The 144,179-nt window shown below is 38.0% G+C and overlaps 1 protein-coding gene, 1 non-coding gene and 2 pseudogenes across 2 annotated transcripts; all 4 read right to left on the minus strand.

The window, feature by feature from the left end:
- Nucleotides 1-16,468: 16,468 nt before the first annotated feature.
- Nucleotides 16,469-16,544, minus strand: TRNAV-GAC (transfer RNA valine (anticodon GAC)). The gene has a single exon. It is a non-coding gene; the product is annotated as a tRNA-Val (tRNA).
- A 14,504-nt stretch (nt 16,545-31,048) lies between these two features.
- On the minus strand, nt 31,049-99,119 carry CEP120 (centrosomal protein 120). The gene is made up of 21 exons (XM_066382101.1): nt 99,019-99,119; nt 98,682-98,759; nt 94,147-94,303; nt 92,803-92,917; nt 88,072-88,213; nt 81,364-81,512; nt 73,537-73,734; nt 71,699-71,926; nt 70,517-70,730; nt 69,356-69,533; nt 66,385-66,534; nt 65,463-65,645; nt 63,555-63,651; nt 63,305-63,457; nt 62,708-62,797; nt 62,488-62,580; nt 60,824-60,985; nt 57,301-57,423; nt 51,286-51,384; nt 38,246-38,391; nt 31,049-33,245 (listed from the first exon to the last, which is right to left on the minus strand). Exons 2-21 carry the CDS (start codon nt 98,728-98,730, stop codon nt 33,011-33,013), a joined length of 2,961 nt encoding a protein of 986 aa, XP_066238198.1. The 5' UTR covers nt 98,731-98,759; nt 99,019-99,119; the 3' UTR covers nt 31,049-33,010.
- An 871-nt stretch (nt 99,120-99,990) lies between these two features.
- On the minus strand, nt 99,991-100,099 carry LOC136404584 (U4 spliceosomal RNA; annotated as a pseudogene).
- A 3,192-nt stretch (nt 100,100-103,291) lies between these two features.
- LOC136404290 (small ribosomal subunit protein eS1-like) lies at nt 103,292-104,251 on the minus strand (annotated as a pseudogene).
- Nucleotides 104,252-144,179: the final 39,928 nt, after the last annotated feature.

Genomic DNA, 144,179 nt, shown 5'->3' on the forward strand with positions numbered 1-144,179 from the left:
ATAGTGTTAGACTTTAGATCCATTAAGTCAAGTATTTATTATTACATTCAACTCTTGAGGAAGCACTTCCTCTAAGCCAGGCACTGCGCTGGCACTTGAAAGAAGTTGCTGAGAGAGCCGCCATGCTCCTGGCGGTGCGGATGGAGTCCTCACCCTCTCCACACGGCAGGCGGCATCTCTCTGAGTACCGACTGGGCACCTGGTGCAGTTTGAAGTGGTGTTTATGTCCTGACTCGTCTACTTCTCACCACAGTCCTCTGTGGCAGGCAGTGCGACTGTCCTTCGTTTATAGGTGCAGAACCTCCAGCACAGAGACGGATTCATCACATTGCCCCGTGCTATGCAGCTGGTCAGCACCAGCCAGGGTCAGAATCCATGCTCTCTGCTTCCTGGACAACACTGACTTTCAATAACCAAGCAGTCGCCTGACTGTGGTGGGGCAGTGGTAAAGCATTCGACCTGGAATGCTGAGGTCACTGGTTCAAAACCCTGAGCTCGTCCAGTCAAGACATATACAGCAAGCAGCTGCTATGAGTTGATGCATCCCACTCCTCCCTACACCCTTCTCTCTCTCTCTCTCTCTCTCTCCTTTCTGTCTCCTCTCCTTCTTCTTCCCTTCATCTCCCTCTAAAAAAAAAATCAAGAAATAAAATCATTAAAAATAATCAAATAGTAGGTCAATGGAAAATTATAACTATTCTGAGAGCTGAGGAGGACAGGTTCGTGGCACTACCAAGCATATATTAGAAGAGGAAATGATCCATGTCAGGGAGGCTTCCTGGGGTAGGGATGGTTGGCATGGCATCTGAAAGCAGTGTAGGCATTAACTAGGTAGGAAAAGGCTACTATTTTCTTATTTTAACTTTCAATTACAGTTGACTTACAACATTTTAGTTTCAGGAGTAAAACATAGTGATTAGATATTTATGTACCTTATCAAGTGATCATCTCAATAAGTCTAGTACCCACCTGGCACCATACATAATCATTACGATATTATTAACTCTTGTATATTCCCGATGCTGGACTTGACATCCCCATGACTGCTTTTATAACTGACAATTTGTACATGTTAATTTCTTCCCCTTTTTTTCCACATTCTCCAACCCCCTTCTCATCTGGCAACCATCAAAATGTTCTCTGTATTTGAGTTTGTGTCTGTTTTCTTTTTTTGTTCATTTATTTTATTCTTTAGATTTCTGCATATAAGTGAAATTATATGGTATTTGTCTTTTTCTGTCTGATGTGACTTATTTCACTGAGCATAATACCCTCTAGGTGCATCCATATTGTCACAAGCAGCAAGATTTCACTTTTCTATGGCTGGGTAATATTCCATTGTATATATATACCACACCTTCTTTATCTATTCATCTATTGCTAGACGCTTAGGTTGCTTCCATATCTTGGCTGTTGTAAATAATGCTGCACTGAATATAGGGGTGCATATGTCTTTTCAAATTAGTGTGTTAGAATTCTTCAGAAAAATACCCAAAAGTGAGATTTCTGGATCATATGGTAGTTCTATTTTTAATTTTTTAGGAACTTCCATAGTGTTTTCCATAGTGGCTGCACCAATTTACATTCCCACCAACAGCACAAGGGTTCCCCTTTCGAGAGAAGTATTCTAAATGAAGAAAGTACCTTTTGATGGGAAGTAACAAAGGAGGATTCAAGAAACTACTCTCCCTACCCCACCAAGAAAAAAAGTGAAACTGAAAGAGCATCTTTCTATTTCTGATTCCAGTTTGCAAAGCATTCTCCTATTTTCTCTTGTGTTTAATGCTCACAACCCAAGGTCGCTTTAAAGACTTAATTCAAGAAAGGAAGCAGTAAGTTTAGGACCAGAACCCACACCTCCTAACTCCAGTTCCCATTTCACCAAACCACAGCGGCTGGAGGGCCAGAGTAGGGACAGAACTGCATGCGGAAGGCACGTGCAGTGTGGCAGAAAGGGCGGGGCACGGGCGCCAGCCGTGCAGGTCGATCGGAGTGACTGGTGACCCTGGTGCCCGGAGAAATAGACTTTATCTGGATGTAAAAACGAAGTACAGTCAAAATCAGAGCCAAGACTAGTTCCTATGAGAACCGCCAGAACATAGTTTGTAAACATAGTTTGTAATTCTGGGGTGAGGACAGGGCCACCCCGCTTCAGGAAGGTGTGAAGGACTAGAACACAGGAGGTGAAATCGAAGAAATTTGGGTTCTTTTGAAGAAGACTATCAGTGGTTTTTATGAAAACACATTCTATGACAGACATTAGCCAGCTTAGTCTTTATCATCATGCAGAAAGCAGGGAGGTTTTACTTTACACCCACCTTGAGAACAGTTCTCTATTTCCAAGCGAGAAGCATCAGAGACCTAATACTTCAGACACCAAAACTGTGAATCCCTTCTGTTTGGCTCTAGAATCCTAATGTGCTTCCCTTTCCTCGTCCACATTTACATGTTTATTTTTCATCTGATCCACTTTTAAAGTTATTTTGAAATCTTCCAAGCGTGGGTCTTCATTGTGCTCAAGAAAACTCTGCAAAGATCCAAACAAGACAAAAAGACACCATCCTATAAAATAAAGCTGCCGGCAAGGTATATCGGGTTAGTCCATAGAAGGATAACTGAAAGTAGTAAACACTTTCCCCAGTATCAAACAGTGTAGTTAATTTGAGCAATCCAGCCTCCGCCCCCAGCAGCTGCCCACTTAATGCAGCTACTAACAAACAGGAAGGCCATAGAAAAAATACCTGCTGAGGAGGGATTTTATGGGAGGAGACGATGTGTCAACATTACACTACAAGCTTTCCTACTATGTTATAAACTCCTTCAAGGCAGGGACCCTGTTACAGTCACCTTGAGGCACACTGTAGCACTCAGCATGCCTCCCATCGGTGTTAGCACCTAAAAGAGGGTCAGTAAATGTTTGCCACTTGTCATTGTCCTTTGCGTTCCTGTTCTGTCTCTCCTGCTTACTTTTCATTGTCATTATTCCATCGCTGTAAAAACTGTCTCCCTTCTATTCGTTCTTGTCCTCAACACATGCTTCACAGCCTGACAGTAGACCCACAGGCACCATTTAACTCTGCCACGGGCCAGCAGAACAAAGTCAGGTAGAAATATTTCTTTGCTCTCAGGTTTTAAACCTTGACACAGGATGATGAAAAAAGATTGTAAAATCATTTCCCCAGGAGGTCTTTGAAAACATAGAATGTCTAAAAAGGATTCAGGGGGTAAAGATCTCCCCGAGAAATCTAGTTTAATATTCTTTTTAACATACACATATGTACATACACGTTTTCTTCATTATAAAAGTTATCCATGTTCATTGCAGAATGTTTTTTTGGGTTGTTTTTTTTTTGCAAAATAGGGAAGTATAAAGAAGAAAATAATTACAGCCCATAGTTATACCATCTGGAAAGAGCTACAGTTTTAATATTGGTGTATTTTTCTATTTTTAAAAAACTGCACATACCTACATGCAATCAGTTATTCATACAACAAATTCTCAGTAGGTTTCTACCAGCATTCTATGGTGAAACAGATAATAAGCAATCATCATGAAAGGAAAACTGTGAAGTATGTTAAGTGAATGGAGAAATGTACAGAGTCCGAGTAAATTGGATGAGGCTGCGATCAAGGAGAGGGTATTTTTTTAAAAATAGGGTAGAGAAATAGTTTTATTTTGTGAATAAGATTCTTGATTTTTGTGAAGATTTTATTGAGGTATAATAACACTAAGCATTAATTTCAGGTGCACAATGTAATATTTGACATTTGTATATATTATGAAATGATCCTGATTAGTCTAGTTCACAGTGGTTATGATACATAATTACAAAAAGTTTTTCTTATAAGAACTTTTAGGATTTACTCTTAGTAACTTGCCAATATGCAATGCAGTATTATTAACTATATCACCATGTTGTACATATCCCGATGACTTATTTATTTTATACCTGGAAGATTGTACCTTTTGGCCCTGTTCACTTATTTTGCCTGCCCCCCGCCCCCACCTCTGCTTCCAGCAAACACCAATCTGCTCTCTGTATGAGTTTGGGTTTTTATTTTATTTTCTTTAGATTCCACATGTAAGAGAGATCATAGGATATTTGTCTTTTTCTGACTTATGTTACTGAGCACAATACCCTCAAGGACCATCCATGCTGTTGCAAATGGCAAGAATTCACTTTCTATGGCTGAATAATACTTCATTTTATATATATGCGCCACATTCTCTTTACCTATTCATCTGTCAGTGGGCTCGTATGTTGTTTGCATACCTTAGCTGTTGTAAAATAATGCTGCAGTGAACATGAGATGGTACATATATCTTTTTAAGATAATGTTTTCATTTTCTTGGGATAAATACCTGGAAGTGGGATTGCTGGGTCATATGGTAGTTCTATTTTTCATTTTTTGTGAAATCTCCTTACTGTTTTCTTTATTGGTTGCACCAATTTACATTGTCACCAGCAGTGTAGGCAAGGGTTCCCTTTTCTCCACATCCTCAACAACACTTGTTATTTATTGTCTTTTTGAAAATAGCCATTCTAATAGCTGTGAAGCAGTATCTCATTGTGTTTTTTTTTTTCTTTTTTCTTTTTTTGCATTTTTCTGAAGCTGGAAATGGGGAGGCAGTCAGACAGACTCCCACATGCACCCGACCGGGATCCACCCAGCACGCCCACCAGGGGGCGATGCTCTGCCCCTCTGGGGCATCGCTCTGTTGCATCCAGAGCCATCCTAGCGCCTGAGGCAGAGGCCACAGAGCCATCCTCAGCGCCTGGGCCATCTTTGTTCCAATGGAGCCTTGGCTGCGGGAGGGGAAGAGAGAGACAGAGAGGAAAGAGAGGGGGAGGGGTGGAGAAGCAGATGGGCGCTTCTCCTGTGTGCCCTGGCCGGGAATCGAACCCGGGACTCCTGCACGCCAGGCCGATGCTCTACCACTGAGCCAACCGGCCAGGGCCTCATTGTGGTTTTGACTTGCATTTCCTACTAATAAGTGATGTTGAACATCTTTTCAAGTACCTCTTGGCCATCTGTATGTCTTTGGAAAAAAGTCTGTTCAAATCCTCTGCCACTTTTTTCTTCAGATTGTTTTATTCACTTTTTGTTCCTTTGTTTGCTATTGAGTTGTATGAGTTCTTTATATATTTTGGATATTAACTTATCAGATAAGATTTGCAAATATTTTCTCCCATTTAGTAGGTTGCCTTTTAATTTTGCTGATGGGTTTTTTTTGCTGTGCAAAAAAAAAGTTTGATGTAACACTCTTTGTTTATTTCTGCTTTTGTTGTCTTTGCTTTTGGAGTTAAATTAAAAAAAGTATTTTTTTTTAATTTTTTTTATTTCATTTTAGAGAGGAAAGGGAGAGACAGAGGAGAGACAGAAGAGGGGGAGGAGCTGGAAGCATCAACTCCCATATGTGCCTTGACCAGGCAAGCCCAGGGTTTCTAACTGGTGACCTCAGCATTTCCAGGTCAACGCTTTATCCACTGCGCCACCACAGGTCAGGCTAAAAAAAGTATTTCTAAGGCTAGTGGTATCAAGGAGCTCACCCTTATATTTTCTTTTTAGTTTTATACTTATAGACCTTTACATTTAGTTCTTTAAACTATTTTGAGTTAATTTTTGTGTGTGGAGTAAGAAAGTGTTTCCATTTGATTCTTGTGCACATGGCTGTCCAGTTTTCCCAAACACCATTTATTGAAGAGATTTCCTTTACCACATCGTGTATTGATTCCTTTGTTATAAATTAATTGACCTTCTATGTATGGGTTTTCTGAGCTCTCTATTCTGTTCCATTGATCTATGTGTATGTTTTTAATCAATACCCTACAGTTTTGATTACCAGAGCTTTGTAATATAGTTTGAAATCAGGGTGCATAATGCCTTCATCTTTTCCTTCTTTCTCAAGATTTCTTTGGCTGCTTGGGGTTGTTTGTGGTTCATACAGTTAAATTTATTCCTATGTTATTTGATTCTTTTCTGATATAATCGTAAATGGAATTGTTTTCTTAATTTTTATTTTTGATAGTTCATTATTAGTGAATAAAAACACTGCAACTTTGTATATTGATTTTATATTTGGCAACTCCACTGGATTTATTCTATAAGTTTTTTGGTGGAGGCTTTAGGGTTTTCTATATGTAAGATCATATCATCTGCAAATAGTGCAGTTCACTCATTCCTTTCTGATTTGGATGCCTCTAATTTCTTTTCCTTGCCTAATAGCTAAGGCTAAGACTTTCAATATTATGTTGAACAAAAGCAGTGAGAATCGAAATCCTCGTTTGGTTCTTGATCTTAGAGAAAAGGTTTTCAGCTTTTTGTCATTAAATGCTGTATTTCCCCGTGTATAAGATGCACCTTAATTTTGGGCCCTGAAATTTGAAAAAAAAATTGTATTACAAAAAGTTATTGAACTCAACTTTATTCATCATAAAATTCATACAACTCATCACTGTCAAAACTCCCATCCATTAGCTTGTCCTCATCTGTGTCTGATGATAAATCACTGTCTTCAACAATGAGTGCAAAAACAAGTGCAAAAATGCAGAAAATGCAAGTAAAAAAATCTATCACTGTGTAAGACACAGCCAGTTTTTAGACCCCAAATTTTTCAAAAATGGGCACGTCTTATACATGGGGAAATACGGTATGATGTTAGCTGTGGGTTTGTCATAGTAGAGCTTTTATTATGTTGAGGTATGTTTTTTTTATACCCACTATGTTGAGAGTTTTTATCATGGAAAAATGTTGAATTTTGTCAAATTCTTTTTCTGCATCTGAGATGATTGTATGATTTTTATCCTTCATATTTCTTAATGTGGTGTTTCACGTTGATCAATTTGCAAGTGTTAAACCATCCTTGCATCCCAGAATAAATCACACTTGATTGTGGTATACAGTATTATCCATTTAACGTATTATCAAATTTGTTGTACTAATATTTTGTTGAGGATTTTTGTATCTATGTTCATCAGGGATATTGGCCTATTATTTTCTTTTCTTGTGGAATTCTGTCTGGTTTTGGTATCAGCGTAATAGCGGCCTCATAAAATGGGTTTGGAAGTGTTCTCGCCTCTTTTATTTTCTGGAAGTTTCAGAAGGATTGATATTAAGTCTTTGAATGTTGGCCAGGATTCACCAGTGAAGTCGTTTGATCCTAGATATTTATTTGTTGGAAGATTTTTGATTACCAATTCACTCTCTTCCTAGTAATTGATCTATTCAGATTTTCTTTTTCTTCATAAGTTAGTCTTAGTAAGTTATATGTCTCTAAGAATTTATCCATTTCTTCTATGTTGTCAAATTTGTTGTTTACTTGTTCATAGTAGTCTTTTACTAGTCTTTGTATTTCTGTGGTATCAGTTGTAATGTTACTTATTTCATTTCTGGTACTGAGTCCTCTTTTTTTTTCTTGGCGAGTCTAGCTCAAGGGTTGTCAGTTTTGTTTACCTGTTTAAAACTGGCTCTTAGGTTTATTGATCTTTATCATTGTCTTCTTAGTCTCTATTTTATTTCTTTCTGCTTTGATCTTTATTTCCTTCCTTCTACTAACTCTGGGCTTCATTTGTTCTTTTACTAGTTTCTTATAAATTTAGATAGTTCTTTTGAGATTTTTCTTGTTTCTTCATGTAGGCATTAGAACAATGAACTTCCTTCTTAGAACTTATTTTGCTGCATTCGATAGGTTTTTGTCCTTTGTATTTCAATTTTGATTTGTCTCAAGGTTTTTATTTCTTGAACCATGTTTAGTAAGTAGCATATTATTTGAGCTCTCCATATTTTCCAGTTTGTTTCTTGTAGCTGATTTCTAGTATCATATCATTGTAATCAGAAAAGGTGCTTGTTATGATTTTAATCTACATAAAACTATTAAGACTGGTTTTGTGGCCTAACCAGCCAGTGGTGCAGTGGATAGAGCATCGGACTAGGATGACGTGGAGGACCCAGGTTTGAAACCCAGAAGTTGCCAGCTTTAAGCACAGGCTCATCCAGCTTGAGCGTGGGTTCACCATCTTGAACGCGGGGTCACTGGCTTGAGTGTGGGATCATAGACATGACCCCATGGTTGCTGGCTTGAAGCCAAAGGTCACTGACTTAAGCATGGGGTCAGTGCCTCTGCTGGAGCCCCCAGTCAGGCACATATGAGAAAGCAATCAATAAACAACTAAGGTGCTGTAATGAAGAATTGATGTTTCTCATCTCTCTCCCTTCCTGTCTGTCTGTCCCTATCTGTCCCTCTCTCTGTCTCTGTCAAAAAAAAAAAAAAGAAAAGACTGGTTTTATGGCCTAAAATATGGTCTATCTGGAAAATGTTTCATGTATGTTTGAGAAGAATGTGTATAATGTTGCTTTTGGATGGAATATTCAGCGTATATCTGTTATGTCAATCTCTTCTGATATGTTGTTTAAGGTCAATGTTTCTGTTCACTGATGTAAGCAGGGGTATTAAAGTCCTCTGCTATTATTGTTTTGCTGTCTATTTACATCTGTTAATATTGGATTTGCACATTTAGGTGCTCCTATGTTGGGTGTATAAATATTTACAAATTTTATATCTTGTTGGATTGACCTCTTTATCATTATGCAATGCCTTTCTTAGTCTCTTAGTACAGTCTTTCTTTTAAGTCTGTTTTTTTCTGATCTACACGTAGATACCCCAATTTCCTTTTGGTTCTTATTTACATAGAATATCATTTTTGTCCCTTCACTTTCAGTATCTGTGTGTCCTTACATTTGAAGTGAGCATCTGTAGCAAAATAAGTGAGCCATAATAGGTTTATTGTTGTTTGTATGAGAAAATAATATAATGATTAATAAATAATACAATTGCCCTGTTTGGCTGACTCAGTGGTAGAGCGTTGGCCTGGCACATGTATGTTTCCAGTTTGATTCCCAGTCAGGACACACAGGAAAAGTGCCCATCTGCTTCTTCACTCCTCCCCCTCTTGCTTCTCTCTCTCTCTCTCTCTCTCTCTTCCTCTCCTGCAGCCATGACTCACTTGGAGCAAGTTGGAGCCAGGCACTGAGGCTGGCTCCTTGACCTCTGCCTCAGGCACTAAGAAGAGCTTGGTTGCTGAGCAATGGAGCAGTGCCCCAGATGGGCAGAGCATCTCCCCCTAGTGGGCTTGCCTGGTGGTTCCTGGTCAGGGTTCATGTGGGAGTCTGTCTCTCTGCCTCTCCTCCTCTCACTGAAATAAATAAATAAATAATACAAGAATAAATTCTGTGTTTCACATACTCACAACTGTAAACCTACTTCGCCCAACCCTGTATAGATGGGTCACAATTGCAATTTTTTTTTTGTATTTTTCTGAAGCTGGAAACAGGGAGGCAGTCAGACAGACTCCTGCATGCGCCCGACCGGGATCCACCCAGCACACCCACCAGGGGGCGATGCTCTGCCCATCCAAGGCGTGTTGCCACCAGAGCCACTCTAGCGCCTGAGGCAGAGACCATGGAGCCATTCCCAGCACCCGGGCCATCTTTGCTCCAATGGAGCCTCGGCTGCAGGAGGGGAAGAGAGAGACAGAGAGGAAGGAGAGGGGAAGGGGTGGAGAAGCAGATGGGCGCTTCTTCTGTGTGCCCTGGCCGGGAATCGAACCCAGGACTCCTGCACGCCAGGCCAACGCTCTACCACTGAGCCAACTGGCCAGGGCCACAATTGCAATTTTAAATGGAGTGGTCAGGGAAGGTCTTATTGAAAAAGTGATATTTGAACAAAGATGTAATTGGGAAAATTTCGAACAGATTGCTGTGCAATTTGCTTTGATATTAACATTATTCTTTTAAACAGGCTTATTTAATAGATGCACATCATTCTTATGAATGAGTATAATTTTATTTAACCCTAGTGTTGGACATTAATACCAATTCCACTTATTTTTTCTGTGGTAGAAATTCTAAATATAACATTTGTGGCAAGTATTGCAATTAATAAGCTAAAGGTACGATGTAGCACAGACAAGCTGAGGCAGCATCAAGGCAAGAGTGTTACCTTCCTTTTATACATGTCACAGTAGTTCTCCCAGACCGCAGTCACTATTAATCTGTTTCATGTGTGTTTAAAATAAAACTTGTTAAGATTTTGGTTAAAATCTGTATATTTATTTTTGAAATTTTAAAATACAGGGAAGCAAAAGAAAAATTTGAATACCCATAATTACATCTTTCAGAGTTAATCATATTTTGTCAAAATATACACTTAGTTTGCATCATATTAAACATACTGTTATAATTTTTAATTAGAAGTTAACATTTTCTAAGTAGATAAGTATTCATAAGTATATTTTGAATGTACTGTTTTTAAAGTATTCATTTACAACCTAATTTTGTAATAAGAGTATGCATTTCATTTTTGGTCATTCCATAAACTTGCCCCATTTTATAAACCAAATTGTCTAATTTATCACTCTTCTAAAATTCACATGCACCCTTCCACGGAACTCTTATTATTTCCTTTTATGATAAAGACATAAATTTCCTGACTCGGTGGTGGAACAGTGGATAGAGCATCACCTGGGACGCTGTGGACTCAGGTTTAAAACCCTGAGGTCACTGGCTTGAGTAGGGGCTCAACAGCTTGAGCACAGGGTCACCTACTTGAGCATGGGATCATAGATGTAACCCCATGGTCACTGGCTTGAGCCCAAGATTGCTGGCTTGAACAAGGGGTCACTCGCTCTGCTGGAGCCCTCTGGTCAAGGCACATATGAGAAACCAATCAATGAACAACTAAGGTGCCCCAACTACGAGTTGATGCTTCTCATCTCTCTCCCCCTTCTTTTCTGTCTGTCTGTGTCTCTGTCTGTCTCTCACTAAAATAAGGCATAAATCTGTTATATGTGTTGCAAATGTTTTCTCTAATTTGTTACTTTTATTTTAGTTTTATTTATGCTGTTTTTTGACCTAGAGAAATTAAATCTATCAATCCTTTCCTGAAGAGATTCTTCTTTCACCTGTTTTAAAATAACTTTCGTACCCTGAGTTTTCTCTCTCTCTCTCTTTTTTTTAACACTTTTTCCCTGGTGAGAATTATTTTGGCCTAAGGTATGACATTTAGCTAACCAACTTTATTTCTTTTGGAATAGTTATGGCTTGGTTAAGCTTTTATAGGCCTTTCCCCCATTTATTCTGTTATTCCATCAGTCAGGACTGATTTGAATACTTCTTCAAACCATATGTAAAAGCATAAATGGTGCTTCTATTGCCTTCCAAGTGTTGACATACTTGGGCACAGGAAACCGAGGGATTGAAAAAATGAAAAGAATTGTTTCAAGGAGAGGAAATGAGTACATATAATATTAAAATTTTAATGATACATGTTAGGAAAAGATCTAAATGCATAATTCCAGAAAAACTTTTTAAATATAACTCTGAATTTCAAAACACCTTTTCATAGTTCCTTAGGAGTTGTACAAACTAGATTCACCAACTCTGGTAAGTTGGTGTCCCCACTGGGACTTACACAATCTACCAATGAGTACTCTCTCAGTGCTCTGAGAATAGAAGGGAGATGTACTAACAGGAGCTGGCTTTATGTGGGCACTTACCACATGGAATGCATTGGGGCGAGCTCTTCACGTGTGATATTTTACGTGCTCCTTACAACGCTCTAGAACAGGGGTCCCCAAACTACGGGCCCGCGGGCCACATGCGGCCCCCTGAGGCCATTTATCCAGCCCCCGCTGCACTTCCGGAAGGGGCACCTCTTTCATTGGTGGTCAGTGAGAGGAGCACATTGACCATCTCATTAGCCAAAAGCAGTCCCATAGTTCCCATTGAAATACTGGTCAGTTTCTTGATTTAAATTTACTTGTTTTTTATTTTAAATATTGTATTTGTTCCCGTTTTGTTTTTTTACTTTAAAATAAGATATGTGCAGTGTGCATAGGGATTTGTTCATAGTTTTTTTTATAGTCCAGCCCTCCAACGGTCTGAGGGACAATGAACTGGCCCCCTGTGTAAAAGTTTGGGGACCCCTGCTCTAGAAGGAAGGTGCCCTTATGATCTCTCCTTTACATATGGAAAGGGAGCCTTAGAGGAGTAGAAGCCTTCGCAGAGTAGGGCACAGAGGTAGCTGATTGTGTCAACAGGACTCCTCAACTTTGTCTCAGCAAAATTTAGTCAATGAAATAGTAGAAATAAGGATAAGAGGGAAAGGCCTTATTGGATACATCATATGGTGTCTCTAACTTCTCCAAGATATGCTTGGAAAATTTGAGCTAGTTTAAGTCACACCTGACTAGTAACAACTATATTTGATTGTCATTTCTATTTTACAGTGCACATTCATGCAACAGTTGATGCTGACAGCATGGCCCTTTGAAGGAGGCATGGTCCAGGTCATTACCATCTGGTTAGCCGAGAAAGCAGAGGTGCTAGGAGGTTAAGGGGCAGAGCTGGGATTCAAAACCGTGACTTCTAACGCTGCCATCCGTGTTTCCCCTAAGCTCCACAGTGCAAGTTTGGGCCTTTCTCTTTGGGAATTTATTTGATTCAAACCTCAAAGTGTTATGACATTGTTATTATTGCTGTTATCTGACCATCTCTGACCTTTTCAACAATTAATGTGCTGTATTTTAAGTCCTCATTACTGTAATAATCTGGGCACCTGAAACTTTATTATACATATAGAATATGAAACATTATAGGTATTATTTCATCTTTAAGTGAATGAGTTATATATTTGGGCTTCTCCACTTAATGTCTCGTGAGAAGACATAAAATAAAGTTATATGATGTTAATAAATGTATCATTACAGATATGATTCTTCAACACATCATTAAAACTACCTTCATTTTTTTGGTAGTACATATATTGACCAGAAATGGCTTTTCTTTATGGAGAAAAACAAAATAATTTCAACAACTGCATTAAGAACAACAACTTCTCAGCATTTCCCAGAAAAGAAATTTTAAAGAGAATAGTTAATATAAGGGCATTCTTAAGTTTTTCATCTTTCATGTCCTATTCAAATGCTACCTCTTCTGTGACCTTTTACTCTGAAATATTTCTCTCCTCTGAGCACCATTATAATAGTCTTTTTTTTTAAGTGAGAGAAGAGATAGAGATGGACTCTTGTATGCACCCTGACCGGAATCCACTCGGCAACCCCCGTCTGGACACCCTGTCCCATCCAGGGCCGATGCTCAGACCAACTGAGTCACTGGCTACAGGAGGGAAAGAAAGAGAGAAGGGGAAGGGGGAGGGGGAGAGAAGCAGATGGTCACTTCTCATGAGTGCCCTGACCAGGGATCTAAACCTGGAACATCTGCACACCAGGCTGACACTCTATCCACTGAGCCCTCCGGCCAGAGCCATAATAATCTTTAACATTCTATTATAGCATGAATTCCACTATATACCTTATACAGTAGCTGTTTGTGCATAGGTCTATTTAGCTTACAGCCCGCTTTAGGGGAGGATCCATATCTTAGTCTTCTTTCTCCCTCCATTTTTAATCAATTGCCTGTTACAAAAAGTTAAATTGAATAAGAGGTCATCAAAGTTTAAATAGTAAATAAACTGTAATTTAAAACTGTAATTTAAGGGCATTTGGTGGATATATAGTTAATGTATGGAGCATGCCAAATCAGAATGTATGGAGCATACCTGCATTCTAAAATAAAAAGGTTGAATACTTTTAAATGTAACTAAGAATATTAAATATGTTATGGTAGAAACAAGATAGGCATAATAACTTATATGGAATTTCTGTACACAAATTAATATATATTTTCCATTATTTTAAGTTTTTTCTGATAGAAGGTGAATAAATTGATCTACAATAGCCAGCGCAAAGGCAACAAAATGCCTATATATTCATATTCAGTGACTTTGAAATTGGCAGTACAGCCATAATGCTTATTAAAGAAATAAATAATATTTATGCTTTACCCTTCAAGTAATTTTAATAAAATGTTACAAGTCAAAACATGTGAGAACTCAAAATTATGTCTTTGGACTTCAGAATAAAATCCTTTTTGGAAAGCTGTGTCATTTCATAACATTTTGAACCTGTAAATGCCTGAAAGATTGTATTATTTAAACATTCATTTAATTACATTATTTATTAATAGATAACACTGGAAGGAAATATTTAATTACTATTAATGGTTATACAGTGAAATTAGGTTCTTTCCTATCCCAGGATCAATGAGTGATAGCAGTTTCTTCTAGAATTTTTCTATTCACAGACACTCAAATAAGCTATTTAATATCACCAGTACAGACAAGCTACCAAATTATGATGGCCTGCAGTAAATCTTTGAGATAATTTTCTGTTAATATGTGAAGATTTATAACATTTTTGTTTTTAATATGAAATATTTTAAACAATGGTTACAGAATAAATGTACAATAAACACTTTTGAAGACACCACCTAGATTTAATAAGTATCAACATTTTTTGAAAATACTTGCCTTTAAGAAAAAAATGAAGTTGAAGACCCTTTGGTATTCCTCTTAATCCCATTGACTCCTCCCTTTTTTTCCCTTTCTCACCATTCTCCTAAATGTTTACATTTTTCACATTCCTGGTTTGTCTTTTTTTTAAAACATTTTATTACATATGTATGTTCCATAAACAACTTGCAGTACCATTTTATGTGTAACTGTCTGTCACATAATGAATTTGTTGCTGGTTTATTGATCTGTTTCTATTCCATAACCCCCATTTCATTTTCTTCACTCACGTCTTTTACTCTGGAAAATCTCTCCTATACTTAATTACATCCTGGACAAATATCTGAACTTTTCAATCATTTCAGATTATTTAAAATTTTGTTTAAAATTCTGATTTTATTTTTTAAATCTCAGCTCTCATGTTTTATGGTACTTTGACATGTAATTTATATATAGTAAGATCTACACGTGTTAAGACTAATACTAAGAATATTAAAAATGCCACTGCAATGCAATGCAGTGTATAAATGTCACACTTCTATATATGTATCCACCCATGTGACCACCACTCAGATCAAGACAGCAAATATTCTGATCACTCCCAGAAAGTTCCCTTGTGTATCTTTTGAGGTAGTATCCACTGCCCTCCCCATAAACAAAAAGTTAACACTGTTCTGACTTTTGTCATCATAGCTTTGTTTTGCCTATTCTCGTATTTCATATAAATGGACTCCATACCATCTAATGTCTGGCTTCTTTCACATAATGTTTTTGAAACTCATCCATGATGCCACCTATGTCAGCAGGTCTGGTTTTCCTTTTTAGTGTTACTGCAATGGTATTTTGTTGTGTGAAGATTCATAGTTTTGTCCATTCTCCTTTTTTTTTTTTTTTTACAGAGACAGAGAGTCAGAGAGAGGGATAGATAGGGACAGACAGACAGGAACAGAGAGAGCTGAAGAGCATCAATCATCAGTTTTTCGTTGCAACACCTTAGTTGTTCATTGATTGCTTTCTCATATGTGCCTTGACCGTGGGCCTTCAGCAGACTGAGTAACCCCTTGCTCGAGCCAGTGACCTTGGGTCCATGCAGGTGAGCTTTTGCTCAAACCAGATGAGCCTGTGCTCAAGCTGGCGACCTCGGGGTCTCGAACCTGGGTCTTCCACATCCCAGTCCAACGCTCTATCCACTGCGCCACCGCTTGGTCAGGCTCCATTCTCCTTTTGATGGGTTTGTATTATTTTTAGTTTTTGGCTATTATGAATAAAGCAAATATGAACAACTTGTACAAGTCTACTTTTTATGGTCATCTGCATTTAGTTTTCTTGAAAAGATGCTTATGAGAGAAATTTTTGAGTCATAGAATATATATTCTATATATATATTCTCTCTATATATATTCTAAATATATATTCTCTCTATATATTCTCTCTATATATATTCTCTATATATTCTCTCTCTCTATTTTCTCTGTATGTATATTCTATACATATGTGTACATTCTATATATATAATGTTTAATTATGTCATAAACTGCCAAACACTTTTGAAAGTTTGGGATGCCTCTCCAGTCCAGTGCCTCCCAAATTTTAATATAAGTATGAAACGTCAGGTGATATTTTTCCAATGCAAACTCAGATTTAGGAAGTCCAGGTGGGGTCTGACATTCTGCTTTAAAAAATTTTTTTAATTGTGGTCAAGAGCATATAACATAAAACCCATTACCTTTACCATTCTTTTTTTGTTTGTTTGTTTGTATTTTTCTGAAGCTGGAAACGGGGAGAGACAGTCAGACAGACTCCCGCATGCGCCCGACGGGGATCCACCGGCACACCCACTAGGGGGCGACGTTCTGCTCACCAGGGGGCGATGCTCTGCCCCTCCAGGGTGTCGCTCTGTTGCGACCAGAGCCACTCTGGCGCCTGGGGCAGAGGCCAAGGAGCCATCCCCAGCGCCCGGGCCATCTTTGCTCCAATGGAGCCTCGGCTGCGGGAGGGGAAGAGAGAGACAGAGAGGAAGGGGGGGGGGTGGAGAAGCAAATGGGCGCTTCTCCTATGTGCCCTGGCCGGGAATCGAACCCAGGACTTCTGCACGTCAGGCCGACGCTCTACCACTGAGCCAACTGGCCAGGGCCACCTTTACCATTCTTAAGTGGCACAAAGCACGTTCACCAGTGCAATTACCATCACCGTCCATCTTCAGAACTCTTTTCATCATGAGTCTCCAGTCTGCAGACAGCAGGTAGTGCGACTCCTTAGCCTTCATAATTACCTGAGCGAATTCCTCATAATCTCTTACTGTTCTGTTTCCCTGAATAACCTTGTTGCTTTTGCTTCTCTGGAGACTCTGAGTGATACAATATGGCAATTCTATTACTCTTTTTTTTTTTTGGGGAGAAAATGTCATGTTTTCCATTATGACAGTACCATTTTACATTCCCACAACAGAACACAAGTGCCGTAGCATCTCGTTGTGGTTATAATTTACGTTTTTCCTAATGACTAATGATGTTGAACATCTTTTTATGCACTTAGCTGGATGACAATGTATCTTTCTTTTTTTAAAATTAATTTTAATGGGGTGACATTGATAAAGCAGGGTGCATATGTTCAGAGAAAACATCTCCAGGTTATTTTGACATTTGAATATGCTGCATTCCTATCACCTAAAGTCCAATGTATCTTTCTTAGTTCTATATTTTTTCAAATGTTTTACCTTTCTAAAAACTGAGTGGTTTGTTTTCTTCATATTGACTTGCAAGAGTTGTTTATATATTGTGGATACAAATTCTGTATCAGATAAGATTTACAAACATTTTCTCCTAAATTGTAGCGTGTTTTTTTGTTTCATTCTCTATTTAGTGTCTTTGAGAGCAGTGATTTTAATTTTGCTGAACTGTGCTTTTCATGTTATATGTAAGAAACCTTTGTCTAACCACAAATTGCAAGGTTTTCTTCTCTGTTTACTTCTAGATGTTTTATAGTTTTAGATTTGACATTTAGCTCTATGAACAATTTTAACTTTTGTATATGCTGTGAAGTATGGATCAAAGTACACTTTTTGCTTATAGACATCTAGTTTTTCCAGATTCATTTGTCTAAAACAGAATTCTTTCTTTACTGAACTGCCTTTGCATTTTAGTTGAAAATCAGCTGTTCATGTAGATGTGGTCTTTGTTATTGTACCTTTATAAATCTTAAACTCGGGTGGTATTACTTTTCCAAATTCATTCTTTTTACAAGTTGTTCTGGCTATTCTGTGTCCTTTGCATTTCAAGATAAATTTCAGAATCAGTTTCTTAATTGCTACAAAAAAAGCTTGAGGGGATTTTGATAAGGATTACATTGAATCTATATATCAATTTGGGCTGAAGTGACACCTTAACAATATTGACTCTTCTGACTTATGAACATGTTATCTTTGTACTTATTTAGGTTTTCTCAGCAATGGTTTAGAGCTTTAAATGCATAGGCAGTTCACATTTTTGTCATATTTACTCCTAATATTACATATCTTTATGCTATTGAATTGGTGGTTTTTTGTGTTTGTTTTTTTTTTTGCTAGTATATAGAAATACAGATGACTTTTGCATATTTTACATATCGATATTTATCTTGTATTCTGTGGTATTGCCAAATGCACTTATTTTTTCTAGTAGTATTTTTGTGGATTCTATTTAATTTTTTAGAGTCAATTAAGTCATCTGTGAACAAAGATAGTTTTACTTCTACCTTTACAATCTGGATACCTTTAATTATTTTTTCCCAGTTTTATTGAGATATAATTGACAACATTGTATATATTTAAAGTGTGCAACATAATAATTTGTTATGTGCATACATTGTGAAATTACCATAGTCAAGTTAATTAACGCATGCTACTTCACATAATAACTGTGTGTGTGGTGAGAATGCTTAAGATCTCTCTTAATAAATTTCAAGTGTGAAATAGAGTATTAACTATAGTCACCATGCTGTATATTAGATCCCCAGAACTTATTCATTTTATAACTGGAATTTTGTACCCACTGACAAACATCTCCCTGTGTTCTTCACTCCCTGACAACCACTATTCTATTCTGTTTCTTTGAGTTCAGTTTTTTTTTTCCTTAAGATCGCACATATAGGTGATGCTATACAGTGCCTGTCCTTTCTATGCCTGAATAATATTCCATTATATACATACACCCCATTATCTTTATCCATTTATCTGTCGACAGATACTTAGGCTGTTTCCATATCTTGACTATTGTGAAGAATGATGCAGTGAACATACAAGTGTAGATATCTCTTCAGGATACTGATTTTGTTCCCTTTGGATATATACCCAGAAGTGGGATTCTAGGATCTTATGGTAGTTCTATTTTTAAAGTCCCCTGAGACGATCATATAATTATTATCTACTCTGTTAATATAGTATTTCACATTTATTGACTTGCATGTGTTGAAGCATCCTTGCATTCAGGGAATAAATCCCATTTTGATCTTGTACATGATCCTTCTAATGTGCTGTTAATTTGGTTTGCCAGTATTTTGTTGAGGATTTTTGCATCTATGTACGTCAGGAATATTGGCAAATGATTTTCTTGTAGTACGCTTATTTGGCTTTGGTATTAGGGTAATGTTGGACTTATCAAAATGAGTTTGGAAGTGTTCCCTTCTTAATTTTTTGGAAGAGTTTAAAAAGAATTAGTATATATTAATTCATCCTTAAATGTTTGGTAGAATTGACTAGTGAAATCATCTGGCTTTGAACTTTGTTTTTTTTGGATGTTTGCAGTTGTTAATTCAATCTCCCTTCTAAGAATAGATCTGTTCAGATTCTCTATTTCTTCTTGATTCAGTATTAGGTTGTATATTTCTAGAAATTTATCCATTTTTTTCAAGGTTGTCCAATTGTTGGCATATATTTGTTCATAGTAGTATCTTTGTGATCTTTGGTATCTGTTTAGTATCAGTTGTAATATCTTCTTTTTCACTTCTCATTTTATTTGTATTTTCTCAGTCTAGCTAAGGATTGGTCAACTTTATCTTTTTAAAAAAGTAGCTCTTACTTCCACTGATCTTTTCTATAGTCCTTTAGCCTCTATTACACTTATTTCTCCTTTGATCTTTATTTCCTTCCTTCTGCTAACTTTGGGCTAGTTCCTTTTCTTTCCTAGTTTCTTGAGGTTTAACTTAGGTTATTTATTTTAGGTGCTTTTCTTCTTAATGAACATATTTATCACTCCAAATACATTAGTACATTTGCTGCATCCCAGAAGTTTTGCTATGTTGTATTTCCATTTTTTATTTTTTTATTTTTATTTTATTTATTTATTTTTTTCATTTTTCTGAAGCTGGAAACAGGGAGAGACAGTCAGACAGACTCCCGCATGCGCCCGACCGGGATCCACCCGGCACGCCCACCATGGGGCGACGTTCTGCCCACCAGGGGGCGATGCTCTGCCCATCCTGGGCGTCGCCATGTTGCGACCAGAGCCACTCTAGCGCCTGAGGCAGAGGCCACAGAGCCATCCCCAGCGCCCGGGCCATCTTTGCTCCAGTGGAGCCTTGGCTGCGGGAGGGGAAGAGAGAGACAGAGAGGAAAGCACGGCGGAGGGGTGGAGAAGCAAATGGGTGCTTCTCCTATGTGCCCTGGCCGGGAATCGAACCCGGGTCCTCCGCACGCTAGGCCGACGCTCTACCGCTGAGCCAACCGGCCTGGGCCTCCATTTTTTATTTTTTTAGAGATACAGAGAGAGTCAGAGAGAGGGATAGATAGGGACAGACAGGAATGGAGAGAGATGAGAAGCATCAATCATCATTTTTCGTTGTGACACCTTAGTTGTTCATTGATTGCTTTCTCATATGTGCCTTGACCATGGGCCTTCAGCAGCCTGAGTAACCCTTTGCTCGAGCCAGTGACCTTGGGTCCAAGCTAGTGAGCTTTGCCCAAACCAGATGAGCCTGCGCTTAAGCTGGCAACCTCGGGGTCTCGAACCTGGATCCTCCACATCCCAGTTTGATGCTCTATCCACTGCGCCACTGCCTGGTTAGGCGTATTTCCATTTTTGTCTCTTATTTTCAAAAAGGGAAGCTTTTACTTTTTTATTTCTTCTTTGACCCGTTCGTTTTTCCAAAGTATGTTGTTTAACTTCTGCATGTTTGTGAAATTAATAGCCTTCCTCCTCTTATTGATTTCTAGTTTTATACAATTGGGGTCAGAGAAGATACTTGTTATAATTTCAGACTTCATAAATTTGTTAAGATTTGTTTTGTGACTTAATATGACATCCTAGAGAATATTCCACATATACTTGAGGAGAATGTATATTCAGCTGCTGTTGGATAGAATGTCTATATCTGTTAGATCCATTTGTTCTTTTATTTATTTTTTCTTTACCAAGTGAGAGGAGGGGGGATAGAGAGACAGACTCCCACATTCACCCCGACTAGGACCCACCCAGCAACACACATATGGTACCAATGCTCTACCCATCTGGGGCCATGCTCACAACCAAGCTATTTTTAGTGTCTGAGGCAGAGGCTCCATGGAGCCATCCTCAGTGCCCAGGGCCAATGTGTTCAAACCAATCAAGCCATGGCTGCTGTGGGAGGAGGGGAGAGAGAGAGAGAGAGAGAGAGAGACAGACAGACAGAGAAGGGTGAAGCCTATGGTCACTTCTCCTGGGTGCCCTGACCGGGAATCGAATGTGGGACATCCACATGCCAGGTCGACACTCTACCACTGAGCCAACCAGCCAAGGACAGATCTATTTTTTCTAAGGTGCAGTTCAAGTGCAATGTTCCCATTTTGATTTTCTGTCTGGGTGATGATCTATCCATCTTTGAAAGTGGAGTACTGAAGTCCCCTACTATTATTTTGTTACTATCTATTTCTGCCTTCAGATTTGTTAAATTTGCTTAATATATTTAGGTATACTAATGTTGGAAGCATATATTTACTTTTGTTATATCCTCTTGATCAATTGACCCATGTATCATTATACAATGACCTTCTTTGTCTCTTGTTGCAATATTTGACTTAGTCTGTTTTGTCTGATATAAGTATAGCTATCCATTCTCTTTTGTTTTACATTTGAATGGAATATCTTTTTATCTCCATTCATTTTCAGCCTCTGTGCATCTTTTTTTTTTTTTTTTTTTTTTTTTTTGCATTTTTCTGAAGCTAGAAACAGGGAGAGACAGTCAGAAAGACTCCCGCATGCGCCTGACCGGGATCCACCCGGCACACCCACCATGGGGCGACGCTCTGCCCACCAGGGGGCGATGCTCTGCCCATCCTGGGCGTCGCTCTGCTGCGACCAGAGCCAATCCAGCTCCTGAGGCAGAGGCCACAGAGCCATCCCCAGCGCCCGGGCCATCTTTGCTCCAATGGAGCCTTGGCTGCGGGAGGGGAAGAGAGAGGGGGAAGAGAGAGACAGAGAGGAAGGCGCGTCGGAGGGGTGGAGAAGCAAATGGGCACTTCTCCTGTGTGCCCTGGCCGGGAATCGAACCCGGGTCCTCCGCACGCTAGGCCGACGCTCTACCGCTGAGCCAACTGGCCAGGGCCAGGCTCTGTGCATCTTTAAAGCTGCAGTGAGTCTCTTGAAGGCAGCATATAGTTGGGTCTTGTTTTTCTATTCATTCTGTCATTTTATGTCCTTTGATCAAAACATTTTTTTTTCCTTTTTGTATTTTTCTGAAGCTGGAAATGGGGAGGCAGTCAGACAGACTCCCGCATGCGTCCGACCAGTATCCAACCGGCATGCCCACCAGGAGGCGATGCTCTGCCCATCTGGGGCGTCGCTCTGCCGCAATCAGAGCCATTCTAGCGCCTGAGGCAAAGGCCACAGAGCTATCCTCAGCGCCCGGGCAAACTTTGCTCCGATGGAGCCCTGGCTGCGGGAGGGGAAGAGACAGAGAGGAAGGAGAGGGGGAGGGGTGGAGAAGCAGATGGGCACTTCTCCTATGTGCCCTGGCCGGGAATCGAACCTGGGACTCCCGCATGCCAGGCTGACGTTCTACCACTGAACGGCCAGGGCCGATCAAAACATTTAATCCACTTATTTTTAAAGTAATTATTGATAAGTAAGAACTTAATATTGCCATCTTTTTAATTGATTTGGGGCTGTTTTATACTTCCCTTGTTCCTGTTTCCCTCCTGTTGTCTTCTTTGGTGATTTGATGATTTTCTGTTGTGTTATCCCTTGTTTCCTTTCTCTGTAACTTTTGTATACCTATTGTAAGTTTTTGATTTTTGGTTATAATGAGGCCTACATAAAACATCTTAAACAGTCTATGGTCAGTTGATGACAATTTTAATTATATACAAAAACTCAGCCATTTTACTCCCCCCATTCTATTTTCTTATGTCAACAATTTATCTTTTAATACAGTGTCAATTAACCAATTGCATTTGTAGCAATACTTTTAGTACTTTTTCTTTTACCCTTCATACTGGAATAAAGAGACTTATATACCACCATTACAATATTAGAATGTTTTGAATTTGATTATATATTTACCTTTACCAGTGATGCTGTCCCATAATTCTAATAGGCCTTTAATCACTCTTTTTCAATCTTTTTTTCTCCACTGACTGGATAATTTCCATGGACCTATCTTAAAGTTCACATATTCTTTTTTCTGTACAATCAAATTTGTTATTGATGCTCTCTATTAATTTTTTTCATTCCTATTATAATTTTAAATTCCAGAATATGTTTGGTTCTATGATATTTGTTTTATTTTTATCTCTATTAAACTTTTTTTCATGTATTGTTTTTCTGATTTTATTATGTGTTCTTTTGCAGCTCACTGCACTTCCTTAAAACAATTATTTTGAATTCTCTGTCATTATAGTTCTTTATTTCTTTGTTATCAGTTACTAGAAAATGGCTTCTTTGAATAAATATTTCTTTTGAAATATATATATATTTCATATTATTTATTGCCTTGTGTTGATGTCTGTACATTTGACAGAGCAGTCACCTCTTCCAGACTTCACAGACTGGTTTGGGTGGGGGAAAATATTTATTGTGGGTGGGTAAAGGGTGCTGGTTGAGGTGGGTATGGTGGTTCCAGAGAAGTCCGAGTGGTGTAGTCTCTGTGCATCAGTTGGTTGAGATCTGTATTGGCCAAGATTTGCTTGGATCCACAATGGTCAAGACTATTTATTGGTGAGGTCTTTAGGGATCTTTGATAGTAACTACTGCTGAGGACCTCCTGACCTTTTTCTCCCACTGGGGAAGTCATGGCTGAGGGGATCATTCTTGGCTTCAGGTCTGGCTCACAGGTGCCCTACTGATGGAGGTGGCATTGTGTCTGATGCACAAGTGCACTTGGGGTGGCCACTGGGTCGAGCTGTAGAGCATGGGTGCTCTATAGCAACAGTAGCTCTGAGTCCAGGGCACTGGCTAGTTCACAGCAGCAGCTGCTCTGGTGCCTGAGATGTGGGGTCATGCCAAGGAGCCATGAAGATGGGGACTGGAATGAAAGTACATTTATAGACAGCAGTTCTGGATTCTGGGGCACTGCCTAGCCCTCAGTGGCACTGGCTCTGGTGTCTGAGATGTGGATGCATGTAGAACAGCTACGTAGTCAGGGCCTGGGGTTCGGTGCATGTGGAACAGCTGTGGCTCTGGTCTGGGGCATGTGTGGGCTTTGGGGAGTGGTGGCAGTCCTGGTCTCAGGGTGCTGAAACAGCCTTCTGTGGAGAAGGCCTCTGGAGGCCATACCATGGCTGTCATGGGGGACGTCAAGGTCTTCAGTGGTTGCTTGGTCCTCCACAGAGCAGACCATGGGGAATGTGGTGGTGTTGACCTCATGGCTGACACCTGTTCTTTTGTTCTTAGGTGTCTCTAGATGCCTCAGCTTTGCTGACCTCCCTAGAAATTCTGTGGTTATATTCCACACGTGTGGGACACATGTTGCTGTAGGTTCTTAACTATACTCTTCAATTCTCCCAGGGCTGTTTTCACTCACAGATAGCCATCTACTTATCTTTTGTTGGGGGACAAAGATATTTCCTCAACTATAGTGTTCTTTTCTGCCTTATTTCACTGGCTATGAAGCTCCCATACAGAATTGAATAGAGATAGTACATGTTCTGTTTTTAATCTCTAGAGAAAGCACTGACTCTTTTACATTAAGTATGTTAGCTGTAGTATTTTTTGTAGATGTCTTTTATAGGTTGAGAAAGGAGTGTTGATCTAGAATGCTGCATTTTGACAAATGCTTCTTCTCATTTGACCACTTTTATTACTTTTACCCAAAACTGGTTATTGCCACCTTGTATAGGCTGCTTTGGACCATGTGGATTTTAAGGCCATTCCAGATGAGTTTGCCTACACACAAGATCACACCCTACCTTTGCTAGCCAACTTTTTGAAGCACAGGCTTATTAACAGATTTATTTCTTCATTTTCTTCATATGTTTATCTCTCATGTTTCCATGGGACTAGAAGCTCATCTAATGTAGTTTATGACATGAATTGTTCCTCTGGTTCAAAAAGGTTTTAATACTTTTAGTATCAAATTTAGTATCCAAATACTCTTACTGAAACAGAAAGTCTCAACATAAAATAACATGTATTACTAGAGCTTTTATTCTTATGCTGTGAAGGGAAACATTTTTGTTTATTCTGTGTCATAGCAACTGAGGCTATCATTGGCACGGTAGAACAATGAGTGTAGATAAAGGATGAGAAGAAGAAAAATGCAGAAATGTCATTGTTTATTCTTGGCTGTTAATTACACAAACAATTGGGGGCCTACTGTTACTTACACAGTTCACTAATAGCCAAGAATGGTATAATCTCTCTCCAGTACATCAATATTAATACTTTATACATAACTATGCAAAATTTTATTATGTGTAGTTTTTATAATATTATGCATAGTTTTTATTTTTATTTTATTAAACAAAACATTCCATATAGTCAGTGTGTGTGTGTGTGTGTGCTGCTTACTGATGGGGATATGCTCTGAGATATGTCACTAGGCGATTTCATCGTCATGTGAGAATAGAGTGCACTTATACAAACCTAGATGATATAGACTATTGGACCTGGACTGCAAGCCTGTACAGCATATTACTGTAAAGAACAGCACAAAATTTAATCAAGCACAAGAGAAAATGATACAATCAAGAGACACAGTAAACAAAGATAGATGTGGCTGCCGCCAGAACATGGTGTACTATTTACATACGTATTTACAAGTTTTTTTATACGTAGAGTACACTCTACAACAATGGTAAAAAGTATATGATAGATCAGGGGTCCCCAAACTTTTTACACAGGGGGCCAGTTCACTGTCCCTCAGACTATTGGAGGGCCGGACTATAAAAAAAAAACTACGAACAAATTTCTATGCACACCGCACATATCTTATTTTAAAGTAAAAAAACAAAACGGGAACAAATATAATATTTAAAATAAAGAACAAGTAAATTTAAATCAACAAACTGACCAGTATTTCAATGGGAACTATGGGCCTGCTTTTGGCTAATGACATGGTCAATGTCTAGTTCCATATTTGTCACTGCTAGCCGTAACAAGTGATATGATGCGCTTCCAGAGCCATGACGCGTGTGTCCTGCATCACCGGAAGTAGTACTGTACATGAGCAATGCCACGCTTTGCAGTGCTGCAACATACAGTGCTCCTCTCACTGACCACCAATGAAAGAGGTGCCCCTTCCAGAAGGGCGGCGGGGGCCGGATAAATGGCCTCAGGGGGCCACATGTGGCCCGCGGGCCGTAGTTTGGGGACCCCCGTGATAGATACATAAACCAGTAACATAGACATTCATTATTATCAAGCATTATGTACTGTACATACTGTATGTCCTCCCCTTTATACAGCTAGCAGCATTGTAGGTTAGTGTACCAACACCACCACTAACATGTACACTGTGACATCTTGAGGTGATAGGAATTTCTCAGCTCCAATACAGTATAGTTATCTGTGTGAGAATATATATATATGTATGAATATATATAGTATGAATATATATATATATATATAAAATGAGTTCCTTAATTTATTTGATCTTCATTTAGTAGAAGGGCATGCCACAGGGAAGTTCGGATTCATGCCCGAACATACCCGGTTGACCAATGCTTCCCCTGTGCATCATACTGCTGGAGTCACAGACACGTTCACCAACATCTACACAGTAGCACTGAAGTTCAAGTGCTGATACAAGAGGCAAAGATTAACAGCAGAACCAGTGAAACCGCCTGACAACTCTATAGACCTTAGTAAGAAAAAGGCAGACCAAAGGAACATTGGGGTGTGAACTCTTCTCTCCACTCCTTTTAGTTCTTCCTCCTTCTCTCTTTTTTGAGGTTTTCTAGAGAATCTTTTAAAGACATTCTGTACGTCACTTGTTCCTGGTAAACATACATGCACAGGGAGGTGAGAGAAAGAAGTGTGCCTGGTAATAGAGGGAGAGGTGGAAGGCCAAATGTGGGCCGGCAAATACCATTTTCATTGGTGAAAAAAGATGGGGGCTAAATTACTTCTGACGACTATTTATAAAATTATTTTCTATTTGGTACCTTTATTTGCAATGTTTACAAATTTCACTCAGTTACCTAAAAGACTTCTGTCAGAAACCAAGACAAGACCATTAATCTTATCCGCCAACAATGAAGCGAATACAGGAACTGAAATTTTCTTCCTCAAGGCAACCATCAGGTGAATACACCGGGTCTCTCGTATAATCTCATCCGACCGAGCATGAGATGATGATGTGTGCTGGCTCGAATGCCCCACGTTCATGATGTGACATGCCACATACAGGGCATCACTTGTGAACTGCGCTCATGTACTCGGAACCAAACTCAAGTACAGCAATAAGCGTCTGCTTAAAATTCAGAATTTCTCTCAAAAAAATTTTAGTAACCAAATCTTTCTCCATTATTCAGATTACAGAAAGGCGGCAAAGAAACGAAACCAGTTTTTTAATGTCTAATCCTGCTTAGGCTATTCACTGACACGAGAATTTGCTAAAGAATTGAGTAATAGGTTGCAAACCTCTAAGGCGTGGACTCTCACGACTGGGTTGGCATTCACAAAACTTTACAATAAGTCAAAGTGGGATTGGATTTTGCAGTAATACTTCATTTGTTCTAGCCAAGTTTTACTCTAAAATGCTGAGGAAAATTCAGCACTCATGCAATGTTTCTATGGGCTTTTGACTAGTGAACATGTTAATCAAGAAAAGGGCTGTGCTGTCCAACTATTAGACAAGTTATTTGGAAAAGAAAAAATATTTGTCTATGAATTTGTGGATGAAATGTTTCCAAGAAGAAATTATAAATGGGCCCTATTTTAGTTCTTTCTTATTATGAATGACAGGCTTAACATTCCTAGGAATCTTAAGAATATAATGAACACATCTTTAAAAGCCTCCAGGGATTATTGAACATTAACGTATCCACCTCAGCAAATTATTTATCTATAAATTAATCTAATTTCCATCCCCCTTCAATTTGAAAGCTGAACTTCTGAGTCTCTATTTCATCTTTATATCTGAAGAGCCTACATCTGTAAAAACACTTCTAATGAAAACACAAAGACAACCCCCAGAGAAGCAAATAAAATGAGATTTAAGTATATAGCAGCCTTTCTACAGTTACATTCCTAACCACAGTGGATTCTAATGTGATGCCAAGTAGAAGTTATATAACAAAATCAGTGAGTACTCTAGGTCTTTTGGTTTCTATAAAAAATCTAGGTGCTTAAATAATCCTGTAATTCCCCATTTACACCAAGATAGATGAGTTACACCTCTGTCTGAGGCATGGGAGCAGAAGGCCCACTGGAGAGGAAGACGTGTAATTTGACTGTTCTCTAGAGCAGGTGGCAGGAAAGTACACGCTGAAAAGTCTGGGCTCTGAGGCCTGTGTCACAGTTGCCAAAACACAAATATCAAAGACAGATTTAAAATTTCAAGTCATAACATATTAAAAATCATTCAACCAGACTTTATTCAGCATTCCCACACAAATCATTTTATCAGTTAATAAGACCACCAGCCAACAGTCAGATTATAGCCAACAAAAAGATCCTGTGTCTATTTTAGGGAACTAGTAATTCATTGTGAAAAATTCTAATTTGTCCATGGTCTGGATTATCTGCTAAATTACACAACCAGTGATTTTAAAAAATATTGTTGTTGTTCTTTTTTTGAAAGGATAACAAGACCTTAATTTTATAAACCTGAAGGCATTACAATTCCACATTTCAAGGAACCTTCAATTTACTTTTAGAAGATGGGATGAAAATGTAGCCATTAATTTTCACTGATTTCAGGTTTTGTTAACAAAGGTGCTACAAACATAATGAAGTAGCTCAGCCATTCCTACATCAAGGACAGAACAGTATCTTCAAGAACGGACTGACAGGCAACTCATATGCAGAACACTTGCAGCATGAAAACACTGTGTAGGGAGACTCGAGGCCAACTTTTCTTAAATTGTGGTAAAAATATATATAACAAAATTTAATTGCTTTAAGAAAATAATTCAGTGGTATTAAATATATTCACAATGCTATAGAACTATTTCCACTACCCATAATGCAGACAATATCAAATCTTTTGTTCCCGTCTTTCTTTATGAATGCAGCAAATTTTGAGTGCCTGCATGTGGCAGGCACTATTTTTAGTCCTGGCCTAGAGCAGAAAGACAGACCTGACCTCTGTCCTCACGGATGCTCTGTTCTGGTTAACTGTGCTTACTCTAACTAAGCACACTTTTACTATTGTCCCCAAACTTTTTTTTATTTTTTTTTAGCGAGAGATGGAGAGAGACAGGGATAGACAAATAGGAAGGGAGAAAGATGAGAAGCATCAATTCTTTATTGCAGCACCTTAGGTGTTCATTGATTGCTTTCTCATATGTGCCGTGACTGGAGGGGAGGCAGGCTCAAGCCAGAGACCTTGGGCTTCAAGACAGTGACCTTTGGGCTCAAGCCGGAGACCATGGGGTCATGTCTATGATCCCATGCACAAGCCAGATGAGTCTGCACTCAAGCTGGCAACCTTGGTTTCAAGCCTGGGTCTTCTGCATCCCAGTCTGAAGCTCTACCCACTGCGCCACCACCTGGTCAGGCGTCAGGCTGTCCCCAAACTCTTAGGAACATGTGGGAATGTGCACCATTTTGATGATACCAATGGCAGGATAGATACCTTGTATCAGCAATCCATTTCAAACATAACAGGATTGCTTAGAGATGTTACAGCAGAACATTATCTACCTGTCACTATTATTTCTGGTCTCTGCTTAAATAGGTGACAGAACATTTGAGCTATATTCTTAACTGATGAACAAATATTATACTCTTATGTCGGCCTTCTACAGCTCCATCATTTAATTCAACATCTGATAAAATGTATACCATAGAGCAGAGGTCCCCAAACTACGGCCTGCGGGCCGCATGCGGCCCCAAGGCCATTTATCTGGCCCCCGCCGCACTTCCGGAAGGGGCACCTCTTTCATTGGTGGTCAGTGAGAGGAGCATAGTTCCCATTGAAATACTGGTCAGTTTGTTGATTTAAATTTACTTGTTCTTTATTTTAAATATTGTATTTGTTCCCATTTTGTTTTTCTACTTTAAAATAAGATATGTGCAGTGTGCATAGGGATTTGTTCATAGTTTTTTTATAGTCCGGCCCTCCAACGGTCTGAGGGACAGTGAACTGGCCCCCTGTGTAAAAAGTTTGGGGACCCCTGCCATAGAGACTGGTCATAGAAAAATACTTCGGGTTTTCTAATATTTTCAATTTTCAATATCTATGTGGGGTTTTATTTATACAAAATGTTCAGAATAAGCAAATCCACAGAGGCAGAAGGTAAGTTGGTGGTTGTTAGGAAGTGGGGAAAGGAGAGGAGGGGAGTGACTGCTAATGAATATGTTTCTTTTGGGGATGATCACAGTTCTAGAATTAGATGGTAGTGATGGTGCACAGTTATATGAATATGCTAAAAACTATTGAATTATATATTTTATAAGGTGAATTTTATTTATGGCATGTGACTTTTATAAGAAGAAATCAAATTATGTATTTCCTTAAGCTGGATATAATAGTAGTGAGAGGCCACCTTTTAAAAGTCCATACAGTGAGAAAGCAATCAATGAACAACTAAGGAGTCGCAACAAAGAATTGATGTTTCTCATCTCTCTCTTCTTGTCTGTCTATCCCTATCTGTCCCTCTGTCTCATACACAAAAAAGTCCATACATACTCCCAAGAGGTGCCTTTTACAGACTGCAAGAAGCAGGCCAGTCCATTCTGAGGTGGCTGACATGTGACCTGGGATGACCTCAGCACCCAGACTCAGGTTGGGCAGTATCTGGACAGAGCAGTAAGCAGACGAGAAAGTCATCTGCGTACACTAGACAGCTGACACTTAAGATGTTCGTGCAGTGCCCCCATACATCCTGAAGTCATGCTCAAATTCCCACCCTTGCGGGAAGCAACAGGAACCCAGCTCTAGAAAGAAATTACTGGGATATACCTATGAAGGCTCCAAGACTACACAGACACAGCACCACATACCTGGTAGACGTGGAACACCCCTCCATGCGGTATGAGCCAACCTTACATGTGGAAATAGACTTTCTCCTTGAAAAGGAATCACTAAGAGTTTAACGATGAATTTTATTTCATATAAAAATAGTTGATGAAAGGTCTGCTGTTCTATGCAGTAATGAGGAGATTTACTCATTCATCACTCACTTGCTCAATTCATTCATCTACTGTGGTCATACTCAACTCCCAGGGATTGGCAATAATTTTAGAGCAATCAGTATAGATATGTTAAATGCCACAGACAAATGAAATGGCTGTTGCTGAAGGGCTACAAAAAAAGTGTTAAAATTTCACACTCTTCCAATTTTAAGACATAAAAAAGCATATGCAATGTAAGCACTTGAAAAACAGATAAAGCGACTTACTAGGGGAAGTGTTAAGCATCTGCTCACTCGGTTTAAAACAAAAGTACTGCTCAGGAACTCAAACATGCACACAGTTTTGATTTTATTTGTTAAAATACACAGCCAAAAGATAGCTTTACTGAGGACAAAATGAACCACACATTCATTTTAGAAAAGTCCTTTAGTTTCTTTAAATCTAAGGCCCCCTCTAGTGTTTGAAAACAGTCACATGCAGCACACAATGCAATTGAAGGCACTGTCACCATATTTTATCCGAGACCTTCCGAAACAAAAAGAATATTGTTCAATTCATGTGGCCTGAAAATCAATGAGAGAAAATGCCTAACCATAATTAATATTTCAGATTCCTGCTATGATTCACATATTCATTATTCTTTTATTCAGTCATTTCTTTCTCTTATTTACTGCTGGGTGGTTTTTAGATTAATACTTTGTTAATAAAGAAAAAAGCATATAATGCATGTAGGGACTTTAATTTCCTAAACAAGAAATATCCCTCCTTGGAAAGCAACAGGAAATTAATTTAGTGTTTCCAAATAGCCTATTCTGCTTTTATAGATGTTTTCAGTAAATAGTATGTATACTTCCTAAAGTAGACACTTAAATTTATTATATTTGGGAGTCAGAAATTTCAAACTACATATAATAACCCTTTTCATTGCCCTGTGAAAGGACGTGGAAAGTGCTGCTTTGAGGGTGAATGCTGGCTCTGAATAGTGTGATATAAAGAGATTCGTAAAAGTTTATACAGACATGGCACCGTGTAAATCCCATGATTTCATCTCGTGTACTTTTTAAAAAGACTGATTAAAATTGGGGGAGAAAATGTTTTTCATTCTACTTTCTCAGGTGAAGCCTTTAAGTGTCTGCTCCATGTTTTATTACAGAGTTAACTAGTCTTACTGGAAAATAAAAAGAAATCTCTATTTTCTACAAAAGCAAGTGATGTAATCTTAAGCAGGAGGTCGACAAAGACCTTATTACGCTATTACTTCATATTCTTAAAAAGTTAGGAGCACACTGAAAATTTGAATATGCAATAGTTCTTGAAACAAGTATAATCTGTATTAACTTTATTTAAATAGAGACTAATTTGGCTCTCAACATTATATGGCTTCTCTGCATTGACCCTGCTTTCTGTTTTCAAACTTGGCACTTGCAAACGTTGTAAGTGCAAAAGATAGGACATCTAAAATGAGTTAAATAAAACTGATTACATTAACAATTGGTATAAATAATGAAGGTATCTATATTAAAATGAATAGGACACAACATTTTTAAAGTGAAACATATAATCTTTTGGCTCAATATGCAAAGTTACATAACTGAAAATTACTGCAGTTTTTCCTACTAGAACAAATTTAGTGAAAAGCTGTTCTGAAAATGAGCCATGAAATTATAAATTGAGAAATACTGAAAAGTCATTTAAAATGAGTATTTAAAATGCAATTGCAAATACAACCAGAATGGGAGAGGTAGCAAAAAGTAAATAAAATCAAATAAATACTATACAAAAGCATATAAAATTCTGCTTATAAAAAAATTGAAAGTTGCATCTTAAAACATCCATTTTTCCTTTCATTTGAGGGATTTTACGATGAATTTAAAATTTAGACCTGGAGTCTGTAAAGATTTTCCAAATGGTATTAATTACTGGCATTGTTTTTTGCCAAAACCTCTCTGATCTGTCGGTCAAGTTCACTTATTATTCGATCCTCGTGATTATACACACCCGTCCTCATCAAAGTATCCCTTTCTTCTATTAGGCGAGTCAAATAATCATCCAAACCTTCTTCCAAGGCATTGCCATGTGGACTATCCATTTTTCCACTTGCAATCTCTCTGGAATCCTGGTACTGTTTTTGTTCTTGTTGCCTTAACCTGAGAAGTCAAGAACAAATACCGCTCTAGCCGTCAACAAATATTGTTTTGGTTTTCTTAACAATGCCATTTAAAACAAAATGATTTAATGGTAAAATACGTTTTTAGTAATATTTTCAGGAAGAAAACAAAAACCAGTGTTACACTTGGCACACTTATAAAAGACAGTTTTAAAAACAATACTTGTTTTTCTAATTATAAAATACATGAAAACTGGAGAAATTTTGGAAATGTGCAAAAAAAGAAAATAAAATCAGCATAATCTTATCCAGAGATAACCTATCTGAGTAATAATTTCCTGTATTTCTTTTCAATTTATAATGCATACCGTATATATTTTAAATATTTTTCTAAAAATCAATGTTTCCACTTATCCTTTAATTTGGTCTTTAGGTAGTTAAACCTTTGTTGTTATTGCTGTTCTGAACATAACATTTTCTTCTAAATTCATTCAACAAACATCTATTTGTACCAAAAAATGTTAGGTTTGTGGGATACTATAATGAATCAAGAAGAAAAGTCCTTACTGTTATGAAGTTCATTTCGCTATTCATAGAAAGTGAAATTCTATAAATGTGAATGCCTGGTTCAAAGGGCATGTACATTTTAAGATTTTGTATAGATATCTTCAAGTAATGTTTGTGATGACCTCATGTAAGAGATGAAGAAGGGAGAGCAGGTGTCAGTCTGAGGTTTGGGTATTTCTAATGGAGTACTGTTAATCACATTGCCTTGAAAATGCAATAGTAATAGTAAGGGGAACTAAGTAATAGTAAGGGGAACTTTGGACAAAGAATATTTTTCTTTTCTTTTTTTTTTTGTATTTTTCTGAAGTGAGAAGTAGGGAGGCAGAGAGACAGACCCCTGCCTATGCCCGACTGGGATCCACCAGCAAGCCTGCTAGGGGGCGTTGCTCCAGTTGCAACTGGGGCCATTCTAGCGCCTGAGGCAAAGGTCATGGAACCTTCCTCAGCACCTGGACCTACTGTGCTCCAATGGAGCCTTAGCTGCAGGAGGGGAAGAGAGATATAGAGAGAAAAGAGAGGGGGAGGGGTGGAGAAGCAGATGGGCGCTTCTCCTGTGTGCCCTGGCTGGGAATCGAACCTGAGACTTCCACATGCCAGGCCAATGCTCTACCACTGAGCCAACCGTGGACAAGGAGTATTTTTAATTTAATTTAGAATGTACAACTAAGATATAACTTAATACTCCTCTATGTAAATGGCTACAAAAATGTTTTAATTTGCAGCTACTTCTAAATTTTGTCTTATAAATAAGATAAAGCAGTTGCGAGTAAGCCCCTGCTTCTAGATGGTCTTCAGAGTAAGTAAGTCAATGAGAACCAAATCCACTTCTGAACTTACAAATACAGTGGGAGAGAAGAAGAGTCAGTGAGGAGAACATCCTACTCTGGCAGCTGAGGACTGGGGCCCAGCAGAAAGGCTGTAGGACTGTTGGTAGTATGCAGTTTCATTTGTTCAGATGACCCTTTGAAACTTGAACTGACTCCTAAAATTCCCCACAAAAGAATTGGAAACTGAAGAATACAGTCCAGGGACATCAAATATCTCCATCTGTTTTCAGAAAGAAAGGGGGGGAAAAAAGCCTAAACAGGGCACTGTGCTTTTGGACAGGTGGAAGTCAGGTGGTTAATGAGGTACTGTACAAACTTGAGCAATTCATGTTCACAGGTAAGGGAAGATTTCTGAATAGTTGTTTCCCCTTATCCTGATTCTTATAGCTCTCTGGAGGAAGAGGTCCTCTAGGCAAATTAATGACATACAACAAATTATGTTCCAGAAAGTTCAACAATTTCCTTTGTTCATCTGTTTATGCCTAAAGGACAAACAAAATTTCAACACATCTGATAGCTTATCTCTAAAAGCTTTACAAACATGCAAATCCTCAATCATGGAAGCAATAGGATTTTAGAACACTGTGCTGATGAAGGCTATAAAGATATCAAAGGAAACTTGACTTCCCTGACAAACACTATGTTTGGACTCCACTTATCAATTTCCTGCCACTAGGAACCTACTACTTTTTAGAACTTCTATTAAAAAGTACCTTCTCATATTGAACTCAGTATGTGCCCTTATATTTTCCAGTATCTAGCTATGATGTTGCTCAAGAGGATAACTTGCTTTACTTATTTTTAACATGGTAGCCCTGCAGATATGTGAGACAGCTAATACTCTGCCCAAGAGTTCTCTTCAGGGTCAATAGCCTATACTCTTCAAACCACTTCTTGTTCACATTCTACTAGAAGTTCTCTAGGTAGCTGATTTCCCTGTAAGTGTGTTGCACACTGGATGAGAACATGCTAGAGGTGACTGTACTAGTGCTGAGCACTGAATGCTACATCTATGAATGTCCCTAACTACACTGGCTCTTTGGCAGTCAAGTCACTGTTATTAGTGAGTACTTAAAGTAGTGGCTTCTTCACATTAACTGTTTTTTTAAACATCTTTTCAATTACTTAAGAAACTTTTCTTATAATTTATACAGAGGACTCTCCTTTTGACTCTAATACATTTAATTTTATTGGTTTCAGTTCTCTCTGAAACAATTTAAGATATTAAAGATAAGATTCAGTTTTGTACAACTATTCATTTGATAGACAACATGGCTATGTTCATTTAAGCCACCAAAACAGTACTTAGCAAACAGTAAAAACTTAATATATATTTGCTAAACTGAAACCAAAAATGTGCTCTCCAGTCACGCACTGTCTAATCATGTGGTCGCCATCGTACTATCACAGTGCCACACACAATGTGTCTGTGATGTTGGTGTAAGCATACTATGCACTCACTGCCAGTTGTATAAACAAGTATAGTGCATACAACTGTGTACTGTCCATAATACTTTACAATAATAACAATAGATGCCTCTTGCTGATTTGTTTTTATTAGAGTATCTTTTTTACCATTATTTTAGAGTATACTCTTTCTACTTAATAAAAAACCTACTATAAACTTGTTAGGCTGGCATAAGCCTCATATATCTCTTGTTTACTGCGTCTCTTGACTGCATCACTTTCTCATGTATGATTTAATCTTGAGTTGTTTTGTAGTAACATGCTGTACAGGCTTGTAGCCTAGGAGCAATAGGCAATACCATATAGCCTAGGTGTGTAGTAGGTTACACCATCTAGGTTTGTGTAAGTGTGTTCTGTGATGTTCAAATAACGATGAAATCACCTAATAATGTATTCTTGAGAATACATCCCCGTCTTTAAGCAGCACATGACTATATGATAGCAAATTTTGAAAGGCAAGGATTATGGTATAGTTAACTAATTTGTAACATCTTCCAAGTTTAAACACAGTACATGCCAAATAATTATTTCCTTAATAAAAAATAATAGCATGAATTGAGCCTTACAGCATGGCACTATAAACCTTGACCTTTTCCTAGTTATACTTATGCATTAATATTCTAAATGCAGTTATTCAATTCAGCTCTGAACCCACTTAATATAGTGACTGAGTTTCCCCAGCTCATACATGAGCTGTCATGAATGTGTTGTCATGGAATGTGTTGTCAAATGAACTAAATTATATTCCTCCAAAGTAATATGCTAAAGCCTTATTCCCCAATGAGAGGGTCTTTGGCTTTTGGGACATGGGAACCTCGTGCTGGAATTAGCACCGTGGTGAAGAAAGCACCAGGGAGCCTGCCCTCTCTGCCCACCCTGTGAGGACAGTGGGAAAGCAGCTGTGTGCAAGTCAGGAAGAGTCCTCTACAGAAACCCACATGCTGGCACCCTGATCTTGAACTCTACCCTCCAAAACTGTGACACAGTAAATTACTGTTATTTAAGGCACCAATCTATAGTACTTTGTGGCATCCCTAGCTAAGACAGTACACTTTGCTGAAACAAAAATAGTATTATCTCTTGCTTAACTAAGTTAAAATGTCTTCCCCCAAGACTATAATTTGTTCTTATGCTGTTTCATATAGATGACTTTTCTAATATGAAATACTGCTGAAATTGTAACTAAGACAAATGTGACACTACAGAGAAGCCCAGTGTAGCACAGTAATTAAAAATACAACCTCTGGAATCACTGAACTCTGACTCCGATTTACTAGCTGTGTGAAGTTAGAAATGGTACTTAAATTTCTTTAATTCTTAGTTTCCTCATCTCTAATATGGGGGTAATATCTTCCTCCAAAAGTTGCTTTGAGCCTGAACAGGCAGTGGGCACAGTGGATAGAGCATTGGATTTGGCAAGGAGGACCCAGGTTCAAAACCCTGAGGTCACCGGCTTGAGCACGGGCTCATCTGGTTTGAGCAAGGCTCACCAGCTTGGACCCAAGGTCGCTGGCTTGAGCAAGGGGTCACTCGGTCTGCTGTAGCCCCTACCCCAAATCAAGGCACATATGAGAAAACAATCAATGAACAACTAAGGTGCCGCATCGAAGAATTGATGCTTCTCTTCTCTCTCACTTCCTGTCTGTCCTTATCTGTCCCTCTGTCTCGGTCACAAAACAACAACAACAACAAAAAACTGAAAAAAACCACAAAAAAACTTGCTTTGTAAAGAAAACAAGACAGGCATGTCAGGCATTTAAAATAGCTCCTGGCACATAATTAGGGCTCAATAAAAGCTATTATATTACTACTATAACTAAATTTGAAACTCCTTATACTTTGTCATTAAAAATTTAGCATAATCAATTACTTTAAAATAGTAGCAATAATCCTGAAGTAGTCACACAAAAATACAATTTAAGATATTAATACTATGAATGGAAACAAAAAAGCTAAATAGATTTGATATATAGCTACATTCATGACAAAAATTTTGAGTGTAATAATGGTTTTTGGCATAAATTTTCTGTTGAACAAATCAACTACACTTTATAGTATAGGATCTACTTTATTCTTCAAAGACCTGACATACTTTGCCTGGACCAATGACCAATTAAAAGGTTGTCTTATTAGAACTGGTTTTATATGAAAAAGAAGTGTACTGTTTTAGTTACCATACCTGTTCAATTCATTTCTTATATCCAACAATTCTTGTCGCTCAGTTTTCACTGTATCTTTTTCCTCAGAAGCCAGGTAACGTAGTCTCATCTGTTCTAATTCTTCTTGCTGTTTTTTAAGACGAGCCATTTGACTTTCTTGCTCCCGCTTGAAAGAAACAAATAAACCAGATGTTTAATGTTAGGAATAAATATTTTTCATGACTTTGACTTACAAATATAATCCTATTTGACAGTAACCATGATACAGCCACATGCTGCCAATTCTATGAGTCACATATTATCCAGAAATGACCAGATTCTCTTTTAAAACTCCATAACTTCTCTTCTTATTGTAAGACATAATCTGTCATGGCCCAGTCAGTGATTGAGGTTAGCTGAATAGCATAATATAAACCAAAATTGAAGGCAAGAAAAAGTCTGCTGACAATACAATAAATTGCCACAAAGACCAGCGGCAAGAACAGCATCTAAGAAGTTGTTAATTATACAAAGATGTCAAGAAAAATTCAGTAACTGTCCCTGCATTGTCACTAATTCCACTCCCATCTCCAATCACGACATGCCTTTCCACTCTTTTCTCCAGGCTCACCCAAAAATCTATGCACATGACAAAATTTCTTTAAAATACACTGTAACATTCCACAAATGAATATTCCGGTGTTTTTTCAACTCCTCTCTCAATAACAGAAGCTTTTGGTACTATAAGCAATGCTGCAATAAAACATCCTATCATCTAGTATCACTCACAAATCTTCCTACCTGTATTTTTAGGGACAGGTGCTTTTCTTTCTTTAGTACAGAACCCAAAAATGGGAGAGCTAGACCAATAGATATGTCTTTTTTTTAAGCAAACCCTTTTTTGAATAACAGAAAACTGCCAAATCACAAGTGTGCATTTTCATAAAACTTCACAAATGACCCACTCGACAACCAACCAGATCAAGAAACAGAAAATTATCAGAACCCCAGATGTCCCTGTGTTTCCACCCTTCCCCAAACATAACTACTATCTTATTTTCCAATACCACAAATAAGTTTTGACTGCTTTGAAATTTATATAAATGGAATTGGACATATATATTACTTTATGTCTCACTTCTTTCACTTAACAATTTTTTCAAGATCATTAGTATGTATAGTTGATGATTCATGTTAGTATTTGGCATCCCATTGGATGGATATACAATTTATTCATTCCTCTGCTGAGGATCAATTGGGTTAGTTTCCAGTTTTGCATTATAACGCTGACACGAACAGTATTGCACATGCCCCTTGGCACATATTTGTATGCATTTCTATTGGGTATGTATGTATGTATCTAGGATTACAACCCACAGGTTGTAAGGGTATGAGACTTTCTGTAACAGTAAGTATTATCAAAGTGTGCAAAATAGTAGTACAAATTTATACTTCCGTGTGAGTATGCCAGTGTTCAATGTTTTTGTCAACACTTGGTAATATCAAATTTTTTTTGCACTTAATCTATTCTTATAGATAATGCAGTGGTAGTATCTCATTGTGATTCTATTTTTCATTTTTTCAAAGACTAATGAGGTTGAATGTGTTTAAATGTTTTTAATGGCATTTGGATATATTCTTTTATAAAGTTCCTGTTGAACCATTTGGCACTCTGCTCTCTCTACTTGGCTACCTATCTTCATTTATATGTTTGTAGTTCTTTATATACAGGTTCTTTATAGACAAAGCTAGGTTAACAGTTGTGAGTATGGGAAACATGGAGTTTGTATTATTTTCTATGCAAACACTACGAAACTACTTTTGTCCCACTCTGTATATTGGATAAGTCCTTTGCCACTTATTTAAATTCCAGGTATTTTCCATTCATCTTTGTCTTGCCTTTTCACTGCTTAATGGTATTTCTGGTTTAATTTTATTACAGCCCAAATTTATGTCTATTCTTTTTAAGCTAGTACCTCTATGTCCAATTTAAGTAAGTTTTTGCCTGTCTCAGTCTTGAAAATACTCTTATGTTACCCTCTTGAAGCTTCATTTAGATCAGCGGTTCTCAACCTGTGGGTCGCGACCCCGGCGGGGGTCGAACGACCAAAACACGGGGGTCGCCTAAAGCCATCGGAAAATACATATTTATTATACATTTTTAATGTGACCCCTGTGTTTTGGTCGTTCGACCCCCACCGGGGTCGCGACCCACAGGTTGAGAACCGCTGATTTAGATCAGTAATCCATATGCAATTGGGTATGGTGTGAGATTTATTCTTCCCCCCATATAGAGCTGTAACGACCTAGCAATATTTACTGGAAAACACCATCCTGCCAAACCCCACCACTAGGCATCACCTGTCTTGTATTACCTCTGTCCACTATATGAATAGGTTTGTTTCCGGACCTCTAACCTGAGTTAATTCTGTCCTTGAATTAAAAATATACTGTCTTAGTCACTGATCTCTTGATATCTGAAACATCTTCTATCTTTGGCTTTTCAAAATTCTTAAGTTATTCTTGACTCCTGCATTTTCATATAATTCTCAATTTCTCAGGCTGGGGGAATAATTCTCAATTTCTAGGGCTGGGGAAAAAAAGGTCCTGGTATGATTTGATTATGCTGAATCTACAGATCAATTTGGCCAAAATCATTCCTTAGTCGATGAATATGGTTTACCTCTCCTATTATTTAGGTCTTCTTACTTTTAATATAATACTAAGAGTAACATCTTTGTGTTCCTAGGTATATTGAAATGGAGAGTTGTAAAATTTTTCTTCTTTAATTATATCTAGTACAGAGAACTCAAATTGATCATTACATACTGTGTTTCCCACAAACTTACTAAATTCATTCCTTCTGATAGGTCATTTGTAGACACTCTCTAGTTTTCTAAGTATATAACAGTGTCATCTGAAAACAGTGGCAGTTTTACTTTCCTTCGTAACTGATACAGCCTTTCTTTCTCTTGGCCCGGTACACTGGCTAGAACCTCTAGTACAATGTTGATAAGATATGGTGATAGAAGGCATCTTTCTCTCATTCCTGACCTCGGGGGAAAACTTTCCTTAAGAAAGATAGGTCTTATGTACATATCCTTTATTAGATTAAGAAACTTCCATTACATACAGTCTTAGTTTGTTAATTATGAAACAGTATTGACTTTTTCTGCATTTTTTATATAATCACTTAAAATTTATTACCTTTTATTCTTTTAAGGTAGTAGATATCTAACTTTGCCTTTGTTTAATAAGTAAACTTGACTGTGATACATGTTTTATTATCTATGTTCATGAGACTGGTCAATTAATTTTGTTCTTATAATATCCTTATCAGATTGTAGAATCAAGATTATGCTGGTCTCGTTTTTTAAAAGAGGTGAGGTATACTCTCTTCCTAGTTTCCAAAACTAGTTTGTATAAGATTAGTGTTACTTCTAAAATGTTTACTAAAATTCATATGTGAAGCTACCTGGGTCTGAAAACTTTTGTGGGAACGTTTTTCCACTACAGATTCAATTTCTCTTATTATATAACTACTTCTATTTTGTTTCTTTTTGTGTCAGTTCTGTAAGTTCTGTTTCTCAGACTCACATAATTTTTTATACCGTCCTCTTGTTAAATGTCTGTGATGTGTAGCCCGATTGCCATTTTATTCCTCTGTCCTTGAACACTCATTGCCAAAGGGGAGGTTCTGTTCATAAAACAACTTTTGGCTTAATATTGTACATTTTTTCCTATTTCATTAAATTTTACTCACCTTGATTATTTTCTTGTTTCTAATTTAATTTCTTGTTCTTTTACTGATTGTTTGAAAGGTGTACTTAGAGAACAGATTCAATGTTTTTCTTGTCTTCTAAGTGCACTTGAGGCTATTAATTTCCCCCTGAGCATTAAGTCCCATGTCTTGATATGTTGTATTTTCATTATTTTTCAGTTCAAAATATTTTCTAATTTCACTTGTCTGAAAGACTTATATCAATTTCATTTATGAAGGACATTTTCCTGGGTACATAATTTTAGGTTGGTAGTTATTTTCTTTCAGTACTTTAAGGATATTATCCTACTGTTTCATAAATTCTTTCACTTTTGTTGAAAATCATCTGTCAGTCTTATTGCTGCTCCTATGAAAGTACTATTGCCCTTTACCTCCACAGCTTTTAAAATTTTCTTGCTTAATTAGTTGTACTATGATGCATCTAGATATGATTTACCTTGTGTTTATCTTGCTGAGAGCTAGTAGACTTTCTTGAATCTGTGATTTTATACTTTACAGAATTCTTAGCCAGTATCTCTTCATATATTGCTTTTCTCCCACATTTTCTGTTTTCTCCTGGGAGTTGCTATAGGCTGAATGTTTGCATCTTCCCAAAATTTTTATGTTGAAACCTAATCCTCAATGTGATGTCAGGGGATGGGGGCCTTTGGAAAATGATTAGGTCACGAAGGCAAGCCCTTATGAATAAGATTAATGCCCTTACAAAAGAGGTCTGACAAAGTGTCCTAGCCCCTTCTGCCACGTGAAGACACAGTAAAACTGGGGCCATTTAGCAACTGGGAAGCAGCCCTCACCAGACATAGAACCTGACAAGGCATGCACACCCTGATCTCAGACTTTCAGCCTCCAGAATAGTGAGAAAAAAATTTCTGTTGTTTGTAAGCCATGGAGTTTGTGGTATTTTGCTACAGCAGCCCACATGGACTAAGACAGGGGTCTGCAGTTACACAAAGATAGTCTCATATACTCTATCCCAGTGGTCCCCAACCTTTTTTGGGCCATGGACCAGTTTAATGTCAGAAAATATTTTCATGGACCAGCCTTTAGTGTGGGACAGATAAATGCACAAAATAAAATTATGCGACTGGCATAAAAACTGTGGTATTTTAAAATATAATTGTCGAACTTACGAGACAAGCGTCAAGAGTGAGTCTTAGACAGATGTAACAGAGGGAATCTGGTCATTTTTTAAAAATAAAACATCGTTCAGACTTAAATATAAATAAAACGGAAATAATGTTAAGTTATTTATTCTTTCTCTGTGGACTGGTACCGGTCCACGGCCCCGGGGGTTGGGGACCACTGGACACAAAAGATAGTCTCATATACTCTATCCCATATGTTGCTTATGTTTTTTGCTGTATTTTCTCTTTTTTCTCCTCCTCTGCTTCTGTTTGGATACTTTTTACTGACTTACATTCAGTTTACACATGCTTGCTTCTGTTATACCTAATCTATTGTTATTTCATCTACTAAATTCTTACATTTCACTCAAGACTTTTTAGTTTCAGAACTTCTACACAATTCAAGATTCTACTTCTTTACTACATTTCTCTGTCATCACCTACTTTCTAGAACACAGTAATAGTAGGTATTTCAAATTCTATATCTGGTGACTCCAAAATCCATACTACCTACTGATTTACTTCTTTCGAGCAAAATACATAAAATGGCATTCCACAATAATGGCATGTGAGTGGCAAATAAACATATGGAAGTATGCTCAAAGTCAATTAGGGAAATGAAAATTTAAGCCACAACATGATACATCTGAATGGCCACTGGACATGGTGTGAAGAATAACAACAATTATACACCACTCTTGGAAACTGTAGATTTGCACAAACACTTTAGACAGTGATTTGTATTTAGTGAAGACAAAATGAGTGAAACCTACTAACAAAAATTCCACTTTTAGATATAACACTAGAGAAACTCTTATATGTACAATACTTTTGTGCTGTCTTATTAAAAGAAAATTTGGGGAAAATATGTCTACTGGGAAGAAGACTAGATAAATTGTGGTATGTTCATATGTTTAAGTTTTAGAAAACAATAAAATGAACTATAGCTACTTGCATCAAAACAGTTAAATCTCAAACAATTCTGAGTCACATATTCTGAGTCACATAAGGTGGTCAGAGAAGAATGACTCAAAAAGAATAATTCGATGTGTATAAAGTTTAAAAACACAAAACTAAACAGTGTCATTTACCAATATTTAAAATATATCTTATAAAATTATAAAGCAAAGCAAAGGAATGATAAATACCAAATTCAGGAAAGTAATTCCTCTGGAGAGGATACAGTTGAGAAAAGGCACACAGGGCTTCTAAAGCATTGATAATGCTCTGTTTCTTAACCTAGAAGGGGGAGGTTTTGTATAAGAATCATCTTTCCTCTTTGAAATGTAAAAAAGGAAACGTACACCAAATTATATCTGGCTGAGGAGGGGATAATGGTACTGGTGATTTTTATTTTCTGTGGCATATGGTGCTAAAAAATTTTTGCTTTACTGAGCAAGAAAATTTGCAAGCAGAAAAAGAAAAAGTTGATTATTTAATTTTAGGTTACTTTAGAAAATTTTAACTTTGTAAAACTTGAAACATTTTAGTTCTAAAATATATAAGAAAAACCCTGAATTTTAAATCAAGGATCCAGCATTAATAATAATCACACATGCATACACAAAAATTAGAGGTTAGTGAAAGAAATCCTCTCTGTTGCCAGGTGCTCTGGGTTAAAGGCTCCTCAATCAAGTGAGTATAATCTTTATTTTGCCTTGGCTGCCTATAAATCCAGAGAGGAGATGTAAACACACATACACTAGACTAAACAGCGGCTAAAAAGTGGCCACTACGTACTCTCCCACTCACACATACCATGTATGTCTGTGGGAAAAAAGCTTACAACTAAACTAAGGAACTCAAGTAAAGTTTTCTGAAAATAACCCAGAGCTGACAAGTCAGTAGGAGGGCCTGGATGGTTTCAAGACACAGTTTTTAACCAAGACTTGGACCTCCAACTGTTTTCTTAAACAAAGATTTACATCCTACCCTTGGCTAAATTACTTATAAATTAATCAAATTAATTACTCTGAGTGGATAAGCAGGAGGCTGGACAAGATAGTGCTGATGTCAGCCAATGAAGTCTGTGTTGTTTTAACTAAATATATCAGCTTGGTTTTAAACAGATCTACTGTGCACAAATATGGTAAGGGACCCACATCCTACCCAAAATCTTAGTTCTTAGTCCTGAACACAAGAAGTAAATTGATCATTTTAACTTGCATTTTTGTGGTACAATTTAATTCAAGTATTTGTTTGGTTTAAAAGTATTTCCACAGTATATCTTCATGGAGATGAGGAGAAAAAGAAAACTAAATTGTCTCTTAAATGTTTCACAACTAGAACTTCTGAAAGTCAGTGTTACACAGTATACCAAAGATACCACATCTAGAATGTAGGAGTATCATTTTCTTGTTTTCCAAATTAGGACCCATTTTATGTGATTCTTATATTTTACAACTGTCACCTGCCCAGTTACAAAAAAAAAAAAAAGTTTACAGCTTGAAAACACAGACTTTTATGATTGTGACTATAAATAAAAGGTTTTTTTAAATTAGAAGGTTATGATTTTTTAATTCACTGATTGACTATGCTAGATCACCTTTGAGTAATGGAAATCTCTGTTTAAACATTCTTTTGGCAATAGGCACCAAGCATTAGATCTTACTTCCAAGCTTTACCAGCTGGGTTTTGTCATTAACATTTATTAACATTCTAAGATATGGCTTTTGCTGTCTAATCCATACTACACAAATGTTTTGTATGGCTCTCCAGAGAATTTTGCTGTGACAAATTACTGGCAGAGATTATAGTCCCGTGGCTGTTCACCAGAGGCAATGTAAAATTAACATGGTTCTAATCCAATTTAAACAGAAAGTTACACAAACAATTCTCTGAACAAAAGCAGAATTCCAATTTTATGTTCAAATACAATAATGTTTTTAATAAAACATTTTAGGAAAAAACGAAGTAATTTTCACACAAATGAATTGTGCCTATTTGATCAAGTTATTAATTTTAACCTTCCAAAAGTAGTTACTGGCAGAGCACAATTCACTATGGTAATCCCAAGGTCTATTATGTTTCTTCTTAAACTGTTGCATCTCAAATATGGTCTGTAGAACATCAATGACTCCTGCTGAACTTAAAATCTGTTTAGTATTGTTTCTAAAGCAGAAGAACTTGTGGGATAAGGCATAGAACTGGTCTGTAATGAAGATCACTGTACTCAAAGAATGAGACTAGTTTCTTTCATGAAATAGAAGTTTAGAGTTGAACCAGTAATTTCACTTTGTTTTCTTCTTAACACTCTTACAATAACTCAAGAGAAAGGAGGCATGCTGAACTTTCATTAGGAAAAAATAGCTAAAATTACTTTGCCAGTGGTTTGAGGCAAAAGGGTAGAAAATAATTGGGTGGATAACTTTTATGCTGGATCTCCTTTTAAAGGAAACTACCTCCATATCTCAGTGTAATACTAACAAAAAGCCATGAACTTGGAGGATTCTATTCAGAACATTATATGTTTACTTTCTTTTATGTTTAGAACTACCTCAGTGAAAACAATGTCATTTGTCAATATATACATATGAACATAATCAGTTTACTCAAAGTAAAAAGCTCTTCTGTGGTTTTAATAAGAAACATGATACTATGATGAAATGATATTTTTCAATAATTAATAATTACTCATTAATCCAAAGAAAATGCCCTAATCACCAACTAACATGTTTCCAACCTTTCATTAATAATTTTGGTAACTATCATTGCATGAGTCTCTGCTCCTTCCCTCTGCAACTTCTTCAATGAAAGGTACTTCTTCAATGAATGGTACCTCCATTTCTTCCCCATGTATTCTCTGCTTTAAAACTTTAAATGACTTCAAATCTAATAGTGATATTTGAAACACTGTCTTTGAAACATTTCTCCCTTAGCTTTGAGTTACAAAATACAACCATCTGTTGTCTTCTTGTTTTTCTAACATTATTCTTTGTTTGCATTTCTCACCACACTGTTATATTCTTGTTAAATACAGGGGAGAGAACTTTATCTAGAGCATCTACCACTGTGCAAGATGCAGAGCAGACTCTCAATAGTATTTGCTAAATGAATGAACAAATGAAGTAACAATGGATGTTCTTTTAGACTCAATGCTCTCTTATCTCTTTATGCCCAAATTTTAGGGTGCATACCTACTGACACTCTTCATATCTGCACATTTAGCACTTGTATGTGGGTTTCGTTATCTTCTGTGCAGTTTTCTACAGAACATCCATTAAAAGTACCATCCAAATATTATATAAAGTAGTTATTGAAAATATATTCTACCCACTCTCTTATTGCTGTTACTTTATAACAATATCATCCTGTTCTCTAGAACTTTAAACTTTTAAATTGTTGGTGTCTATCATTTATTTCTTTGAACAGCCAGTCACAAATACTTCCAATGTTTGTTTTGTTCATCAATATCCAGAGCTAACATCTAAATTAGGTGCCCAGGCCTGGCCTGTGGTGGTGCAGTGGATAAAGCATCGACCTGGAAATGCTGAGGTCACCAGTTCAAAACCCTGGGCTTGCCTGGTCAAGGCACATATGGGAGTTGATGCTTCCTGCTCCCCCCCCTTCTCTCTCTCTCTAACCCTCTCTCTCCTCTCTAAAATGAATAATAAATAAGTAAAATAAATTAGGTGCTCAATGATTGAAACCAAGAACCCTACACCATAGCTTTATGGCCCGTCTCCTTTTAACAATAATTACCATCTACTGAGCGGAAACGACATACCAACCACTGTATTAAATGCTTTTAAATCCACTTATTTAATTCTCAGAACAACATGTGAGGAAAAATTTCACTGTACAAATGAGAAGACTTATCAGAGAAGTTCAATTACCCACACTGCATAGGTAGTTAAGAGGTAAAGCCAGATACGACCCAGGTCTCTCGACCCTAAGGCCTTGTTCTAAACTACTCTATATGAGCTGCTTCTGATAGGATTTGTATTCTGTTATTTTTAACATTATTTCCTTGATCTTAATTCCACAGGGACTCCTCCCATTAGCACTGTATATAACCTAAATAGCTTGGCATAATGACTTTATATTAGATTCTTCTCTCAAAGTCAGTTTAATTCTCATTATCAGAGCTAGTCTATCTAACAGCCAATGATGCCATTTTCCTTGCTAGGATATGCCAAATCATGACTTCTTCTGCCTCAGTACGCTGTCAGCAGTCCCTAGTTTTCTATGACTCACTTTCTTCTCCTGGCAATTCTTTCATTATCTGGCTTCCATGGAATGAAGCCTAGCATTATAAAGTGGAAAGAACCTGAGCCTGGACTCTAGACAAATGGTTCCAATCCTAAATTCTATCACTAGGTTCTTTGTGTGATCATGTGCCAATTACTTCTCTAAGTCTCAGTTTCTTTCATGTATAAATGGAAATAATAATTTTACTTGCTACATAGGGATCTTGGTTAGGATTAAATAATAAGATATGAAGCACAACACCTATATAGTAAACTGTCCTTTAATGCTAGCCACTCTATCAGTATTATTGTATCTTCCTTTTTCTCTAGTTTCCTATATCGACTTTCCTTCCTCCTCCTTAAACATAAAAATTCAAAGTTCTGTCACAGGGTCAATGATCACCTCTGCACAGGATCCTTGAATTTGTAAAGCCCAGTCTCCAACATCACAGCCACAATTCTGCTTGCTGAATTCTCTGTAAAAATTATAATGTCCAAACTTGCAAGTCCTACTCTCCTCCCACACCATCAACTATGTCTTAATAACCACATTTGCAATACTAAGGCTTAAGCTCTTGACCTCTTTCACTTTCTACTCGGCGTTCCATCAGGTGCACTGTGTCTACGGAATCTACCAAAACCATGTCTTCTTACAGGAGTTCCACTGCTTTCACTTAAGTTCCAGGCCTTCCTACCTGAAATGACCTCTAAAAGGGCCCTCTTCTCTCCAAGTAGAGTCTATGTTTTCTGATTTCATGTCTCTTTGCTATAATCATTATTCCCATACTGCTACATTCCTAAATCACAACCAGTTCCTAAGAAATCCATCTCAAATATCTTCTGTGATACGTTTCCTTTACCCTATTACATAGATGTACTCTCTGTATGGCTCTCTTCAGGACTCCGACTATTACGCAGAAAGTGTTATATTTATAGTTTTCTTCCCATTACTGAATCGTAAGCTCCCCGACAGAAGGACTTCTGATTTACTTATCTTTTATTTTTGACAGAAACAGAGAGAGGGACAGATAGGGACAGACAGACAGGAAGGAAGAGAGATAAGAAGCACCAATTATTCATTCCGGCATCTTAAGTTGTTCATTGACTGCTTTCTCATATGTGCCTTGAATGCGGGGGAGCTACAGCAGAGTGAGTGACCCCTTGCTCAAGCCAGCGACCATTAGGTCATGCCTATGATACCATGCGCAAGCAAGCGGCCCTGCACTCCAGCCAAATGAGCCCATGATCAAGCTAGTGACCTTAGGGTTTCGAACCTGGGTCCTCCGCATCCCAGTTCAACACTTTATCCACTGTGCCACTGCCTGGTCAGGCTGATTTACTTATATCTTTAAAACAAGCAGTGTCTTGAACATAGGAGGACTTCAGTAAAAAAATCTGATTATTCACTCACCTATCTTCAGTCCTATTGGATAGAAAACATTTACTATTGTTAATACAGCAGTACCCCTTTTCCTGTGGTTTTGTTTTCAGTGCTTTCAGTTACACACAGTCAAGGTGTGAAAATATTAAATGGAAAATTCCAGAAATAAACAATTCAAACATTTTAAACTACATGGCATTCTGCGTAGTGTGATGAAATATCATGCTATCCCACTCCACCCCACCCAAGACATGCATCATCCTTTTGTTAGCACATCCAGGCTGTATACACTACTATTCATTTGTCACTTGGTAGTCCTCCCAGTTATCAGGTCAACTGTTGTGGTATCGTAGTCTTATGTTCAAGTTATCCCAATGCTGTGTCATGAGGCCTATGCCACTCACCTCCCTTCATCTCATCACATAGGTACTGTATCATCTTACATCATCATCATAAGGTGAGTATAATACAGTAAGGTATTCTGAGAGACAGAGACTACATTAAATAACTTATAACAGTATACTATAATAATTGTTCTATTACTAGTCATTGCTTTTAGTCTCTTCCTGTGCCTAATTTATAAATTAAACTTTATCATAGATATATGTACATATAGGGAAATCGCATATATAGGGTGCTGTGCTATCTGTGGTTTCAGACATTCACTAGGAGTCTTGGAATGTATATATCCCACGATTAAGGGAGGACAGCTATGTTATCTTATATTCTCAACTCATCTACAAGCTATATTAGCATAATTTATTTAGTCTCACAAAGTCTAGTACATATTCCTTCATGAAGGTGGTAAGCATTTAGTACATCACCACAAAGATATTAAATAATGTTTGATATGGAGACACATTAAGAAAAATACAAATCTAAAAGATCCTATGTACTAAATTTCATTTAGAATGAAACCTGACATTAAAAATCCAAAACTTAGAATAATCTAACCATTATTGATTCTTACAAGTTTTAGGACAAGTAGATTAGATTCAAAATAAAAATCTTGCTTATAGCTTGATTTTAATCATTTGAAGAAATTATATCCAAAGCCAAGATATATTTCTCACGAAGCTAACATCATGTTATCTAGTAGCAGAGGAGGAAAAAAGGTAAGAATTCAGGAAACAATCACTTTTAAACTTTTATAGAATTATGCAAAAATTCCCTATGTTTCCTTCCTTAACTGAATAAGTTACTGTGTCTTCCTAGGAATAACATTTATAACATTCTTAAATTTGAGGACATTAAATTTAAGTTATCCTTAAATTTCTCCCCTCAAATGTACTCCCAATAGAAAGAAATTAATACTGAAGAAAAGAATGGTAGTTTTATAAGTAAAAGAAATCATCCAATTTCTTCTGGGAAAGAGAACAGTTGGTAATTAAAGAAAAGAACCCAAAAGTTTCAAGTTACAGTTTTTAATTTAAAAAAAGAAGGATCTTATATATAACAATGAAAAAGCCCGAATCTCAAAAATAGCACTGGAGAGTCAAAAGCAGACATCTGACCGTAGCAGGTACTGCCAAATATGCCAACCTATAAAGAATCAAGGAAAAAAGGCATAAAAAGAATAATCCATCACCAGCTATAAACTACATACCTGTTTAAGTCTGGCAAGTTCTTTCAAAGCTCGTCCCCATTGCTGCTTGTAATGCAGTTTAGACTTAGTTGCAGATTCCAACTTTCTTTCAAGTTCAACCTAACAGTGATTAAAATCGTATCAAGTGAAACACTATACCACTGTGTACAATCACTGAAAGATAATATACACAAAGAGTCTGGCTTAAGAAAAGAGTTTATATAGTGTAACATACGACATCATCTAAAACTGTTATATAATTTACTATAAATATTATGGCACATGAACATTTTCTTGTTTAAAATATAGTCGTATCTTAACTGCCTAACAGCCTATACTAAAAGAAACTGAATTAGTCTTAACCTCCAGACAGTTACTATAGATGCATTTAAAACATGTATTTTACCTAAAGATCATAGCGTGAAAAACATTTTTTCTTTTTTTACAAAAAGCAGTTCTGTTAGCATTGTAACTTAGTTGGCACTCTAGGTCTTAGAAACCAAATTATTCCTTTTGGAGCCCTTTCATTATGTGGAATTTAGTCTTATAACAAAAAGAGCTAGTAGATTCTTTTGGCAAAAATCACAGAGTGCTGAAAATAGTGAAATGTTTCATCAGAAAGCAGTTTATTAAGAAAGTACAAAGTGAAAAATATTTTAAGAATGTTAAAATAAACCCAAGTGAAAGACAAATAATGCTCCTAATAATACTCATCTAACTATTATTTTCTATTTTTCCTCAAATATATAAAGAAAAATATGAAAGTGATTCAATTGAAAAAATACGGTTATTTATACTTGCAGCAGGCAATCTGTTGTACATGAACTGAAGCCAACTTGGCTGTGTCTTGGAATGTACTCTGTGTTTCAACCCAAGTACCAAACAAATTCCTGCAGCCAACAGACAGTTTTACTATTTAAGTGATAATGTAATAATGTGCCTGAATTACAGTAAAATACTGTTACTTTAAACCGGTCTAATTTTTTTATATGAAGTCAACTTTTTCCCATGTACACAATTCCTAATGTTGTGCAGGAAAATAAAACTGAAGACACTCTGCAAAGATGCGAGCTTCAGAAAACTCATGAAAATAAAGGAAAAGCAGATTGCCAAATGCCTTCACAAAAGACCAGAACATTCTCTGCGGTAATATATGACTTCACGGAGTCAGTCTTTCTGCTTTACAAATCCCTGGGGCTTGGATTTAAATGTGTTGACATTTCACAACTAGACTAATGCGTCTGAAATTGAGTAATACTCTGAGATTATCAAGGATGATCTCCTCCACTTATGCCCCAAAGATTTATACATATTACTTGGTAATTTAACAATAGGACATATGTCAGAGGAATAGGAAAAATCTTTATATCACTGTGAGATAAAAATGTAGCCTTCAGTTATAAAAGTGATCACATCCTGGGATTTTAGAGAAAGTCTAGTATCCTGAAGGGCCCAATGATGGTTAGGACAGGGATGAACCTAGAGGGATTGCTTATACCCCATGGACTGACTCCATCAGAAAAGTTCTCTGGGTAGGTTAAACTGGTTTAGCCATGGTTATCAAAATAATTCACATTTGCATTGCTAGTCACAGTAATTTAAAATACATATATAGTCAGTAGAATTAATTAAAAAAAAACTGTAGCTAGCAAATCTGAGACACAAACCTTGTTTTTCTAATTTATTTGTATTTCCGAGTTAATGATTATTAACTTAAAAAAATTTTTTTAGGACACAGATGCCTCTGATTTTAAAGAAATACGTGGATCCAAGTCCCAGAAAAATGCACACTAACACAGACCTAATGTTAAGAGGCCTTATTTTGAGCAGGCTGGAGGCTCTCAGCCTAAGGGCCCCGTGGGGCTGTGGGGCAAATACCGAGAGGACAGACACTCCGCAGGTCTGGACCTGCCCTGCTGGGCGTCAGCGGAAACCATTTGCACTGATATGTCAGATTTCTCCCTTGACATATTTCAGTCTTATTCTTTTCTATGCCTAAAGCCATTTCCTTAGCTCAGGCTCTTCTCATCTCGTCTCCTCAGCCTCAAACCTATTCTATCTACAAATCTTGTTACCCACTATTAGATCAGTTCACTGTCTACTAACTCAGCTACAATAGCTACTCCTCACCTACAGTACTGAGTTAGGTGTCAAAGCACTCCAAAATAGATACAATTTCGGAACTACTTGCCCAGCCTACTTTCGTGATACTCCTCAACAGGAACCCTCTGCTTCGGCCACCAGGCTGCTGTCTCGCACATCCCCCTTTCTCTTCGCCCAAATCACTTCTGTGCCTAAGTCTTTTTCTTCTCTGCTCATTTGAAACTTCAGGTTCAGCTCACATACTACCTCAACTTGGAGCTGTCTTAAAATTACTATATTCTGAACACCAAATGATTTCTTTTTCTGAACTGCAAAGGGTTTCTATTACATTCCCTGGCCTTTGATTAGACTCGCCGTTTAAGGCTTTCTGAGCCATTTCTCAAACTTTTCTTTCATTTCCCTTTTGCCCTAAGGGGTGATCACACAATAGATACTCATCAAATATTCTTAAATACATAAATTTTAGCTTTTGTCTTCAACCTATGTATGTCCTACTTAATTAATTATAATGCTTTCCATATTTTATTTTTTTTACAATAGCAATTATTTTTAAGCTATGTAAAAAGACACATCCTAGCTAAAAGCAAATCAAATTATTATTTACTTACATAACAAAGGTAACCAAGAATTACATTTGGCAAAACTATACCTTAATTTATTTTTAGAACATTTCAGTGAAAATGGAAAAAGAAAAAAAGCTCTCACTCAGACATAACCAGAAAATTGTAGACCTAATCAGATATTTCTTCACTTATGTCTTCCTTTTGGTGCTTTTATGTCTTTATTACTATTTAAGAAATAAGATTCTGCCCTCTTCTGGCTCCCAAAAAAATTTACAAAGATTTTTCAGAAGAATTAAGAGGTCTTGTTTTTACTAGGCCCTTAAATATGCTGAATGTTATCATTTGGTCTGATATAGAAGTAGTTCAAGTATGCATCCTCTCTCAAATTCATGGCGCTATTTATATTATTAATGTTTAGTATTTTTCACCCTTTTGTTAGAAGAGTAGTTGAAAGAAGGAATTTTAAAAATCATTTAAAACTTATTTCTATATAGATATTATCTAGTCTACTTCCAGAAAAGGTAAGATCAAAATTCTCCAATTTTAAGATATTTGGTCTCTGAATTTCCCCAAGTAAAATGGAAATATTCTTTGACTCCGACTTAACAGAGCTTGTGGGAATTGGTGATATTGTCTGAGTGATTCAAATATCTCTGGTAAATATTTATAAACACAAACACTTTAATACTTGATTTTCAAAACCGGGGTGGGAAATGGCTACCTGGATTCAAGTTCCTTGGTAGAGAAATGAAAAGGCCAAAAATGGCTAAATGAAGAGATTGTCTAGGTTTGTGAGCAGCAGAAACAACAAGACTTTGCAATTAAATAGATGTGGTGGTAAGAAGGGGAACCAAAGATAGCACAGCCATTGACAGGAAACAAAAACATTTAAAGAATTTCGAAACAATAGAAAAAGCTAAAAACAAACAAACAAACAAACAAACAAACTAGTTACTATCCTCTTCAACTCAAAAGATTCTCTTTACCACACTTTTTGCCTCTTGGTGATTCTTCTTTCAAAAACGAACTCTTCTAGGCTCAACCATCCCTTCCTCTCTTAAAGCTTCAATTTTTCTGTGCCATTATCCACAAATATCCTGAAACTGAAATAAGCTTTTCTCAACATTGTCAGGCCCTTGGGCTCATTTTTTCTTTTCAGTGCCAAATTTTCGATTATCCTCTGCAATATGACTTTTTAAAAAGCAGTTGACTTAACTGTCAAACACATGGCTTTTTCTCAACTACTCTTGACTTTTCCATTCATGAGAGATTACTTTTATTTCCTTATTCTCAAAACTCCTCCTTTTCTTTTGGGCAACACACTAGACTGCATTTACTATTTCTCTAAATCTTTTTAGCCTCCTTTCCTGAGTCTTGCTTTTTGTCTGTAAAGCTAAACTTCCCCTTAAGTTTTCTTTTCAGTTGTCCTTCCTAAACATTCCTTGAACAATTTCATCAATTTTTGAGGCTTGTATGTCTAACCCTTTTCTCTCTTCCAATTATATTTTCTCATTTTTAACCATATTTAGTAAACTTCTCCACTTATTCTAACATCTCAAATGTAATGTCTAAAACCAGAATTCTCTACAAAAGTTCATTAAAATTCATTTCTATTTATTTTATAAAGTCAATCTTTTCTTTCCGGATAAAACACAAGTTCTTTAACTTAGCATAAGGTCTTCCTGCAGGCCAATTTTTATTCTGAAACCACTACTACAGTACAGATTAAACTCTAGCTTCTAGTTGAGCTATTTTCCAAATATGCAACAGACCTTTTAACCTCAGTGCAATACTTCTCCTTGGAATAACCTCACCCACATACTTATCTATTTAAAATTTCAACTGTGCTTTGGGTTCCATACCCAATTTCACTTGTTATACTTACTGGGTAAATTGCAACAGAAGTGACTTTGTTTTCCCTTTGCATTCATGGCACTTATTAAGAGAAAGTTTGATGATACTTGCTATCATTTGCTTTTCACTATAATTAATTAAGTTCCTTGTCTCCTTCTGTAACTTGTTATTTACTTGACTATATCCTGAATATTTTTTAATCATTCATAATAGCATTTAGCATGGTGTCATAAATAGTATACACCTTTCCTAGATAATGAAAAACCAATTATGTCACTCAGCATCCTGCCAAGAAACCAGAAATCACTCTAGGTCTTTCAAAGGTAATTTAATGTAGACATCTGGTTATATAGATGATGAAAGAGCAGAAATGCCAAAGAGGATATAGTGAGGTAACCTAGTCCCCACCCCTTCTGAGTAGGAGGGACTACAACAAGAAATACCAGGAAGTAGTTCCTGCCACCAGGAACCCAGAAACTAGGGTTGTGCAGTGAGCTAGTACCGCTGTGGGGACTGCCCAAAGGAAGCTGGAGAGAAGGGAACCATAAGAAGATATAACTATTGCCAAATAAGGAAAAAAGGGAAGCAGAGAGACAGAAGAACTACTCTAAGCATCAACTCCTATTCACCAATCTTCTGTTAGTGCCCCCTAGTGGCTGGATCTACAGAAACAAAAGGGCAAGGAAGCCTCCAATACAAGGCTGAGGGAAATAACAGGCAATGGCTGGCCATGAAATCCTTCAACTTCTAATGGTTAGTTTCCTGTTTATTACCTGTGCTATTTTCTTGTATATGCTATATCTTTTTAATAATGCCTATATTTAGCAAACTAAAATGTAAGAGCACATATTGTCAAACTTCGGTTGTTTGTTGCACATTATATAATATATACATCTTTTAATGCCTAGAACCTAACTAAATGTTCCGTCTGTGGGGAATCTCAATATAAGTGACAGGCAGGACCTGACTTCCAACCATAGTAAACAAAATAGGGTGAATAGCTCTTCTTCCAAGCTAAGAGCAGAGTACATACAGGTCTGTGATTTAAATAAATGCTCCTGTCTGGGACACTGAATCTAAAGGGTAGTAATGTGCAGAGAAGAGTATTCACACGACTACTGCAAAACGGAGAGCTCAACAGCATGACAGTAAAACCAGGGAAGGCGCGTTCGGGACCGCGGCAGGGACAGCACCAGCAGCAGCATCTTGAGAGGCTGCTTGGTGATAAGGTAGGCGTTGCTCACCTGGTTCTGGCTCATATTTTGAAACTGCTTCTTCAGCCTTTCTGTCAATTTTGTGAATTCTTTTATTCTAGATTTAGTCAGTTCTATTGTTTAGAACCAAGGGCTCTAAATTATTATAAGCTACTGACAATCTCATGTGCCTGAATTCTCTGGTGTGTTATTTGTTAGAAGAATACTTCGGTGAAATGTTATAGTACATATGCAAGTGTCATTACTGACTTCATAACCTGATCATTAGGACTAGGTAAGTTGCCATAAACTGACATGAGTACCTTTTCCAAGTTGAGAAGGCTTATTTCAGATTGCAGACGAATTTCTGGTTTGTTGCTTTGTTGATCCTTGAACTGATGGAACTCTTTTTCCAAAACCTTATACTTATTTTCAGCATCATTAAGCTGTGTTAAAAAAAATTTTTTTTAAGTATATAAGAGCCATTTATAAACAATAGATGTAAAGTTTAATATTACAGAATTCAATTCAATAGTGTCATTTCTTTTCTTACTCTGTCCATAGTAGAAAACTTAGAAACAAAGTATAATGAGAAAAATTAAGATATCTAGTAATCCTAAAAATTTGATAAATCAACTGATTGACAAAATTTCAAAAACAAATTTTTTATAAAACCAGTATCATGAAACCATTTTTGTTAAATTGTAGATGGCAAATGAAAATGTTGCCTTATAAAAATACTGATACTATATATTTAAGATATTGAAATGATTGAGGATTCTAGATATAGCAGATTATTATCAATAAAAATGAAAATGAAAATTTTAATTTTAATGCAGTATTTATTGTTAAAATTGGGTACTATATAAATTTCAAAATTCAAACACTATTATAACTTAAGGTAATTTAAATATGACTTGGCTCAACCCCTTCATATCTATAGGTAAGAAAATGAGGGTCACAGAGCTAATAAGCTGACGACTCCATGGGCCGGCCAGTAGAAGGCAGGACTAGAACTGAGAGCTCTCCACCCAAGATGACTGCTCTCACGGAAAGCAGGCAGGACTTCTTTAACTTAAAACAAAGAGACTGCCTTAACTAAATACTCTACAATTAACCCTAGAACACTTTCAAAACTACCAAAAAAAGTTTGAGGATATAAAGATGTTCTTTTAAAATCAGAGATTTTTAAAAATCAAATGTAAATAGCACTGTTACAGATGCTTTCCAAAAACATAAACCATTGATTGTAACTACCCATCATTAGATAAACCAATTACTTGTTTATTAAGACAGCCAAATTTGAAATACTGAAAAAATGTGTTGCAAAAATGGAACTTAAATGATCAATAATAAATTCTTGTTTTATGCCAATAAATACAAACAATTCTAATTAGGATTTATCTAGCATGTTTAGCTAATAAGGTATATGTGTAAATATGCCATATAACAGAAGTTTCCTTCCTTGAACATCCAAACTTTTATTGTTTAAGTTAAATACAAACCTTTCTAAACTATCTCACTTTTCTGTTTTAAACAAAACCTAATAAACTTAGAATTTGGTATTTTTCCCTCCCATTCAGGGACACAATCATTAACACTTATTGTGGTTACAAACAGGCTGTAAAGCAAGGCATTCTGGGCTCTTTTTCCTTTGCTAAGTGATCCATAAACTGTTGATTTTTTGAGTTCTGATAACTACTTTTATATATTTGAATATACTTTATCTTCACCAGCTTTTGCTGACAGTATGTCTGTCAGTCCCTTCTACATGTCTAGTTAAAACTGTACATATAGTACATGTAACCAGGTTCAGAGAAAGGGCCTAAAAAGTTTGTTTTTATACAAAGAAAATGTAAAATGTTTACAGTCCTGTACTTAGCAAGACAGGCATCTCAGAAACTTTGTGGCCCCACCCCCTCCACAGTTTTTTGCCAGGTCTTTATGTTTTAGGAGGTTCCTGGGTAATTTTTCACAAATACCAGCTTTTTTCACAAAGATGTAAGCGAATTACACCAGTCTGGGACAAGGTAGGAACCTGGGTTTTCTCAAGAGCTCCCCTAGTGATGAACACGTGTTAGAAGCCTAGGTTCCGAATGGCTGAATCCTCCTGATGAATGGGAGAAGAGACACATTTGGTAAATCCCATCCCAACTGCCTACTTTTACAACTTTATCTTTCATATTTTAAATGAGATGTCCATAATAACAATCAAAAACATATTTACCACCACTAAATAATGTGACCTTAACTGACTGTGAACTGCTATGGAAACTATTCTTCAGCCAGAATTTACTGAAGACTTTGGAGGCATTCATCATACATATCTAATCTACAATGAAAGTTTTCAAGAAAGATAAGCTTAATTTTTAACAGCTTGATCCTTTTTTTCCAAAGCAAATATTTATTAAGCCCCAGTTATATGATACAGACTGGCTGGGCTCTAGGCATAGATATAAAACAAAACAGTTTTATAGAGCTAACAACCTGACAATGATTAAATCATCACACTAATGAAACATTTTTAAAAACTGCTATAACATGTCATGAAGAAAAATAGAAAGATAATATCCCATGAAATATTTAACAAAAACTTGGGGAGCAGGGGGGGCAGGGATGATTTCCTCGGGTAAGTGAGGCTTTAACCAGAAACTGAAGGATGAGTGTAATTCACTGGGCTTAAGCAGCACACACAGAGACCCTGTGGGTGAAGCAACACGGTATGCACGAGGACCTGAAGGTAGACCAGGGTGGCTGGAGAGCACAGGGCAAAGGGAAAGAGTGGGACATGACATGAGAGAGGTAGGCTGGCTCCAAACTATGCAGAGGCTTGCAGGGCAAGGTAAACATTCTGATCTTTAACCTATGAGCAATAAAGTGACATTGAAAGTTTCAATGGAGGGTGCCATTATTCCCAAGTGTCAAAACTATCACTCTGGCTGCAACAGTAAGAACAGAAATAAAGCACACTTACAGGAAGCTCGGGCACGGACGGGAGGATCATGCTGGGTTTTAAATGCCTTTACACATTCAATTAGAGATTTCAAAAAGGCAGGTAGATATATAGGTCCAGAGTGCAAAGGAAAGGTCTGGGATATAAATGTGAAAGTCTCAGAGGTACAGATCGTCTCTGTACCCATGGGCATTAATAAGATTGTTTAGTACAAAGTAAGTCTTGAACTTGGAGGAAGTCTAACATTCACTGGCTAAAGGAAAATAAACCTGTAAAGGAGCCTGCAGGGTGGCCAGAAAAAGAGAGGAAAACAAGGAGAGTGGTGTTAGAGAAGTGAGAGAAGGGAATCTGCACAAACAAGGACAATGGTGTTGACGTCAGTAAGTCTGGGTAAGGTGAGAAATGAAAAATGCCCACTGAACTTAGTGACTGAGCCATTGGTGGCTTTGACTACGGCTCTCCGGAGCGGTGGATGGAAAGCAAAGCAGGAAGGGCTGAGAGGTAGAGTACAAGGTGAGGAAATGGAGAGGAGCACGGACAATTCTATCATGAAATTTGGTTCTTAACGGAATTCTCTTCAGTGATATGAAGTGTATTTATGTTTGCTAAAAGGAGATTTATCAGAAAACGATTTTAAGTTGAGAGTTACTTGAAATATAACACAATCTCATGTAAATAATTATAAAGGAAGAAAAATTACCCCCCAAATTATTCCAATAGAGTTCTTAGCTTTGACTTTGGAAAAGAAGATCCAATTTAAAGTATATTTGAATCTCAGTGCAATAAATATTAATTGCCCAGATGACTGAGTTTTAATACACAGTATAGTGAACTATATTATTTCTAGATGCAAATAAACTCTAAGTGTGAAGAGATGAGAGATTTCATCCAACCTGCTGCTGCAGCCGGTGTTTATCGTCTTCTAGCTGCTTGATCTTTAACTTTTCCAGCTCCACTTGGTGAACACAATCTTCCTTGGCCCTACGGATCGAGTTCTGCAGTTCTTGCAAGTTCCGCTCACGTTCTGATTTCAGTTCCTTTCTTTCTTTTTGAAGCTTAAAACAAGTGCATCTTTTTAAGACATTGGCCTATTATGAGCTGCATTATACTGTTCAATATTCTACTATCCATCTATATATATAGTCAAATGTTCAGAATACTTACAAATTTATTTTCATATCCTTTTCAGTAATTAGAGTTAATCTTTTTTTTTTTTTTTTTTAATTTTATTTTTCTCTTCTGAAGCTGGAAACGGGGAGAGACAGTCAGACAGACTCCCGCATGCACCCGACCGGGATCCACCCGGCACGCCCACCAGGGGCGACACTCTGCCCACCAGGGGGCGTTGCTCTGCCCCTCCGGGGTGTCGCTCTGCCGCGACCAGAGTCACTCTAGCGCCTGGGGCAGAGGCCAAGGAGCCATCCCCAGCGCCCGGGCCATCTTTGCTCCAATGGAGCCTTGGCTGCGGGAGGGGAAGAGAGAGACAGAGAGGAAGGAGGGGGAGGTGGGGGTGGAAAAGCAAATGGGCGCTTCTCCTATGTGCCCTGGCCGGGAATCGAACCCGGGTCCCCCACACGCCAGGCCGAAGCTCTACCGCTGAGCCAACCGGCCAGGGCAGAGTTAATCTTTAAATTACTGAAATTATAAATTTTCAATAATTTAATTCTAATATACAAAGTATATACAAAAATCCACATAGGACCTGTATAATTTCAACTGAAAATGCCCTAATTCCTATTTGAATTCAAATTCAATTTTAATTCCTAACTTAAAATTCCTATTTGAATAAACTCACTTTAATATATTAACAAATATTCCCAAGTTCCTTTTCTTCTTTCAGAAACTTATTTTCTGCCCAATCACCCAGAAGATAACAATCTCTTAGTATTAGGAACAAACATACAATTTTTATATTTAAACATCTAAATCAATTTAGAAATCCCAGAAAATAGATAAAGATAAGGTTAGGGTGATATGCTGAGATGACTTAAAGAAACATACGGGTAGGGAAGGAACATATAAATTTAACGTGGAAAAATTCTAATTATTTTGAAATGACCTTCACAGTATTTAAAAAAAGGATTTAGGGTAAAATTTAGTAAGACCTAACAAAAATGCTAAAATGCTAACTAGTCCTAGAACTCATCTGTTCTTGGGATCTAATCTTTAATAGGCAAGAAAGAGGGGTATTTCCTTCTTACTGAAAACAAAATCAGTATTCTAGACCCCTGAGCCTGTGCTGTATTTTCTCTTCACGCGAGAAGTGGCACTAGCCATTCCTTTACATAACGGGAAAGTGAACCAAATATCTCCACTACTGCAAATGTCAGCCAAACTGGCTGAATCCTAGTTAACTATTTCAAGCAACACACACTTTCTACCTATTCTTCACCTTCTAAAACCTGAAACCTGCTTTACCCAGTTGAAGGGCAGTTTTCTCCAGTGTTTGAAAGACAATTTCTATGAACTATGAGAGTATTAATGGAAAGAAATGAATGGTATAAACCTCATACATGGATTCTGTGAAATAAAGACATTTGATAGACAAATACAGTACCTCTGATTCTGCAACGGCAAGCTGCTGCTCCCGTTTCTCTAAATCAATTAGGGTTTTTTGAAGTTTTCCTTCCAGAATAGTATACTCAGCCACCTGAAATATAATAAAAGTTACCTTATCTTTTCAAACTCCAACTCAAAACATGTTTTGAAAATGCACAGACAAGACACTATCATTAGCAATTTTCCTTTCCTCATCCAATTTCTGTACAAGGTATTACCTTTTTCTTCACTAGTGACTCTCTCTCTCGATCCCGCTTCTTCCACTCTTCCGCAAGAGCTTGCATGTGAGCCAGTTCTTTCTGCTTTAGCTATAAACGGACGAGAAATCACGTCAGGGAAAAACCCTACAAATTTCAAGTAACAAATCAGTTGTTTTCAGTTGAAAAGTAAATGATCACTGATATGTTTCTTTCAGGTGTTCTATTTCATTATTTTTTTCTTTAAATTGAGGTAAGTAATAAACATGTAAGTATAATTCAGGAGAGTACATGGATTTAGAGACTGGTGATTCCAAGTTCCAGAAGGGTACACTAAACGAGGACCTGAACTGCCATGTTCTTAGCCTTTGAACTCGAACCTTCAGTGGTAATTTTGCATAAGATCACAGACAAAGTTTAGGAGAATCCTGAGTGGATTCTGCCAATCTGTCACATTTAGAATATTTTTTTTTTAATTTTTCTTTAGGAGAAAGATATTCTTGATATTCAAAGGGACTTGATAGGGGACCCATGGAACACAGTAAAGCCTACTATGGAAAGAGAAAAACATAATAAATAGGCAAAAACAGAGTTTTAAAGTAACATTTCAAAAATAACCTGATTTTCAAAAATATCTTCTTGCATTTCTTTCCACATTTCTAGCTCAAGTGCTGCTTTGTATTCTAAGGTTTCACGAGGCTCAGTCTGGACTTCTGAAGGACAAGGTGCGGGAGGAAGAGAAGGCGGCTTCTGTGGCAGAGCAGCTAACCCCTAACGTGAATAAAAGAGCATGCTGGAACAAATGCACTTGCACACGTACACAGCAGATCCATGTTAGAGAAAACTGATCACATTCAATGACATTTACCTGAAGTGAATCAGAGACGAAAATCTCACGCATTTTTACTAGTCCGTAATCTTCCAGAGTCACTGTATAAGAAAGATTTATTATCCTGTTATTTGACCTACAAATAAAATCAGAAATACATTACAATTCACGGAAATGTTTTTAGATTAGTTTTCCTTTTCAGCCCCCACGGCCTTAGCACTGAGGAGGCACTTCCTGCATCTGACTCGACTGAAACTGCAGCAGCTGCTATAAGCTTCAGGATCCTCCACGTAGGAGATTTGATTTGGTCACAAACACCCTATTAAGTACATAATTACGTTTACTACAAAAGGACCTACAGCAGCTATAGAATGGAAAAACTGAAAAGGATAAAGAAGAAATTTAAATCTCACGGCCCATCAGTTATTACTGCTAAAACAGTTTATTTCCTTCCTCTCTGTGTTATGTATATGTAATGTGCATGCACTCATGCACATTAAGATCGTACAGTTTTGTCCTTTTTCTTATTTACACAAGAACATTTTCTCAAGTCATAAACATTAATTCAAAATGTAATTTTAATGCCTGTAAAATATACTAAAGAATTTATGTAGTAAAATAAACTTTATATATAGGTTATTCTGAGTCATTTTTCTACTACTCCTGGGATGAACACACTTGTAATTAAATCCTCTGATGGATATGAGCATTGCCTCAGGATAAGAACTAAAAGTAGGATAACCATGTGTTATTTTTATTGATACCACTCTCTAGCATAGAACAGCATGTAGTATTTATCATTAAATAAATAAAAACAAGACAAAATGTTAGAGGAAAATAAAATCTTGGCAATAAAAAAATCCATGGCTTTGTCTAAATCAAATATACTCCATAAACCCTTGATCAAACAAAACTTTAATGAATGGATCACACACAAATAGTATTCTTAATTAATCAGTTTTTACATTTTCTTCTAATCTCACATATTTTAGATGAAATTAAAGTAAAATAAAGCACTACCAACCACATCTGAAGTTTTCACTTAGGTAAATTTAGAACTTAAGTCTACAGAGCAGGGCAATAAATGTTAATATTGATAACAAACTATTAAAATAACTTCAGATTATAAGAATTTGATTATTTTCATTATATGCTATTTATGATGACAGAAAAGAATGCTAATTTTTAAGAGAGATTTTTAATAATGAGTTAAAACACAAAGAATTTTCAATTACTCAGAATATATGATTCTCTAAAACACATGTTCCCAGATCTTCAAGTGAATAAAAATTATACAAACCTTCACTCGCTAGAAGTAGCTATTGAAGGGAAAGAGTAAGGGAAGAAATTTCTATAAAACTTTTAGATTTCAGCTTTTTAACTGAGGCTGATTTCTTTTTACTTTCTTACTATGCTTTAAAAATAAAAGCAGGTCATATATAATGTCAAATGGAACTTAAATTTCTATTTAAAAATTTTAGAAGATTACTAAACAAATATATTATGTCTGAAATAAGTAAATTCCAGCTTTTCGCCATGGCAGTGAATTTCAGGGCCCAAAAAAATTGCTTTAAAAAGTGTAAAACATTCTCAGCCTTCAGTAATGAGTTAAGAGTTAAAATATTTTTAAAGTAGAAAATCAGTCATTCTCAATGCAAAATAATGTATGAATACATTATAAATTTGACCCTGAATTATTAAATTAAAAGATCCTAAAATTTAAATTGTCAGGCTAAACAGAGGGGAGGGAAATACTCAGCAGAATCAACATTACAGTATTATAATAGGATCGATTCCCCACCTTGTGCGGGTATAATGGGTATCAGAAAGCTAAAGAGAAAACTAGGACATACTTCCCACAGGTAAAAAAAGATGATAGGAAAAGATAAGGTTGTAGCTAATCAGAATAAAAAGCACAGCTAAAATCAATTTTGCTAAAGGCACTACCCTTGGGCTGCTGTAATAGGCACACTTTCACTGTAAGTTTGACGCCAACACTGTTCACCATTAGAACCCAAAAAGCGCGTTTTTTCCGAAGACAAGATGTTAGAAAGCTGGATTCTGGCGATTCCCAGAAGTAAATCTTTACTCATTTTATCCTTGTGCCATAATTCAATCAGCAATGGAATCCTGAGGAAGAGAGAAACAAATGTTCATACCTACCAATTCTGAGCTAGCGCTCTTTTGGATTAATATCTTTGAATTCCCTTAATGTAGTCAAAGATATGGAATGTAAAAGCTTAATGCCATAGGTAACAAATAAAAACTTCTGTTGCATCTTCTACACCTCTTTTTATGCAATAAAGAAACCTAACACTACTATTTCCACAAATGGTTAAATTTTAGTTACCTTTCATTCTTCCTTTAAACATATACACAAATTTAAATTTTGATAAATCGAAAAAGTAAAATGACCTTTCACAGATCTCATTTTTTCTTCACAACAATAGCTGAATTAACACCTCCATTTTATATAGATTTAAAAAAGTAGAAAAAGCAAATAGTACACTAGTCATTCAATGAATCAATAATGAAAACGAAATAGTTCATACTTATCTTCACATATTAGAAAAGGGCAAGACTACTTTTCAAAGCTCCTTCATTATTTACAGACTTTAAATGAACTTTTAATATCTAAAATTAGGCAAATAAGATTATGAAAATTTGAAAAGAGCCTTCACAACCACATAAAACTTTGTGATGGAAGCACAAATATCAGGCATTATTAGTATATTTGTTTCTAGATTCTCAGATGCATAAACTGGTATGGATTTAAACCTATAGGAATTCCTCCTGTTTATAAGACACAAATTTTCAAGAGATGACTTGAGAAGATAGTATCATATGCAGAATATAGTGTATACATTACCTTAAGAAGGTATCTTGCAGCTGATGAGGCATAGTTGCAAAATCAAATGCACAGTAAGATTGGGGAAGAAAAACTTCCATGTTTTTTCGAACTTCTACAGGAGGATTAGTCATAATAGGAGCTGCACTTCCAAAGAATGGATATGAGTACCTAGAATTTCAGAAAAACAAGATTTTCGAGTATACATACAAAATTTACAGTCTGTTAATAAAGTGAGCAAATAAAATTTTAGATGAATAAGTGGTGCAAATACATTACTGTTTTACCACCAACTTTAAAATTATACAAATATTCTTGATGTTCATATAAAAATTATAGAGAAAATCTATTAATTGCATAGTGGTACTTCCCAAGTTGCTTTACAGGTAATTTTTTTTTAATTGACTTTATTTGAGTGACATTAGTTCACAAAACCATACAGGTTTCAAGTATACAACTCAAGAAAACATCATTTGCACACTGCATTGTGCACTGAACACCCCAAGCAAAGTTTCTTTCTGTCCCTATTTTCCCCTGTGACAGGTAAATCTTTTAATGACTCTCTGTGGCAGAAAGAGAATTCTGGTATTTTGAAGGCAATGACACCAAATAAGGAAGAGATGGTCATTTTGATACATCCCAAATAAGACCAAAAGGAATAAAAATGACTCCACTAAACATAAACCGAGTTCCCATTTGGGAGTTCCTGGAGGGCTCCACTGCTGTCTTTCTCATCTCTGCAGTCCCAGGAACAAATACGCAGCTCCCGCCACACAGCAAACGCTCAAGATATGTTTGCTGAACTTAATTTCTAACCCTATTTTCCTTTATGCAATCATGTCTTCATCACTTACGAGTTCAAGAGCCCTCAGTCAACTCAAAAGGGGTGCATTTATGGTGCCCCGTCTTTCAACAGAGAATCAAGGATGAAAGCAACTCAGATATACTACAGATGACTCAGAGTGACCAAACACTGTTTCTTCCTTTCATCATAAAAACCACGCCAGATTAAATGCAATGCCTGACTACTGCTGAACTTCTTTTTGTATTTAAAGCCAAATATAAAGATATTATAACACTCACTAAAATTTCATGTTCTATCTTGTTATTCATTATGAAAACTAGAATTTTAACCACTAGTAAAAAGTTGTTTTCCTTATAAGAATCCCATGCATTCATTCAATTCCAATGTAATTACATACCCATTGAAATTAGGGCATCTCAGAGAGTTCATGCCCCAGAAATTCAAACCCTGACCACCCCACTACAGGGTGTTACAATTAAAAAGAAAAAAATAAAGCAAACACAAACTTTTTCTCAAATATCAGTGTTACCTGACAAATGCCATTACATAGTCGTAAACTACAATTTCATAACAATGCAGAACACGGTAACATACAATTTATCAGAGAAAAAGCTAAACAGCTAGCATTTTTAATAACTTAAAATGAACCAAAGATAGAACCAACAGTACTTTTTTAAAAAAAATTAAAGTTGACATACAATATTATATTAGATTCGGGTGTGTACATTAGCCCTTATCATCACATACTGACCTATTTCTGAATCTGTCCTTGTCTGTACCCCTAATGTGCCCCATGCACACTAATGTACTACCAGGCACACTTCCGGCACAGTGCCGGCACTTCATGATCAAACAAATGGCCCCAATGGCAGAAAGGAAACACACGTTAGTATTAGTGCTTTCCGAGTGGGCTTGTACAGGTTTCCCTTTAATGCATCTAGTTTTAGATCATCCCTGTTTCTGTGCTCTGGCCACTGTCCTCTTTTCCTCTTTAAGTATTCTAAGATCCAATTCACTAGTAGTGGCAGAGAGATCTCAGTTAAGGGAGTAGAGAAAAAAAAGACAAAAAAACTGAGGTAAAGAATAAGTAATGATTCTATTTCTAAAGACAACTTTAAGTGATATTATACAAACTGAGAAAAGGTATGGCTGTGAGAGATAACCTTTCTCTAGTCTTCAGTTTTCAAACAAATACAACTTTAGCAATCGTCTTTCAGCCTCTATCATGGGGTAAGAAGCAGAACTTAAGTTGCAACGGAAAGATTTCCATTCTATGGGCAAACAATAACAGTGCTGGGTCCCTTTGATTCTGTCCATTATTCATACCAAAACTCAGAGGATTTTGGAAACAACTTCATAAGAAATCCAAGAATTGACAAATTAAATGCAAGTATGAGTTGATTTATGTATCTGAAAGGTAGGTATGCTTCAAGTAACAGCAGGAAGCAAGATGTAGCTGCCGGCATTCCTGGGAATGGCAATCCAAGGTGACAAAGATTTCTCACTTTAATCACATAAAGATCAACAACTTTATTACAAATGCCACTGCTTGCGCCAAAGAAATTTATGAGGAGACACTAAATACTCCAAACTAAAACACGTTATATTATTTTTATTAATTTATTAAATTATTCTGTTATAATTATTAAATTTCTAATAATTATTGCATTTCTATTTCAGCCAAAAATAGTCCGTTATTACTAAAAAACTATTGTATAAAAGCCACTTAACTGACAAATATTTTTTTCAATTTTTTATATTGAAAACTGGACACATTCCACTTTGAGTTCATTAACTATCGTTTTTAGATTCACAGCTATAAAATGTAGTATTTAGGAATATAACCTCCATTATAATACACTTTTTAAAGACAAATCAGATACTTTCCATTATTTTGACCTGTGCCATCATTTCCAGAAACAACACATTTTAAGTTTGAGTCACTGTATTTTAATTAGAGCTATTCATAAATAATTATAAATACTTATAATTATTACACTACAATAGTTGAGACTGTTCCCCCTCATACCACCAGTGCCAGCCTGGTGTAAGTTTAAAAGCATTAGAACATAGCCTTATGCTCTTTCAGTACACCACCTTTGGTGACATTTCTCTCCGCAACTTCCCAAATAGAGGAAAGGCATTTCTCCTCAGAAAATAATATTTTGAAACCAAATCAATTCACACCTTAATATACAGTTGATTGGAAAACCAACTTCCAAGTCATGGACACTCCTTAAGTCTATTGAAAAGCAAAAATGATGCGATGTTGCCGGAACAGCAATCTTCTGTCCTGAGGCTGATTCTGGAGCATTGGATGTGGCCACCGGCTGGGCCAGTGAAGCAGGTACAGAAGAACTGATGGCTAAAATAAACGTAAAATTGGTTTTTAAAAAATTATATTTGCTAACAGTTTCTCTTAAATTGTCCAAATAAATTAAAGATTACCTCCTTTACCATCAAGCAAGGAATGTGACTATTTGGTTCTATAAACATCTGAACTGAGGCATAAACATCTGAAAGTGACTTGTCCCAAATTATACAAGCTTTAATGTCCACCAGAGAACTGTGTAATAAAGGGCTTACCCTCAGCACGCACAGCACAAAGAAAAGCACGCGGTTCTGAGGCAGTCACGTGTGACAGCAGCCTGACAGGCACTAACTTATTTCCCAGAGGCAGCTGAACAGAACTTAGCATCTGAAGGATTGTATTTGAGACTGAGTGCAAATATAATTACAATACTTTTTAAAAAGTGGTTTTGGTTATTTTAGGCACATATGACATACATAGTCTACCAAAAAGATAAAACATGAAAAGACAGAGCTACCTCGTCCACTCCTATTAGAAACCAGATGTTTAAATGAGAAGTAGCCCAGTGACAGGGCTATCATCCATACCCAAATTTCTAACTCCTAATCTACCACTATTCTAAATACTTACACTACTAAGTATAACTATAAATCCTTATAAGATGGATAGAAAATTTTTATAAAGCCAGATAAATATGCATTCTCAGATTCTTTAGGATAAAAAATGATTACTATGAGTTGACTATAAAAAACAGTAACTCCTCTAAAATTTCAATGTATTCAAGATATTTGAGAATTATATTCTTTAATTTCTTTTGAATAGTACAAAAGTGAAGAAAAATTTACCTTTTAGCAAATTCTATAATGAAGTTAAATAAATTGCAATTACTTTAAATTGATCTTTTTTACACTACCACACATTACCGGTTTTTCAAAAACAATTTTTACTTAGATCTCATGAAAAGTCTCATAGTCCTTTATTAGATGGCTGCAAAATCTATAAAGATCTATCTAAAAAGAACTATAAAAAAATCTTACCCTTTGGGTTTGGTTTTGTGTCCTTATCATACTGCAAGCTTTCCACTTCACTTTCTGTGGCACTGTCTTTGGTTGGAGGCGACTGATTCTGAGGCATAACCGGGGACACACTTGGTGATTTTGGCTCAGTAAGTTTCTCCTTTATAGGGCTTAACACTCTCTTCTGTGAATGCTGAGGCTCATGTTCATTCTGGGTCTTTAACTCAGTTAAAGACTGAAAACAATGTTTAAGAAAAGTATAATTTGAAAAGAACTCTCCTTCATAATTAAGCAAAAAACTTGACATTTTTGTTTGTTTTATTGCTTTTTAAATATAAACTTCCTTTCCCAGTCTGGATATTCCTAGTCTATTCTTTTTTCATAATTTGCAAATTTTCTTATAGCATCTAGGACCAGAAAAAGGAAAGTGAATAGGAAGGAAATATATTAAAGGTTAAGTACCAAAATGCTTCCTAATGGATAAGAAGAAATACTGGATAAAAGAAGTCAGGCATAGGTGCCCTTGGGAATAGTTATTCCTACCAAGGCCTATATTCCTTTAAAAACACACACACACACCCACGCCCACACACACCCAAATGTCTAGTATGATCTTCTTTCTCTCCTTTAGTCTACTACTCTCTAAAAATATATACATATATATTTTTTAAGCTCTCACTTCAGTTTTTCTCTTTAATTCATAAACTATATAAGGATCAGTTCTTTAAAAGAACAGGACACTAAAGTTAATTTGAGGATAGATACAATAAAAAAAATGTATGTTCAAATAAGTACCCATCTCTGTTGCCTAAAGACAGTATGAGGACTAAAAGCACTAATGAACCAAGAAGCTTATCTTAGCTCAGGTGAGTTAACCCACAAATACCATAATACACATGCCTAGAAACTAGGTCTAAACATGTTCTCTTTCACTGGAACTCCTCTCCTGCCAGTCATTGACTAAGAGCTGAGGACGAGCGAATGGTTTCCCCATGAGAAGACTACATCCAAAGGCTCTGGATACAGTCACTACAAACCACAGCGCTTTTCAGAAATGTCTTTTCAGACAGGAGGGATCATATAATGAAGGCTACCACTTAAGAGTAATAAACACTTTCTTAATGCTAGGTAACTTTCCCAAAGTTCAACTTCCGTGAAGCATCGTGAGTGAAACCAGAGAAGGGGCAGGAGGTCACTACTTGCCTGTCCATCTACGCCTTCCCTCTGGAGAGCCACAGACACGCCCACAGTTGGGGCCAACTCCACAGGAACAGGTGCAAGCTTTTGTTTGGCTCGGTTTGGAGGGTCAAGGGTAAAGGCGCCCTCCACTGTCACCGGGCGCTGGTTGATTTCTGCACTACCCTTTTTCAGTAATCCTGTTAAGGGTATTTCTGTGCTTCCGAGTGACTGGTCTCCACAGCAGAGATGGATCTAACATGAAAAGGAAAATCAAGACACGGTTTTATATAAATATTTTCCTCTTTCTCCTGCCTGAGCACAAACTTAAAAAGTTATAAAACTTAACAAAAGCTTGCCTTCCATAAAGCAAGTATAATGCAGGTTATCTTACTGACCTGCAGTGACTAAGTAATAGATTCTCATGCAGTTGATTAGACAAATTTTACCAGGAACTAAAATAAAACTATTACTTATCTTTCTTTTTTTTTCCCTTTCAGTACTATATACACATACGGTATACCCTTTTCTCCTTTCTGTCTCTTTGGTGAGCTATGGTTACTTAATTCTATTTTACATATGCCAACTGTATCGTGTACATGAATTTAAATAAAAAACAAATACTTCCACACTTTTTTCTATTTCCATTTCAACATTCATTAAACATAGCTCTAAAAAATTAGATCTAGTCATATTTAGAAATAAACTTCAAATAATTTTCTCAATCACATATAACATAGTGTTCTTTTTCTTTTTTCTTGCTTTTTAGACTTTATAAAACAAGTGCTTGACAATAAAAGGTAAAAGAGAACACCCCCGGGATAGAGTGTACTGTTGTTCACTGAAAGCTACTCCAACTTCAACATTACCGCCTCTGACGACAACACAAAGGCAATTCTAGGTACATGTTACATACCTATTCTCTTCCCTTCCTCATACTGAAGCCTTGGCAACCTTAGCATTCATAAACAATAAACAATCAAAACACAAAAATAATTTTAGTTCTAATATCAGAAATTACCTGTTACTTAGTCAATGTTATTAGGTGTGAAGACTTTAATGGGCTGGAGAGGACTTTTTATGACTTAAATATCCATGAGAATCAAACTAATATGGCAGTACTTTAGGTAAGGATTGATATGTTAGATATAAAATAAAAGTGTTTTTTCCTGCATTTTATCACTTCATATAGCCTTCAGCTTTATAAATACCTTGGATTTAGCAGATCCACCTCTAAAATTTAGTTCTATTAAGATTCCTTAATGCCTCTTTTCATCTCCTACACAAAACACAAGGTTGAGCACTTCACTACAAACAAATGGCTATCTAACCCTATAGATGACTGCCCCATTCAGGCTGATTTAAAGCAATGGTAATAAAAAAGGAACAGTAATTTCCACTAGATAAAGTTCACTTTTAGAGTCCATTCTGAAATTAGTTTACATAAAATACTCAATTCAAGGGCAGGTTTTAGAAAGTTGTGTTATTTCTGCTCCTAATAGCAATAAGGAATATAAACTCAGAACTGTAAAGTGGGATCTGTGTGCCTGCAGTTACTATCTCCACAACAGTAACAAACCCTTCCTTCCCTGTGCCCACAGCTTTAGGCTTCAGGTACAATTTGCTATCGTAAAAGATTGATAACTGACAAACCTCTTTTCACAGTAACTAGGAAGGAGGTGTAGCTCTTAAAATTCTGAAGTAACTATTATGCTATGGCTTTACAAGTCCAGATAACTTCTAAAAAATAGAAAGATATGGCAGAAAAATAACCTCCACTACTGAAGTAAGATGGTCTAGTACCCCTCTAATGCCAAAAAATAATCATCTCTAACAAAAAAATTACAATTCTCTGCAGTACTTACCTGTAGTTTAGACTGAAGAGACAGGTAAACACGAAGAATTTCTACATTGCTTCGTATTCGAACAGACGCTCTCTCTGGCTCAAAGTTTGGGTTGATCAAATCATTGAAAGGTTCATTTGTAACATCATTTCCCAGTAAAGAATAGTAAAAGAAAAATTCAGGTTGTCTTTCTGGAAGTTTCATGGTACATGGAATTAACTAAACATGTAAGAATAAAAATAAAGAGTATTACTTTGTAAACCACTAAACATGCCTGATGAACTCCAAAATTGTTAACAATTTTTTTATTTTAAGTCTTACAATCATTTACTTAGAATGTTTAAATCTCTGCCAAATTACATCCAAATTACTCTTTAAGTTTTAGAAGTTTATCTTAGAAAATCAGAGACAAAAATAATAGATTTATATTGTTCTAAAGTTTATATTTCATTCAATTGATCCATGAATACATGATAGTTCTTTTAGAAGAAAATGGGGCCCTGGCTGGTTGGCTCAGTGGTAGAGCATCAGCCTGGTGTGTGGATGTCTCTGGCTCAGTTCCCAGTCAGGGCACACAGGAGAAGCAACCATCTGCTTCTCCATCCCTCCTCCTCCTCTCTCTCCTCCCCCAGCCATGACTCGATTGGTTGGAGCAAGTTGGTCCCATGCACTGAGGATGGCTCCATGGCCTTGCCTCAGGCACTAAAATAAAACAGCTCAGTTTCTGAGCAACAGAGCAGCAGCCCCAGATGAACAGAGCATCATTGGGTAGGGGGCTTGCTGGGTGGATCCCGGCAGGGGTGCATGTGAGAGTCTGTCTCTCTGCCTCCACGCCTCTAGCTTTTAAAAATAAGACTATTTATTCATTTTAGGGGGGGAGGGGGGGAGAGGGAGAGAGGGGAAGAGAGAGGGAGAAGCAGAAAGCATCAATTCCCATATGTGCCTTGATCGGGCAAGCCCAGGGTTTCCAATCTGCGACCTCAGCATTCTAGGTCAACAGCTTTATTCACTGTGTCACCACAGGTCAGGCTCCAGCTCTCAATTAAAAAAAGAAAATGGTCAAGTGTTTTAAATTGATCTTTCCTTATTTCCACATACCCTATTTCATCTTTTCCTGATTCTGCCACATTCTTTATAAATGAGATTTAAAAAAAATCTTAACCCAGGCTATTTAATACCTCAGTCCAGGCTTTTGATTAAAAAGTTTTTTAGCCACTAAGCCAAATCTGGAGACCTACAAATTAACAATTGCCAAAAGATGCCTTCTGTACTAGGAGTATTCACAAAGTCGGCAGTTTCATTGCCACATACGGCCAAGACACAGGATTCTTTCCCCGTAAAATATAAAATATCTAACAGACCTTGAATGTTTGCTAGAAGATTGTTAAAAATAACAATAAACAATTGATATGTTCAACATTAGGGGATGACTTAAAGATATGACAGTGATCACATGGTGTGTCTGCTAAATAATATTATACTGACATGAAAGTTATCTGAAATACACTGTTGGTAAAAAGTGTTATAGGACAGTTTATATAGTTTATATAGAAGTACTATCACTACTTAGATTAAAACAGATTAAAATAAGTAAAATTTAATTCATGTACTGAGCACATAGTAAATATTCAAGTTATTTATTATTTTTTATTTTATGTAAAGTATAAAGTAAAATAGACAGTCAAGACAGCAGAATAGGTAAACCTATTGCTCACCTCCTCCCATGGCTACATCAAAATTATAAAATAACCATCATTGAGAACCACCCAGACTAACTGAACAGAATTCCTATAACTGAGGACATTAAGAAGCCACGATGAGACTGACAGGTGGGGCAGAGATGTGGAACAGGCAGGTCAGATACCCACATACCAACAGCATTTTACACAGATCTAGAATAAATAATTCTAAAACTTATACAGAGCTACAAAAGACCATAAAGAACCAAAGCAATTTGGTCTATTTGAACAAAGTTGCAGTATCCTGCTACCTGATAACCTACCTAAGGAGAACAAAGTTGGCAGTATCATACTACCTGATATCAAACTATATTAGAAGGTTAATTTGTAATAAAAACATGGATGGCACCAGCATAAAGACAGACATAGATAAACAGAACAAAACAGAAAGCACAGAAATATACCCAGGCCTGCCTGTTTCATAGTCAACGACAAAGGAGGTAAGAATATACAATGGGGTAAATAGTCTTTTCAATTAACAGTGTTGGAAAACTGACATATACATGCAAAAGAAAAAAAAAAAGAGAAACCAAGACCACTTTCTTACACATATATCCAATACAAGAATAAAATCAAAATGAATTAAAGCCTGACCAGGCGGTGGTGCAGTGGATAGAGCATCAGACCAATGCAGAGGACCCAGGTGCGAAACCCCGAGGTCGCCAGCTTGAGCGCAGGCTCATCTGGTTTGAGCAAAAGTTCACCAGATTTGACCCAAGGTTGCTGGCTTGAGCAAGGGGTCACTCTGTCTGCTGTAGCCCCCTGGTCAAGGCACACATGAGAAAGCAATCAGTGAACAACTAAGGTGCAGCAACGAAGAATTGATGCTTCTCATCTCTCTCCCTTCCTGTCTGTCTCTATCTGTCCTTCTCTCTGTCTCTGTCTCACACACACACACACACACAAAAAGAAGAATTAAAGATTTAAATATAATACCCAAAACCATAAAACTCCTAGAAAAAAATATAGGTAGTAAACTCTTTGCCATTGTTCTTAGTAAATTTTTTTTATGTCTCCTCAGGCAAGAAAAAAAAGAAAATATTAACAAATGGGACTACGTCAAACTAAAACAGTTTTGTTTACAGCAAAGGAAACCGTCAACATAACCAAAAGACAACCTATTAAATAGAAGAACATATTTGCCAATAATTCATCTGATAAAAGTTTAATATTCAAAATATATAAGAACTCTTTCTACAACTTAACACCAAAAAAAAAAAAAGAAAAAAGAAAAACAAAAAAAACAATCCAATTAAAAAATAAGTAGAGGACCTGAACAGACATTTCACTAAACGGGACATACAGATACCATAAGACATACGAAAAGTTGTTCAACATCATTAATCATCAGGGAAATGCAAATTAAAACCACAATGAGATATCGCCTCACACCTGTTAGAATAGTTTTCAAGAAATCAAAAAACAATATGTTAGCAAGAATGTGAGTACAGGGAACCCTGGTGCACTGTTAGTGAGATTGTAAATGTGTGCAGCCCCTATAGAACTACCATATGACCCAGCAATTCCACTTCTGGTTATTTATTCAAAGAAATGCGAAACACTAATACAAAAAGATAGGTGCATCAAAAAAAATGAAGAAAAAAAAGATATATGCACACCATGTTCACTGCAGCATTATTTATACTAGCTAAGATATGGTAGCAACCTAAATGTCCATCAGTAATGAACAGACAAAGAAGATGTGGTACACAGATATGATGGAATATTACTTAGACATAAAATATAATGAAATCTTGCCATTTGCAACAACATAGATGGACCTAGAGCAGTGTTTTTCAAATGCTGGTCCACAAACCAGTCTGCCAGAAATCCCATGCTGTTCAACAAAAGAATTAACCACCCTAATGTTGTATGAAGATTACAGATCCAATAATCTTAGTCAAATTCAGTTATCCTCTGGGTGATTTCTGCCTTAGCGATCACCTAAATACATTGCTCACAAAAATTAGGGGATATATATATATTTTTTCTTTTTACAAACCCTTGTGTCGAGGGCTGACTTTCAATAGATTGCAGCGAGGGAGCTGCTCTGCTACGTAGGAAACCCCGACCCAGAAGCAGGTTGTCTACGAATGGTTTAGCACCAGGTTCCCCAGGAACGTGCATTGCATGACGGGCGAGGGGGCGGCCCCCTTTCCGGCCATGCCCCATTTCCCAGGACAAGGGGCTCTCCGACCCCACGCGCAGCGGGGCATGCCGCACCACGCGGGGGCACGCACGAATTAGGGGATATTTTATAGCTTCATATTCATTTTGAAATATCCCCTAATTTTTGTGAGCAGTATATTTCATAGCATATTTTTCTTTCCTCCCTCCCTCCCTCCCTTCCTTCCTCTATTATTATTATTATTTTTTTTGAGAAAGGAGGAGAGGAAGAAAGAGGGGTGAGAGAGAGAAGCATCAACTTGTTCCACTTGGTAGTGCACTCATTGATTGCTTCTCATACGTGCCCCGACCAGGACTCAAATCTGGCCCCTTAAGATCTAGCTGGCAACCCTGTGCTCCAGGACAACATTCTATCCACTGGCAACCGACCAAGGCAGTGTATTTAATTCTAAGTTATTAAGAGAAGAGATTCTTTTAAAAATTCTTTATCATCCCAGGATTGAGAAACTATTTGTTTTTTACCCTTTAACTTTCAATATCTAAGAAAAAAATTAAAGAAAACCAAAAAAGAGAACAGGATTATCACTATTCAGTCTCCCTATTCCAAACTCATTCCTCCATTCCACCAAACTTCAGAGTATCATGTTCTAAGTCACTGATGTGTACTTGAAAAGGTGTGTTTGTTTATTAATAGGTGATTTCTCATATTGTTTTTGCCTAGCTTGAGAAGAAAAAACTAAATGGCTAATTTTTTAAATCCTTGGCTTATTTATAAAGAATGAAAAAAGTAAATATTAAGTGGTATCAAGGAATGAATAAACTACTGGGATTAGTTTTTGTTTTTAAAAGTTATTGTAAAATACACATAACAGAACATTTACCATTTTAACTATTAAATAGTGTACTATTCACTAACATTAGGTTATTCAAAATATTGCACAGCAATCACCACTAGCTAGTTTCAGGGACTTTTTAACACCACAAGCAGAAATGCCATCAACAGTTAAGCAGTCATTCCCCTTTCCCCAGCCCATGAAAACCACAAATCTGATTTTTTTCTCTATGAATCTGCCTATTCTGGATATTTTATATAAATGGTATTATATAATACATAGCCTTTTAAGTCTGGGTTCTTTAATTCACTCAGCATGTTTTCACCATTCATTCATTTGTAGTATGTATATCAGTACTTGATTCCTTTTATAGTTGAATAACATTCCACTGTTTATACATTTTGTTTATCCATTCATCCATTGATTGGCATCGGGGTTTTTTTCTACCTTTTGGATATTGTGAATAGTGCTGCTAAGCACATTTATATGTACTAATTTTTATTTAAATTACCTGTTTTTAATTCTTTTGCTAATACCTAGGAGTAAAATTGCTGGATTGTATGGTAATCTTGTCTAATGTTCCAAGGAACCTATTTGGCTTAATTTTTAATAGAGATAACAGCTTTCCAGACATCAGTCTGCTTTAAAAAAATAAAGCTGAATTTTTGTCCCAAGAGTTGTAGATGTGGATTGAATAGGTCAATTACTTCCACCAAGCTCTTACCATACAAATATAGCTCCACACATACAAACTATAACTATATGCTAGGCACTTTTGTTATCATATTATCTCATTCTTCATAAGCATTAGATATAGATGTATATATCTATACATCAGATATAGCTGTATATGAAGAATGAGATAATATAATATTACCACCACTACATACAATATCTAAGAAAATTCAAGCCTCAGGCATGTGAAGTTAAGATGACTAAATGAGAGAAACTAGTTAGTAGTGAGATTCCACTCAAATGCATCTTACTGTAAACCCCAGAAGAGGTAAGAGAGCATACTCTAAGAACCAAAAGGGAAACATGAAAAGTAACTGTTTGGCCAGAAATACCTGGACCGTTTATTTGGTGTAAAACCTTCCTAAGACTTGGTTTCCTCATCGTCCTTAAGTTGTGGTAGGATTAAATGCAGCATATGCAAAGTACTTGGCACAATGTCTATTTCATAGAACACAGAGCACAATGATTGTAAATATTAACAATTATGCCTCCCTAGGGAGCTGAAAAATAATAAAAATAAAGTGGCAATTTAAAATGTTTTGCAGGTATTTAGTAACACAATAAAAATATAGTAGACTTGTTATCTACTGTGTGTTCTGACGTGGCTAATGAAATGATAGTGCACAAGGCTTTCCCCTCAACCAGAGTGGCATACTATGCTGGGGCAATACATAGGCAGAAAAGAAAAATATGAAAATTATCTTTGGGGAAAAAAATTATTTGGGGGGAAAGACAAAAGCACATACAACATGTCAATGAGAAAATGACAGTACCAGACTTGGAGAAAAAGAGTAAAGCTCAAAGAATACTTATAATAAAAGTGTTTTTTGTTGTGGGCATGAACTGTGTGAGAAAGTTGACCCTTTAAGTAGTGAGTTTTTTTCATGCTCGCTGACCCCCGGGAGTGAGTTTTTTTTTCAAAAAATGAAATTAGTTCCAGTTACAGTTTTATTAACTTAAAATGTTTGTTTGAAACCAATTTATGGAAACAAGGAAAACATACATTTACTGCTCCAGCTCAAGGTTGAAAGATGTACATGTCCGATCGCACTCTGGATGGTCAGGAGGCACAAGGATGTACATGAACGTTCGTACTACTGATTTTTCCTGAGAAAAATCTTTACCTGATAAATCTTACAAGTCAGATAAATATGTGGTCACTAACTCACTTCACTTGTGAATCTGAAATATCTGGGAATTCTGTACCTCTAAGAAAGGAATTAATCTGATAAAAATTTTAGAGTCATAAGCTACAGTCTCTATTTTTGAAAACAGTAATTTATTTCAGCTGCTATAGACCAGCATAATTTAAAAAAATAAAGAAAAACTGAATTTGATCCTGAGAAGGATAATAGATGGAATAACAGCTAAATTTGTGTTGATTCATCTAGGGAAGAGGCAATCTGCCATGGGCCCCCAAGCCTCCCTCCACATCTTTACTAACTGTGCCAAGACTGGGGGCCCTGACCACACTCATCGAGGCCATTTCCTAGGGGTGTTTATGTAGCTGGTAACCTCGACATAAGGTAACATGTCTTCCAGACAAAGACCAGGCCTGCTTACAGTAAAAATGGTAGATTCCCCAAGTTCTGTGTTCCTCGGCTGTGACAAACTCGCTGTGTTCAGGGCAACCCGGGCTTCGCTGTGTCACCTCCAGGGGACTGAAGGAAATCCACAGATACTCATGTTGCTTGCTGTACTCCAATCAAGAAAGAGTAACAGGCTAATGCGCTAGTTTGTAAATACCAGCCCCAACAGCTATTAAACTGTGACTGAAACAAAGTGTTCCCAACACTGCACATTGCTCCCTTTCATACCTGCCACACAGTGCAGTGGGAAACAATGTTTACTGATGGCCTTTCTTCTAAATCCTGAGACTGAATTTATTCTTACTGCCAAGATCATCATAATTTATTCTTTTCCTAAAGTAAAAATGCTTTCTGATATGGAAGAAATCAGTTTTCTAAGTTATTTTTAAAAAGAAAGAGTCTGACCAGGCAGTGGCACAGAAGGTAGAGCGTTGACCTGGGATGCTGAGGACCCAGGTTCGAAAGCCCAAGGTCACCGGCTTGAGTATGGGCTAGTCCAGCTTTGAGCGCAGGCTCATCATACATGAACTCATGGCTGCCGGCTTGAGCCCAAAGGCTGCTGGCTTGAGCAAGGGGTCACTGGCTCAGCTGGAGCCCCCCAGTCAAGGCACATATAAGAAAGCAAACAAATGAACAGCTAAGGTGCTGCAACTATGAGTTGATGCTTCTCCTCTCTCTCCCTTCCTGTCTGTCCCCCACCTACGCTTAAAAAAAAAAATTAAAAAGTCAATTTGCAAATATTTTTAAAACCTGAAAGGTAGATTTAAAAAATAAAGTTCAATTTTAAAATTCTTCAGGAATCAGGAATCTGAGGGAAAGTCTCACCTGCTCCAACTGGGTGGCAAACGCTATGGTCACCGACATAATGAAGAAGTCAGTACAACACTCTGCCGGCCCGATCTGATGGTAGCCTCCTTCCTCATTCAGCACTGCCACGACATCCTTGGGATTAAGTCCAGACAGGCCGGCAGGTACTTTGTGGAGAAAAACACAATTAAATTATACATTGAAGTTTGCCATAAACCATTAAAACATTTTGAAAGCTGGTTATACAATACTTCTTTATTTGCTTGGCAGTTTTCATGGATACACTTACTATCTGTAAGGTTTCCATTAATTTTTTATGTCTAGCCACCATTTTCTTTCTGCACATAATGTCATATTTTGAAATAAGGTAACATTTTTAAAACTTCAATTTAATAAACCACATAGAAAAGGCATAGCAGGTTTCTTGAAGGAAGTTATTCTAACTAGAAACTAAAAAATAAGCAAAATTTGGCTAAAAAGAGGAAGGTGACTAAATTGAGAATGAGTGAAAACGTGTTCTAGGCAGAAGGTACCTTACGTACAAAGACTCAGAAGCAAGAGACAGCAGGGGTTGAGACTAACGTGTTGGGTCACAGATGGAGGACTAACACAGAGGGGAGGCTGGAGGGGTAGGAGAGGCCCTATCGGGGTCTTCTTCAATGCCATGCTAAAACATCTAGATAGTTTTTTTAAGGAGAAGAGAAAACCATGAAACAATTTTGAGAAGAGAACCAATAAAACCCAATAGTTTTCAGTATGAAGAGAATGGAGAGGGACAGGGTTTTTCAAACTGATTGGGGCAAACAACAAAACTACACACAACTAAAATAATATACACCTAATAGCTAATATTTTAGGTATTAGGGAAAATGCAGTCAAGTGAGCACTTTCCATGTTGGAAGGTACAGACTAGTATAATCTTTTGAAGGGTAATATCTCAGGGCTTATCAAATTTTTATACATGCATACCCCATAACCAAGCAATCCTCTTGACTCCCTCATGAGTCAATCCTGAAGAAATAAAGCTTACTGAAGCAATAACTAAAAATTGCATAATGGTTAAGAGCACAGACACTAGAGTCCATAGACCACAGTTCCAATCCCAGTTCTGCCACTTACTAATTAAATGGGGAAATTATGATCTCCTTTAGTCTCCATTTTTTCTTCTCAAAGCTTTCAGTGTTGTTGAGAAAATCAAATTAAATAACGAAAGTACTCAGCCCAGTATTGACAATTAAGTATTTTAATAAAGGTAGCCATTAAATAGTAAGGTCAGCAAAACTTAGAAGTCAAAATAACTGGGACAGGTCTCTCACTGTCAGGAAAGGGAGTCGGAAGTACGGAAGGCGAGAACACTGGAATAAATCTTAAGGTGTAGGATTGGATGGATTGACGGTGTCTATGTCAGTGTATGCTGTTCAATAAATGTAGAGATATAAAGAATAGAGATATAAAGGTGTATATGTATATACTTATGCGCATGTACATACATATGTATATATACAGGGAGGGGCAAAAGTAAGTTTACGGTTTATATGGAAAACAATACAATAATTAATAACTCAAGAATAAATTGTGTTTCAGTACTCACTACTGTAAATCTACTTTTGCCCCTGTGTGTGTGTGTGTGTGTGTGTGTGTGTGTACACACATGTATGTACATGCACAAATTCTTTTTCCACTGTAAGGGCCTGGGGGCAGCAACATCCCAATAGCAACTAGCATACCTAGTACCTGGATCTTGACTGCTAAACACCATTCTTTAGTAAAGGGAAGCAGGGCTCCTTGAGGAAATGACTAAATCTAGGGCTGAAACAGAAAAGCACAAGCTGAGCCTGGACCATATTCTTGTGCCAGAAAACAAGAAAAACCTCAAAAAATTATGGAGATAGTCAAAAGGAAACAGAAGAAGCTTGCAGAAGCTCTCACCTACACTTGGGACAAATATGGTAGTTAAAAATTATAATCCAAGCCCTGGCCAGTTGGCTCAGTGGTAGAGTGTAGGCCTGGCGTGCAGGAGTTCCGGGTTCGATTCCCCACCAGGGCACACAGAAGTGCCCATCTGCTTCTCCACCCTTCCCCCTCTCCTTCCTCTCTGTCTCTCTCTTCCCCTCCCGCAGCCAAGGCTCCATTGGAGCAAAGTTTGCCCGGGCGCTGAGGATGGCTCCATGGCCTCTGCCTCAGGCGCTAGAATGGCTCTGATTGTGGCAGAGCAACGCCCCAGATGGGCAGAGCATCGCCCCCTGGTGGGCAGAACGTTGCCCCTGGTGGGCATGCCGGGTGGATCCCGGTCGGGCGCATGTGGGAGTCTGTCTGACTGCCTCCCTGTTTCCAACTTATACAACATAAATAAAGGTTTAATGAGAAATATTTTTATAATTTTATGATTCTGCCCCATAAATTATTAATTACAAAGAAAAAAAGTAATTTTACAGCTGAGAACATAAGACATACACCACGTTAATTGAAACCACAGTGATCATTAGCAATGGAACAAATCAAAATCTGTGCCACCTGTCAAGACTGCAATGAGAAAAACAGAGCATTACTTCTGTGATATTCCTGCCAAAGATGTAGATGCTAAATAAAATATCAGAAAAACCCAAACAGTACAGAAGCACAGGATTACCAAAAGACTGAGACTTAACCACAAGACTATAGAATGCTTCCCCTCCCCCAAATCTTATTGCTACATTACTAAAGGCCTATTTTCCTTTACCCGGTATATCATGTCCACCTTTCAACAAGAAATCACAAGGTGTACTAAAAGGCTAAAAATACAATAAATATCATCTACGCTCTCATCTTAAAAAACAAGAGAGGAGCAAATTAAATGTAAAGCAAGCGGCAGAAGAAAAATAAAAACTAGAGCAGAAATCAATAAAATGGAAAATAGGAATCAATGGAGAAAAATCAAAGAAACCAAAAGTTGGTTTTCTGAAAAGATCAATGAACTCAATAAGATTCTAACCAGCCTAAGAGAAAAAAGACACAAATTACTAATATCAGAAATAAAAAGAGGGAACATCAATATGGATCCCAAAGACATTAAAAGGATAAGAAATATTATGAATAACTGTATGCCCACAAATTTGATAACCTAGATGAAATGGGCCAATTCCTTTCAAAGATACAATATGCCAAACTCACACAAGAAAGAAACAGAATAGACCTGTGTCATTTAATCAAATTGAATTAATAGTAACTTTACAAAATAGAAAGTACCAGACTTGAATGAAAGCACCAAACTTTCAAGGAAAAAATTACAAGTGACCTTTGAACAAACAAGTTGAATTACAAAAAGCCACCTATATGCATATTTAAACCCATGTTGTTCAAGGATCAAGTGTATTTTGGACCTACAATTGGGAATCCAAGTATGCTGAAGACCAACTTAAGTTAAACACAGATTTTCGACAGTGTGGGGCTCGGCACCCATTTCCCTGCTGTTGTTCAGGGGTCAACTGTATACCAGCTGTCAACGATCTTTTTCAGAAATACAAGGAGAGGGAATACTTCCTAACTCATTCTATAAAGCCATCATTAACCCTAATATCAAAACCAGACAAAAACATTACAACAAAAGAAAACAACAGATCAGTATCTCTCATAAACATAGATGCAAAAATCCTCAATAAAATATTAGCCAATTGAATACAATGTATAAAAAGAAATATACACCACTACCACCACATGGGATTTCAAAAATCTATTAATGTAATCCATCATATCAACAGTCTAAAGAAAAAAGCCACATGATCATATTAATAGATGCAGAAAAAGCATTTGACAAAATTCAATATTCATTCATGATAAAACACTCTAAGCAAACTAAAAATAGTGGCTTCCTCAACTTGACAAAGAAATCTACAAAAACTCTACAGCTAACATCATTCTTAATGGTGAGAAGCTTTCCCACTAAAATCAGGATGAAAGGAAGGAACTCCCCTTTCACTACTGCTTTTCATATCACACTGGAAGTGCTAACACATGCAAAGGAAATAAAGGCACGCAGATTGGAAGGAAGACATAAAATTGTCTTTGTGTGCAGATGACACGACAATGTAGAATATCCATCTATGGAAAGACTCAACAAAAAACTCCTGAATCCAAAAATAAGCAATTATAATAAAGATGCAAGATTAATATATAAAAGCCAACTGATTTCTTATATACAAGTAATGAACAAGTGGAATTCGAAATTAAGAAAAATAAATGCCCAGGCCGGTTGGCTCAGCCATAGAGTATCTGCCCGGCATGTGGAAGTCCCGGGTTCAATTCCCAGCTAGCGCACAAAGAAGCGCCCATCTGCTTCTTCCACCCTTCCTCTCTTCCTTTCTCTCTGTCTCTCTCTCTTCACCTCCCGCAGCCAAGGCTCCACTGGAGCAAAGTTGGCCTGGGCACTGAGGATGGCTCCATGGCCTCCACCTGAGATGATAGAATGGCTCTGATTGCAGCAGAGCAACGCCCCAGATGGGCCGAGCATCGCCCCTGGTGGGCATGCTGGGTGGATCCTGGTCTGGCGCATGTGAGAGTCTGTCTGCTCCCCCCCCCCCTCACTTCGGAAAAATACAAAAAAACAAAACATTTTATATCAGCACCTAAAACAATTACTTAGGAATAATTCTAACAAAATATGTACAAGAAAGATCTATATAAGGAAATCTGAAAAACTGATGAACAAAAATCAGAAAAGAACTAAAGAAATGAAGAGATTTTCTATGCTCATAAACAAGACAACTCAACACTGTCATGATTAGTTCTTCCTAACTTGAGCTATAGATTAAATGCAATCCCAATAAAAATCCCAGAAAGTTATATTGTAAACATTGATAAACTAATCCTAAAAGTTTATATGAGAAGCAAAAGACCCCCAGAATAGCAAACTTAATACTGAAGGAGAATAACAAAAGTTGGAGGACTATAGTAGTCAAATAATCATTCACTAAGGAGCAAAGGCAATGCAAGGGAGAAAGACAGTCTTTTCAACAAGTGGTGCTGGAGAAACTGGACATCCACATATTAAAAAAAAATGGATCTAGACCCAGACCTTACAACTTTTACAAATATTAATTCAAAATTGATCATAGACCTAAGTATAAAACAAAAACCTTTAAGACTCCTAGAAGAAAACACAGGAGAAACCTAGATGACTTTGGACATGGTGATGACTTTTTAGATACAATATCAAAGGTATGATCTGTGACAGAATTGATGAGCTGAACTTCATTAATATTTTAAAACTTCAGCTCTACTAAAGACAAGAAAATAAGAAAACAAGCCATAGACTGGAAAATAATATTTGCAAAAGAAATACATGACAGAGGACTATTATCCAAAATACATTTTTAAAAAGCCTTAAAATACAAGAATAACAAAACAAGTGATTAAAAAATGGGCAAAAGACCTGAACACCTACCTCACAAAAAGCTATACAGATGACAAGTCATAATATGAAAATACGTTAACACCATATATCATTATGGAATTGAACATTTAAATGAGAAAATCCACCTAGGAGAATGGTTGAAATCCTAAGCACTGACAATCCAAACGCTGACATGAATGTGTAGCAATAGCAACTCTCTGAATTCATGGCTGCTGGGAATGCAAAATGGTACATCCACTTTGGAAGATAGTTTGGCAATTTCTTATAAAACTAAACATACTCTAACCATGTGATCCAGTCATCTCACTCCTTGGTATTTACCCAAATAAAATGAAAACTTCTATCCACACAAAAACCTGCACAGGGATAATTATAATCGCCAAACCTTGGAAGCCACCAAGATGTTCTTCAGTTAATGAGCAGATAAAGTGGTACATCCAGACAATGTAATATTATTCAGCACTAAAAAGTCAGCTATCAAAGCATGGAAAGACATGGAAGAAACTTAAATGCATATCACTAAGTGAAAGAAGAGGAACTGAAAAGGCTACATACAATTTAATTAACAATGAGACATTTTGAAAAAAAAACTATGAGACAAAATATCAGTGGTTGACAAGGACTGGGTTGTAGGGAGGGATAAAGGAGCAAAACACGGAGGACTGAGGGGCGGTGAAGCTCTTCTGTAGGGGACAGCTGTGAAGATGTCGTCACACATTGTCAACATCTATAGAGTGTACACCACCAAGGATGAGCCCTTACATAAACTATTCACCTTGGGTGATAATGGTGTGTCAATGTCAATTACAATAAACGTTTCACTGTGGTGAGAGATGTTGATGATACCGGAGGTGTGTTTGTGTGAGGACAGGGTTATGTAGGAACACTACACTCTCCAATTTTCCTGTAAACCTAACACTGCTCTAAAACAATAAATTTGTTAATCAAAAAAGAAAGACACAAAAGTGAAGGTTTTGTTAAACTATCATTAAGAAAGAACATAAGCACTTTTGGCTTTCCTGCATTCATCACAAAAGAAAATTTCCCAAGTAGCAATTTTTAAAAACATTATAAAATTATATTTTATTCTATTATATATCAAATAAAGAAAAGAGAATCTTTCCTGATCTCTAAGTTTTGTAAACAAGAGCTAAGAGGAACAAGTGTGGCATGTGTAACAATGTCACATTTGCCTGCTATATTAGAATAAAATCAGTTTACAGGCCTGCACACATCTTCCTGTAATACCCGCTGTAATTCCCGTCACCCTTCCTTAAGGTCTAATCCACAGATGCAACTCCTCGGAGAATGTCCTTAGAGACAGACGATGCACCAACCTTTTCCATCTCGAGGGGGAGCTCCCTTTGCTTTAAAACTATCCACTGGCGCCTTTGAATCTGTTTCCAAAGCAATACTTATTTGTATCTCAGACTTGTACTTGGTGTATTTATTACTCAGCAACTGATACCATTTTGGTGCCTGGAGAATAAAAACAAAACAAAACACTAATAATTGGCAATAAATAGCAATGGGAAATGTTCTGTTTATATCAAATAAGGAAAAGAAAAGCTTAGTGTTAATAAAAAACAGTAACAAAATACTAGAATAAAGGTCTAATGGTTGAGGTTCTGGGTTCTGAACCATGTATTTAACTGATATTAAAATACAGTTTTTCTCACAGAATGAAGTGTGAGAATTCCTTGAATATTCCCTCTAGAACAGTGTTTTTCAACCAGTGTTCCGCGGCACACTAGTGTGCCGTGAGACATGGTCAGGTGTGAGTATAAATACATTTAGAAACTATATTAACTATATGTATAATATGTACTGTGTTAGAGTGTCATTTTGTGTCATTTTGGTAGGTGGTGCGCCCCAGGATTTATGTAAAAAACGTGCCGCAGCTCAAAAAAGGTTGAAAATCACTGCTCTAGAATAACCTCAGAAATTCAGTACCAAATCCAGCCTTCAAACCCTCATGGAACTGGGGTTGAGTTGCATTCGCAGGGATTTGGAATGGTGTTGGTGCCAACTTGGACTTGGTGAACATGTTAAGGACACTACTCTTTTATGGATTCTTGTTGTATTGGCCAAGAGTTTGCTTAAAGTCTTTAATCACTGTAAAAAAAAAAATATATATATATATATGTATATATATATATATATATATATATACATATATATAGAAGACTGGATAAAGAAGATGTGGCACATATACACTATGGTATACTATTCAGCCATAAGAAATGATGACATCGGATGGTGGGATCTTGATAATATTATACGGAGTGAAATAAGTATATCAGAAAAAACCAAGAACTGCATGATTCCATACATTGGTGGGACAAAAATGAGACTAAGAGACATGGACAAGATGTGGTGGTTGGGGGGAGAGGGGGAGGGGCACAAAGAAAACTAGATTGAAGGTGACAGAGGACAATCTGACTTTGGGTGATGGGTATGCAATATAATTGAATGACAAGATAACCGACATGTTTTCTTTGAACATATGTATCCTGATTTATTGATGTTACCCCATTAAAATTAATAAAAATTTATTGTATATAAAAAAAGGGAGTTACAAAGGGAGGCAGCCCCACAGCAGCTTGGGCAAGTGAGACTTGGGGTTTCAGCAGGAGCCGCTGAGGGGTGTGAGAAATGCAGTACCCTTTAATGTGCTCTGAGAGTCAAAGTGCATTTCCTTTACTGCAGCCCTGCTCTGAGCCTGGGCCATAGGAAGGCAGAGCTAAGTCTAGTCCAAGATGGTTCGTTTTCTCACTGTACAGAATATGAGGTGATGATCACGATATTTATAGTAAACATTCAGATTGTGCCCTATGGAAGAGCCGGCAGACCTGACTTTCTCAGTCATTCATTTGGGGCACAAGAAAGCAGCTCAATATATAGGAAGGAAGGAAGGAAGGGAGGGAGGGAGGGAGGGAGGGAAGGAGGGGCAAACATCCTTTGGTCTCTTCATTTATAGTAATTTGCATATGCATGAAAGTTTCTACAAAATAAAGTGAAAGTACACTGTTTAAAAAACAAGGCCCTGGCCGGTTGGTTCAGTGGTAGAGCGTCGGCCTGGCATGCAGGAGTCTCAGGTTCAATTCCTGGCCAGGGCACACAGGAGAAGTGCCCATCTGCTTCTCCACCTTTCCCCCTCTCCTTCCTCTTTGTCTCTCTCTTCCCCTCTCACAGCCAAGGCTCCATTGGAGCAAAGTTTGCCCGAGCGCTGAGGATGGCTCTGTGGCCTCTGCCTCAGGTGCTAGAATGGCTCTGGATGCAACAGAGCAACGCCCCAGAGGGGCAGAGCATCGTCCCCTGGTGGGCATGCCAGGTGGATCCCGGTTGGGCGCATGTGGGAGTCTGTCTGACTGCCTCCCCGTTTCCAGCTTCAGAAAAATGAAAAAAACACACAAACAAACAAACAAAAAAACCTCATGGCCTGGATGACAGTTATCACTAGTGCAGGATCCACTGGTCTGCAAGGGCACCAACTTAATACCTAGAAACCTAATTCTTCTTACTCAGCCCACTACTCTATAAAAGCGTAGTCTGGTGCTTATACTGATCAAAACCCCAAACTGCTGTTTTGGTTTGATAAGTTTCTGTTTGATAGATAAAACAGGATTAACTAGGCTGGCCACAGATTTTAAAAAATTCACAACCATGTTTTTTTTAAGGCAAAAGTTCCTATTGTGTTATGGTACTTTTATGTTGTACTTCTCAAGACAAAATTTGTTTGATATATTTCTCATGACAAATATTTTCTAATTTTAATACAAGCCAGAAAAAATGTTTTTATCTACTTGAAGACTTTATGATATATTTTTGTTACATAACTCAGAAAAACAAATCTGGATTTTTCTATGTTTATTTACAGAGAATCAAATTATTTTTAACTTCAAATATTTTACTGACCAACTTCACATATTTCTGTTGGCAAACAGAAAAGAATAAGAAAGACAGTTGGTTTTCCCAAAACTAATGTGATTTTAAAGCACTGCTCCTTAACTTCGATCACAAACATGATGATGCACTGTCCTAAAGGAGAAAAGAAATGCCTAGAGCATTTACAGGAATACTCTTCTCTCAGACACCCTCCTAAGAAGACTTACCTTCTCTATAACCAAATCGCCTGCAGAAGTGTCTCCCAGACACCTGCAAGTTGCAGCAGACAAGTAGGGTAAGAGAAGCATCAGGGGCCCAAGCACGACTTCTGGTTAAGGGTTCAAGATTAAAGAGGAAAAATCTTTTTCAGGACCTAGGAGCAGACTGGTGATGAGGACCCAGGATCAAGAGGGATAAACAGGTCCTCTTCTAAAGCTTTTTAAAATTTCAGTTTCTGCCCTGGCCAGTTGGCTCAGTGGTAGAGCGTCAGCCCAGCATGTGGATGTCCCGGATTCGATTTCCGGCCAGGGCACACAGGAAAAGCACCCATCTGCTTCTCCACCCTTCCCCCATCTCTTCTCTTTCTCTCTTTCTCTCCCACAGCCAAGGCTCCACTGGCACAAGTTGGTCCCGGGCAAGGAGGATGGCACCATGCAGGCGCTAGAATGGCTCTGGCTGCAAAGGAGCAACGCCCCAGATGGGCAGGGCATCACCCCCCAGTAGGTTTGCCAAGTGGATCCCTGTTGGGCGCATATGGGAGTCTGCCTCTCTGCCTCCCCACTTCTCACTTCAGGGAAAAAAATTTTTTTTCAGTTTCTTTTGAATGATTCCAAATTTTTGCCAGGCTGCATGGCTCATTTGTCAACTCACTGCTATCAGCAGCAAAAATGTTAGTAACAGATAAAATTTTTTCTTCACTCAATCCTAACTTAAGATTCAAATCAAGAATAGAGAACTTGGCCCTAGCCGGTTGGCTCAGTGGTAGAGAGTCGGCCCAGCATGTGGATGTCCTGGGTTCGATTTCTGGTCATGGTACATAGGAGAAGCACCCATCTGCTTCTCCACCCTCCCCCTCTTGCTTCTCTCTCTCTCTCCTCGCCTCCCACAGCCATGGCTCGATTGGAGCGAGTTAGTTGGTCCAGGACACTGAGGACTGCTCCATGGCCTCTGCCTAGTTGCTGAGCAACAGAACAAAGCCTCAGGTGGGCAGAGCATCACCCCCTAGAGTAGGTTTGTTGGGTGGATCCCAGTTGGGGCACATGTGGGAGTCTGTCTCTGCCTGCCCTCCTCTCACTGAATTAAAAAAAAATAGAGAACTTTAACATAAAAAAGATATTTTTAATTTTCCTTTAAAAAATTGTGACAAAACCGACATTAAGAAAAACTAAAAGTAAACACATCTAAAGTTGATAATGTACAGAAAGGTTAAAGGATACTCAGAAAGACACAAGAAGAAACATTTTCAATGACAAAAAGCACCAATAGAAATCAGGACCCAGAGTTCTTTTCCTTTCTTTTCCTGTTTCCTTTCTTCCCTCCCTCCCTTCTGTCCTTCTCTCTTTTTTGGAGGCTGGGGAGGGGGGCTGCAGTTTACACAGTATTAGTGGGTTTCAATAGTTCACTTGCTCTATTATGTATGGAAGGCAAGGAGCAAGAACAGGGAAACCAACGGAAAAGCTAGTGGGACAGCCAAGGTAAGAAACCACAGTGCCTTGGGTCCCACAGAGAGAATGCAGCCTAGCAGATGTGCCAGGAGGGGAAGAACTGGAGAGGGTGGCTACAGAGGCAGAAAAAGGTAAGTGTCAAGGAAGACTTGTACTATATTTCCAGCTTGTAAAACTGGAAAAAGTGGTGACCATTCACTGAAGCAAGGGACAGTGGAAGAGGACCACCCCTGAAAGCAAAGCTCAGGAGTTGCATATGTTAAGCTCAAGGTAACAGCAACCTGGACATAAGTTTGAGCTCAGAAAAATTTCTTTGAGAAAAGATAGTTCTAGGTCAATGAAATGATTAGGCCAGGATTTTCTAAATTAAACTCACAAACTAAAACATAAGAACTTCTATATGACTCAAGTCCATGAGCTATCAGGTCCAGTATTTTATGCCCTTATATCATCAATACACATTGAAAAATAACAACTGTCTAACATAGTCAGTAACAAGCATCAAAAGGACAGTACCTGCTTTGTTTCTTGAGCGGTTCTTAAGTCTAAGAGGATGTAACCTACTGTTTCCTTGGCTGAAGTTGAAGGATCCAAGGCAAAACACTGGAGTTTGATAGGAGTGCGCTGTAGCCTGTAACATAACAATTTATAAGGAAAATAGCTCTTGCTTAATATTAAACTGATTTTCTATTACCCTTGAAACAGCTGTGTACTACTATCAAGATGCATTATTTTCTGAAAAACTCTTCAATGGGCAAAACTATTAATTTTATCTATTTATCTATAAACCAACTATATACAAAATATGTCAATAATCTTAGTCTCTCAAAAAAAAAAATCTTAGTCTCTCTCATCTAAGAGGCTGTCATCTAGGTCAATGTTTTTCAACCTTCTGTGAGGAGAAGTAGATGGTCACCTCTCCCGTGTGCCCTGACCAGGAATCAAACCCAGGACTTTCACACACAAGGCCGACATTCTACCACTGAGCCAACAACCTGCCAGGGCCTGATATTCTAAAAAAATAATAATAATAATTTTTTTTATATTCTCTAAGAATTTAATACTTTTATAAATAAACCCACGAACTGATCTAGCAATATTTATTTTCTTTCTCTCATTTTTAACTTTGCACTTTGATTTTAGTATTAAAAAAAGAGCAAGTACTGAAGTTATTAGGGGTTTTCCAAAAGAAAATATCTTTTTAATCCTTTTAAAAATAAAAGCATCAGTGTTCTTGCATGCTTGTGGCCATCAGAGTTCATGAAATAAATAAAAGGCTTTAACTTATAGGCTACTTTATATACTAATAAAGTGTTTAAATGTCTAAAATTAAGTGTAAAATTACTTAGAATCTTTTATATAATTATACTACACACATAACTATATGTCCTTAGCAAGCCAGATAAAGTATACAATAAATGAATAGAAATTACAACAAATTCCAAAGCATGTTTAATATTGGCAGGTATCATTACAACGCTTCTATAAAAGAACATCTATTCTCTCATACATTAGCCAAAAAAAGAAAGAAGAAAAGAAAAGCTAGATGTAGAGACTAAAAGCTAAGCTCTGGTGCTACACTGCCTGGGCTCTATCCATCTGACCAACGTAGGACACATTACTTTACCTCTTAGGCCCAGATTTCTCATCTGTACTATGGGGGAAATAACAGTACCTACTTCAAAGGGTTGTTCTTATTTTTAAATGATTATTATTGCAAAGTTCTTTTAAAATTTCCCAGCACATTAATAATAACATTTGTTGAGTGGTTTTTTTATTACTATAATCTAATGAGATATATAATTTGATTTATTTATAACAGCCTTAAAAAGAACAGAACAAAGTGAAAGTAACAGTCACCTGTGTTGATGGAGTGCTTTCCTATCAATTTCCCAGGCTAACTCAGTAGCAAATTCTGGCTGGTCAGCATGGTCCACAGGATCAGTAGCCAGCTGTTCTCCGTCAAACTTTGCTTCTACTATAAGCATATGCTTTGGACGTTTGGGGAAATGGCGACCTGGAAAAAAAATTATACAGGTTAGTCAGAAGTACACAAAAATCAAATATCATCATTTAGCATATATTTTATTTATTTTTTAATTTATTGGGATGACATGGTTTGCCAAACCATACAGGTTTCGTGTATAACTCAATAGAACACCATCTACACACCACATCATATATCCTCCACCCCAAGCAAAGTCTCTTTCCGTGCCCATTCCGCCCCTGCCCTCCCCTCACTCTGCCTCCTCTTCCTCTGGTTACTGCCACCTGTTGTCTCCGTCCCTGTGTTACACAGGGAAGTCTATCTCTTCATCTCCTCCATCCCATACCCTCACTGAACCTCTCCTCTGACAGCTGTCCAGCTGTTCACTGTGGCCGTGCCTGTTTTTACTTTGTTCCTCAGTTCACTGTGTTCATTAGATTCCACATATAAGAGAGATCATAGGGTATTTGTCTTTTTCTGCCTGGCTTATTTCACTTAGCATAATAATCACCAGATCCTTCCATGCTGTTGCGAAAGGTAAGATTTCCTCCTTTTTTATAGGCACATAATAATATTCCATTGTGTAAAACTGATATGTTAAGAGTGGTTGACTTATCACGTATTGCATAAACTACCTTGCTAACATGTTCACATTCAAATTGTGTTCATAAAAAACATGAATCAAACTGAAAACTATAATTTATAAATTAGTGCTTCTCAAACCATGTGCCTGTGAATCACCTGGGACCCTATAAACTGCAGATACAGGTTCAAACGTCTAGAGTAGGCCTGAGAGTCTGTCTTTCTAACAAGACACAGGTGATGTCAATGTTGCTGTTCTTGGTTCACATCTTGAGCAGCAATGATCTCAATAACATTTATAAACAACAAGTTAAAAAATGTGGTAACACCAATTTGAGATAGTACCATACCACTATTATATACAACAGAGTCCTCTGGAGAGTTAAAAAATAATCAAATTTACCTGTATATTCATTTTACTGTTAACCCAGTTAAGAAAATTTTGCCAATTAGCTAAAGAAAAATAAGCAAATGTATTTGTTCATTTTATTCTCAAGGGCAATGCTGTATATTTGCAAGAAATATTAAATTATTCTATTTATACATCACATTTCATCTGGACTGAGCCCATTTCTTCACTGTTCACTGAAAGCATATTTGGAGACCTGTATTATGTCAGATGACGTGATGCAAAAAAAAATAGTAAAACACAGTACTTGCCCTCAAGGAATATGGTCTAATGGAAAGAAAGAAATCACTGAAAACAGGAAGCTAAAGAACTAAGCAGGACAGGGTAACAAGCTTTACAGGTCTGGTGAGACAGACCCTAGTAAGGGGACTCTTAATCACTGTTAAGTAAATTCACCCTGGTACAAGCTTAGTTAGGAATTAAGCTGGTGAAAAAGACCTTGATTGCAAACCTGCGAGTTTCACCTGAGTCTCTCACTGAAACTCCCTAGAAAGAATCTTGCTAGATATGGCTCTCCCAATTAGCACTCACAGAGATTTCTCTCTGGACCTCATTTTCAGCTGCTCTAAAAGATCACTAGGATCCCCAAATGAATTTCACATGTCAAAAGACCTATATTTTTCAGACTATCATAACTATAATCTCCAATAAGCTTGAGAACAAAGGCTATATAGCGCAATAAATAGGTACTCTCTTATCCCAAAGACAAGTAATACCTTGAGGACAGAAATCCTGTCTTTTTTCATCCTTAAAATTCAGTATATGGCCTGAATTCAGCTTGTGGTAGAAACCCAATCATTTTCTTTTGAATAAAGGGCATTTCTAGAATTGTAGTTGAGAAACTGCAAGCTGCTCAATACATATATACTGCTCACAGGAAGTAGGGGATATTTCAAAATGAATATGAAGCTATACAATATCCCCTTCTTTCTGTGAGCAGGTTAGTTGAAAGGCTGGGAACACATGAAGAGAGATGAGACTGAAATTCAGAATGCAAGCAGTCTACCATAAAGGGTATACTATTCTAAGAAGTATAGGCATTATCCTTTAGGACTCCAAAGGATTTTAACAAAATTAGATTTGCATTTCAGAAAGAACAGCCCCAGACAGTGATGTGGACAGTCGATATTTTCTACACAGGAAGAAAACATTTATGAAACAGACTACTGAAAATATTATTATAATAGATTAGGTGGGTGAGTACCCCAAAGCAGAGCACTCACAATTGGAAATTCATTCATTTAAAAGTTTATATGAAGCACCTGCTATTAATTTTAAAATAAAGTCAACAACAGTTGGTGAGACCATGAATTTGAGAATGGAGAGGGGAGAGGAAGACTCCCAGGTTCTCAGCTTGAGGCAAGTGTGGCTGTGATGAATGGAAAGACAAACACACCAGGACAGTTCAAAGGGAGGGCCAAATGCCAGCTTTAGATATGTTTGTAGCAACACCTAACTGACATCCCTGATTCCACTCCTTTTCCCTGCACACTGCTACTAAACTAAACCTGCAAAAGATCTTATCCTGCTTAGGAATATACGTCACCTCCCTATTTTAGCACATTAAACTATTTATCTTTCAAGATCCTCCAAGGCCTGCCTGACCAGGCAGTAGCACAGTGGACAGAGTGTTGGCCGGGAACGCTGAGGATCCAGGTTTTAAACCCTGAGGTCGCCGGCTTGAAGCCCAAGGTCACTGGCTTGAGCAAAGGGTCACTTGCTCTACTGTAGTGCCCTGGTCAAGGCACATATGAGAAAACAATGAACATTACTAAGGTGTCATAAGTGATGCTTCTCATCTCTCTCCTTTCCTATCTGTCTCTGTCCCTTCCTCTCCCTCTCTCTCACTTGCTCTCTCGCTATAAAAGAAAAATAAGGGAAAAAAAGCCTCTGAGGCCTGTTCACTCTAGTTATACAAGCTTATTTCTTACCACAATGCTACTAAATATTCACCCTCCTTACCCTATGGATGTTGCTGACCTCCTCACTGTTCCGCCTACCATGCCAACGCCCACATAGTGCTGGGTTGTCCAGTGGCCTGCAATGACTGTCTTCTATCCACCTATGTAAAGTGTACTAACCATCCAAATCACTTCGGCGATCATCTCCACCTACCCCCAAAACTTATATTTATAGCCCGTATCACATATTTTCCATATAGTAGATCCCAACATATCATGTCCTGCACATGAATTTGATATTCCCAAATTGACAAAACCCTACATCCTTGAAGGGAAAGAGAATGCCTCATATTTCCATCTCCTCATAGCATAGAACACAGTCCTAAGTCCGAAAGCTTTTCTTATTTTGAATTTATTGCGGTGACACTGGTTAACAAAATTACACAGGTTCCAGGTGCCCAATTCTACAACGCATTTTCTGTATACTGTATTGTATGGGATTTCAGTCCTATGTCTTTTAAACAATTAGCAACATAACAATGAAAACTGTCCCTACTCTTTACAGCTTCTCATTTTACTGTTCCAAAACTCAAAAATCAGAATGTTTACTTCCCTATCACTCCACAAAAAGTGCCAGGCCTCCACAAAAGACCTCCCGTGAGGGGGGAAGGGGAGAACAGCCAGCTCAACATGGACTCCTTCTTGCATGTTATCTATAACCTGTCCTCAATTTACCTATCAACTCCCATGTGCTCCACTTTCCAGCAATCTGCTCTCCAACCCCACTGACTCTAAGCAATCACAGAACGTATCTTGCTTTTTCATACTTTAAGTGCCCTTTCTGCTTCCCATTGCCCAGAATGTCCCTTCCTTTTTTTCACCTGACAAATTCCTAGCCATCCTTCAGAACCCAAATAAATGTCGCCTTCTTTGGGGACCCTTCCCCAGCTTCCCCAAAGGTGGTTATTTATTCCCTCTTCCTCGGGCTTGATGAATTATTTGAATGGGTCTCCAGCAACTGTCCCTCACTCAACAAACCAAACTTCAGGGCATGTATAACAGACCGTCCTGACAACCTCTCAGTCCCCCAGCAAGACTTATAAAGGCCATGGCCTCCCCAATACTCTGAAATGGCAGAAAACATGTATTCGAGTCAAAGGAAAATGTTGCAAATGGTGTTGCCAAGGGGTCGCTGCACAGACGGGCTTTCCAGGCACACTTTCAGCTCACATATAAAAGTCATCGACGCGCTGCTTCTGCTGGAAATCGTTTTTCCTACCTTCTTCGGGGCCGCGGCTCGTCACGCTAAATATCACCCATCCCTAATAGCGCTCTCAGTCCCTCGGGGGACGTTGAAATCAATCGCCTAACAGACCTCACCACGTACGACGACGAACGAGTCTTCGGGGACACAAAAGCAAAGATGGCAAGGTCTGCAGGGTTCACAGACTCGCTCCCGCACCGCGGTTAAAACTCAGGAAGCAGCAGTTGCAAAAAGCCATCCTGCGCCGCTCACCTTCTAGGACGGACACGACGATGAGCAGCTGGTCGGACTTGGAGACCATGGTCGCGGTCTGCGGCCCGCAAGCGGGGTGTGGAGGGACGGGAGGCCCGGGTGAGTTTCGGGGAGCCTGCGACGCCCCGCGGGGCTCCCACCTCCCGCCCTCGGCCCCGGACGCGCGGCCCCAGGACCGCGGCCCGGTCCCGCCGCCGCCGCCGCCTGCAGCGTGCCCGGCTCCCCGACCCCGGGCCGCCAGCCCAGCCCGTAACCCTGCCGCGGCTCAAGGCAAAACGCCGCTCCGCCACCCGGCGGGGCCAGTCTGCAGGCAGAGGCGAGCCCGCCGCCTGTGGACCTTTTGCCGCCTGCGTTGTCGCTTTTCAAACGCCCGGGCCGCCGCAGCGGCCACAGCCGCGCCCCGCTTCCGCCTAGCAACCAGGCCCGCAGGCCCAGTGCCCCGGAAGGCTGGAGGACAAAGGGTGATAGAGACTGGGGCAGTCGAGGATAGAACGCCGCTTAGCGCGCTTCGTCGCCTGTCCTTTTATGCTTGGTTCCAGAGCCCTAAGACTAGTTCATTACCTCACAGCGCCCCCTGCTAGCCAGACCGGGAAAGGCGAGCGATGCTGTGGGAACCAGCTGCGCAGGCGCACTACTGCAGTAAATGCTTGCGGGAGTTCCCCTGAGTGTGAGTGTAGTTTGTTCTCTGCTTTCTGCCCCGACACACCTGGGAAATATATCAATAGAATTGTTGTTGTGGTTGTTTTTAATCTAGCTCTATTCAGATCTCTAGTGTCAGCACTGCTTAAAACTCAAGTCACGAAAAAATAATGTCTTAAGTCTGAATTCTAAAATTGCCCAGGAGCGGCACCTCGTTGGTACGCTTTGAAAACAAGTAGCGTCAATACGGTAATTACTGTAACTGGTGGTGGTGACGTAAGCTCTCTAAGAATTTCCTGTACAGAAAAAAAATGACCCTAAAACAAAAACATTGTCACGTGGGCAGAAAAATTAAAGGTATACGTTCGTCGGCTTTGTGACTACCAAGTAACTAATTAGCAAAATCAAGACGAAAAAATTAAATAGAGCTTCCATATGCGATCAACTGACAATTTTCTCTTTACAACTCCCCATTCCTCACTCGTCGAAATATTAGGAATTAGGAAATATTAGAAATCCTTTCGAGTTTACCTAGCTTGAAATTGGACCTTGGAAGAGGGGAGGAAGAGAGAATACCCCCTACCATCACCTCCTCTATCTTCACCCCCTTACCTCCTACTTTGTGCCCAAAAGAAAAAGACGAGGATGTGGAGATTGGACTAGAGGCATTCCTGAAATGAGGCATTCTGCAATTTTTTATTTAATTTTTATTTTTCAATTAACAATATTCGCGCCTCGGACAAACCTCATTGACTACGATACTGCCACTCCACAAAGTTGCGTAATGCAATTTAAAATCAAAGTAATGATCTACTTTGGGTTCATCCTTAAACTGCATTTTTTTGTGGAAGATGTGAAACAGACTTAAAGGTAGACAGAATAATATAATGAGCCCGCAGGTGCAGACACAGCTTCAGCAATTACCAACTAGACACCAATCATCTCCATCTGTTGCCTCCTTTGAAGAAACTTCCTAACAGCCTATCAGTTTATCTCTTTCCATATGTTCCTCTAAAAAATAAAGATTTTTTTTTTTTAAATCTTAAAATATTACCATACTTCCCCATGTATAAGACACACTTTTCTCAGGAATCCTTAGTTCAGGACTTATATGTAATAAATGCCATTTAGTTACTATCTTTTCATATAAACAATCTTAGATCTTAATTAGTAGTTGTAAAAGAACTAGGAAATGTCATCAATACACCTCGTTTTACTTTAGAATATTCATCAGGGCTTAAAATCTAGGTTTCAACCATCACTGAATACCAGAGAATAACCTCAGTCAGAGAAAAGTCTGACAAACCATTAAAATTAGCTGAGAAACTTTTCTACATAGTAAAATTTTACATAGTTTTCTTCTGAATCCCCCCACAAAGAAAACACTATTACTGTACTTCTAAAATCATCTCATCATAGCTACTGAGAAATTTACATATAATAATTGGCAGTTTGGGTATTTTCTTTTCTTAATAGACTAAAAACTTAATGACATGATATTTCCCATCTATCTCATCTAGAAATGGAATTGTAATTCCATCAGCATCTACAGCCTCCCTATCTGTTATTCAATAATCTAATTTCCTTTCATTTGTGATATAGAACAGTAGTAAATTCAGTTCTAACATAGCTCATTATATTTTAGCTTAAACCCATAAGAGAAAATTTTGTTATAAGTTTATGAAGTGTCAGTTACTGATTCAAAATACATAACTAAATGCTAATGAATTATAAATTGTTTTGTCTATTAGACATTGTGAGATTTGTTACATTATAAACATGCAAATTCAAGCAGACAAGTTTGATTAAGTGCTTGATTCTGAATTCAGTAGTTGGTCAACATAAAAGCTTCTATTAGTTAACATTCTACTTCTATGAATTTATACACACACATCCAAAAAAAAGAGCATTTTGACATTTTAAGGCTTTTTTCTGTACCCATTTTACATTAAAAAAAATACTTTACTTGTAGTATGTCTCTTTATTTTTTATCTTTTCAACAACTTCTGAGGCCACCATAGGAGGGAGCAGGAGCTGCGTTGCCACTTCCTCAGCCCCCTCTCTCTCGTGGTCCCCTCCCTGCCACACAAACATTCTCACACACACCTATTAAAATGTAAGACAAGCACCCAGGGTTAATAAAATTAACACATCTATTAAATAACTGCTCTTTGTAAGAGCACGGTGCCAGACCCTGACCTTCAGGAGGTGTTTGGAACACACCCTCCTTCTGGAAGCGGGAGCAGGAGTGGAGGAAGTAACCAGTGTTCACTTAGTGCCAAGGGAGTTGGGCTTCCAATCCAGGATCTGATCTCATAGAACTTGGCAATTAATTTGTGTGCCTTTAATCCCTTGAAGAAGGGCCGCCAATGTCGATGAGAGGACAGGCAGGGTAGCCCAGTAGCAGAGTCACACATACCGTCATTCCAAGGTCCACAACTTAATAGCTTTGTGACCTGGCCAAGTCATTTTTCTCTGAACCTCAATCTTCCCAGTGGTAAAATAGAATTAATAGTCCTTATGTCAGACGGTTTTTGCAAGGATTAAATGGCATTGCTACTGTGAGGGGCCTAGGCTCTGATGAAATCCCCCCTGAATGTGGTAGCTATTTTTTATTGTTATGTGAAGCAAAGTTAATCAGATTCTTATATGCCCTCACCTTGGCCTATACATTAAGTTCTAGGGGCACTATGGCCCCTCTCCAGACCATCCCAAAGTCAAACACTCCTTCAAAGTACACAGGTGCTGTTAACTTGCTGGTCCAGCGGGCTGGGCAGGGCCTGAGCAGGCAGCCCTGTGGCTGTCTAAGGGCCAGTGCCTCTCTGCCACAGCTGGTCATTGTCATGCAGTAAAAGCCAGTTCTTTCTAAATTCCCCCAGGAAACTAGAATTACAGATTTTTTATGTGATCCCATTCAGTTTTTAAATGCTGCTCATTATACTGCTCACAAAAATTAGGGGATACTTTATCACTTCATATGAAAGCTAGAAAATAACCCCTAATTTTTGTGAGCAGTATAATTTCAGTTAAACAAGCAAACAAAAAACACTGCATGAGCCAGACCAAGACTTCTGCCAGCCACAAATTAGTTACTGTACCTCTGACCTCAACTCACTGAAGTGGTTATAACAGGTGTCCCTGAAGGGTAGAACACTGATAGTGGTCAGGAAAGTAGAGAGAGCCTGAACCCGGGAAGGAGAAGGTTGAAGGAGAGTGATGAGGACCCACAGTTTGCTCCCTAGCAGAGCCTTTGGGAGGGGACAGAAACAGGGACTGGCCCATGGGGTCCCTAGGGAAGTGAGACCTTAGCTGCAATTTATCATCGTTGGTACAGGTTCTTATGCCCCCAATTTGACACTGAATTCACAAACTCACTAGGCTTCAGGGGACTATGCAGTTTGGATGATGGACAGCTGCTCAGTGACCAGCATGGGCAAAAACTCGCAAGGCCTCTCTGCAAATATTTGTTCCGTGTCAGAACCCGAGCACTTCTGAACAGCATTTTGGGTGTGGAGGAGGGAGCTCCAATGATGACTGAGATTGAGTGACCTGTTTCCCGGCAGAAGGAGCTTGCGGTTGTGAATTTAAGAGTCTAAATTTTTTTTAAAAAAATCAAACATTTCTTGCACTTCCTTCTTTGTGACCTAAGCTTGATGGGATTATTTTAGGCTGGGATGAGCTCTGAGCTACCCTGTCATGGGGGGGGGGGGTATCACAGTGGCTCTCTCTGAGGCAAAATACAGAGTGGAGGGTATGAGAATACCTGTTACTCCACAGAGAACAGACTACACTGGAGACAATTCTGGAGCTGTGGACAAGGGTGCCAGCCACCAGAAAGGCTGCTTCGCGGCTTTGGAGAGACTATTCATTGGTAGAGTGCCTGCATAGTAGAGGCAGAGACTTTTGAGAAGGATTCATTTTAGGGATAGAGGATAGAACAGACAGTAGATGCTTAAATGAAAGACCTGCCACTATAACACTATGACATTGAAAAACACTGTGACATTGTGGGACTTTGATTCATTTATTATGTAATGTCTGATGTGGGTCAGTATTTTTTTTCCTTTAAAAAGCTTCCTTTGAAATACTGAAGCCAATAGTGGATGAAGAGCTGGTGCCAGCCTACTCAGCTGTCTGATGGAGAAATCCCCCAGGCTTCTGGGTTCATATCCATCAGCTTGTTCGATTTTAGCACCTGTCTCATCCCCAGTTGCTTTTCCAGAATGCTACCTTCGCCATGAAGCTCCATAAATTTTCCCAATTTAAACTTGGGCTTCTTCAGCATTCTGACTTTTCTAACAAAGACATCATGGAGTGGATAAATAGATTAGCAAGTCTTTTCTTTGTCTTTTCCAGTGTGATCTGGAATCAATTGATTGACCAGTTCTTTCAAGTCATTTGTCTGCACCTCTTGGGTCATGATTTCTGTCTTCTTCCAATTTTGGAGGAGCTGTTGAAGCTGAGCATAAGATGTCTTCCAAATCTGATTGTTGCATATTTTAGTAAAACCAATACCGAATAGATAAAGCAAATAACCGCTGGTAGTCTTGACATCAATATGAGCTTCAACCATGGTCTGCCATTTTTTTGACCATGGAGCACATTGTGTCACGGTTAAGATCCATGCCGTGGAAATCAGTCAGGCAGTTTTTGCCCTGAACAGCCTCAGAAATTAGCTTGAATTTCCTAAATGCAACTTCACTATTCTGCAGATCAGCTAGGCTTACTTCAAACACATGACCCTTGAGACTATCAGATACGATTTGGGTTCCTTGAGTTCTCGTGACTGGTGCTTTTCCAATATTTCTCATATTGAACATAGCAGGTATTTTTACATCATACTAATCTTTCTTAGAAAACGAATCAACCACTTTCTTTTTGGCTCCCTTTTTGCCACCCTTTACAAGGCTTTTGTTCTTGCCGACCGTCATGGTGATGCTCAGATATCCGAAAGGGGTCTAATAATTCTATTTAAATAACATTTACTTGATGTGGGATATTAAGTAAAAAAAAAACACTTTATTTTTTTGTTTGTCATTATTTTCTTATTAGGAATTTTAACACTGTTTTGAAACAGTGCATCCCAAATTATTGTTTAAATTAACAAGTCATTATGTTAATAGCACAAGTCTAGTGAAGTACAATCCGTTCATTAAGTTCCATGAGATAGGGACCTTGTCTGTTTAACTCTCTATCCCCAGAATCTAGAATAGCAATCGGCACAATAGGCATTCAATAAACTTTTTTTTTAGGCAGTAGATGGACTCTAAACATAACATGATATGCTATGTTTGACTAACATCCTCTATTATAAAGTAAATCTATCCAAATAGTAAACATTTTTTGGAATATTCATTTCTTTAAATAAAATGCTATAATATTATTTGGTTATATTTGGCTAGTAGCTTTCTACTTTTGTCAACCTTTTATACTTCAATTTTTTTTTAATGTAGAAATCAGAAGGTTTCAAGAACTTTCTCCTTTTTCTTACCTGGACCAAAATAGAACCATCAGATTCCCAAGAGTTTCTTCAAATTTCAAATACACAAATTCACCTCACTGTCTATCTTGGAAAATTTACCTCTGAACTTAATTAGAGGAATTGAATAAATTTATCATATATCTATGTTCAGTCAAGTTCGCTGGTGATTTTTCTTTTTTTAAAATTAAAGCGAGCTTCGAAGTTCAGGAAAACTGAGCAGACATTCCAGGACTTGAGTTTGCTTCCATTTAAAAAGTATTAAGTGATATAACAAATGCATTGGACCCAATTATCAACCAATCTAAACAGGTAACTTACCACTTCTAAGCGTGGAGCTTAGGGAGTGCTCATTTTACACAAGTGGTCCGCTTTCTTTTCTTCTCGTCCTTTTCCCTAAAGTGTTTCTGCCTAGATCAATTAGCTTTCTCCCCACCAAACCTGGTTCTCATGAGTATGGGTGCCTAATGTTATCATTTTGATATGAAAAGGTGGAACTTCATAGCAGTTCCTTGTATTCATTAACTTTTAATCCAGTTAAATCAAACAATTTACTTTAATCTGGTACCCAGTAATCAGACTGTTATTTGACACTTCTTTTTTCCCTTCTCTTCTCAAACCAATCATGGCTATATTCACAGATAGGTTATTTATTTTGGTCAAAATTTCATTCATTGAGATATTTTGTTTGAGTCCTCTCCTCTCCCCCCCCCCCAAAAAAAAATCTTACTAGATTAAAAAGTTTTAAATTTTTGGAAATAGAATCTACAAAGTGGCTCATATTATATGTGTAGATCTTATCAGATACTACTTTTCATTCTAAAATCTCAACTATAAACCTTTCCACACACACAAGAAGAAGAGTTAATTTAATACATTTTTCCTTAATTTAAGAGATTTCTATTTTGGTATAGCTATTTCTTTTTCCTACTTTCATGTGTCAGCAAAATAGAAATCAATTTAAATTTAGATGATCAATATTCAGCTGGCCTGAATACTTCATTTCCTCTGTGGTCACGTGCAGTTATAATGTGTAGGAATGCATAACTAAAGCAAATTAAAAATAACTAAGTAATGAAGGATGAATGACAAAGAACCTATGAATCTGTAGTCTGCAAAATAAGTACTGCTGAGTTGAGTGGAGCAGAAGTAGAAATCCCCAAATAAGCATCTTTGAAGGGCAGAAGATTTTTCTATTAAAATGTAACTTTTTGGCATCTAAGTAATCTTCAAAAACATACACTTTCAATGCAGTTACATTTTTTCCTAGAAAATAATCATGTGCATTACCCTGCACCTGTTGTTATTATCACCAGTCCCTCTTTCTATACCCTCAAATGTATTGATTTCCTCGGCATACATTAAAGCTATGAAATAAAATATGAAATTTCATCCAAGAACGAAACAGATAAGAATGTTTTAAAGTTGACCTGCTTTTCTTTAGATAATTCTAATGTTATTTTAAGATATTTCAACACATTTAAAGGACTGTATGAATTACCTGAAAGGGCACCACTTTTTAAAAGCATTATGAATTTTAAAAAAATAAGCAAAATAAAAAGCATATGGGTTATTTTTGTGATACTATAGTTACTGAATTCTCTCTTCAATGTAATTCTTCAACTTGATAATGTGATAATATATAAATTATTCACAAAGAAGTGTATCTGGATCACTTCTTATCAGCATTGATAGTTAAAGATTAGAATTCCAGGATATTACAGGTAAACACTTGAAGCAAAAATTCTATTATTGTGATTTGCTTTAAGATCATTGTCATTGTCTGACCAGGCAGTGGATAGAGCATTGGAATGGAATACAGAGGACCCAAGTTCAAAACCCCAAGGTCGCCAGCTTGAGTGCAGGCTCATTCAGCTTGAGCACACGTTCACCAGCTTGAGTGTAGGGTCACTGGCTTGAGCATGGGATCATAGACATGACCCTATGGTCACTGGCTCAAGCCCAAAGGTAGCTGGCTTGAAGCCCAAAGTCACTGGCTTAAAACCCAAGGTCGCTGGCTTGAGCCCCAGCTTGCTAGCTTGACCAAGGGGTCACTCACTCTGCTGTAGTCCCCCGGTCAAGGCACATATGAGAAAACAATCACTGAACAACTAAGCTGCCACAGTGAAGAATTGATGCTTCTCATCTCTCTCCCTTGTCTCTCTGTTCCTATCTGTCCCTCTCTCTGACTCTCTGTCTCTGACCAAAAACATTATTGGCATTTGTGATTGCTGAAAGCCCTCAACTCTTGTAATCAACTATATTATTATGCTGTAATTAATGAAAACTTTTAAAGTTAATATTTAAGATGCTAGCCTGGCCGGTTGGCTCAGTGGTAGAGCGTGGGCCTGGCGTGCAGAAGTCCCGGGTTCGATTCCCGGCCAGGGCACACAGGAGAAGCACCCATCTGCTTCTCCACCCCTCCCCCTCTCCTTCCTCTCTGACTCTCTCTTTCCCTCCCGCAGCCGAGGCTCCATTGGAGCAAAGATGGCCCGGGCGCTGGGGATGGCTCCTTGGCCTCTGCCCCAGGCGCTAGAGTGGCTCTGGTCGCAACAGAGCGACCCCCCGGAGGGGCAGAGCATCGCCCCCTGGTGGGCAGAGTGTCGCCCCCTGGTGGGCGTGCTGGGTGGATCCCGGTCGGGCGCATGCGGGAGTCTGTCTGACTGTCTCTCCCCATTTCTGGCTTCAGAAAACTACAGAAAAAAAAAATTTAAGATGCTATTTAAGGCCATTAACTTAAATCAATCCTTACAGAAACTGAAGCAACTTCTCTTTCTCTATTTACTCTGACTAAAGCAACTTCTCTTTTTCTATTTATTTTAACCTATGGAGTGAAACTCAGTTTATAGTAAGATCATAAACCTGTATTTTGAGGAATTCTTTAATATTACACATGTTGTGTCAGTATCAGTACACTTTCAGCTGCAAGAAATCAAAACCTTTACCCCAACTAGTTTACTGAATAAGGAGATGTATGCACTTGGCATTTTAGAAGTAGGAAGGGTTTCAGGGTTGGGACAGTCCCTACAAATCCCTCATTTGTGTCCTACCCTTTGAGTTGTTTCATCCTCGGGTCAGCTTCCCTCACTGGGGAGGCTGTCAGAGTCCCAAGTTTCACAATAGTGCAAAGTGACTCCCAGAGAAAACGTATCTGTTTTGGGGGTTTTCTCCAAACAGCATTTTTCTTTCCAAGTAACTGGGGTCTCATTGATTGACATTGACTCTCATGCTCATTTCTGAACAATCATATGCCCAGGGGAATGCCACAACTGGTTTGCCTGGGCCCTATTCCAAAACCAATCACAGTTGCAAGGGGTTGGGATAACCTATAAACCAGCCAAGTCCAGCTCCAAGGCTGGAGATGAACTCATCTTTCTCTGAAGCACACGGGTTGTAAAGACATTAAAGAAAGTTAGAGTACAGTTAGGAAGGGAGAAGGGAGTAGTTCTATCAATGTGTAGCAGAACAGTATAGTAAAGCTGGGTTTTTTCTTTTTTAAGTAGATAGTTGCCTTTTGATGTTGTTCTAAACATTCAATAAAAGGCAACAAAATGTTATAGAGAAGTAATTATCAAAGTGTGTGTGTGTGTGTGTGTGTGTGTGTGTGTGTGTGTGTGTGTGTGTAGGGTAGGGTAGTAGAAGCATTTAAGAGTATTTTTATTCAGGTAAAATGCCTCTCCCCCTCTGAACTGCACTTATGAGGCTTGCTTTCTTATCCCTTTGAAAGTTAGTTCTCTGAGGAGCCATGTTGGATCTGATGGATGATGGGCTTAAAAAGATTGAGAACCATTGCCATAGAAAAGGTTTTATAATTGGGTGGTCAAATAAACACTTGTAAAGGAATAAAATAATGTACCTAGTTATTGAAATTCCAACCTAGTATCAGCCTCTTTTCACTTGCTGTTTTGGTTCATAATTCGATGAGAAAAAAAAATAGTGTTCTTTTTTTAATCTCTTCAAGGAAAATAAAACAATTTTATTAACCTAGTACTAAGGAAATCAGCCAAACTTATCTTATTTTGTTGGTCCTATAGCTCACCTAAGACCATGTTTCTTGGCAGAGAATGGTGCAGAAATAACATAGCATTACTATCTTTTTCTCAGCAGAAGGCAAAAGAAATTTCTCAGAGTCCTGGGCAGCAGCGGTCACCATTTTAGACGGTAGAGACTCATCCTGGAAATGTTGGAAGAAGAGTTTTGTTTTAGTTTTTTTATTTTTTCTGAAAAAAGCTTTATTGTTTCCATTTGGTCCAACACATGGGAGAGGGCTTTAGGGTAAAGGGATGCCTAGTGGTTTCAGGGAGAGGTGTAGGCCAGACACCAGGTGATGCAGACAGGCCTTGCAAAGGCCTGGGGGCTCCAAGTGCTCCTATTTCTGCTTGAAGGTGAGCCTTTCGAGGAGATCCTTTCCCAGCCCAGCTGGGGGCTGGCCAGCCTGCGGAGGTTAGTTTCACCTCCGCATCTGGAAGTGGTTCTTCAGGAAGTCACAGAAATAAGGATCTGTGTGGGTAGGTCCTGGGGTAGGCAGACCCAGAAGGGCCTGGTTCAGGTTTGTCCCCAAGATCATGGCAGCTTCCATGGTGTCCCTAGTTTCACCCCACTCATCTTAGGAAGGCTTCAGCACGTTCTGGAAGAGACCATGACCACTGTGCTGGTTTTGCATCTTTAAAAGATACTGGGTGACCTGGCACTTCTTGGCCAACTCTCGGAAGCAGTGGCCCATCTCCTCCAGAGCCCCATTGTCCCGGTCACAACACAGGCCCACAGAGAGGGCGGTGGAAGAGCCCCGCAGACGCAGGCTTACCGGGCAGTTGACAGCAGCTTCTGCCTCGGTGGAATAATTCTGACAAGTTTGGGAGCTCATGGTTGTTCGGCAAAAAAGGAGTTAAAGTCAATGTTGCCTGGTCTCGGAGGCTGAGGATGGCTGAGGTGGTTCCGAACATGGTGACTGGGAGGAGACAGGAGGGCGGTCAGAGGCTGGGAGAAGGTGTCCCTGGGTCTGTTCCGTCCAAACGTTCTTGAAACAAGAGACAAATCCAGGGGAACGCTGAGGTCACTTTTAAAAATAACATGAGCTCTGTTTTAAGTTTAATATTTTTTCAAATTTTAAACAAAATAAAATTTAAATGTAGAAAATTAAGAAAATATAGAAAAGAATAAAAATTTTAAATTTTCATAATCTCTCCAGCTAAAGAACCACTGATAACATTTTGGCATCTCTTCTAATTACATATGACTCAGTCAATTATAATACAGATATATAATGCTCTTAAAAAAGTAATCCTTTATCATAAATGCTGTTTAGTAAACTTTCTTTTTTTGTTTGTTTGTTTTTCATTTTTCCGAAGCTAGAAACGGGGAGGCAGTCAGACAGACTCCCGTATGTGCCCGACCGGAATCACCCGGCTCGCCCACCAGGGGGCGATGTTCTGCCCCTCTGGGGCGTCACTCTGTTGCATCCAGAGCCATCCCCAGCGCCCGGGCCATCTTTGCTCCAATGGAGCCTTGGCTGCAGGAGGGGAAGAGAGAGAAAGAGAGGAAGGAGAGGGGGAGGGGTGGAGAAGCAGATGGGCGCTTCTCCTGTGTGCCCTGGCCGGGAATCAAACCCAGGACTCCTGCACGCCAGGCTGACGCTCTACCACTGAGCCAACTGGCCAGGGCCAGTAAACTTTCTTTAATACTATGAGCATTTCCCCTTTGTATAAATAATTCTTTTAAAACCTTCATATAATTATATAGTAGATTAATTAACCTATTTTGACTGGGGAGATATTTTACCCTTGCAGATAAAACAGTTTACCAGGCGAGACTGTCCTAACAACACAAATATAACCCTATCCTCCAAATTGAGCCTCCTGAATCCCAAAGTTAGCATTAAATCAGAAATTCAGAAGGGAAGCAAGGAATGAAACTCCTAATCATAAAACTAAAGTGTGACAAAGAGTGAGAACAAGACTGGGAATAATTCTGAGTCACGTGTGCTGGGATTTCCTGGAAGTTTTCAGATCCAAGTCAGAAATGCTGTTTTGTCTACGTGTGTCTGGACTCAACTTCTGTTTAGCTGCTCCTTGATTAAGATGAAGGCCTTCCTAAGTCAAGGTTGGACATGAAGTAAAAGGGAAAGGATCCAAAGAGTGGACCCCTGCCCTGTGGGGAGTAGACACTTGATAGGACAGTTTTCAGGGGAACAGAAGGGGGAGGCAGCTCGGTCCCACTCCGCCTCCTCATAGTGGAGAAGGCGCCACACTCCGGGGAGTGGACCGGATTCCTGGAAGCAGGTGTTGACCACAACAGTCCTGACAGCAGTGGCTCAGGTTACAGTGGGAAGCGTCATTGCTCTGAGGAATGGACCACTCAAAGACGCAGGAAGCCCAATATTTCTGCTTATCTCACACTTTGCGGCAGCATTTCCAAGACTTCAGATCCCTTCTAGCCACTTTCATGATTTTCCCATATCTGCCCACGACTTGCGCTATCGTTCATATTTTTCTTTCAACTTACTTTTTCCTAAGTTAAATATTTCATATTAAATTAAAACAACAACACAATTTTAATTGAAATTCAGAATCACTTACCACAAATAGAAATGGTGGGTGAGCTCATGAATTCAATGAAAACAAACATGCAACAGAACAAGTATTTAGTTGGCTAGGTGCTGCTGCTTGTCAAAGGCTCTTGAGCTTGAGGCCTGATTGCTGTTTGTTTAGCAAAAAAAAGTAGGGGAATGGGTAGGGAGGAATTAGCCAGTGTTAAAAAACATTACCAGCAAATCCAGACTGCCCAAGGACTTCCTCAGAAGAACGGCAAGGGAATTAAATCACTTTCACTGTATGACTCAGTGTTATTTATACCACCTAACTTCCTGTCCAGTGGTATACACCCCTCGCTAGAAAACATTGTGCTAGAGGAAACTGCCGTCTCTAAGGGGGTGGGGAGAAGAGCTAGTGTTGCCCTTAGGTCAACCTTAGGAGCTGCTAAGAGTGGAGGAGATACCAGAGATTTTTATAAATGAATGATAGACTGGACAGGGAATGCTCTCATATCTAGTCAATTCTCGTACTAGGGAGCATATTTGCCCCACCCATTCCCAAGTTCATGTGTTGAAGTCTTAACTCCCAGTATCTCAGAATGTGACTGTTTTTGGAGATAGGGATTTTGAAGAGGTAAATAAGTTAAAATGAAGTCTATTTAGGAGGACCCAATATGTCTGGCGTCCATATAAGAAGAAAATATTAGAACACACACACACACACACACACACACACACACACACACACACGCGCGCGCGCAGGGAAGACCATGTTAAGGCAGGGAGATGACAGTCATCTACAAGCCAGAAAAGATGCCTCAGAGGAAAGCAACAGTACTGACACTTTGATCCTGGACTTCAAGCTACACAGTCTGTGGCACTTTGGTAATGGCAGCCCTAGCGAACTACGTCTTCCAAATGGGAAAACATTCAAAAGAGACAGATTTTGTACAGCTGCTTTGACTTGTTTCCTGGAATATTACAAAGGGACTAATGCCTACAGCATATGTGGTTTGGAAGTGGTTTCTTCGTGGTAATGGGTTTTTCAAGGTTACTAATGGAAATTAGATATGAGACATCCAGTAACACCTGATCAAGTCAAGTGATTTAAAACAATCCAGTGTATCACTGATGCCATGAGGTCTGTACTTCAAGGGAGGAAACAGTCGTAAGTGAAATTGAGCCATGAGTCTGACTGACAATATTCAAGAGTTGTGGCTCTTGCCACAAGATGAAATTGGAACTTATTCCAAAACAAGTGCCTGCCCCCAAATCATGAAATAAGCAATAAATGAGATAGGGATCAGGTTATCTTCTTTAACTGACAGCCCTGTGCCCTCGTGTACAAATGTAAACATCTGACGCTGTCCACTAGGTGGGTCTGAGCATGTTGCTTGACTCCTGAAGCTGACAGCAAGCTTCTTTCCAGAATATGGAGCATCTTTCCAGACGTATCTTCCTCTAGCTTCTTTTAGATATGGAGGGATGATCAGCTGAGAAAATCATCAGAAATACAAATCCAAAACTTTTCTGTGTTCTGTTACTTTAAACTCCACTGAACTGCAGAACATCAAAGAGATACTGCTGCCTGAACTATATGACCCAGTGGTATTAAGGGGAACCACCTGACTCAGCAATGCCCATCCCAGGAGGTCTATGCTTTATGCAAATGTAATTATTTTTGTCACTTGTTTGTTTGTCTCTCCTGCTAAGCCCCATTGAAATCAGGAATTTCCTAGTTGACTATTTTCTTCTTGACCTCTAGCAGAGGATATACTTAATAAGTAATTTTTTTTTTTTTGCAATGATTACTAAGAGCCACAGGCATAGGCTATGAAACTAGAACAGCTAGATTTGAATCTCAGCTGTGTCATTCACTAGCTCTGTAGCCTTGGGCAAGTTACTTAACCTTCCTAAGTCTCAGTTTCTCCATCTGTAAAATGGCTGTAGTTGTACCTACTTCACATTGTTGTAAGGGTTCAATAACACTAGTTTTAATTATTGTAAGATAATTGAAAAACTGAATCTGTTTATTGAATTGACAGACAGTGGACTGTTTGAGAAAAAGTAGATCATGAAAATCATTGTTTTTATTACTACTTATTTTTCCTATGTAGCTTATGAATTTCAATGAAAAAAAAATTCTGACTACCAAAACATGTTTTAAAGTGATCATGTTTTACTGTAGTAGTTAGGAGTCATAGTCTATTTTTTTTTTTTTTTTCATTTTTCTGAAGCTGGAAACAGGGAGAGACAGTCAGACAGACTCCCGCATGCGCCCGACCGGGATCCACCCGGCACGCCCACCATGGGGCGACGCTCTGCCCACCAGGAGGCGATGCTCTGCCCATCCTGGGCGTCGCCATATTGCGACCAGAGCCACTCTAGCGCCTGGGGCAGAGGCCACAGAGCCATCCCCAGCGCCCGGGCCATCCTTGCTCCCATGGAGCCTTGGCTGCGGGAGGGGAAGAGAGAGACAGAGAGGAAAGCGCGGCGGAGGGGTGGAGAAGCAAATGGGCGCTTCTCCTGTGTGCCCTGGCCGGGAATCGAACCCGGGTCCTCCGCACGCTAGGCCGACGCTCTACCGCTGAGCCAACCGGCCAGGGCCATAGTCTATTTTTTTATTGCAGAATTTTTGTGTTCAAATCCAACCAACCTATTTTATGCAAAATTGACTCATAATTCATTATATAGATGAATTATAGAATAAAATGTATTAAAATGCACTTAATATTGTTATATATTTAATAGAGCATTCCACATCTTTATCCATTATTAAATGTCTGTAAAAGATAATAACATTAAAGCAAACCATTATGAGAACTTGAAATTATGACTGAATTATATGTGTCTAAATGAAACACTTCTGTTAAAAAATGCATGCAGTAAATGTCTTTTAATCACTTGTTATCTAGAAGCCAGTGTAGGTGTGGGGTGTGTATTTCAGTAACACAGCTGCACCTGAGTCCTCTGAAAATAAAGAATTGTAGTTTGAAAAGGAGAATAATAAAACTTGAAGTTCCAGTTTAGCCATAGAGATGTCTAATGATAGCCCTTTACGGAAGAACAAATACGCAATGGTCAATTTTCCATTTTGATTGTTCTTTTTGTAAGAAGAATAAAGGTTTATAATGTATCCTTACCTGGAAATTACTCATAAAATGCCGTATGTGTAGTTTGGATTATTTATTATTTTGGGGACTGAATTGATTTTGCACCATGGTAGGGAATTCATACACACACAGTACATTCAGAATATACACATAATAGCTTATTTTCAGTGGAGATCCACTACACTCTGTGAAAATTGTTAAACATGTCTTTATTTAATTATTTTGAAATAAACCCTGTCTTGCAGAATTGTTTAACAGAGTTTATAAGGCACTATTTTATTATAAATCAATTTTGTCACACAATTGTACATACTTTTAGCTCATTTGCCTAAAGCCTTGCAAAACAATCTATAAACAAATACTCATTGTATATGCTGTAAAGGAATGCAAGAAAATTATGAGATAAAGTCCTTGCTCAAAAAGGACTTTGCAATCTAATTAGGAAATATGGTATCCTCATAAAACCAGTAGTGAATATATGAGTAAGATAGGATTTTATACACACACACATCACATTTTATTCTGATTTTATAAAAATATTTTGCATCCCCCACCCTTTCTCTAGAAGATGATTAGAGTTTGAGAAGGAAAAGATTCACACTTTTATTTTTCATCCTGCATTACTCATGGTTTGACCAGGGTGAATAAGCCTACGCTTTTCAAGAGCAGAGTACTGTGTTACAGGCATACACATCAAGTAACGAGCTCTTTCTTTCCAATGGAAGGGACAATAGGGGAGCCAGATTAAATAAAATGCTCCCTCTCTCCTTAAGATGTGTTCTTTTTGCAGTTAATAAAGGCTAAGAAATTTTGTTGTGGATCTGTTTCTTGATGACTTAGAATTTAAGCTGAAGCCTTTGCATACAAGAAATCTGCACATATTGTATCACATCCTTGACAGATTAAAAAATTAACCAGAAAAAAAAAAATCTATACAGTGGCAACAAACCCACATATGATATATCAAGACTTTGCTCTCTAATGTTTTACTCTTTGCTGCAATCCTGGACAGGTGGCACCGACTTGTTTTCTAGGCTCAGAAAGAATAAGGAAAGCTATTGTCTGCCTGTATATCTCATTCTTTAGAGCCCCTGGAATAATGTAAAACCTGGATCTTAGTTGGATAGATGTATGAAATTTACCGTGTTCCTCAGGAAACAATGGGAAATCAGTAATTTAGGGTGCTTGCTCTCTCCAATGTGATGCGGAGTACCTAATTGAAATGTAACTGAGAACAGAGGTGGCTATGTGATTTCCACAAAGGGAGCATGCTGTGTGCTGACTTACTTGTTAAGTTCTAGTTCTTTTCTGTAAATGATACAGAGAGTAGACATTATACACTACCATTTTAGAGTGCACAAGAAAAATTCACAAGGATTATAAACTAAAAGCAGTGTGTACACACACATAAATCAGTCTGGCGTTTTTGGTTTGCTTTGATTTGTACTGCTAGGGAATAACTGATTTTGTCATATAACTATTAGAAATAATTTTTTTTACAACTGTCATTTGTATTCTCTTTTAAGAGTAAAAAATAATCCTTTTGTATCATTTTGTCCTAAAAATATGCATTATCAAATTATTTATTTATTTATTTATTTATTTTAAAAGATTTTATTTATTGATTTTAGAGAAAGAGGAAGGGAGAGAAAAAGAGATACAGAAATGTCAATCTGTTTCTGTATGTGGTCTGACCCAGGATCAAACCTGTCACCTTTGTGTATCAGGATGATGCTGTAACCAACCAAGCCACCTGTCCAGGACAATATGTACTTTTTTAAAGATTTTATTTATTGATTTTGAGAGAGGAGAGAGAGAAGGGGGGAGGAACAGGAAACATCAACTCCCATATGTGCCTTGACCAGGCAAGCCCAGGGTTTTGAACTGGCGGCCTCAGCATTCCAGGTCAACGTTATATCCACTGCGCCACCACGGGTCAGGCTTTATTTTTTTTTTTCTTAGCAGAATTCTAATAATTTTCTTGTACATTTAGGGATAAAATCTAAAATTTGAGGCTTCCAAACAGAAATTTTTAAAAAGCAGCTCCTTTAGATATTTAGTAAACTAATTTTGCCTACTCCAATACCTAGTGAGTTTTTCAGCCAGTAAAAAAAATATTATTTAATAGAAATATAGGCAAAGGACAAAATTAATACAAATGGCCAATAGGTGAATGAAAATACACTTTAATTCAGATATAAAGAAATGTAAGTAGATACAATATTGAAATATAATTTTCCACCAAAAGTACTTTTTTTTTTTTTTTGTATTTTCTATAGTTGGAAACAGGGAGGCAGTCAGACTCCCGCATGTGCCCCACCGGGATCCACCCGGCATGCCCACCAGGGGGCGATGCTCTGCCCATCTGGGGCGTCCCTCTGTCACGACCAGAGCCATTCTAGTGCCTGAGGCAGAGGCCACAGAGCCATCCTCAGCACCTGGGCAAACTTTGCTCCAGTGGAGCCTTGGCTGCGGGAGGGGAAGAGAGAGACAGAGAGGAAGGAAGAGGGAGGGGTGGAGAAGCAAATGGGCGCCTCTCCTGTGTGCCCTGGCCAGGAATCAAACCCGGGACTCCTGCATGCCAGGTCAACGCTCTACCACTGAGCCAACCGGCCAGGGCAAAGTACTTTTTTTTTTATAAACCTATCAAATGCCCACAGTTGGTCAGTTGGTGAGAAAATGCCACCTCTTCTGTAACGTTGATAGGAGTTACAGTACAGGGGGCCTTTTGGCGGGCCCCATGGCTGGATAGCTCAGTTGGTTAGAGCATCATTTCGAAGTGTAAAAATTGCCGGTTGAATCCCCAGTCAGGGCACATACAAGAACAGATTGATGTTCCCATCTCTCCCACTCTCTCCCTTCTTCTCTCTAAAATCAATAAAATAAATATTAGAGGGAAAAAAAGCCTTTTAGAGGGCAATTTGGCAAAACATAGCACTTCAAAATACTACATAGACTTTAACTTGAAATTACTACTAGTAATTTATTACAAGAAGATAATAAAATAAATCCTCAAGAATATTTCAGATGACCTTTTTATAGCAAACCACGAAATTAGAATTACCTAATTGTAAATGAAAAAAGATTTGTAAAATAAATTATGATATAACCACAGAATAGAATACTATGCAGCTATAAAAAATGATAGTGATTAATTAGGCCTGTATTTAATATGGAAAGGTATACAGGACATAATGCACGTTTTAAAGGACAGTCCAAGTTGTAGGGACGAGCAATAGTGGGTGCACAGTTCTGAGTATGTGCAATAGTTTATTTTTGTATTATTTATTTACTAATTATTGTATTATTATTATTAACCTACTTTTGACCACCTCTTTATATAATCTTATCTTAATTTTATAAGCCTACATGTTAAGGAATACCTGGAAGTATAATCAAAATATTAATAAAAATTATCGCTAGGTGCTATAATCTGGGGTGGTTTTAATCATATTATTATATTCTGCATTCTTAAAATCATCACTCTGAATATGCTTTACTTTTAGAGTTTGAACAAAAAGCAATTGATCTTTCCTTATTTTTGAAGTAAAATTTACTTTTTTTTTTTTTTGTATTTTTTTCTGAAGTTGGAAACAGGGAGGCAGTCAGACAGACTCCCGAATGCGCCCGACCGGGATCCACCCGGCATGCCCACCAGGAAGTGATGCTCTGCCCATCTGGGGTGTCGCTCTACCGCAATCAGAGCCATTCTAGCACCTGAGGCAGAGACCACAGAGCCATCCTCAGCACCCGGGCAAACTTTGCTCTATTGGAGCCTTGGCTGTGGGAGGGGAAGAGAGAGACAGAGAGGAAGGAGAGGGAGACGGGTGGAGAAGCAGATGGGCACTTCTCCTGTGTGCCCTGGCCGGGAATCGAACCCTGGGACCCCCGCACGCCAGGCTGAACGCTCTACCACTGAGCAAAGCGGCCAGGGCCAAAATTTGCTTTTATTAACAGTAATAGTAGCTAAGGAAAGCTGAAAAACACCTCAGGTCCTCTACTCTCCCTAGAGAGACTTGCATATTATAATTATGCTGTATTTTTAGTAAGTCAGCATGAGCCTTTGGTGTCTGAAGCTTTGTTTGATGAAGGGTAACCAGTAAAACAGGTGTGCTAGGTGGGGTAGACCATCTGTTTTTCTTTGTAGGGATTTTTTTTTAAGAGATTGGAAAAGAATTTAAAATCTATCCTCATTGACTAAGAAGATAGAGGAAGAAAATTAATACTTTCCCTACAATCCAGCATTACCTTCTGTTGTTATTTTCACTAAATATATATTTAGAAACTACCAACAATATTGTTCACATAGTTTTGAAAATACTAGTAGCTTTAACTCAGGCCAGAGTCTCAAGATTTACTTGTCAAAAGGATGTTAATTAATAGCTGAGGTTCAGATGGAAACAGCTATAAACACTAAGTTATTTTCAGAAACTCCTACCTTTGATTAAAGGTTTATTTTGTACTAGAAAGGTTCAAGGGTCTCTGGAGCTGAATAGAAAAAAAAAATCTCTGCTTGTCCTGCCTGCTTTCTTATTTTCTTCTACTGCCTGAACGGAGAATCACCTTTTGCTCCCTAATAGGGAAGTTGATAAGATTTTACAAAGGTATTATTTTTGCTTTTTAAAAGGACCACAGGCCCTGGCCGGTTGGCTCAGCGGTAGAGCGTCGGCCTAGCGTGCGGAGGACCCGGGTTCGATTCCCGGCCAGGGCACACAGGAGAAGCGCCCATTTGCTTCTCCACCCCTCCGCCGCGCTTTCCTCTCTGTCTCTCTCTTCCCCTCCCGCAGCCAAGGCTCCATTGGAGCAAAGATGGCCCGGGCGCTGGGGATGGCTCTGTGGCCTCTGCCTCAGGCGCTAGAGTGGCTCTGGTCGCAACATGGCGACGCCCAGGATGTGCAGAGCATCGCCCCCTGGTGGGCAGAGCATCGCCCCTGGTGGGCGTGCCGGGTGGATCTCGGTCGGGCGCATGCGGGAGTCTGTCTGACTGTCTCTCCCTGTTTCCAGCTTCAGAAAAATGAAAAAAAAAAAAAAAAAAAAAAGGACCACAAACAGCTGCCTTATTAAAAAGTTATTAATGTGGTACAGACACTTTGCAAGATATTTTGGCAGTTTTGATAAAACAATATACCCTCAGTATGTGATTCAGCAATCATATTTCGTGGCATTTTTGAAATGAGTTGAAAATCTTAAACTTAATGGTATTTACCAAAGTGAACTTAAAAACAGACCATCACATGAAAGTTTATAGCAGCTTTATTCATAATTCCCCAAACTTGGAAACATCTAAGATGCCTTTCAATAGGTGAATGGGCGAACTAACATTGACACATCCGTACAATGAAAAAAAGAAATGAACTTTCAAGATATGAAGAACATTGAATGCATATTGAAAAGATATGAAAGAACCTTAAACACATATTGCTAAGTGAAAGAAGACAATCTGAAACAGCTACATAGTGTATGGTTCCAACTATGTAATATTTTAGAAAAAGCAAAACTATCAAGACAGTTAAAACATCCATCACTGCCAAGAGTTCACGGGGAGGGAGGTAGTGGGGATGGAGAGGTGGAGCCCAGGGAATTTTTATGAAACTATTCTGTATGATATTGTAATGGTAGATGTGTGTCATTATACATTTTTCAAAACCTATAGACTGCACAACACAAGGAGATGAACCCAAAATAGACTATGGTTTTTAGTTAATAATAATAATGTGTTAATACTGGCTCTTCAAATGTATTACACTAATACCAGATATTAAGAATAAGGGCAAGCCCTGGCCGGTTGGCCCAGTGGTAGAGTGTCGGTCTGGCGTGCAGGAGTCCTGGGTTCGATTTCCGGCCAGGGCACACAGGAAAAGCGCCCATCTGCTTCTCCACCTCTCCCCCTCTCCTTCCGCTCTGGCTCTCTCTTCCCTTCCCACAGCCAAGGCTCCATTGGAGCAAAAAGTTGGCCCGGGCGCTGAGGATGGCTCCATGGCCTCTGCCTCAGACGCTAGAATGGCTCTGGTTGCAACAGAGCAATGCCCCAGATGGGCAGAGCATCGCCCCCTGGTGGGCATGCCGGGTGGATCCCGGTCGGGTGCATGCAGGAGTCTGTCTGACTGCCTCCCCATTTCCAACTTCAGAAAAATACAAAAAAAAGAAAGAAAAAAAAAGAATAAGGGGAAATGTGGTGGGCAGTCAGGGAAAGAGGACATTTGTGAATTCTCTGTACTCTCTACTCAATTTTTCTGCAAACCTAAAATTACTGTAAAGCAAAGTCTATTAATTAAAAGCAAACAAAAAGGTCATTAATGGCTGTAATGTGAATATCTGGCTCTATCATAGAACTCTGAAAGGTATCTGTAGCTTTGCTATTAGAGGCACTGACAGATCTGGGTTGTGACTTTGTGTCCTACAGTGTATCACATGTAAATGATAGAATCATGAGAGAATTACACTGGGTGCACACATTGATTGTAAGCATGCAAACTGTTATATTAATTTTATCACATGATTCATTACAATATCCTGGTCTCAAATCATGTTTTCAAAAATTTTAGCACTGAATTCCTTTAACTATACTAGTCACCATTTGTTGTGTTTGTTTCAGAGATTTCCAAGTATGAGAGAGATGATTTGGAAGATCTGAAATATGACACACTATATCTTGATAACTACATAGCTTGGCCAGGCAGAGCATATACTGTTTTTGTACTTATGTAGTTTATGTTCTGAGATAACTTGGTTTAAAACACCAATAGCCATCCAAATGTACCACTCAGCTCTCCTACTGCAGAGCACATAGTTGATTGGCAGCCTTGCCCTCTGGATCCATCTCAGTGTTTGAGCTGAAGCCACATTTCCTCTGGGCTGCTCCCAGCCAGTCACTAAGTACGGAAGGACTACTAATGCGGGTTTATGGCTGCCAAACGTGGGACTAATCTACAAGGTAACTTTTCACTCAAGAATTTCCCCCCTTGAAATGGCCAAATCTTCCTTAGACCCCTACAGTCTGAGATGTCTTTCCAATTCTCTTTCCTTCCCCTCACTTTTCACCTACTTTGTGGTCTGATGGCTTTTCCACCTACTCTTACTTCCTCCCCTGTATCTTCACAAGCTTTCTTTCTTTTGTTTTTCATTTATTTATTTATTCATTCAATTTTAGAGAAAGGAGAGAAAGAGAAGGGGGGGAGGGGCAGGAAGCATCAACTCCCATATGTGACTTGACCAGGCAAGCCCAGGGTTTTCAACCAGCGACCTCAGCATTCCAGGTTGATGCTTTATCCACTGCGCCACCACAGGTCACACCCACAAGCTTTCTTAATACATTTATTACATATCTAATCCTATATTGACACCTGCTTCTCAGAGAATCTGAACAACAACAACAACAAAAAAACGAAGACCAATCTCTAACACATGGTCATTTTTACCCTTTGAAACATAATCCTATCAATAAAATCTGTAAAGCTTGCACCTCTACTTTTATGAATTAAGCTCTGATATTCATGACTCACAAAACCCTTTTTGTTAATTCTGAGGACATATTCTAAGTAATTTTTTAATTTGAGGGGTATGAATTTAATTACTTATTGTTTCTCATGCAGTTCCCTAACAGACATTGTATCATTATAACTTCTGTGTTTTTCTCTTCCTTTCCCATTGGTAAGAAATGCAACATTAAGAGAGAGATTTTTTTTAATTAAAAAATTTTTTTTTATCTAGATAATTAAATTTAACAGGGTGACATTGGTCAATCAGAGAACATAGATCTAGAGAAAACATCTTCACATTGTTTGGACAGTCAGTTATGTTGTATACCCATCACCCAAAGTCAAATCATCTGTCGCCCTATATTTTTTCATTAAGCCCCTCTTATTCCCCCCCATCCCTCCCCCTTCCCCCTGGTAACCACTGTACCCCTGTCTATGTCCATGACATGAACAGACACTTCTCCCAAGAAGAAATACAAATGGCCAACAGATATATGAAAAAATGCTCATCATCACTAACTATTTGACAAATGAAAATCAAAACTATAATGAGGTACCACCTCACACCTGTTAGATTGGCTATTATCAACAAAACAGGTAATAACAAGTGCTGGAGGGGCTGTGGAGAAAAAGGAACCCTCATTCACTGTTGGTAGAAATGTAAATTAGTGCAACCATTAAGGAAGAAAGTATGGTGGTTCTTCAAAAAATTAAGAATAGAACTACCATATTGCCCAGCAATCCTTCTACTGGGTATATACCCACAAAACTTGAAAACATGGGTACATAAAGACACATGCAGCCCCATGTTCATCGCAGCATTGTTCACGGTGGCCAAGGCTCAGAAACAGCCAAAATGCCCTTCAATAGAGGATTGGATAAAGATGATGCGGTACATATATACAATGGAACACTACTCAGCCATAAGAAATGATGACATAGTATTATTTACGACAACATGGATAGATCTTGATAACTTATACTGAGTGAAATAAGTAAATCAGAGAAAGCTAAGAACCATATGATTCCACACATAGGGGTGAGACAAAGTTGAGAGAGATTTCAATATGACACAGGTTGCTTAGTAAGTATTATTGTTTCCTTATTTATGTGTCATGAAAACATCTTATCTTTTTCATATAAAAGTAAAAGTCTCTTCACTATAAAAATCATACATTTTCAAGCTTAAAAACTTTTTATTTTGAAAGTTATAGAGTCATAGCAAGTTGTAAAAATACAGTTACCATACATCCTTCATCCAGTTTGTCCCAATAACAAAGATTGACATCAATTTTATACACACACACACACACACACACACACACACACAGTATTTCAAGCTCTAGTCAATAGCCAACTTATTTTTAATTAAGCAAAATGGAGATTTTCCAATAACTTTAACAACCCTCTGGAATTCACTGTTATCATCCAATTGGATATATATAATATGGTACCTTTTTCCTGTGTATTGGAATCCCCTGGAGAGCATATTGAACAGAGATTACTGGGCTTCTCCTTAGAATTTTAGATTCACTAGGTTTGGATCAGAATCTTAGAAGTTTCAGCTCTAATAAATTCCCAAATGATACCAATGATGCTGGTCCAGGGACCTCTCTTTGAGAACCAAAGGATGAAAACCCTGTCGACTATAGCTAATTTCCCGTGTTTAGAATGTAAGGCGAAGCAGCTCAGAGAGCTGAAGCCTAATGAGTTGAATTGCAATCTGAAGAAAAAAGCTCTTCACTGAAAGACAGTGGTCTGGGTATATTCTAGAAAAGGAAATCCTTCCAAGTAAAATTTGTATATATTTATTCAGCATTATCCAGAAGAGAGAGCACCTTGACTAACTGATATGAATATTCAATCTGGGATATAGCCTAAAGTGGTCATGCATATATCAGACTCGATACTAACCATTGAGAACACTTAATTAGCTCCTAATTATTACACTTGACTTGCATATTGGGAGAGAGATGGTATTTACCATTATTTTCTGGCAAGCTTCTGATCTGCTCAGAAATGATATTTCTTATTAAATAAACAAATGATTATTATGGACTATCTGTCAGTTTCATGTGAGTTTTATTAGTACCTTGAGCTGTTATCAACTCTAAAGACCTAGGAAATATAGAATTTCTGGATCTGTAAATACTGGTACCTATAAGGGCTTATTGTGTTGGTCAAATCAGATTTCACACACACATTTGTACCTCTTCTCTATATGACAGTAAAACCACTGTTGACACATCCTAAAAAGTCATCCATGTTAAAACACATGAAGTGTTTTTTGTTTTGTTTTTTTTTTTCATTTTTCTGAAGCTGAAAACAGGGAGAGACAGTCAGACAGACTCCCGCATGCGCCCGACCGGGATCCACCCGGCATGCCCACCATGGGGCGAGGCTCTGCCCACCAGGGGGCGATGCTCTGCCCATCCTGGGAGTCGCCATGTTGCGACCAGAGCCACTCTAGCACCTGGGGCAGAGGCCACAGAGCCATCCCCAGCGCCCGGGCCATCTTTGCTCCAATGGAGCCTTGGCTGCGGGAGGGGAAGAGAGAGACAGAGAGGAAAGCGCGGCGGAGGGGTGGAGAAGCAAATGGGTGCTTCTCCTGTGCTCCCTGGCCGGGAATTGAACCCGGGTCCTCCGCACGCTAGGCCGACGCTCTACCGCTGAGCCAACCAGCCAGGGCATGAAGTGTTTTTTATTATTCCCAACACTTCAGAGAAGCGACCCCTGTTCCTAGGGTAATTACAATGTCAGTATTGTTAAGAACTATGAGGTTTCTGAGATATTCACCTTACTGGCTAACTTACAAGTGAGTCTGCCATGGAATCTGGATGCCTGTAGAACATATTCACTGTACAAACATCCTTGAGATTTTTTTTCAGAACAAAGTTATCAGACTGAGTGTCTCACTTACAATACTTGCAGAAGTATGAAAGGCCCATGGAGAATTGTCTCCCAAAAGGCATACATTGCAAAAAAGTTTCAGTCCTGAAAAAATAAGTAATAAACTAATGGTTTACTTCTAGAAATTTTATCCTTCCATCATCCTATTTATATAAATTAGAGCTAGATAAAGTTTTACCCAACCTGGTCGACTTTGAGATAAAGGCGGATTGGTTATAATATGCAATATAAAATGGCATATTTATTTTTCAGCTCATGCCCTTTCAAATACTAACTCTTTCCCCCCCTTGATATTTCTAATAATTTGCATCACTGAAAGTTTTCATAATGAGTATTTAGTTTCTCACCTTCTCTCCCTTAGAATTGTTAGAAAATATTCTGACTCTGAAATTCAGTTTGGAGTCACTCTTGAATCTTAGATATTTTGAAAGGTTAGTGAAATGTTACGTTGTTTCATTATTACAATGGTGGCGGCACTTTTGTCTCCCTTCTGCTTTCTGCCCTTTGTTTACGTCATGTTACAGAGTATTGTTGATCCTCCCTAGATAACTTGTACCAGACATCAAGTTTCCTCTCAGAGATCTGAGACTGCAGTAGAAAAGAAAATCTCTAGTCTGTTTATGCTAATTGGAACATGCTGTCTTATTTTCTTTTTCTCAATGAGATGTAGAAAAAGGTAATTTTATCTCATTTAATTTAAAAAATCCTTTAGTGGCCTGACCTGTGGTGGCGCAGTGGATAAAGCGTCGACCTGGAAATGCTGAGGTCGCTGGTTTGAAACCCTGGGCTTGCCTGGTCAAGGCACATATGGGAGTTGATGCTTCCAGCTCCTCCCCCCTTCTCTTTCTCTGTCTCTCTCCTCTGTCTCTCTCTAGCCCTCTCTAAAAATAAATAAAAAAAAATTAAAAAATAATACTTTTAAAAAATCCTTTAGCATTTTACACAGAATAATAAAATGGTTGTCTTTAAAATACTGCAGGTAAACTTGAAGAAATTTTTTGTCACATATGGTTAAATTCTAAGGGAAAAATTTTGACAATCATTTCTAATTTTTGCAACAATAATTGTCTATGGCAGATTCATTTGATGTGGATATTAGATTTGTAGGCAATGGAACACTCTTAACTTGGAGTCTGCTCTCTTTTTATTGCAAGCAAGCTGCTCACTGTAAGAATAAAAACAGTTTTAGCCTCTCCAAAAGCTCATTATTTTGAGGGGCAGGCTTTGGCTTGATAACTAGAACCAATTCTGGCTCCGGGCCAGCTTTGTCTGCTTCTGCAGAAACACTCGGTGATAGCCTAGAATCACAGAATGGCAGCGTGGGAGACTCATTAGGGGTTATCCAGTTCCACTGGCTCTCAACGTTTTATGTGGTATAAATCTGCAAGCTCCAGGGTCCCTCACAACAGGAACAAAACAAAACACAAACAAAACCCCCAAATAAAAAATTTTATCTCAGAAGTTTTGTGCTTTCTATCATTAAAATATCTTAGAATTTGTTCCGAAGACTCAGGCATGCCATCTGCTACATCTAGGTGTTTCCTAGCTGAGAGGAACTGCTAGTTTCAAGATTGAGAAACAAGCCTTGATTGGCTGAGGTCACACAGCTGGCTAGTGGCAGAGACAGGATTAGGGCCCCAGCTCTTCCCTATCGCATGTGTTTCTCAGTACCTTGCTTGGTGGGGCACTGGGCAGATGTTAAATTGCCCCTGCGGTGAACTATCCCTGTTTCTCTTTTTGCCTGTACTCTGGGCAGGACTTCATTTGATGAGTGAATTAGCCTCAGGCATAAATTAGGCAGTTTTTATTAATCCTGAAAGGTCATTAGAGTACCATTAGTGAATTGGAATTTTATTTTAACTAAAAGGCAGCCTAGTAGCCTGAAATAATGTATCTACCTCTAAGAACATTAAACCAGAATTAAGGACATTTAATTTAGTAATTTAATGAATAAGCCAACATTTTTGTCCTTTCAAAAATTATTTCAGAATCTACATTTTTCACTTGATAAAAATTCTGTCATAAATTCTTTAATGAATCACTGATTGGCTGTATATTCATTGATCTGTATTACATACTTTTATTGAGTGACAGGAACCTGAAAATAAAAACAAATCCAATAGTCCCTGACTCAAGTCACTCAAATTCTGAAAAGGAATAAAAAATATCTAAACAGAAAGTTACTTGGCTTAAATAGCAGTACAGAATGTCATAAGTGTTGTAAGACCTTTACTTCTTTTTTTTTTTTGAAGATATTTAAAAACATTTCTTTTTAGATTTTATTTATTTATTTTAGAGAGGAGAGAGAGAGAGAAGGGGGGAGGAGCAGGAAGCATCAACTCCCATATGTGCCTTGACCAGGCAAGCCCAGGGTTTTAAATCGATGACCTCAGTGTTTCAGGTCGACACTTTATCCACTGTAGCACCACAGGTCAGGCCTTTACTTTCTAAAATATGTTAAAAATCCCTGATTTTGCTACTGATATAGAATCCTGTTTTATTAAAATAATCAAGACTATCAATAGAAAATGATAGAAATCAATATAAAACCAGATATTCCAATAACTGCTCTTTAGTTCAAAACGTTTCTGTGCTTTTCTGATAAGTACATGTACATCATCTTATTTAACCTTTAAAACAATTCTGGGAAGTAAATAGGGAATATAATACTATTTTTATGTTATAGGTGGGACATTGAGACTCAGAGATTCGGCACCGAGCATATGGAAGGCAGTTAATACCCTGTGACGCCATTGAAATGTACCCTCTTTCTAATCTCTGTCCTTGCTTAATGTCCTGTGTGCTGGAGCTCAGACTGAATGCAGCTTTTAGTCCCAGGTAATGCTTTGGGGCCATGAATCTCTTCTTCCTTTTCCTGTCATGAAAAGCCAGAAAGAAATATAAATTCACTTTTGCCTTGCTCTCTGAAGCCTGGGGATAAAACTTAAATAAAAAGAGAGAGTGAGAGAGAAAAACTCATGAAAACTGAACAACAGTGTAGTGGTTCCCTTGGGGAGTAGGGTGTGGGACATGGCAGAGGGTATAGGCTGGATAAATGGTGATGGATGGAGGCTTGACTTGGGTTGATGAACACGCAATACACTGTGCAAATGATGTGTTGTAGAATTGTGCACCTGAATAATTTTGTTAACCATTGTCACCCCAGTAGATTCAATTAAAAAAAAAAGACTCAGACGACTTAAATACAAAGGCCTTGGTGTCCAGACCAAGACCTGGACACTGCAGGTAGAGGCCACCATGGTGTACCACTATCCAGGGGGCCCTTGGGTGCAACAGTGGGGCACTCAGCACCCCCACCTTCCCAGAGGGCCAGGATAAGAAAAAAAACTGGATAAAAGTATATTACTTTCCAAAAATTTGTATTTAAAATAAAGCTACTGACAATTAGAGCCATTTGGAGAGATTGGATGCTCTCTTGTCACAACTTTTGGAGTGTTTTATATCATGTGGGGATACTTTAGAGGTGTTTTTCAGCAGTGCTGAGTAAGATGAAATTCTCCTAACAGTCCATCTCATTGTTATTACAAATGAGTTTGGCATGAGTAGTCAAGGAGGTAAGAGAGCTGTGAATGGCCCTCAGTTTGATGATAGTACTGGATATTATTTATAGTAACATGAAATTAGTTAGGTGAAGGTGTTAGGTTGGCCACAATTAATCACAAGTACAGCCCAAATAAAGACAAAACAACATAAGCATAAATAATGGCAGTCTCTGGTTAGTTCAAAGTGAGACAAGTTGAAAATTATTTTTTGTTAAATTCTTAAAAAATACCGACATATATACATATATCCACACATAAAATAAACAGAATGTAGCCCATTGTGTATTCTAGGCACCCTCCTCAAAGATCAGTTGACCTAATATGTATGGGTTTATTTCCAGGCTCTCTATATTCTTCCATTGGTCAACATGCTTGTCTTTATGCCAGTACCATACTGTTTTCAACAGCTGAATGGATAAAGAAAATGTGGTCTATACATACAATAAAACATTATTGAGCTTTGAAAAAGAAGGAAATCCTGTCATTTGAGACAATGTGGACAAACCTGAAAGATGTTATACTAAGTGACATGAGGCAGTTACAAAAGGACAAGTATTGCCTGATTCCACTTCTTTGAAGTATCTAAAATAGTCAAACACATAGAAGCACAAACTACAACAGTGTTTTCCAGAGGCTAGGGCAGAGGTCGGGAACCTATGGCTTGCGAGCTAGATGTGGCTCTTTTGATGGCTGCATCTGGCTCACAGACAAATCTTTAATAAAAATAATAATAACGTTAAAAATATAAAACATTTTCATGTATTACAATCCATTCATTTCCTATTGCTCATGTTCATTGTTGCGGGTGGCTGGAGCCAATCACAGCTGTCCTGCGGGACAACACCAAATTTTTATTGAATAATGTGTAAGGTACATGGGACGTTGTATGGCTCTCATGGAATTACATTTTAAAATATGTGGCGTCCATGGCTCTCTCAGCCAAAAAGTTTCCCGACCCCTGGGCTAGGGGAAATGAGTTGTTATTCAGTGGACATAAAATTTCAGTTACGCTAGGCAAATAAGTTCTAGACATCTGTTGTACAATGGAGTATCTATAGGTAACAATATGGTATTATGCACTTCAAAATTTGTTAAGAGAGTAGACTTTGTGTTAGATGTCATGTTAAATATATACACACATACAGACATGCAAATGTAAACCCAGAAGAGAAGTTTTAATAAAACAATCTTAACCTCTGATAGGCTACATTCTCAAAGACCAAACATTTTTTTAAAACGACATCTAAAAAATGTCTCTAGCATTTATAATGATCAAGCAGAACTTTCTTTCATTAGATGTAAATACCGTGCTCGAGTTGTAACTCTTACTTGCTGAAGGTAGAGTGACTAAAGGAAAGGAAGGCTGCCTTCGCTGTTCCCAGGGTTTGGTATTGTTCTACCTTCTCTCCATCACTTCCTAACCAGGTTACCACAATGAACACCGTTGGCATGTTTCTGGAGAGGAATTTTGGAGACCTTTCTTTCTTGTCATCTCATAGAGGAATTTTGAGTGAATATGGTAAGAATTGTGGTGAAAAGAGTCAACACGAAACTGGTTGCTTTTATTTTTTTTTTTTGCTTCATGTCCATTCCATACATCAAGCTTCCTCAACTAACCTCTTTATTTTTTTATTTTTGCTTCCCTGACTTGATAGTTATGCATCAGTATTTAGATACAGTTTTCATATTAAGAAACAGATAGCCTGACCAGGTGGTGGCACAGCAGGTAGAGTGTCAGCCTGGGATGCAGAGGATCCAGGTTTGAAACCCCAACATTGCTGGCTTGAGTGCAGGCTCATCCAGCTTGAGTGCAGGATCACCAGCTTCAGTGTGAGATGACCAGCTTCAGTGCGGGGTGACTGCCTTGAGCATGGGATCATAGACATGACTCCATGGTCACTGGCTTGACCCCAAAGGTCACTGGCTTGAAGCCCAAGCGCACTGGCTTGAGCCCAAGGTTGCTGGCTTGAGCACTGGCTTGGTTGGAGTCCCCGGGTTAAGGCACATATTAAAAAGCAATCAATGAACAACTAAGGTACCACAACAAAGATTTGATGCTTCTCATCTTTCTCTCTTCCTGTCAGTCCCTCCCTCCCTCCCTCTCTCTCTTGAAAAAAAAAGAAAAATAAATAAATAATTGCAGTGTTTTGACGGGGGGGGGGGCGGAAGGGTGCTATAGCAGAGCGACTGACCCCTTGCTCAAGGCACCGACCATGAGCTCAAGCCAGTGACCTTGGGCTTCAAGCCAGCAACCTTAGGGTTCAAGCCCGCGGCCACGGGGTCATGTCTATGATCCCACTCTCAAGCCAGTGACCCCTTGCTCAAGTTGGTGAGCCCATGCTCAAGCCAGATGAGCCCATGCTCAAGCCAGTGACCTCAGGGTTTTGTACCTGGGTCCTCCAAATCCCAGTCCAATGCTCTATCCACTGTGCCACTGCCTGCTCAGGCTAGAAATCTTTTAATACTAATAAGTTTATAGTAATAGAAGCAGTCTCTAATTTTTACTTTGATTTCTGAGGACTAGATGATATTCCTACAGTAAGATAGAAAATCACACATGTAACCTGATTGTTCTCAAACCTGTGGAGTTAACATGGAAAGACAGTGCAGTAAAGGGGAAAATAGTGGGCTCTGGAGTCACACTGCTTAGGTGGGTCTGATTTGGGGCTCTGCCATTTATTCACTGTGTGATCTTAGGCAGGTCATTTAACTTCCTTGTGCCTCAGTTTTCTCATGTAAAAAATGGTGATAATAAGAGTAGTTACCTCATGAGGTTGATGATTTAGGACATGTAAGATGCTCAGGAGAAATATTGTCTATGGTTGCTACTGCACATGAGCAAATGTTAATGGGAAAACACTGGTTCATTCCCCTGCCCATTATGGCATGAATTCTAGCTCTACTTAAAGTCTTACCAATTATTTATGTGATTTTCTTATTATAGTTATCATGAGCTCACAAAATAACTCATATTCTTCCACCTAGGCCTAAGCCACCCAAGGGCATCTTTTGACTCTGTTGCTTCTGACCTTGTGACAAGGCTGATTCTTAGCCATAACAAGAATGCCATCTCTAGTTTCTTCCAACATCAGATTGTCACTGTACCAGACTATGGTCTGTTCCTTCTATAATAGAAAGTAATGTTTTTCTTCCTGCCTCTTTCTTTCCCTTCTTTTCCAAGTAAGAGGAAGGAAAGTAGAGAAACAGACTCTTGAATGCACCCTGACCAGGATCCACCTAGCAACCCCGTCTGGGGTTGATGCTCTGCCTATTTGGGGTCATGCTTGCAACTGAGCTATTTTTAGCACTTGAGGTGAAAGTTCCATAGACCATCTTCAGCACCCGGGGCTGATGTGCTCAAACCAATTGAGCCATGGCTACAGGAGGGGAAGAGAGAGAGAGAGAGAGAGAGAGAGACAGAGAGAGAGAGAGAGAGACAGAGAGAAAAGGTGGAGGGGAAGGGGTTGGGGTTGGCTTGAATCTTACCACAGGCTCAGCCCAGGACTGATTCCTCCTGCCTAGTAAAGCAAAGATGCTAATAAAATCCTGAAACCTTCTTTGAGCAACCAGTGGAAAGAATCTCCTCTTAGTACTCCTTTTTGGGAAATTTTATGTTCCTGTACTTTTTTCAGTAAATATACCCTCTAAACATGGAAAGCTTTCCATATGTTTTTTGCAATTTTTATCACACCACTGAAAGAGTATAGTAAAAGCCTGAAATGTGTGCATTGCTGGCAAGACAAACCAATGTGTATATAGTCACTTAAACAACTCTCCATCAAAAGTACTACATTTCTTCATAATAGCAACAATTAACAGTGTTCTCAGCTTAGTGTTACATCAGTTGAGGCAATTAACTGATTTAATGTTACCTAGAAGGCGTTTTCCTGGAGATTCGGAATGGCAGTCAGAAAGGGAAATTAATATGCATGAAGCTCTGGGGAAAATAAGAAGGCTTTTATGATAGTGGAAGTGACAAACTTTTTTTCTGCAGAGCAGTTTTGATGGATAATTTTTACATACATAACTATGTATACCCACTGTCTATAAGCTTAGCAGAAATAAATTGGCTGCAAATTGCACACAACAATCTGAAGGCTAGTGTAAGCCCCTCTCTTCATCTCTCAGTAATGCACACTGGTGATTAGGAATACCTGGTCCGCTTGTTAATCCTTTCCACTAAGAACATAGTGTCATACAATTTGTGATTGCAATTGCTAATATGTCCTGAAGTATGCCCAACCTCCAGTTGATGTGCCATCTGGGAGTGTTTCCAGTTTTGTGAGTTTTATCTTTGAATCATCTTTAATAGAAAATGGCAATGTCATGAAGCATTACTAATAACTTGGTTCTGGAAATCTATTCACCTCTGTTTTTAATCATGCACATTTTTACTTCACTCTGGTGAGCTGGGGTGTTGAAAGAATGCTTTACATAGGATTTCTAATATCTGCATTATCGCAGCCTCTAACTATGTGTCAGTTCAAGTGCACTGCATGAAAAGGCAATGGATTAGCTCAGCATGGAACAATCGGAAACAATGCTGCTTGCCTGAAACAAAGGATAAGCGAAGATAGTAAGAGTAAAGACACATACTTATCAACAAGGACAAGCTCTACAAGTAGCAGTGCAAACCTTAAAAAAAATATAGGTATAAATGGAACAAAAGGACTATTGTTCATGGACAGATTTTTCAGAATTACTATGATTGCCCCATCACCACTGTCACTAATATCATCTTGACAACATTTATGTTTAAAAAATAATCTGCATGGAAAAATCAGGATGCTTGTTTTAACATAAAACCAAATTTAATGACAGTAAAGTAGATATTATTTGTAAGTTTTAAAAGGAGAGGAGAGCTCATAAAGGAAATACCCCAGTCATTCAGAGAATGTAGATGTTCCTGTTTTGGTCATCCCTGTGCTCTAATACATCTCACAGGAACTATTAGCAGCTTCAAGTAGCCTTGCCATTGGCTAGGAACTAGAGCACACAAACCAACATTCACTTAGCTTCCTGCAAATGATAGAGCTAACGAACAGCTTGAAGTTTTACAATTTTAGAAGTCATCACCTTAGACTATCATACTGCATTCAAATACATGCAAAGAATGCAATTGTAAGCATGTTTTCAATCCTCTGTAGCTAGAAACAGAGACACTGCACCAGGCCTGCAAACTTCATTATGGCACCAGTAGGCTGTCCATCAGTGTCAAATTTCTATTGGCATTTCCATTAAACAGGGAGGAGGAGGAGGAGGGAGAAGGGAAAGGGATGTAAAAGGAAGACAAAATTTTCAGCACTTGAAAGTAGGATCACATATTTGCACTTAATATTTTCTATGCCTTGATCATTTGACAGGTGCAATAGGAAAGACTAATATCCAACTTTCTTTAGCATTTGTCTCAGTTTATTCTTTGTCCCCAGACAAAGTCGCTTGGGAGCACCAAGAAAAGTACTCCATGATGTCAGCACCTTAATCCAGCAGGTTATTCTGTATATGATGTCCCACCAAATAAAGAACTTATTAATTATTTAAATTTTCCTCCTTATAAGAGTAATAGATTTTCACTTAACCATCAATATACACTCATTCAGTTCCTGCTGGTGACAAAGTCCAATCTTCTACGAGGTGATTACCAAGGGTATGGAGTAGTATAATGTACGCTCACATGGCCAAAGATTATTCTCCATGGAGTGGGAGGAGACCCACATATAGAGAGTGGAACTTTGACCTAGAACTCATAAATACAGTGAATGCACTTGTTAATTGAACACGTTGGCTAAAGACCACACACACACACAAAAAAAAAAACCTCAAAAAAAAATTAAAAGACTCAACATTTCCAACCTGGAAACAAACCTGGCTACCCAGTAGTTTCTATTGAATATTCAATTATCCTCAGCACTTTTGTACCAGGTTAAATAATCCTATCATTTTTATTCTTTACCAAAAAGGCTCTTATTTCCAGAAACCTAACAACTAAGCACATTTGTGAACCTTGAATAGATCCTATTTGAAAAAAATATATAAATATATGTAAAGATATTTAGGGTTTAGTTGGAGAAATTTGAAAATTATATTAAAGAATTAATTTTAATTTTCTTAGGGGCAATATGCTATTATAATTTTATATAAAAATATCCTTATTCTTAGAAGTGCAGATGAACTATTTGGGGGTGATTGTGATGTCTACAACTTTCAGATGTTACACATGAAGCATACACAAACACATACACACAAACAAAATATTGCAAATACTTAAGGTAGTGGGTATTTGGTTATTTATTGTATAATTCTTTGAACTTTTCTATAGTTTTGAAATTTTTTGTAATAGAAATTTGTGAAAAATAATTTATCTTTCTTTCATGAGTTAGGGCAGCTTGATGAAAATAAACATTTCAGGTTGTGACAATGTTAAAAATCCAATACAATAAAAGTGATGAGACCTCCCCAATTTGGGGTGCAAAGAAAATAAATTTGGCTGACTTGGTTTCATTCATTAAATTATTCAACAATTTTTTTTTTTTTTGTATTTTTCTGAAGCTGGAAACGGGGAGAGACAGTCAGACAGACTCCCGCATGCGCCCGACCGGGATCCACCCGGCACGCCCACCAGGGGTGATGCTCTGCCCACCAGGGGGCGATGCTCTGCCCCTCCGGGGCATCGCTTTGCCGCGACCAGAGCCACTCTAGCACCTGGGGCAGAGGCCAAGGAGCCATCCCCAGCGCCCAGGCCATCTTTGCTCCAATGGAGCCTTGGCTGCAGGAGGGGAAGAGAGAGACAGAGAGGAAGGGGGGGATGGAGAAGCAAATGGGCGCTTCTCCTATGTGCCCTGGCCGGGAATCGAACCCGGGTCCCCCACACGCCAGGCCGACGCTCTACCGCTGAGCCAACCGGCCAGGGCCAACAAATATTTATCATATACTTAACTCTGTGTTATACAATGTGAGGCAAAATGATAATCAGAAATTCCTCTAAGAATTTGCAATTTAAGAGAGAAAATCAAGAGTTAATACTGTCTTCTCTGCCCCATCAAAAACTCATCCCCATCAAAAACTCTCTTCAACCATCATATTCAACTGCAACCAACTACTGATGAAAATCTGCATCAGACTTCCCCTGGATCACTGCAATTGCTCCAGAGTTGATCATGCCATCACTTGCTTAAAGTCTACCACCAGTCCATTGGCCTCAGACTTCTATGATTAATTAGGTCTCTGCTTATCTGTCAAGGCTTATCTATCACCACTTCATACCTCAAAATCTATACTCAATATACATAGGTTACATTGCTTTACATTTTCTAGATTGTCCAGATTGCTCCCTCTTGCTTTAAAGGTTTGCATATGACATTCCCTCTGCCTAAATCATATTCTCCACCCTACTCCTACTCTATCTCTGCTTGTCTACTTCTTTAATTCTCGTTTGACATCACTTTCTGCGTGAAGCTTTTCTTAACTTCCAAAGTCATCACCTTGGAAATACCGCTGTCTACTTTCCCTATCATTTCACTTAGCATGACGTATTGTAATTATCAGTTTAATAGCCTAGTCGGTCCTAAAAATTAAGATGGTGCATCTCTCACTATGAACGCTAGCATCATTGATATGGTGAGGATAATAACACTGATGGGAAACATCAAATGGATATTAGAAGAGTTTTTGGTTCTTTGTATGTGGGTAACCTGAAAGTAATGGTTATTATCATATTTTACCATGGGGAAATTGTCTAGTTAAATATTCCCAACAGAGACTAGATAGCAATCTATTAACTGCTCCTTTTTATTTGAAATTATATTATCGTTAGGAGCATGTAGGAAGTAAAAATTCAACCTCATTATATCTGTCTGTATGATAAAATGAGCCTTTAAAAGGCACACACACTTAACATGAAATGGAATAAATGGAAAACTCATAATCTAACAATATGCTTATCAATGCCCTTAATTACTTGTTGAAATATTCACTAGAAAGTCTTTTCTGGGTCTTCTGGAAATAGAAACACTACTTCTAATTAAAAGGAACTTTATGCTTTACTGTGTATCTTGTTGCTGAGTGCTCTCTCTTCCTTTCTCTTTCTTTCTCTTTTCCCTTCCGTCATGAATTATTAATAATGGTTGGCTCTGATTTATTAGCCTCCTTCTACAGTGTTTCTTCAGTGTATCGCTGGCATTAGCTATTGTCAGTGCTATAACCTGCCATAATCCGTGTCACACTATTTTCCACTTAAATAGTGTGCTGTTTTGCCTTCATTCATTGCCAATATCCATCGAAAGACCAAAATTTCAATGCTCTCTACTATGCTCTGTTTATATAGTGCTTTGATTTGGCATATTTAAAGTGTAAAATTTGGCTTTAAGGAAGTCCAAATGTAATATAACATATCGTCATGCATGTATCTTTTAATATTCTCTTTAAAGCATTAAAAACCGACAACTTCACATAATATAGCAGTTTTACTAGGCTGCTGTGATAATTTTCTCTCATTTGAAAAATCAGAAGTCACCCTGATTTATAGTTTGTAGCATACATTTATTTATAGTGCATGTATCACATGAGCATGCCCACCCAGCATTCTATCCTCAGACACTTCCAAGTATCTATAATAAATGATGTCCATAATGATGAACTTGGAGAACCTGCAAGATCCTGAATATTAAATTTTGATCAGTGTGGTTTTGGTGTTAAATACATTTAACTGTTAATCCTTTTTGAAATGTAATATATATGTTGTCTAGGTAACCAACATTTTTAACTGTTAATTGTCATTAATCTCCTTTTTTCTAACAGAGTGCCCTGAATACACAAAGCTGTTGTGATGAACTCTAGGTATTTTCCCAGTTTTTATTTAGGTACTTTTTCTGTGTGGGATGTTAACAGAGTCATTTCAGAATCCAGAAAAAAAAAACCCATATAATACATAGTTATAAAGGTTATTTCTTTCCAAATATCACCAGGAAAAGTCTGATATTGAACTTTCTACCAACTAGCCTTTTGCTGTATATTTTAATGGCAATAAATATGAACATCACTTGCAGTATTTTTAAACAAAAACTCCCATCCTATTTATATATTCTGGTGGCCGATCCCAGGCTCTGTCTTCTTCCTTCGGAGGAACTGAGGTACAAAGTGTTCATGATTCTGTACAAGCAGAGCATGAAACTTAGTCTTGAATTCTGAGTTTCTTAATTAGTGCATATTTCTCTAGGCCTCCCATAAATCTATTCTTTAATTCAGATACTATTAGGATGTTCAGGATCAAATAAAAATTAGCAACTCCCATTGACTAATCCAGGAAAAAGTTATGCGACATGTCTTAGTTTAGGTTTTTGTGTGTTTTAAAATAAGCTTTATATTTCTGAATTTGTCAATTAGAATGGAAAGAGGTGAAGCAGAGCCAAACGCTTTGATTTTTTCTTTTTAACACTCAGTGAACATTGTCTTTTCTATCAACAAAAGTCTTGTTCTAAACAGAACTCTTGAAAAATAAAAAAGGAATAGAAAAAATATATAAAATCACTTGTAATCTTTCTTGATTTTGGATAATGTCTTTCCAATTTCCTGTTACACATCCAGTGGTGGGAGTCAGCCTGTTCTCACTGGTTCGGCAGAACCAATATCTAATTTTTTGTTGAGTTCAGTGACTTGGTTGTTAAAATGGCACTTGTAATCAGGGTTCTCTCTAAGGTGGGCATCTGACCAGCTGCCCAATGTGGAAATCGCATATTTATATTCCTTATTCTTTCTTAATGTTCATCTGCACAACAGCGTCTGCTAAGCACGGGTAGTAATATTTATTCCATCCATAGGTGAAAAAAAATTGCAAGTGAGGATGCCAATCCAGAAGCAATATGAAAATTTCTTTTTTTTTTGGACAGAGACAGAGAGAGTCAGAGAGAGGGACAGATAGGGACAGACAGACAGGAAGGGAGAGAGATGAGAAGCATCAATTCTTTGTTGCATCTCCTTAGTTCAGTGATTGCTTTCTCATATGTGTTATGACCGGAGGGGCTCCAGCAGAGTGAGTGACCCCTTGCTCAAGCCAGCGACCTTGAGCAACCTTGGGCTCAAGCCAGCAATCTTGGGCTTCGAGCCAGCGTGACCATGGGATCATGTCTATGATCCCATGCTCAAGCCAGCAACCCCACACTCAAGTTGGTGAGTCTGCGCTCAAGCTGGCGACCTTGGGGTTTTGAACCTGAGTCCTCCGTGTCCCAGTCTGATACTCTACCCACTGCACCACCGCCTGGTCAGGCAGCAATATGGAAATATCTTAAATAACAATTTTATTGGATTTTTTTGTCAGGTATTATTTAATATTTTTTCATTAATATTTTAAAACTTTCTTATAACAAAATCTAGTTTTGTGTACCTTTTTTATTTTTCTTATTTAAGTATTAAATGCATGAAATAATAAAGTACCTTTTAGTATATCTTTTTTTATACTTAAAACAGTCATTAGGGCAGAGAACTGGTTGTTAAATTATTTGAATCCCACCACTGTACACATCCCCATATCACCAGATATTTCCCCCTTTGTAACAGTTGTCACTCTTAATAATATTAGTTTAATGTTGCTTTTCCTTAAAGACTTCAATCTTTTGGAAGCAGGACTGCCTCTGTTTAGACACTGTCATGTTTGCACCACATAGTACAGTGTCTGGTTCAACATTGGCCATGGAAAGAAAACTGTTTTCTATGCTTTTTTATACACATATATTTTACTTCCAAAAAGCACTACTGTACAGTACATATAGCATGTGTTATCAAATAAAAATAATTTTATACACAATTTAAAATATTATCTCAGGTGATACCATAATTGATACCTTACTCCCCTTCAAGTTTGAAAAAAATATATAGTAGGCAATAAATCTTCAAGTCAATACTTCACCACATAGTTCATGTTCCAAGCCACATCACATTCACACAGCAAAAAATCAATAGAGTCAAGCATAGCTATTCAGCAAAAGACATTTATCTAAATATTAATAATGGGGTAGTGGCTTTTCCAAATTTATAGCACCACATATTTTAAATTTGTGACAATTTTTCAAAAGGAAAGTAGTTGAATTGCAATATTCTCATGAGAATAAGTTAAGCTTTAGTGCAAAGGAGAGAGGGTAGGGAATAAGACAGAAGAAATCATTAGCCTACCCAGAGGAGATGGAGTCTCTTTTAAGAAATTTTAAAACCAATGCATAATTATAATGGTCACAGGTACTTTAATGTGAAAAAATTGATAGCACCTCTCATCCAATGTCTAATAACTGTATATTTCTCAGATCTGAAGAAAGATCTAAAATGAAAATATTGGATTTGATGCCTTGTATTCACTCTACAACTCCCTCTGAGTAATGTTAATCACCAAAGATAATTATTTGTTTTCCACCCTCTTCTTCATTGATATCTTGTTTTCACAGTTAATATGTACTAAAGAACTGTTCTATATATTTTCCAATTACTGTCATTTTTTTCCCCAGTAGTTTGTACTGGTTTTCCTCTTCCCTCTCTTGCCACAATTTCCTGTTCTTTCAATGTACTGAATTTCCTTTCCTTGCTCTGTAAATATTGGTGGTCTTTCATTTTCTCGTGCTCTGTGTTCTCAGGCAATGTCTTATACTTTTGTAGTTTTAACTAGAGCAACTTCCAGAACCCTATTTCGGATATCCTGGCCACTTCCCCTGGTCGGGGGTGCCTGGCTTCTGCTTCACACATCTTCCATGACCTACATCATCCCACCTCAGTAACCTACTTCTCTGTTCTGAGCAAAGCTTCCTCATTTTCCAGTTTCTTCTTGACTTGTATTTTACTCACTATTTTTTAAAGCCTTATTAGATTTCTAGTCTGTTGAATCTTTATCTTTCTCCTGATAATTAACCCTTTGACTTTACTTCCTTTCAAATATATTTTAATTAGTGTAATTCAGGACCTCAATATTCTCTTCCAAATATCCTAATTGTTTTACTGTCCTATCTTCTCACCAAGCATCCTCAGAGTACAAATCCTGCTGGAGAAAATCCTATGCTAGTCAGGTTAATATTGCCATAAAGTCATAAGGGTTCACCTTAATTCTCACACAAACTAAAAAAATATTTATGTTACTTAGCCAATGCCCTAATTTTTCACCATGATTTTTCTAAAATATTTCCCATTATCCTCAAAACTCTGGTACTCTTTCCTCTCCAAATTCTTAGTCACTCCCAGATTCTCTCATCTCCTACTTTACTGAGAAGAACATGGCCACAAAAGTCATTTCCTCAACTTGTCATTTTAAGACCTACAAACTTACATCTACACCCACTCTTTCCTCCTCCTATATTGCTATAATTCATCTAAGAAACATTTATTGAGCCTTACCAGGCACAGTAGATAGAGCATTGGCCTGGGATGCTGAGGACCCAGGTTCAAAGCCCCAAGGTTACTGGGTTGGGTGCTTGAGCGTGGTGTCTCCAGCTTGAGTGTGGGATCATATATATGACTCCATGGTCACTGGCTTGAGCCCAAGGTTGCTGGCTTGAGCAAGGGGTCACTGGCTCAGCTGGAGCCCCCTGATCAAGGCACATATGAGAAAGCAATCAATAAACAACTAAGGTGCTACAACTATAAATTGATGCTTCTTATCTCTCTCCCTTCTTGTCTGTCTATCTGTCTCTTGCTAAAAAAAAAGAAAAAAGAATATATATATATTTTAATATATAAATTTATAAAAATATATATATATTTAACACTGTTCTATGTGCTAGGAATGCACAGAAGATTAAGGTAGATACAATCTCATCTCATGGAGCTTATTGTTTGGTAGAGAAGAGATCCATTAAATAACTACCCTAGTAATTAATTAATTACATTTGTGATAGGTGTTATGATAAAACTGAGTTGCTACAAGACCATATATATCAGGTGGATCTGATATATCTAAAGTAAGATGCAAAGGTAAGTAGAAGTTGTTTAGGCAAAGGTATATATATGTAGGAGTTTCAGCCAAGAGCATAGATAAGAGTATGTCACATCCAAGGAGGTGAGAAATGGTTGATCTGTTGAAGTACAGAGAAACAAGTATAAGAGAGACTGAAGGGAGATAGATCTTTGTTAATCATGCTAAGGATTTTGGACATTTTTCTAATATTTTGAGTAGGGAGTATATGATTGGATTTGTTTTCATTTTGTTTTGTCTTTAAAAAACAAGAAACTTAATTTTGTCATTTAAAAAAATTGTTCAAAATTGGGTGGGGGCAGTTGTAGTCGGTAGAGCAGAAGCTTGATTGGATTGTACAGAAGGGTGAGTGTGAGAACAGGAAATGGGTCAGCAAGAGCATATTCATCTTTCTAATTTAGTTACAAAGAAAACAATGGTTACTGTAGGAGGATATGAAATCATAGGGAGGTGTGCTTTCATTTGGGACACATTGAGCATGGATATTGTAGAGAGGGCAAGAGTGCATGTGAGAAAGATGCTGCTTTTGCAAACACTTGGAGAGACCTAAGAAATCAAACTTCTCTAGGGGAGCTTATACTATAATTGGGTATATGATCACTTGAGAGATCCCTCCTTATACAAGGAAGAACATATGACACATATATTAAATTATATGTTTTTGCTGTGAGGAAGAGATTTGGTGGGTAGATTTGGGAGGATGTGGTATATAAACTCAGCCTTGAAAAATGTGTAATGTAAAACATCCTGAACTGTGGTGATAATAGATTAGATGCAAGAGACATTTCATGAGAAGAGTCTAGTTGACTTTGTGAGCGGCCAATGTAGACAATCAGAACTGATGGAAACGCCAAGGTTTCCAACCAAGGTGTGTGTGAATTGGTGGTAATAATTTTGGAAATATGAAGGCTAGCCCTCTGCTCTGATCTCAGAGATAATTTTTATTTTTCTCCCTCTACTGAAGCAGGGGACAAGGACTGGAAGATGAAGGGCAAGGGGTGAAATAGAGAAACTGACCAATAGCCAGAAACTACCAAACTCAGTTTCTATTTTGTGGCTTATTTTCTCCTAAATTTACTCAGAATGGCAAATGTACGCACATTCAAGTGTGAATTCAAAGTTATTATCTAGTTTTGTCTGCCAGTTGGCAGAAGAAAAAAAGTAGGAATGTGTCATATTGACGAGTGTGTGGAAAAATTAGCATTCTCTTGTACTTGTAGTCAGAGAGTCAATCAGAACAAACCATGCACAGTCTGGCAATAAGTATCCAAATTATTTCTTCAGGGGAAATCCGTATCTAGATACTGATCTCAAGAAATGAATTGCAAAATGTGTAGGTATGAGGATTTTCATGGCAAAGTTTTTAATGAGTAAAATATTTGGAAATAACCTACATGTCCATAATTTTGAGTAATAATTGATGTATAGTATAACTGTACAAAGAAATATCATGGAGATTTAAAGAAAAACAGATTTATAGGTATTAACAGAGAAAGATGTTCACAAGAAAAAATAAAAATGTTAATGAAGCCTGACCTGTGGTGGCACAGTAGCTAGAGCATGGACCAGTAATGCTGAGATCTCCAGTTCAAACCCTGGGCTTCCTGGTTGACAAGCAACAAGCAAGAAATGAACAACTAAACTGAACCAACTATAAGTGATACTTCTCATTCCCTCCTCTCTCTCTGTAAAATCAATAAATAAAATCTCTTTAAAAAGTTAGTTAATATATATGCTATGTATGCTCACATTTATGAAAAAAAAATATACATAATTGAAGTCTGAAAAGAGACACAACCAGAAACAAAAAATCATTTTGAAAAGATATGTAATCAAGTAGTAAATGTGAGTGGGGTGGTATTGTGGCTGTTGTCTAGTTTAATTTTGTTTGTTCATATTCTCTTGTATTTTCTAACTACTTGGTAATATACAGATTTTTTCTTATAAGGAAAATGTTTTTAAGCTTAAAAGTCCAAACCTAAATAATTTAGGATAATACATACATATCAACATTCCCATTCATTTTCATGCTTAATGAGCTATCCATGACTAAAAGGAAAATAAATTGAAATTCTAGAGCTAAAATACATAAACAAAAAGCCATTTCATACTTGGACACCACAGACTTTTCTTTTTAATGTGAAATATGCGAAAAGATTCCCTAGGGACTTGAAGGTGTTAATACACCTCTCTAAGTACCCATCAAAAAGTAAGATGCTGCAAGTAAAAATGGCCTTTCTAACTTGGATAGATGCCTGAGTAAAATTTAATTAATGACAGCTTTTCCAAGGTTGAGACTAAGAACCCATTTCTAATAGTGTGGTTCTTAGTCCAGGTCAGAGATCATTCTTTTAGAAATTCAGGTCTCCTTATTGTTGGACACAACTTAGTTTAGGATTTTTGGGGCTGTAATACAGAGTAATATACCCATGCTTTTCATGTAGAATACTTACTGAAATTAATGAATTAATGCAGTATTTCTCCAAGTGTGTGCCAGGGTGCACTGGTGCACCCTAGAAGATTTTCAGATGCACCCTATCCAGAGAAATATGTGCCTGTTGGGGACCAAAAAACCAACAGGGTTTTTGGAGCTTAGATTTTTGGGGGGTAGAGATATTGGGAATTGGCTGTAAGCTGAGAGTCTGCCCAACCCCCCACCTCACTTCCCAAAGTCTCCACCTCCAAATAACATCACAAGGAGGATTAGGATAAATAACAACATATAAAGTTTTTTTGGGGGGGAACATAAATATCCAGTCCTTATCAATTTTTTTAAAATCATATTATTACTGGTTACCCATCAATTGATACCACTGTTTTTATAAAGAAAAAAATGAATCAATG

This window comes from Saccopteryx leptura, chromosome 4 (genome assembly GCF_036850995.1).
Source record: "Saccopteryx leptura isolate mSacLep1 chromosome 4, mSacLep1_pri_phased_curated, whole genome shotgun sequence".
Classification (NCBI taxonomy): domain Eukaryota; kingdom Metazoa; phylum Chordata; class Mammalia; order Chiroptera; family Emballonuridae; genus Saccopteryx; species Saccopteryx leptura.

Bases quoted from the DNA above. Each gene is read 5' to 3' on its own strand.
- CEP120 (XM_066382101.1), bottom strand. From the start codon at position 98,730: ATGGTCTCCAAGTCCGACCAGCTGCTCATCGTCGTGTCCGTCCTAGAA. The intron at 63,458-63,554 runs GTAAATGTCATT...TATTCACGTTAG, and splicing joins TCGTCTCTGATTCACTTCAG to GGGTTAGCTGCTCTGCCACA. The intron at 62,798-63,304 runs GTTATTTTTGAA...GTCCGTTTATAG, and splicing joins AAGATATTTTTGAAAATCAG to CTAAAGCAGAAAGAACTGGC.